This window comes from Phocoena phocoena, chromosome 14 (genome assembly GCF_963924675.1).
Source record: "Phocoena phocoena chromosome 14, mPhoPho1.1, whole genome shotgun sequence".
NCBI lineage: Eukaryota > Metazoa > Chordata > Mammalia > Artiodactyla > Phocoenidae > Phocoena > Phocoena phocoena.
The window spans coordinates 13,667,508-13,789,403 of NC_089232.1; the positions used below are offsets into that span (position 1 = coordinate 13,667,508).

The window sequence follows — 121,896 nt, forward strand, 5'->3', positions numbered from 1 at the left end:
AAGCAATATTAAAATCCACCTACAAGAGGGAATGTGCTGTGGATCCAAACCCCACTCGTCCACAGCTGAGCTGTGGGGAGTCTGGGCTGTGGGTGTGGGTATCACGGTTCTCATCTCAGAGAATCAGTACTTGGGGCTTGGTACGCCTGTAGTCGGCTGTTGGTGAATATCCCTCAGCATCTGGGAGTCCTCAGCAGTCAGAAAGTCTTGGATGGGAATAGTTGGCCCTTTGCACACCTTTATGTCCATCTGTGATCTTGTTTTCCTTTCCATTCTAGGAATGAATAAACATCTCACGGGAATAATTGGAATCACATTAAAGACTTTCATTTGAGCCTCATAACAATCTTATCAGGTAAGCAGGGCAAAGACGATTTCCCCTCCGTTCCTGGTGGAAAACAAAAACCTGAAGCTCAGACAGGTTGTAATTTGTTCCAAGGTCAATGGCTCACTAGTTGTGGAGGCAGAACTCTGAAAATTCTGACTCTTAGTACAGTCCACATTGCTTAATCCACATTGCTTGTCTAGCATGTATCTTACCAGGCATGTGTTAGTATCTAAACTTGTGTGGGATGAGTGCAGGGGCCTCAGAGGTCCCATGGACCCTGAACTGTTACCCCCAAAGAGCTTTCCTCCATGCCAGAGTTGAAGTTTTTGTCTCCAGGTAGCCCTTTTTAAAATGCTGGACTCTTACCTTGAAGACATCGAAGCCTGAGCTGCTATAACAAAAATGCCTTAGACTAGGTGGCTTAAACAACAGGAATTTATTTCTCACAGTTCCAGAGGTTGGGAAGTCCAAGATTCATGTGTCAGCCGATTCAGTCCCTGGTGAGAGCTCTCTTCCTGGCTTGCAGCTGGTCACCCTCTTGCTGTGTCTTCACATGGGAGATAGAGAGAAAGAGAGAGAGAGAACAAAATCTCTGGTATCTCTTTTTATAAGAGCACTAATCCCATATGAACACCCCACCTTCATGACCTCATCTAAATCTAATTACCTCCTAAAGCCCCCATATCCGAATATATCACATTGGGGGATAGGACTTTAACATATTAATTTGGGGGGAACACGGTTCGGTCTGTAGAAACCTGCTATGTGAAACATTAGCACTCATTAACAGAATCCAAATTAATTGATCAATTTAGTCAGACATCACCATGGAGAGCAGAGTGCGGGATCCAGAGGGAATAGGACACTAGATCAGCTTTGACTTCTAATAGATAAGAGAATTGTAGAAGCCTGGGCATTATTGGGGAGGGGGGAACTGAGTAGGTTTTGGCACGTGAGGGGGTTGGTCCTGATGTGGTAGTGATGGCTATTTCTAGCTTCTTCCTTTGAGCCCTATGATAGCATTGTACTTCTTAGCTACTCTGTGGTAAGGTGGGACCATGAGAAAAGCGTCAATGAGATATGAGCTTAGCGGGTATTCATCACTTTTCGGCTGGAGAATTTAATCATCAGTATGAAACTCTCCAGGGTACCCCTTCCCAAGCCACATTTCAAGGGTGGCCGTTCTGTCAGCCTCAGTCCCAGAGTGAAGACTTGGTAGAGTAGCCAACCTGTCATTGTCATGTGGCATGAGAGAGAAATAACTTTGTGCGGTAAGCCATGGAGCGTTTGGGGTTGTTTGTTACTGTGGCACAGCCTAGCTCTCTTACTTGACGCATCGGGATTCGTAAAACAGTAGGAGGCAATCTGGGGCATACTGGTGGGAAGTCATAGGGGCCAGGTCTTCATGCTCGATAGTTGAGCACCGCTGGAATCACACAGTTCAGGCACATAACGCAGTCCTGCTGACTCAGCCTTTGGGAGGTTGGGCCCTTGAGGCCAGTGAATTCCTTAGGATTTGTTCTTTTTTTATGAAGATGGGCCATAAGTTAATGCTGTCTGCTGACCATGATGATTCTGGTATATTGGCTGCTACTTTAGAAGCCTTAGGCTGGAGGGGGTGTGTGGAGGGTGTCTTGTTGGTTTGAACAAGAATGTATCCAAAGCTTTTATGTGATGTGAGAAACATAATTCTCTTAGAACGTTTATTCATTCATTCAACAAACACTTATTGAGCACCTGCTGTGTGCCAGTCACTGTCCTAGATTCTGAGGATACAGCAGTGAACAAAATGAACAAATGCCCCTATTTTCATGGAGTTAATATTTTAGTGACAAGAGACAGACGTCAAACAAGAAAACTAGGTCAAAAGATAGATACTGTAGCAGCCACCTCTTGAAGTCGCTCATGTCTGCTGAAGGCAGCCTGATCTAGAGGAAAGAGCATGGAAGGCAGTCCTGGGTCCCAGTGCCACCCTTTGCTGGCTGGGTGACCTGGAGTCTCAGTGGCCACATCTATGATTCTAAATGTATAGGCTGTAGAGGTCAGGGGCAGGTACAACCAACATGATTACAATTCCCCAGCTGTGAGGAACATTTATACTATCATCAGATATTTCAGGCACACAAAAAATAGAGAGAATAATGTAAGAACACTTACATAACTACCTACCGGCTTTAAGTCATGAAACTGCAAACTTAGGGTGGCTTTGTGATGTGTCAGTTTGGCTGGCCTGAACTGCATTTCGCAGAATTTCCTTCCCTGTATGCTTCTGCTGAATTGGGCCGCAGGAGACTTCTCGTGAGATTTGGAGGCCAGAGCTGAAGCAGCAGCCACGTTATTTCTCGCACATGGAAAGTCAGGGCAGTTGCTTTTACTGCACATTGTTGCTTCTCTGCTCTCCTTGGTGGCTGGGACAGCATCCGGGCCTGCAGGGCTCCACCACGCCCTGCTTCTTCCTTCGGTTTCCCTGACTGCTGAACCAGCTGTGTGCTAGGCTCCGTGACAAAGAATGCCAGCTTCCCCTGCAGGATACCCTTCATCAGGGTTGGAGGTGGTGAGTGACTGACACAGCTTCCTGTCCAATCTTGTGGGTTTCAGCTCACGCTCATGGGTTCTACCTCGTTCTCACTCTCCCCAACTTTACAACCGTCTTCCCTTCCTTAGCCCAAGTTTCAGCTAGAGCATCATATTATATACAAATAGGTAGATTTTAAAAAATCGATTTACTGAGGTATAATTTCCATATAATAAAATTCATACATTTTAAGTGTATGGTTCGTTGCGTTTTTAAAAATACATATACTAGGCCACATCCATCACAATATACGTAGAGAGAACGTTTCTCTCCCCCAGTCAATCTTCTCTCTCCACCCTGTACAAATATCAATCTGCTTTCTGTCAATGTAGATTAGATTTGTCTTCCCTAGCATTTCCTATAAATGAATAGCACAGTATGTATTCTTTTGTTGCTGGTTTTATTTATTTTTCTCAGCATAAAGTTTTTTGAGATTCATCCATGTGATTGCATGTGTCAGTAGATCATACCTTTTTATAACTGAGTAGTATTTCATTGTATGGATACACCCCATTTTGTTTATCCATTCACCTGTTGATGGTCATTTGGGTTGTTTACTATTTTAGCTGTTACAAATCATGCTACTGTGAACATTTGTTTACAAGTCTGTGTGATCATATGTTTTTATTTCTCCTAGGTAAAATATCCAGGAGGTAAATGTATATTGGGCCACTTGGTAAACATATATTTCTTTTTCTGTAAAGACTTATGCGTCATCTCGTATTTATGCACTTTATGTGTATATTTTATTTTATGAATCAAATTTTAAAAACATTTGGCATTTTATAAACAACCAACATATTTTCCAAAGTGGTTGTGTCATTTTTCATTCCCATCAGCAATGTACAAGACTTCCACTTGCTTTTGAGTGTTTGCTTTCAGCAGTTGGTATTGTTGTTCTTTTTAATTTTAGCCGTTCTCCTGGGTGGGTGGGCTATCTCATTGTGGTTTTATTTTATTTTTAAAGATTTTTTTGATGTGGACCATTTTTTAAAAACTTATTTATTTACTTATATTTATTTTTGGCTGCATTGGGTCTTCATTGCTGTGCTCGGGCTTTCTCTAGTTGCGGCGAGCGGGAGCTACTCTTCATTGTGGTGCGCGGGCTTCTCACTGTAGTGGCTTCTCTTGTTGTGGAGCACGGGCTCTAGGCACGCGGGCTTCAGTAGTTGGGGCATGCGGGCTCAGAAGTTGTGGCCCACGGGTTCCAGAGCGCAGGCTCAGTAGTTGTGGCACACGGATTCCAGAGTGCAGGCTCAGTAGTTGTGGCATACGGGCTTAGTTGCTCCGCAGCATGTGGGATCTTCCCGGACCAGGGCTCGAGCCCGTGTCCCCTGAATTGGCAGGTGGATTCTTAACCACTGTGCCACCGGGGAAGCCCGATGTGGACCTTTTTTTTTTTTTTTTTTTTTGCCAAACGCGGGCCTCTCACTGTTGCGGCCTCTCCCGTTGCAGAGCACAGGCTCCGGACGCACAGGCTCAGCGGCCATGGCTCACGGGCCCAGCCGCTCCGCGGCATGTGGGATCTTCCCGGACCGGGGCACGAACCCGTGTCCCCTGCATCGGCAGGTGGACTCTCTACCACTGTGCCACCAGGGAAGCCTGATGTGGACCATTTTTAAAGTTTTTATTGAATCTGTTACAATATTGCTTCTGTATTATGTTTCGGTTCTTTGGCCATGAGGCATGTGGGATCTTAGCTCCCTGACCAGGGATCGAACCCACGTCCTCTGCATTTGGAGGTGAAGTCTTAACCACTGGACCGCCAGGGAAGTCCCCTCGTTGTGGTTATAAATTGCCTTTCCCAGGCCCTGTTTTAAGTGCTTAATTCTCACAACCACCTCATGAAGTATGTACTATTATTAGTATCCCCACTTTACATATGAGGAAACAGAGGCACAGAAAGGTAAGGCAGCTTGCCCAAGGGCATGACATACCTAGTAAGTGGCAGAACTAGGGTTCAATCTGGGCACTCTTCCTCCAGAGATCAGACTTTTAATTCCTCTGCTTCACTAGCCTCCCCAAAAGTTTTTGGGTCCCACCACAGGTGACCATTTATAAAGAGGGCTGGCAACAGCAGACAGTCACCTGAAGGGCAGAGGTGTTGCCTAAGTCAAAGCTTTACAGCCTAAATATGGACGTCTGAAGAACCGCATGTCAGGAAACAGAAGAAGCTGCCGCTGCCAGCCCACGGTTGGGGGCTGGGCCTGGACGAGGGCCAAGGGGCCCTGGTCTCAATCTCTGCCTTTCCCTGCTGAGCTCTGCCACATAGCAATGTGGCGGCTCTGTCTGCAATAGATAGCACGAGATCATCCCTCATCCACCCACTTCTGCTGTTTGAATCCTGTCGGCACCCGGGGAAGGGCCCCATCTGACTCAGTAACCATTATAAGAATCTGGGGGTATGCCAGGGAAAAAACTGTCTTGCTGCCTTGAATCCTTTTTGGAAACAGGTGGGGTATAAATTATAAACCAACATATGTGCTAGTTCTATAAGGGAAGAGGGAACAACCAAAGAAAACATGAAACCCTACAACAATGTCAAGTTTCCAGTGTATCTACCTCTGAATCCATGATACTCAGGGGATAGGACAGAGCAATGGCCCCTGGACTTCTGAATTTCAAATACCAGTGAAGCTTAAAAAAAAAAAAAAAAAGAACTGAAGGGAATGATACTTGTTTGGTAGCTTTTTACTTTGCCAGGAAGGATATTAGTAAAATAACAACCACTAATTGCTATCACCATTATGTCATAAAAGAAAGGACATATTAAGAACCCCAAAGGTATAAAAGACCATCTCAGAATAAGAGATGGTCTTTTAAATGGCATTGTTAGCTTTATGAAAAATGCACTATATTACCTTGATTTTTCTCACTGAAAATGCTATCATTGCCGGGCACTGGTTCCCAGGAACCACTGGTGAAGTAGAAACTTCATGGTCTGGAGAATCAGAAAGATGAGTTCAAATCCCAACTTTGCTACTACACCTGGAGCTTTACTTGGCATTCTGGTTATCTGTCTATTGTCATGTAACAAACTACCGCAAACTAGTGGCAAAAAACAGCAACAATTTTATTACACTTATGTATCCCGTGGGTCAGGAATTTGGACTGGACGCGGTGGGATAGCTCGTCTGTGCTTGTCTGTGCTTGTCTGTGCTCCAATATATATGGAAACTCAGCTGGGAAGACTCCAATGGCTGGAGGTGACTCTAATGACTAGGGGCTGAAGGCTCCTGTGTTCACATATCTGGTGCCTGGGCTGGGATGACTTGAAGGCTGGGCTCAGCTGAGACTGTCAACTAAAACACCTACATACGGCCACAGCGTTGTCACATTTCTTTTATGAGCCTGGTGGCTCAGTCCTCCAAGAATGAGTAGCAGATAAGGCAGAAACTACATGGTCTTTCATGACCTGGCCTTGGAAGTCATATGGCGTCACTTCCGCTATGAAACAGTAAAGTACTGAGCTAATACCTGACTCCCTGCATTTTCCTGTGCCCATGGCCTCTCAACCTGAACCTTTAAGCCGGCAGACCATACCCTCTGACCTAGCAAGTGCAGGAGCTGCAGGTACCCAACACTGCTTGAAGAGAGGCCAGGGACCTGCTTTCTGTCTTAGCTGATCTGTTCCTATAAATCTACTTCCCAGGCCCCTAGCTCTCTCTGCCTCCTGGTCTTGGCACTGATGAGAACTGAATCCTCCACTTACAATTTTATACAGCCAATGACTGGAAGAATAGTCACAGACTAGATTTTTGGCTCTGTACATTTCAAACCTATTTCTCTGTCACTATCCAAACATTTCCAGGGGCAAGGCTGTAGGACACATTCATACCATGATCATACCAATCTTTAGCCCTGTACCCTTGTGTCTGAAGCTGGGTGTGTCATCACAGAGGGCAATAGGAGGATTCTTGGAAGCCGTCCCTCCAGTGGAGAGTAGCCATAGCTTAAGCTAGACATGGAAATGACTGCAAGTTCATAAATCTATATCTTCAAACCCTAACAAAATGTATTCCCAATTCAATTTCACTTTAGCCAGCTCCCAAAATGCTTTTGACCACTTGGATAATACTCAGTACAAGGAGAAGCATGATTGAGAGATGGAGTGGGAAAATTAGCCACTCCAACAGATCTTAATGAAAATATTTTACTTTTGCACATGTAATCATGTGACTATATTGCTAGGGTCCTGCCTAGGGTCTGAAAAGGGAAAAAATTAGGGCTTCCCTGGTGGCGCAGTGGTTGAGAGTCCGCCTGCCGATGCAGGGGACACGGGTTCGTGCCCCGGTCCGGGAGGATCCCACATGCTGCGCGTCCAGAGCCTGTGTTCCACAACGGGAGAGGCCACAAAAGTGAGAGGCCCGCATACCACAAAAAAAAAAAAAAAAAGGAAAAAATTAGAGGCCGTAAAACTCAAGTTTTTTTTTTTTTCATGGTAAACCACTTCTGGTTTATCTGTACCTTATGTTGAGTTTTCATATCAATATCAATCTTTAAGGCAAAAAATTGTATACAGTAAAAAAATTATTTATATGGTCCAAAATGTCTAATACAATGAGTTTTTCCTCAAGCCATGAATCAGATCACTTTATATTTTTGTTCATTTCCAGATGAAGCATTGGAAGTGTCTAGGATGTCTTGCTTTCAAACAGGAAGGCTAGATATTGTAATGAAAAAAATTCTCACTAAATTAGTTGACAAATCTTACCTCATAACAATTAAAAATAACAACCAGAAGTTCTTGAAATGAATAATACGGCTCTAAAGTCTTATGAAAGTATAAATGGCAAGAATAACAAGAAAAATTCAGGAAATAAGTGGAGGGACTACCCCTACCAAATAGTAAAATATATTATAAAAAGCTACATTAATTAAAATTGTTTGGTAGTAACTCATGAATGAATGGGCAGAACAGAACAGAGTCCCAAAATAGACCCTGATATAATAAAAATTAGAGTATATCATAGAGGTGGTCTTTCGAAGTAAGGGAGAAAATGGTGGATTATTCAATGAATCGTGTCAGGACAATCAGCTAACTCATACACTAAAATAAATTCCAGATAGACTGTAAGATAAAAGGTGTGAAATTAAAATTGAAACCACAACAGCAGAAAGCATGGGGATATCTTTTTAATTAAAAATATTTTTAGGGGCTTCCCTGGTGGCTCAGTGGTTGAGAGTCTGCCTGCCGATGCAGGGGACATGGGTTCGTGACCCGGTCCGGGAAGATCCCACATGCCACGGAGCGGCGGCTGCGCCCGTGAGCCATGGCCGCTGAGCCTGCGCGTCCGGAGCCCGTGCTCCGCAACGGGAGAGGCCACAAACGAGAGGCCCGTGTAACGCAAAAAAAAAAAAAAAAAAAAAAATTTTTAAATTACAAAATTTTTTTAAAATTTATTTTTGGCTGCATTAGGTCTTCGTTGCTGCACGCGGGCTTTCTTTAGTTGTGTCGAGCAGGGGCTACTCTTCGTTGCGGTGCGCGGGCTTCTCATTGTGGTCGCTTCTCTTGTTGCAGAGCTCAGGCTCTAGATGCATGGGCTTCAGTAGTTGTGGCACATGGCTTCAGTAGTTGTGGCTCTAGAGCACAGGCTCAGTATTTGTGGTGCACGGGCTTAGTGCCTCCGCGGCATGTGGGATCTTCCTGGACCAGGGCTTGAACCCATGTCCCCTGCATTGGCAGGCGGATTCTTAACCACTGAGCCACCAGGGAAGCCCCAAACACTTTGAAAAGAAAAAAATACCATGAACAATGTCTGAAGGAAAAAAACGACAAACTGGAAAAAAAACACAACATTTTTAATGTGGGTTGAAAGACATTTTCTTAATATATAAAATTGTAAATCAATCAATAAGAAAAAGACTAATAAAATACATGGCTTCCTAGAACTACTGGGCCTCACATAGCACATTATAAACTTTTTTTTTCTAATTTTAAAGATTAGCTTTACTGAGATATAATTACATAAAATAAAATTCGCCAATTTCAAGTGTAAAATTTGGTGAGTTTTGACAAATGTATATGGTTGGTAATTACCATCACAATCAGGATATAGAATTTTTTCATCATCCAAAAGTTCCCTCTTGCCCTTTTGCAGTCAATTCCCTTCCCCCATTCCTGACATCTGGGCAACACTGACGTATTTTCTGTTACTATTGATAGTTCAGGTACAAGCAGCTAGAATTTGTAGAGCAAAAGGTTTTGTCTTGACTGGAATTTCGTATAAATGGTTGAAAATGGAAGTGTCTTTTTCCTATTTTCAACTTTAGAAATCCTAGGGGAGAACTTTGGTCTAGCTTATGTCCAGTGCTCACCCATGGCCAATCGAGGTAGTAAGGACCTGTGAGAAAATGACACTTAAAATATTGGAAAATTGGGCTTCCCTGGTGGCGCAGTGGTTGAGAGTCCGCCTGCCGATGCAGTGGACACGGGTTCGTGCCCCGGTCCGGGAAGATCCCACATGCCGCAGAGTGGCTGGGCCCATGAGCCATGGCCGCTGAGCCTGTGCGTCCGGAGCCTGTGCTCCGCAACGGGAGAGGCCACAACAGTGAGAGGCCCGCATACTGCAAAAAAAAAAAATTGGAAAATTAACACAACGTTATAAATCAACTATACTGCAGTTAAACAAACAAACAAAAAAAAGAGATTGGAGTATGGGTAGAACCATTCCCCAATGCAAAATGGAGAGATCTTCCCAGAAGAAAGGGGAAGGTTACAGGATGGAAACAGATCATAAGCACCCACGTGAACAGCAGTTCACATGAAAAATAACTTAAAGTGAACCAGCTGATACGGCTTTAGGAGTTGCATTGTCTAGAAGGCTGTATCCATTCCCTGGCCTGATGTTTTCCAGGGTCAAGGACAAACTGGAAGGGGTCTGTGATGGAGAGATGTAATATGTGTAACAGTTACCCTGAAAGACATAGAATGAAATAGAAAAGCAACTTTCTTCTCTCTGTTCTTTCCCCTTTTGTGCCCGTCAATGCTTCGCAGTGTTGGACATGTTCTTTCCACAACCCTTGAGTGAAATCTGGTTGGTCCCACTAGTTTTCGGGTCCTCTTCAGATAACAGAAAGACTTCCAGATATTTTAATCCCATGAACGGTCTCATTTCATTCATGAAAATGTCCAGTTGTTTGCAATAGACAAACCCAGGAATTTCATTAATAGGAATGGAGGCATCTCCAGCACAGAACTAGCACATGACCAGGTTCTCCTCTAATTTCCCACCCAAAGGCTTTCTTTGAACCACAGTTTCCCCCTCCCCCAACTCCCCCCCCACCCAGCATCGCGGACAGCATTTTCTGACCTGGGGTTGGGGGGACGGGATGGAAGAAGGTCCTGTTTGCTTGGTACTGTCCTGATCTGCCTAGTAGGTATTCCAAGCTTTTTCTTGTCGGGTACTGTTTCCACCATATTACCCTGGGGAAGGTATGGATCAGGAGAGAGGAGGCAGAAGCTTTTACAGTTTTGTTTTGCTCACGGTTCCCTGGACAGAACACAGCATGCCGTGTAGGGCCACTCACTGTAAACACTGGGGTGGCTGACGAGGCAGACAGACAGAGGGAAATTGTGGTTTCTGCGGGAAGGAAAAAGCAAGGCAGGATAAACAGGTTCAGGATTGGCTAATTTGAATAATTTCAGTGGGCTCAAGGGCGTAGGAGCTGTCCCCGGCCATCTGGTACCCGGCCCTGGGGTGATAAGCCAGGCGTATGGTGGCCTGTGTGAGAGCCTGATAAAGCAGGTGGTGGGGTGTGGACTTATTTGGCCGCCTGAGAAGGGGGACTGACCGGTCCCTGATGGGCCTCGAAACTGGGTCAAAACAGCATTAACAACAACAACTGTATTACAAATTTTATGGGTTCTTTGGAGAGCCCTTATCACAGAGGATGTTCTGTCTGCTGTCCCTTTATTGTGGGCAAGGTCTTTCTTCAGCCTCTATCACACCCACTCTCTCTCTACTACCTCTGAAGGTACATTTCCAGCCTCTTTCCGCCGAGGTCTGAGGTCTCCTTGCCTGTGCTAGGAAGCTGTCTTGGGCAGGGTTCCTTTAAAGAAGGCTTCGAGCTAGCTCTTTCCTGTGCCTCTCGCATCTGACACGGAATTATACATGACACAGCACCAGCAAAGGAGGAGAGTGCTCTGAGAGGGCACCGTGGAGGTGGTGAGGAAGGCAGCAACCAAGGCCAGGGGCAATGGACAAAAGTTTTTCAAGAGCACAAGGAAACAATGTACCAGGCAGCACTTACATAATAAGGGCCAGGATTAGGGTGTGGAGAGTGAGGCACTCTGCTCGTTGGCAAAATGTAAGGGAGTGCCACAAAATGCATCAATCAAGATAAATCACATTCGATGCGATATTTAAAAAAACACATAAAAAACGGGCATACGATGCACATTTTCCCTTTTGCTTAAGGCTCCAAAATGGCTCCGCAGGGCACCGGCACTAGGCAATTCCAGCTTCTAGCTTCCTCCCAGCCAGATCGTACCCCTGAGTCACTTTGATACAGAAATGCTGAGCAGCCATCTAGGAAGGGCTTTCCTTAGGCAATAAACTTTATCTGAGGCATGGAGTGAATGAACAGGGGAGAGGGAACAGCGCTTCTCCAGGTCCAAAATTCCTGAAGTGAAAAGGGCTAGAGGGGTATCTGGGGCATGGTGGGGGCAATGAGTTTGCAGGCAGGGACAAGATCTTGTAGGGACTCTTCAGAACTTTAACTAGGGGAGACACAGGCCCAGATTTGTTTCTTACGCAGACAATGCCTTGTGGGGGACAACTGGAGGGGTCATATCTGGATACAGTGAAGTCCCTTATTAGGCTAGCGCAGTATCCGTATCAGAGCGAGGGATGACTGTATCTCAATCAGAACAGGTGGAGACAGATTCCCAAGATCCAGGCCTCAGTTTCCCCACTGGAGCACAGATGGTGGGGCGGCCCCCGGGTCTCTGCCTTGCCAACTGGACCACCTCAGGGTCCCCTGTGAGCGGCGGGGGCACCGGGGCGCGCAGAGGAACCTCCCGAATTCAGCCTGGGGCCCGGGACAAGCGGGGCGGGGCGGGCCCCGCTGGTGCCCGAACGGCTCGCCGCCCAATCGCCGCGGGCCCGCCGTGCCCCGGGGGGCTGGGGCAGCCGCCGCCGCCGGAACGTGCCGCGGCTGCGCCGACGCGCCAGCGCCGGGCAGGGCGGCGGGCGCGTTCAGTCTGGCGGCGGCGGCCGTGCGCGGACAGACGTGCCCGGAGCGCCGCAGCCGCCAGCATCCGAGACGCGCCGCGCCGCCGGGCCGCGCCCGCCCGCCCCCCGCCATGGTGGCGTGGATCATCTCCAGGCTGGTGGTGTAAGTGGCTTTCTTCCCCGCGTCCCTTCCTTCCTTCCCCTCCTTCTCCGGCCCCCGGCCCCCGGGCTGCGCGTGCCCCTGCAGCGCCCGCCCCGGTCGTTCCGGCTATTAATACCCGGCGGCCGCTAAATTTAGCAGGTACAGTAGGTGCCGAGGTCGCGGGCGAGCGGGCGGCACAGAACGCGGCTGCTGCCCTGCGGGGCCCGGCCCGGGCGCGTGGGCCCGGCGGGCGGGGCCGCGAGGGCTGGGGGCGCACGGAGCTTCGCTGGGGTCCGCGTCGAGCCGCGCCCGGCCGCTTTGTTCCCCCCGCTTGGTGGGCTTGGCCGAGGCCCCGAGTGAGTGCCCCGCGGGGACACGTGTCCCTCTCCTTGGGAAGAAATGTTGGCCTGGGGTCGCCCGTTGCCGCGCCCAGCCGCCACGCTTTTGTCAGGTGAAAATGACAGAGCCCAGAAGAGCCTGGGGCGCTGCCTGGAGGGATCGGCGCGGAGAAGGGCGGAGAGCTGGAGGCAGGGCTCCTAAGGGGGTTGAAAAATACTCCTTTTTAGGTTTCTCAAATTGACAGCGGCCTAGGCAAGTGGGACGGAGGATGACAGATCCGAATCTTGGGGTAGCCGCCCTGCGTCCCCTTGTCTGATTCCTTGGGCGGGGGGTTTGAAGGAGAGATAGAGACGGGCATCTCCGGGAATTCACGGGAAATTTCCAAGTGACAGACGGCCACACTGACGGTGGCGATGACACCAGCCAGGCCTTGCGGGAGAGCGCAGAGTCATCTGGGGTGAGGCCTTGTGTGAAGCCATTGCGGGTGGGCGCGGGGGCGTTTTGCTCTGTCAAGCCCCAGAGCCGAGTGGACCTTTGAAGAGCTCCTTCCCTCGTGGATTTGTTCTCCTTTGGAGGTAGACATGGCCATCTATTCCAGTTCCCTTCCTTTCCTAACCATCCTTGCCTGAGTCAGGACAGATTTGCCACCTGCTTGGGGAGCCGGGGTGAAATTGTTCTGGGGTGTGGGAGCTGGTGGTGCCATTCCGGCTTTTCCTTTGTCTGAGAAAGAGGGGCTCCTGACTCTGGTTGATTGTGTGCCATCACTCCCCACGTTTGGGAACACCTCCCATCTCCTACCCTTCTTGCCTGATTTTCAAAGAAGCCGGTCAGGGTAGCCTTCTGAAGCCATTCTCAGCATTGTCTCCTGGCCACCATTATGGGCTTTCTTCCCAAGGCCAGTGTATGTCCCTATCGGCCCCCAGGTCATTCATTCCTTGCTGGCCTCTCCACAGCTGTTGCCACCTGCTGGGGATTTGTGCTGTACATAGAGGAAGAATGTTAAATGTTTGGAAGATTCCTGCGGGCAGAGGTGGCATGGATAACCCAGGGAAGTGGCTGGCACGGCTGGCCCCGCCTCATGCCTGATCAAGGCCTGTCTTGCCTTCCGGGTGGTATTTTTTTTCTCCTGAAGTAGTGCCGTGATTGTCAGATTTGCAGGTGGCCTCTGGGGGGTGGGGGTGGGGGTGCCTCAGCGTGGGCCAGAGAGTTGAGTTGGCCAGGCTGGAGGACTCACTCCCTATAGGTCCTCCTGGGCTGGGGCTGGAACACTGAGCAGCCAGGGTTTCTGGTCTGGGGTCCATGTGACCGTCTTTAATTTTATTAGCACCCACCCCCTGTATACTAGACAACTAAGAGGGGTGAAGGGGAGAAACATATGTTTGGGTGGGGTCTCAGGGACTAGCAGTTACTTTCTAAAACGACCACACTCCCCAGAAGCGAAGAATTGCATTTCAGAGAATTTAAATGACCGTGAGAACTGCCCCTCAGGTCAGCCCAGGACCCTGTGCTCCAAGGGAGAATTTGTGAGATTTGGGGTTGTTATTCCCACTGTCAACTCCAACAGGTCAGAGATAGGACCTATCCCTTCAGCCCCTAATGCCGTATAGAAACCCAACATGGATGTGTCAGTTGTGGGTTGTTAAAACCATTTTAATAAGCAGCACCTGTTTTGCGTAAATCATACCTGTTCACTATAGGGAAATTAGAAAATGTAGATCCATGGATGGAAAATCATCTACACTATTCCCATACAGAGATAGCTAATGAAAATTTTGAGAAGTATATTCGTCAAGCTGTGTTTCCCTAGGCGTATATGCACATATGTTTATATTTACCATGCAAGGAAATTATCGATTCAGCCCAAATTTCCACAAACCTCTTAGCAAAGAGTAGAAATGCCATGTTTGGAGTCAGAAAACCCTTGATTCAAATCCCAGTTCTGCCTCTTGCCAACAGATCCCAGTTCACAGCTCAGATCACGGGAGATCCTAGTTCGCGAGCCCTAGTTAATCTCACTTTACTGTTGCAAAGATTTCGATGATACATGATTTCTAAATTGCCAAGTACCACAGAGGACATTCAGTCAATGAGTGTTCCCTCCTGTCCTCCGAGAGAGGTTGTAAGGGCTCTGGAAGGGGCTTTCAGACATTATTCCTGCAGTTTTCCAACCGGCTTCCCTGAAGGCCACTCAGCCTGAGTGGGCGGGCTCTGGGTTCCCAGCCCTGATTCCTTTTCTTTGTTTTATATACTGGGGTTCTATATAAAATATAATTTGGAAACTACATGGGTTTTACTGCTAATAAAAACCACCGAGCCAGTCCTTCCCTCATCTGTAAAACTGTAGAGTGTGCTTTGCCCAAGGACAGGAGGTGAGCTGGTGAAGAACACAGGCTCTGGATTTGGGGGTCAGTGCCCTTTCCACCTCTGCCTGTCCTTGACCTAAACTGATCTCTTTCAAGCTTTCGAGACCTCTAGTGTAGCGTCCTATGATTTTGTCCACAGGTCCCTTTTCCTATAAGCAATCTTTTCATGGTTTCGTAAGCCTCTGTCCCATCAAAGAACATTTAAGGAAGACCTGCCACTGTACTCTGAGGATGTCAGGGGAGCGTCTTCCTTCCAACCAGAGGCGTCAAGACAAGCTGATGGTGTCTGGGGACAGCCAGCTGTGATGGTGACTGTGTTGCCATGGGCTGTGAGCGTTTTTTAGGGCAATGGTGATAGTTTTTTTCCGCCTCCCACCTCTCGCCCCCTCCCAAGGCTCTCTTTTGAAGCACCTGGCACTTCAAGTGCACTCAGTAAAGGTTGGTTGTGTTGAGTGAGATCAGAGACCCTAGGATATGCAGGGGAGCTGGTCATTGTTATCCCCTGGGGACAGAGGTTAGTGGGCATCGGGACAGGCTTGTGCCCACTGGGCAAAGCTCTTGGAATGGGAACCAATTTGAGACGCTGCTCTCTTGCCAGCTGTCTTCCTCCTAACTGCCTTGGCTTAGCTTAGGAAGAATTAAGGAAGAAATATTAGTGCAGTAGCAAGGTTGGCCTTGTTGAAACCTGGTTGATATCTGCATGGAACATGGGAGCTCATTTAGGACTGGCCTGCTCGCCTCCTTTAAAATACTTTGTTTTCTTTCCAAACAACTCAAGGCCTAGGTGTGAAAGCATTTCAAACTGTGCATTGGAGCGGGCACACAGAGGTCGCTCTGTGTCTTCTTGGGAGAATGCACTATCTTGAAGCATTTATTCCAAGGAGCAGGTTTTGCCTCATCGTGTCTGGACAGAATTTTGGCTAAGGCCCAGGATGTTGGCTAAATGAATCCAGAGCTTCCCACCACTTACTGGGTTAGTAGACCAAAAGTCCAACTCACTGCATGGGGAAAAAGAGAGTCCTAATTCATAAGTAACCAACAGCTATGCCGAAAAATGTCATTTTTCCACATTGCACATCTTTAAAAACGGTTAGCTTTCAGAAAGTAGAGTCTGATGTTTAAAACAGTCTTGAGTTGATAGCTGAAGATCTAGCTAAGTCCTAGGACTGTCTCGAGCATGAAGTCTCTGTGCCTTGGGTCAGGGATGGACATGTAGAGAAGCCTGGAAGGAATGTGGGCTGTCCTCAAGATGTTCCTCAACTGTTGCAACACAAATGGAAAAAAAAGAAAAAAACATACACTCTTAAACATAAACTTACCTTTCTTTGGGGCCTGCTTTAAAAAGGGGAATTCAGAAAAATGATCCTGTTAATGGAGGGTTCAGGTTAGTTGATGATTTCTTTCCTGGCACTGGGTGTGGTACAGGGTAGGAGCTGGGTGACTGTTTCAGTTGAATTGTGAGAGGAAAGATGTTAGGTTCTAGTCCAAGTGCTAGTCCAAGTGCAGGGCCCCAGCGCAGGTGCAAGTTGCCCTTAGGATTCTGCAGGCGGGTCTGACCCGCCTGCAGAATCCTAAGGGCAACTTGCACCTGCGCTGGGGCCCTGCTCCCGGTCTATGATACAATATTATTGGCCAGCATCATCTTGGAGGTCTTAATAATTCCAAGAGCCAGTGCTCCTCTGGGCCCCTTCCTTTCCCTCAAGTCCCCCAGCCGGCCTACATGCACTGTGTTTATTTATAAACAGGGACCGTATCCTCAAGGAAGTGAAAGACATAAACCTAGATTTCGCTGCTGTTCTCCTGCCCTGGTCTTTGTTTATTAATCCTGCCTGCCTGCTGGGAAGTAGCTTTTGTGCACTTCCTCCTGCTGTGTCTTATTTCAATGGTAGTTGACAAGTGAGGGTCTCACCTGGTTATTAATGGCTCCGTTTTCCCCTTCCTTCTAAAGCGAGCTATCCTCTTTGTAGTGTATATTGTCTGGGGGGCGGAAGAGCCCTGGGAAGAATGAGAGAAGGCGGGTCAGACCCTCAGTAGCCACCTAGTGAGACTGACATTTTGTGTTGTGTATGTGTGTCGTGTGTGTGTGTGTGTGTGTGTGTGTGTGTGTGTGTGTGTGTGTGTATTTTCCAAGGGATTTCAAGAGGCTTGGGGATGGGGTAGACTTGGCCATGCAGTAGTCAGGGTATATGTTACCTTTGCAGTTTTATTGCCAACAATGAGCTGTGCACATGCCCAGCCGGTTACCAGGATTCTTGGTGTCTGTGGGAATTTTTCCGAGAACCAACAGGAGGGGGTTTGCATTTGGGCCATGAGAATATTTTCCTCTCACTTCAGGGCCTTGGGAAGGCCCTGATGGATTGGAAGATGGATAGTTACATACATACGGGTTTGTTCTGAACTCTCAGATCCCATCCATCTTCACATAGAAGCACACTGTTTTCCCTCTGGGTTGTTTTAGTCACACCCAGGGCCTTTCCTTTGATTTTAGAGAAAAAGTAAATATAAAGGACCAAGTATCTGGCACACAGTAGGGGTGTCTGAAGGAATCTTGACAGTTAATCTGGTATTATAGGCCCTCAAGCATGGCATGTGTACCTAGACCAGGATGGCTAGTAGGTTTTATCTCTTTTAATTGATGGGAGGCTGCCTGGGACCTGTCTTGAGATGGGGTATGAAGCTGAGTTGGGCTCAGTGGGGAAGGAGACCCCTGAATTATTTGTGCAGGGATGATGGTAACGGGGGCACACGTGTTGGCTCAGTATTTGCTCCCCCAGGACTTATTTGGTGGTCCAGTGTTTAAGACTCCGTGCTTCCGCTGCAGGGGGCGCTGGTTCAATCCCTGGTCGGGGAACTAAGATCCCACATACCGCATGGTGTGGCCAAAAAAAAAAAAAATTACAAGTTTAAAGTATTTGCTCTCCCAAACTTGGCCTGTTGCTGATCACAGAAGGTCTGTCCCACTGTCAGAGTTTTCAGAAGCTTCCCTAAACTAGTAGACAGGAGGAACACCCTTTACCCGAGTTAGCATCCCTTCCTGACGCCCTGCCCCCACCAGGCTTTGTCAGTCACCTGGCAGTTCTAGGCCATAGGTACCTCCTCGACGCCAGCACAGGGAGCTGTCCAGCCAGTGGCTCTCCAGTCTGCTTCTTTCCTCTTAGGGTGATCACACATATGCCACATTTTCCCTTTTTCCTTTGCCCTTCACCCATCGCAGCTCAGTTACATTCTACCTTGGCCGCTCTCATGTACTTGTGCATTCACATCCTTTCCACCTCCTTTAGGGATCTGTGGATGGTACTCTGGGCTTCAAAATGCATTTCCCATTCCCCTCTGGTCACATACCCCATCCTATCACCCTCCACTCAACCGTGGAGGTGGGCAGGGACTCAGGCCTAGCGACACGTTTCCTTGGTCACAGAGATTGGTCCAGAGGTGGGTCTGTGGCCCAAACGGAACCCCTGGATCCTCCCTCAGGGTGTCTTGATTTGAAGCTGGGAGAGGAGAGCCTTGCCTATGGGACCCAGATGTGAAGATGTGAAGGTGGGGCTGCTGGCGGCTGCCTGGCACATGGAGAAGGCATGGTGGCCAAAGGGGCAAAGTATGACAAAGCAGAGGTAAACAGAGATGAGATACAGGCACAGAGAGCCGGAAGCTGGCTTGATTCTGGTGACTCAGGCCCCGGTTCCTGCAGCTCCTCGTTTAAGGCCTTGATCTGCCCCATATCCTAGAATGAAGGCCTTGAAGAGTGCTTGTGTTAGTTAAGCGTGTATTGTAGTGGTGAGGATGGACTGGGCTATGCCGCGGTAACAACTCTCAAATCCCGGGGGCTGGGGACAACACAGGTTGGATTCTTGCATAATTATGCTGGCTGTGCGCTGTGGGTTGGCAGAGGCACCCTGCTGACTGTCATCACCGGAGGCTCAGGCCGACCGAGGCTGCTTTGTCTCAGGGCGCTATCATTGCAGCACAAGGCACCAGGATTCACTGGAGCAGGGAAAGAAGGATGGAGAGTCATGCACCAACGCTTAAGTGCCTCTAACCGGAAGTGACACGTGTCACTTCTGCTCACGTTTCATCAGCCCAAGAAAATCGTGTAACCAAGCCTGAATTCAAGTGGGTGGAGAATTACAGTCTGACTAAACATCTGTCAACAGCCCCAGTGACCACCGTATATGTTGAATGAATGAATCCTAACCAGCTTTGCAAACCTATAAGTGTCCTTTTTTGTTGAAGTTGGTGTAAGATGGGGTTTTTTTTTTTTCTTCTTCTTGCAACTGGGACAGTCCTAACACACTCCTTTACCTCTTCATGTTAGAAAAATCTCTCACTCTCCTTTTCACCTCTTTTCTTTATCTTGTGTTTGAGTTTTAAAAGGAAGTCTTAATTTTGAGGAGAAATCAGCAATCGCAGAGGACATGCTATTCCATGGATAAAGACCTTGAAGGTGCCCTACGACGGTCATTACACTCTCCATGTTGGCCTCCATCTACCTTCCTCCAGGAAACCTCCCTCGGGGCCCCTAACTGAAGAAAGATTTCTGTTCCTGGGGCCCCAGTGTGGCATCGTCTCTTTGTACCTTGTGACGTGGTGGTTTGTGCATTTACCTCCCACATCTGTTTCTTAGTCTCCCTCTCCGCTCTTCATGGGTGGTAAGTGCCCAATGAGTGTATGTTGGCTCATGAATGAGTCAGGACCTCTCTATTCAAAGAGTGGCCTGTGCACCAACCACATCAGCATCACCGGGAGCTAGTTAGGAATGCAGAATCCGGGGCCCCACCCAAGGCCCGGGGAATCTGCATTTTGACAAGACCCCCCCCCCCATGAAACTTGAGAAGCACTGAGTCAGGATTCAGGGTGTCATCATCTCCCCTGTGAAATGAACAGAAATGGACTTGCCTAATATTCCCACTATTGGCTGTAAATGGGAATTCAATCCCAAGTCGTCCATTTGTGCTGGATTGTGGTTCATCCCTCTGATTCCGAGAGGTCCCAACCCTGATTTGTATGAGTTCTGAATAGCCTAACTGGATTCCACCAACCCAGCGCTCGACTGCGAACCTTTCACAAGTGGGCTGCCGAGCTGTGATCTATGTAAAATTTAGTTTTGCTGCAACTGGGGTTTAAACCGCCAAGACAATGCCTGTCAGACAGAATATTGCGGTGCGCAGCTTGTTGTGTTCAAGAGGGTGGGTTACAACCCACCGTGAGAAAGAAGCTGGAGAAACACAGTCGACTCACGCTGGGGACTCACGGTGGGTTTACAGGAACATGAAAGGACTTTTTCTCATGAGCACATGAGGCCAAGAACCACTGGTCCCTAGATGTCCCTCCTGAGGAAGCCACAGGACCCAGTGGGCTCTGTAAATGCTTCATGCCAGACACTGTGTGCTGTGGAATCCAGGCGTGTCAGTGAGTCCTCTCAGCCCTACCTTCAAACCCTCCCTGCCCAACCAACTCCCACCTCCACTGCCACCGCCCTGTTCCAACCCCAAATTATTGCTCTCCTGGACCATTTCAAAACTCTCCTAATTGCTTTCCCCGCTTCTACTCCCATCTCTCCAATGCTGCGTTGTTTACAATGTAAGATAGGGGAATTCCCGGGTGGTCCAGTGGTTAGGACTCCGCGCTTCCACTGCTGTGGGCGCGGGTTCAGTCCCAGGTCGGGGAACTAAGATCCTGCAAGCTGCATGGTGCATCCAAAAAAAGAAAAAAAAAAAAAAGTGAGATAGGTCTTACATAGAAAACAAATTTATGGTTACCAAAGGGGAAAGGGGGTGGGGGACGGATAAGTTAGGAGTTTGGGGCTAACATACAAACTACTAAATATAAAATAGATAAACAATAAGGACCTACTGTATAGCCCAGGGGAACTATATTCAATATCCTGTAATAAACCATAATGGAAAAGAATATGAAAAAGAATAAATATATATATTTGTATAACTGAATCACTTTGCTGTACACCAGAAAGTAACACAACATTGTAAATCAACTATACTTCAATAAATAAATTAATTAATTAAATATAATAAAGGAAAAAAAATTTTTTAAAAACCCAATTTTTTTTAAAACCCATAAAGTAGGTCTTAGCTTTCCCCTGCTGTTTAAAAACTGTCTAAAAGGGCTTCCCTGGTGGCTCAGTGGTTGAGAGTCCACCTGCCGATGCAGGGGACATGGATTCGTGTCCCGGTCTGGGAGGATCCCACAGGCCGCGGAGTGGCTGGGCCCGTGAGCCATGGCCGCTGAGCCTGCGCATTCGGAGCCTGTGCTCCGCAGTGGGAGAGGCCACAATAGTGAGAGGCCCGCGTACCGCAAAAAAAAAAAAAAAAAAAAAAAACAAAAAACTGTCTAAAGAACTCCCGTCACACTAAGAATAAAATTCAGACTCCTTACCATTGTCAGCAAGACTCAGCAAGGCCTGGCCCCTGCCCACTGCCCTGACCTTACCTTGTACTGTTCCCCCCTCACTCGCTCAGTTCCATCATGCTCACTGTTCCTAGAAGGCGACAAGCTTATCCCACCCAGGAACCTTTGCACTTGCTGTTTCCTCTGCCCTGAACACACTGCCCTGGATCATGCATGGCCCTTTCCCTCTTTCCATTTAGGTCTCTGCTTACATGTCACTTATTCAGGAGAGGCCTCTTTTGACCACCTTCTCCAAGATACACCCCACCCACACCTCTGTGCTTTTGTCCCTCCCTGAAACTATGCTTCTAATTCTTTTGCTTGCTTGTTTCTGGTCTGTCTCTCCACTAGGATTTGATCTCCATGAGGTTTGAGACTTTTATCTTGTTCGGGGTTAGAAGATCCTTTCTTAAACCTAGGTTTGTAGAACCTTGATTTGTGACCATGGCAAGTAACGTAACCTCTCTAAGCCTCAGTTTTCTCATCTGTAAAGTGAAAGATTTGATTTGTATTTGTGGCAGTATAGAAAACTATATAGTCTGAAACCCCTCCCTAATAAAACTGAATTGAACGTTTTTCTAAAAAGTTTGCATGAAATATAACAGCGATCCCCTAAAAGTATAGCAGAGCTTTTAAGTAAGTAAATTTGCCAGGAAGCAAAACAGAGAGGGAATCATTTTGCAAGGCTGTAAACCAGTACTGTAGCAGCTGCATGACAGACTACCCTGAGATTTAGCTTAAAACAACAGATGTTTTGTTATCATCTCTCCTGGCTCTGTGGTCGGGAAGTTGGACAGGACACTGAACACAAAACTCATTTCTGCTCCATGATGTCTGGGTCTCAACTGGGATGATGCAAATGACAGTGGCAGACTGGCTGTCTCTTTCTTTTTTAAAAAAAAAAAAAATATTTATTTTTATTTGTTTATTTTTGGCTGTGTTGGGTCTCCGTTGCTGCACGCGGGCTTTCTCTAGTTGCGGCGAGTGGGGGCTACTCTTTGTTGCAGTGCGTGGGCTTCTCATTGTGGTGGCTTCTCTTGTTGTGGAGCATGGGCTCTAGACGCGCGGGCTTCAGTAGTTGTGGCATGTGGGCTCAGTAGTTGTGGCTCACAGGCTCTAGAGTGCAGGTTCAGTAGTTGTGGCACATGGGCTTAGTTGCTCCGCGACATGTGGGATCTTCCCGGACCAGAGCTTGAACCTGTGTCCCCTGCATTAGCAGGAGGATTCTTAACCACTGCGCCACCAGGGAAGCCCTGGCTGTCTCTTTTTGTGTGTTTCAAGCCCTCTTCATTTGGTCTTCCTATGTGATTTCTCCAGCATGGCGGCCTCAGGATAGTCAAGTTTCTTACATGGTAGCTCAGAACTGCAAGAATGGGTGTCCAAGAAGCATCGATAGAAACTGCAAGACTTTTTATGAGCTGGTCTCAGAAGTCCCAGGATGATACTTCTGCTGCATTCTATTGGCCAAACAAGTCACTAAGGCCATCCTAGATTTGAAGAGAGGGGGATTAGACTACGTCCCCATGAGTGGGATAGCAAATAGTTCGCAGCCATCTTTAATATACCACACTGGAGGATTGGCCTAACTTGGTTTTAATATCTCAATAGAGAAAAGAGGGGCCTTGAGTCTGTGGGGTATTAAGTCAGAGCTGAACGTTGGCGTAAAGTTCAGACTTGAAGGGCGATTCTGTAGCATAATCCTTAGTAAAAGAATAGACCCCCAAACCCTGAGAGATGACAGTGAAGCTTGTCTGTCTGGCCCAGGGTTCTTGGTGGAGGGAAAATCTCCCTTGGGAAGTTGAAACCATCTATGGACCTGTCCTCATCTGGATTTGGGGTTTAACACATTCTGCACGGTCTGCGTACCCTTAGCTGAGAGATTAACATAAACCTTGGTCTTGGGCCAGCGTTACTCCTGGGACATCTGACAGAAATTAATCCAGTCTCTCTAAGAGCTCTCAATACACATCATACAGAATTAGCCCCAAAGCACATGAATTCATACTCCAAAATTACGAACCCCACTCCTAAGCAGGAGTTAACAAACACTACAAGGCAGGATTAGCCCTCCAGAAATAAACAAACAAATAGGTAAATAGCATACCTCTATTAATTGTATATTATTTATATAAAGTAGCTGTCAATACTCAGAGACCTTAGAATAAATCTTTCTAAAATGAAAAAGTAAAGAACACACAAGAAGATAGCAGGTGCCGGGCTGGAGCAGGGAGAGGAATGGGCCCACGGGAAAAGAAGCAATTCTAAAAGTAAAATATAAAGTATTAAGATTTAAAACCCAATGGATAGTTTGAAATGATGAGGGATTGAACACCAAGGGGGTGATGTTTTCCACCCCGCTTCTTGGAGCTAGAGGGGCTCTTAGTGATTTCAGGCCCTTGTTGACAGACAAGGAAGATGGGGCATGAGGATTTAGTTTTAGGTCACTCATCAAGGTCAGTAACGTGATCGGCTAGGCCAGGACTTGAGGCCAAGTCTCCAGTTTCTGAAAGTGTCTTGATGTGGAAGAAAGAGGTTTGTTTTATGTGGTTAGAGGCTTGGACTAGGACTCGTGGGCGATTAGAAGACAAACTCCTGTCATGATAGAAGGAAGAGTTTTCTAGTAATTGGTGCTAAAGTGAGGCAATGAGCCCCTGGCTTCCAACCCTAAGACCTTCCAACTCTGAAACTCTAGGATTTTAATCTTTTCCCTTATTATAGTGGAGGAAGAGAGATACGAGTTGTTGGAAAGATTCTGTTTTTCAGTGGGTAGGCCTTCTGTCCTTGTTCGAGATTTATTGATTCATTGCTTCATTGATTCATTCATTGATTAACTGCCCATTTATTGACCATTTGCTTTGTGCCAAGCATACACTGGGCACCAGGGATAGAGAGATGAATGAATTCCAGTTGCATCTTTGAGAAGTTTCTGAGTTCACGTAGCCAGTCAGTGGGGAACTTGGACTTGGATTCCAGTGTCCTTCCTGCCTCGCCAGCGTTCTTTCCGTTGGGTGGTTATTTTGTGGGTGTGTGTGAACGACTTTTCTGGCTTTGGTTGGAAATTGTAGGGAGGAGCCCTTTCACAGGGGAAGTGGTACATCTGATGTGTGAAAGGAGATTAAACCACTGCTGTATCTCTGCCTGGGAGACACTGTGGCAGCCAATGTTGAGAAAGAAGAGGAGGCAGAGGAGAGGATGTGCTCCGTGAATACAATCAGGGACAAAGAGATGGGTAAAGTTGAGCATCCTTATCCACTGTATTAGTCTACTATTGCTGCTGGAGGAGAGAACCACAGAGTTAGTGGCTTAAAGCAGAAATGTAGTCTCTTAACAGATCTGGAGGCCTGAAGTCTGAAATGAGTTTTGGGGGGCTGAAACCAAGGTGTTAGCCGAAGTGTTTCATTCTGGAAGCTCCGTGGAGAATCCATGTTTTGCTTTTGGAGTGTCTGATGGCTGTTGGCTTATGGCCACATCTCTCCAGTCTGTGCTTCCATGGTCACATTGCCTTCTCTTCTGTCTTTATATCTTCCTCTACCTCTCTCTTAGAAGGACATTTGTGATTGCATTTAGGGCCCACCTAGATAATCCAGGATCATCTTCCCATCTCAAAATCCTTAATTTTGAGACTCTGCAAAGTCTCTTTTACTATATCAGGTAATATCCATAGATTCTGGGGATTAGGGCCTAGACATCTTTGGGAACCATTATCCAGCCCATTAAACCCATGGCTGTTGGCCCTGCTGCCACCAAGCTGAGGGGAGTTAAGAAGAGCCTAAAGAAAGAACACTCTGGGGGAATTCCCTGGCGGTCCAGTGGTTAGGACTCCTCGCTTTCACTGCCAAGGGTGCAGGTTTGATCCGGTGCGGCAAAAAAAAACACAAAACACTCTCATGTTCTAACATCTTATTCTGGCTCCATTTCCAGACTCTCCTTGATTTGTAAAAATTAATTATTGCACCAGTAGAAAAGATTACAAAGAAGTGGTTAGGGTATACAGTAATGGGTAATAATACAATGAATACTCTTTTACTCACCAACCAGTTTAAGAAATAGAACATTACCTTCATTGTATCAATATACCACTGTTTACAGACATTTGGGTTCTTTCTAATTCTTGTTTTTCTCTTGCTCTTGAAAAGAAAAGACTTCTGCAGTGAACATTCTGATATGTGATTCCTGGCGCACTGGTGCACAAATTTCCTTAGGAATGGAATGGCTGAGGCATAGGGTATATGCATCTTTCGCTTGACCAACTAACATAAGGTTCGTAGACGTGTGGGTCTGTTTCTGGGCTCTTTATTCTGTTCCGTTAATCAATTTGTCTGACCCTGCACCAGGACCACACTGTCTTAATTACCATAACTTTTATGAAAATTCTTGATATCTGGCCTGCCAAGTCCCCTTCACATTTTGTTCATCATAAATTGCTATCCAACATCGTTTTTCTCCAGCAACATATACAATTTCAGTTGTTCCATGTCTTTACCATCACTTGCTATTGTCACACTTTAGAAGTTTTGCCAGTCTGGTGGATACAGAATGGAATCTCATTATAGTTTTAATTTGCATTTCCCTGAATACTAATGAGATTGAGCATCTTTTCATATGTTTATTGCCCATTCATGTTCTCTCTCCTGTGAAGAGCCTGTTCAAATCTTGCCAGTTTTTCTCTTGTCCTTATCTTACTGATTTGTAGGAGTTCTTTAAATACTTTAGATGCTAATCCTCTGTCACTATGCATTACACATGTTTTCTCCCAGTCCCTGGTTTATTTTTTCATTTTCTTTATGGTGTGTTTTGATAAACAGAAGTTCTGAATATTAGTGCAATGGATTTATCAGTTTTTTTCATTTATAGTTTATACTTTTTGTGTCCTAGGAAAACCTTACCTAATCGTGAAGCTATTCTGAAATCATGAAGCTATTCCCCTGTATTGCTCCTAGCTAGCAGTTTTATAGTTTTTTCATTCACATTTAATTTCTTTTTTTTTTTTAACATCGTTATTGGGGTATAATTGCTTTACAATGGTGTGTTAGTTTCTGCTTTATAACAAAGTGAATCAGTTATACATATACATATGTTCCCATATCTCTTCCCTCTTGCGTCTCCCTCCCCCCCACCCTCCCTATCCCACCCCTCTAGGTGGTCACAAAGCATGGAGCCAATATCCCTGTGCCATGTGGCTGCTTCCCACTAGCTATCTACCTTACGTTTGTTAGTGTATATATGTCTATGCCTCTCTCTCGCCCTGTCACAGCTCACCCTTCCCCCTCCCCATATCCTCAAGTCCGTTCTCCAGTAGGTCTGTGTCTTTATTCCTGTCTTACCCCTAGGTTCTTCATGACATTTTTTTTTTCTTAAATTCCATATACATGTGCTGGCATACGGTATTTGTCTTTCTCTTTCTGACTTACTTCACTCTGTATGACAGACTCTAGGTCTATCCACCTCATTACAAATAGCTCAATTTCGTTTCTTTTTATGGCTGAGTAATATTCCATTGTATATATGTGCCACATCTTCTTTATCCATTCATCCGATGATGGGCACTTAGGTTGTTTCCATCTCCGGGCTATTGTAAATAGAGCTGCAATGAACATTTTGGTACATGACTCTTTTTGAATTTTGTTTTTCTTAGGGTATATGCCCAGTAGTGGGATTGCTGGGTCATATGGTAGTTCTATTTGTAGTTTTTTAAGGAACCTCCATACTGTTCTCCATAGTGGCTGAACCAACTCACATTCCCACCAGCAGTGCAAGAGTGTTCCCTTTTCTCCACACCCTCTCCAGCATTTATTGTTTCTAGATTTTTTGAAGATGGCCATTCTGACTGGTGTGAGATGATATCTCATTGTAGTTTTGATTTGCATTTCTCTAATGATTAATGATGTTGAGCATTCTTTCATGTGTTTGTTGGCAGTCTGTATATCTTCTCTGGAGAAATGTCTATTTAGGTCTTCTGCCCATTTTTGGATTGGGTTGTTTGTTTTTTTGTTATTGAGCTGCATGAGCTGCTTGTAAATTTTGGAAATTAATCCTTTGTCAGTTGCTTCATTTGCAAATATTTTCTCCCATTCTGAGGGTTGTCTTTTGGTTTTGTTTATGGTTTCCTTTGCTGTGCAAAAGCTTTGAAGTTTCATTAGGTCCCATTTGTTTATTTTTGCTTTTATTTCCATTTCTCTAGGAGGTGGGTCAAAAAGGATCTTGCTGTGATTTATGTCATAGAGTGTTCTGCCTATGTTTTCCTCTAAGAGTTTGATAGTTTCTGGCCTTACATTTAGGTCTTTAATCCATTTTGAGCTTATTTTTGTGTATGATGTTAGGGAGTGATCTAATCTCATACTTTTACATGTACCTGTCCAGTTTTCCCAGCACCACTTATTGAAGAGGCTGTCCCTTCTCCACTGTACATTCCTGCCTCCTTTATCAAAGATAAGGTGACCATATGTGTGTGGGTTTATCTCTGGGCTTTCTATCCTGTTCCATTGATCTATCTTTCCGTTTTTGTGCCAGTACCATACTGTCTTGATTACTGTAGCTTTGTAGTATAGTCTGAAGTCAGGGAGCCTGATTCCTCCAGCTCCATTTTTCGTTCTCAAGATTGCTTTGGCTATTCGGGGACTTTTGTGTTTCCATACAAATTGTGAAATTTTTTGTTCTAGTTCTGTGAAAAATGCCAGTGGTAGTTTGATGGGGATTGCATTGAATCTATAGATTGCTTTGGGTAGTAGGGTCATTTTCACCACATTTAATTTCTTAATCCTTTTTTTGTTGCGGTACGTGGGCCTCTCACTGCTGTGGACTCTCCCGTTGCGGAGCACAGGCTCTGGACGTGCAGGCTCAGCGGCCACGGCTCACGGGTCCAGCCGCTCTGTGGCGTGTGGGATCTTCCCGGACCGGGGCACGAACCCGTGTCCCCTGCATCGGCACCACCAGGGAAGCCCTCTTAATCCATTTTGAGATGATTTTGGTATATGATGTGAAGTAGGACTCCAGAATTTTTTTTCCATAAGGAAAACCAATTGTCCTAGCACCGTTTATTATAAAGTATGTCCTTTCTCTTTACATCTGCAATGTCCAGCCCTGTCATAAATTCAGTGTCCCTGGATGTGTAAGTCTATTCTGGGCTCTTTATTCTCTTCCATTGAACAGTTTTTCTGGCCCTGTACCAGTACCACTGTTTTAATTACCATAACCTTATGAAAATTCTTAGAACCTGGCCTGGCAAGTCCCACCACCTTCAAAAGCACCTTAGCCCTTTCTCTTCCATATACATGTTTAGAATTATCTAGAATTATATTTTACAACACAGACACAGACACACACACACACACACACATACTCACTCACTCAGAAGTCTGTTGGGAGTCTGACTGGAATAACACTGATGTTCCTAAGATATTGACTGTTCCAATCCATATACATATATGTATATATATACATGGCATCTGTCTATATTAATTTAGATCTTCTTTAATGATTTTCAATATAATTTTATAATTTTTACTGTAAATGTCTTGTGCATCATTTGTTAGATTTATTCCCAGTTACTTGATGTTCGTTGATGCCAGTGAATTTGGTATCTTATTAAAATTTTCACCTTCCAACTGTTTGTTAGAATAATGCATCCTTGCCACACTATACATCCTTTGGGGCTTTCCAGATAGAGTCATGCCATCTGAGAATAGCACAGTGTTGTGTCTTTCCAGTAATTCCTTTTTTTTCCTTACTCTTACTGTCCTGGTTAAGATCTCTAGTAAAAGATGACTAAAAGTGGTGAAGGCAGATCTTCTTGTCTTTTCCTGGTTTAAAAAGGAATGCTTCAACATTTTCCCATAAAGTATTGTGCTTGCTGTAGGGTTTTCAGAAATATACTTTATCACTAAGTTTTCTTCTTGTCCTAGTTTGTTGAGAGTTTTTATAATGAATGATACTGTATTTTAGCTAATGCTTCCATTGAGATGATAATGGGTGTTTTTTTTTTTTTGGCCTTTAATTTGTTAAGTGGCAAATTGTATTAATTAGTTTTGCCATTAAACAATTTTACCTTCCTGGATAAACAAAATTTGGTCATAAAGTTGGGTTTTTGTTGTTGTTGTTTTTAGAACAACCTAAGATTCAGTTTTGTTAATATTTAGTTCAGTCTTTTTTTTTTTTTAAAGCTGTGTTTGTGAGTGATATTAGCTGTGCTCTCTTGTCTGGTTTGGGTATAAAGATTATACTAGCCTCATAAACCACATTGAGGGCGGATATATCCTCTTTTTTATACCTTGGAATAGTTTGTGTAAGATTGGATTTCTTTCTTGCCTGTAAAATACGTGACCTTACCAGTAAAATTATCAGGGACAGGTGTTTTTTCTGTGGGAAAAATTGAACCTACCTATTCGATTTCTTTAATGATTATAGATTTTCTCTGTTTTCTTGAGTTAATATTAGTTTAGGAGTTTATTCCTCTTAGTAATTTTTCAAATTTATTCACAGTTAACAACACTGCTTTTGCACTCCATTCCTTTTTTCCTCTTTTCCTGGTACTCTCATTAGGTATATGTTAGGTGTTCTTACTCTATCTTCTGTATCTCTTCATTTCTTATTTCCGATTCCTTTTTTTGTCTCTGCTGCTTTATGAATAATTTTCTTCATGTCTATCTCCTTAGCAGTCTCTAATCAGCTGCTAAACATATTCATTGGTTTTAAATTTTCAATTATTCTATTTTAGGAATTCTATTTAGTTCTGTTTCAAAACTGGTCATATTTGATGGCTTCTGTTCCTTCCACATAGTTTAAATTCATGGATCTTTTATCCATGCATAATTTGTAACATCATACTTTGATCATTTAGAAACTATTGGTTTACCAAGTGGAATGCAGATCTTCTAAATGCTGACACATTTCATTATACAATATCAAAAATTCACATTCATTAATATCACCATCAATCCCATCAGGAAAGTCTTTTAAGTGTTGGGACACTGTCAGTTTCATGGTAGTGGATAAAAATGTTCCAAAATTCTGGTTTTAGCTTGAAATTGAATATTACCATTGGCAACAAACACTATTGGTTTTTCTTGAAGTAATGGGCTCATTTCATCCATTTCCTAAAACCTGCTTGCCAGATACCCAACTCTGAATAACCATTGTTTGTCAGTCATTCAAGTAACCGTACTGTTCCCTGAAAAACAGTGGATAATCGGCACAAGGGCTTTTCCTCAAGACAGTCATCATACTTGGTATGCAGCAGTACTTAATGCATGCTTCCCATTTCATCACGAGATATTAAAAACACCTGTACTCCAGCGTCAAGCTTTAATTAAATTGATGATTTCTGCTATATCATCAATGACATTCTTAAATGAAACAGGCATTTTTTTTCCTACTGCGTCATGGTGACGAATACGATGACTACTGGTAAAGTTTAGTGCCATTGCCTTGACTCGTGCAAAGGCAGCGGTTTTACCCCTTATTGTTCTTACACCATCAGTGAAAAAAGCGTATGTTTTAGTATTGTTATTAAAATTGTTTCAACCTCATGAACCCTCTGCCAGGGTCCCAGCAACCCCTGGAAAGGGTTTTGGGGTCTCCGAGGAGTCTGTGGATCTTGCTTTGGGAACCATTCACTGTTCTGTACAATGAACAATCATTTCCATACCTAAGAAAATCGACTCTCATTCCACAGCTTCATCCAGCATGTGGTCCATACTCAAATTAACCCCAATTAAACAAAAATCCTTTATTTATTTTTTTCTTGTTTCTATTTGGATCCAGTCAAAGCTCATACACTGAATCTGGCTGCCGTGTCTTTTGATCAACGTAGAACAGCACCTGCACCCCCCGCCCCCCAACTTTATGAAGAGTCTAGGCCGACTGTGATATAGACGTTCCGGACTTCTCAGACTTGTCCTCACGATTAGACTCAGGCCATTGTGTCTACATTGTGTAGATGATGAGGTGCACCTCCCACTGTCTTCTGTCAAGAGGACAGAATGTCAGGCTGTCCCATGATTGGTGATACCAAACTTGACCACTTAGTAAAAAAATTTACAATTTCTTTTTTTTTTTTTTTTTTGGTACGCGGGCCTCTCACCGCTGTGGCCTCTCCCGTTGCGGAGCACAGGCTCCGGACGCGCAGGCTCAGTGGCCGTGGCTCACGGGCCCAGCCGCTCCGCGGCATGTGGGATCTTCCCGGACTGGGGCAGGAACCCACGTCCTCTGCATCGGCAGGCGGACTCTCAACCACTGCGCCACCAGGGAAGCCCCTACAATTTCTTTAAATCCAGAATTTTTAGTTGTTGCCAATGGCAGGGTAAGTCAGAGTCTCTTGTCTGATACTATTGGAAATAATGGTCTCCTTTTGATTCTTCATTTTTGAGGTTCAAAGGTATAGCAGTTAGAATTCTTTTGGTTCCAAGAAAAAAAAAATACAGCTCATGCTGGTTCACATAACTGAAAAGGCTAGAATGGCAGTGACCCAGGATCAGCAGGAATCCAGCAGGTTCTCTTGGTCTCTCCCCTGCACTCGTGTTAAGGCTGGCTCCCCTTGTGGACACAAGATGATTGCCAGCAGCTTCTGAGAGGGGTGAATTTCTCATTGGCGTGTAGCAGGAAAAGGGCATCTCTCCCAAAAAGAGAGCATCTTCTATGGGACACAAGGAGGCTTCGTTCCCAGAAGCTCCTAGCAAGCATCTTGCTCTCCTGATTGTAGTCACACACCTGTCCCTGAGCCAGTCCCTATGGCAGGGGGATGGGATGTGTAGAATGACTTACACCAGCCAAGACCCACCCTGGATCTGGGGATACGGTCAGCTTCTCCGAAGCACAGGGGCCACATGGGGCTGCGGAGAGGACCCAGAGAGCCTCTGCATCCTGTATCAAGATGAAGGCAACTATCCCCCAGGGATTAGTATCCGCAGTAATGGAAAACACTTGACTGAGTACCTAATATGTGGCAGATACTGTGCCGTCCTGGTCCTCATTCATTCATTCAGCGAGTTCACTCAGTCATCTCATATTTAGTGCGATGCTCCTGTGGGTTGCGTGCTGGGCCACCACTGAGGCGAAATGGAGTCTTCGCCATCACAGCACTTCTCATGTAAGGCTCTGTGATGTTATTAATACAGCAGTCACACAAGGCGGGCATTACTCCTTCTTTCCCAAATGATAAAACTGAAGCCCAGAGGGCTAGGTAGCCTGCCCCGGGTTCCCCAGCAAGTCAGTGGTGGAGCTGGACCCAGAGAAACACGGTGCTGCCAGCAGTGCCACCTGGCCCAGGACTGGGTGGGCCTTGGGGGGTGTAGATTCTGGCCCCAGCTCTACCCCTGATGGGCCGTGTGACCTGGGGCTTCTCTCTCAGAGCTCCTCTTCCTCTCTGTAAAATCGAGTGGGGTTGGGCTGAACCTCCTGGCAGGCAGGTTCCCTGGTTGTTCACACCATCCCACCATTTGCATCTCCTGGAAGTGCCAGCTGCTCTGAGCAAGGCGGACCTTCTCACAGCCTCTCAGCCTCTCTCCGGAGTCTCAGGGTCCCTGCAGGGTCTATGATATTTATAGTGAGGAGCTGTTGAGGACAGGAGACCCGGGAAGGAAAAGGCAGGACCCTCAGGAACTGCCTCCACCCACACATACCAGTCTCCCCATTCATAAAATGAAGCGGGGGGGTTAGCTAAATGCTCACAGGGGTCCTGCTACATACGTCATCTGAGTAGTCATTGACAGTGTGCTGCTCGGTGCTGGAGGGTCCCAGATCTGCGCTTTGTTCCCAGACCTAAAGGCAAAACTTAGGTCCATTTTACTGTAATACAAATCAGTACTTTTATTGACGCATATTTATACTCCATGTCAGATGTTGCATTGGCAGTGTGCGTACGTCATCTCACTTAATCTTGACAGTAGTCTGGTGGGATAGGTATGTAGTATTATTTCCATTTCACAGATGAACAGTCTGAGGTTTAGAAAGGTTAAGGAATTTGCCCAGTTCTTAATTGTTAGAACCATTGGATCTGTCTGATTTCACAGCATTTGCTTTGTCTCTGCTTCTGTGTTGCTGCATCCCCTTTGTCGGAAATGATCGTTAACAGTGGAAGGCCAGGGGCTTCCCTGTTGCCCCAGTGGTTAAGAATCCGCCTGCCGATGCAGGGGACAGGGGTTCGAGCCCTGGTCAGGGAAGATCCCACATGCCGTGGAGCAGCCGAGCCCGTGCGGTACAACTACTGAGCCTGCGAGCCACAACTACTGAAGCCCGCGCGCCTAGAGCCCCTGCACCGCAATGAAGAGTAGACCCCGCTCTCTGCAGCTAGAGAAAGCCGCGTGCAGCAACAAAGACTCAACACAGTCAAAAATAAATAAATAAAACAAATAAGTTTATTTTTAAAAAAAAGCAGTGGGAGGTAGTGAGAGAGTAAGGATGCACTAAAACTCACGGAGATTCCAAAGTACTGTGTGCTGGGCTGGCTGGTCTCCAGTACTGTGAATGAGGAATGAATGGTCTTCCAAATGCAGTTTGGGTTCCCTTCTGCAGGGAGGGAGGCCCATGCCAGGTGAGGTCGGGTGAGGTGTAGGGGGGAGAGTGTGCCAGTTGTGTTTGAAGGACCAGACTGGCTTGAGTTGAGAATTCATGTCACGCTGTCTGGGGAGTTCAGGTGGGAAAGGTCAGTTTGAGGTCAAAGTACAGGACTTTGCTTTGAGGCAGGAGTGAGCCAGTGAAGGTTTTTTTTAAGGGGGGAGTGATGTGAAAACAGTTATATCGATGTCAAGTTTGAAGCAATAAGGGTTGAACCAGAGTCTTGGCAGTGGGAACGGAAAGAGAGGACTGAATCGGTAAATCAGTAGAACAGAAGTAATTGACAGGACCTTGAACCCCACATGTGTATAATCGGAAGGATTTTTGGAAGTCATCTAGCTTTATCTTGTCCTGACGAGGGGATTCCTCCTCTGGTGACATCTGTCACAGCAGTGCATCCAGTCACTTCCAATGCAGGATCAGGGAACAGTTGCTTACATGGCTGTTAGCTTCTGGAACTAGCACATAAGGGTGAGAGTGACTCAGTGTCGACACTGACACGAATAGTGTCCCCCAAGGTTCGTGTCCACCCAAGACCTCAGAATGTGACTTTATTTGGGAAAGGAGTCTTTGCAAATGTAATCAAGTTAGGATGAGTTCACACACTGGCTTGGGGTTGGCTCTAATCCAGTGACTGGTGTCCTTATAAGAAGAAGGAAGTTTGGACACAGACTGAGACATGCAGGAAGAATGCCATGTGACAACTGAGGCCATTTTGGAGCGATGCCTCCACAGTCCAAGGAACACCAAGAATTGCTGGCAACCACTAGAAACTAGGGAAAGACAACGAAGGATTCTCCCTTTGAGCCTTTGGAGGGAGCTTGGGCCCGCTCATACCTTGATTTCAGACTTCTAGCCTCCAGAGCTGTGAGAGAATAAATTTCTGTTATTTTAAGCCATCAAGTTTATGGGACTTGGTTACAGCAGCACCTTGAAAAACCTGTAGTCCCCTGCCAGTCTCTCTGTCGTAAGAAGAAACAAGGGCTGCCCGGCATGATTGCCCTCAGAGGACCTGTGCAGGCTCCAGGTACTTGTCTGTTTCCTTTCCAGCACTCACATTCATTCCATAATCCAGTCTAGAATTTTGCACTGATGTTCAGGGTCCCCCATAATGTATCAGTACTTCTAAACGACCTTATTTTTCACTGTTCCCCATGACCATCCCTGCACATGTCATGTGTTTTCCATGCTTTGACTTGAGTCACTGCTACCGCACTCCTGAAGGCCATACCCCAGCCCCCCCCAACACCAGGCTATATGCCACCCATCTTTAATGCCTACTTTTTCTTCCTGGACCATTTTAAACTAAAGTGGGTTCTCTGTCCTGCCACCTCAAAGCACATTCAGCTCGCTAGCACCAGTCATTGGGCAACGTCCTTCCCAGCTGTCCTGAGACATCTCACATGTTCTCTTATTTCTTAACTCATAATTTTTTTTTTTTATTTTGCCAGTGTTGATGGCTTGTCTCTTGGGCTCAGGTCTCAGTCCTTGAAGGTAGACAGTCTGTCTTTTGCTCCCTTTTCTGCTCTATACACTTTATACATTGCTGTTACTCAACATACATATAGAGGAGTTTCTATGCAATGACAGGTGATCATTTTCTTTGTCTGGGAAAGATTAAAAAGAAGAAGGGTTGACTAGAAGGGAAATCTTCTTGACCTTTAGGGTGGAAAGCATACTCTGGCTCTGAGAAGGTGATGATATGTCTGTGTATATCTTTGGAGCACAGACTCTTTACCCTTCTCTCAGTAAGTGTAGCCCCGTTTATCCAAAAAGGCAACATCCAGGCACTGAACATTGTCTGTGTGCCTGCTTCCTTATGGGCATGAAGAGGTGGTCGTGGGTAAGAGAGAAATGACCTTTATCCTCCATGAGTGTTTAGTTTTGTGGGAAATATTGACCAAGAGGAATACCTCTTGACTTGCTGCCCTATGGCTTTTCATTCAGGTGACAAGGTACAGACAGGCCTGGAGATCAGGATAGGCTCCAGGCAGCCAGGTTTGTGCTGGATGATCTGTCCTCTCCACCTGGCTATGGCTGATTGGATCAGAGGTGGATACCTGACTCAGACTGAACCAATTCTGTTTTCCCTCTCTTGGCAACACAGAAGTGAGATTCAGAGGTAGCCAGTTGCCATGGACTGGATTGTGTTTCCCCCCAGTTTGTATGTTGAAGCCTTAACCTCCAATGCGAAGGTATTTGGAGGTGAGACCTTTGGGAGACAATTAGGTTTAGATGAAGTCACAAGGGTGGAGCCCCCATGATGGGATTAGTGACCTTGTAAGAAGAGACACCAGAGAGCCCTGTCTCTCCTCTCTCTCTCCTCTCTCTCTGCTTCTGTCTTTCTCTGTCTCTGCCATGGGAGGACACAGAGAGAAACTTGGACATCTGTGAGTCCTCACCAGAACCCAGCCATGCCAGTACCCTGATCTTGGACTCTGAGCCTCCAGAACTGTGGGAGAATAAATTTCTGTGGTTTCAGCCCTCAGTCTGTAGTATGTTGTTACGGTAGCCCGAGCTAAAACACCAATTATTCAAGAGGCAGGAGCCATAATAAGTAAGCGTGAGGAGGTGTGCAGGCTGTGTTCTGCCATGAGGAGCATGTGGAAGGTGGGCCAGCAGGGAAGGAAGAGTGACGGGAGACGTTCAGAAAACACAGAGGTGCCAGAAACACTGTATGGTTTCCCAGGCTCTTCAGTTCCTGATTCTAGACACTAACAAAGCCCAGCTGCCCTGGGGTTCTAGCTCTACCCCAGTGTCCTCCCCACAAATTCCCTTTGTTGCTTACTCCAGCTTTGTCAGTTTCTGTTACTTAAAACCGAAAGAATCTCTACCAAGACCCTCCCATTTTACAGATGAGAACAACAAGAGCCGAGGGCTACATTGGTGAGTGACAGAGTTCGGGCTGCAGTTCAGGTCCTCAGACCAGCTGTCTGCAGTCCTGCCCTTCCAGGCTAGCAGGGTGAACGTGTTAAGCAGACCCGGGAGGTTCTGGAACCATGAGGAGAAATGTTACTCCTCTATGGCCCACCGTTTAAAACGCCACGATCTGTGTTTGCTCATACTTGAAAGTGCCTTTCCAACATCACATGTGTTTTCCCGCTTTTTTCTGTAATCCTGTCAAATTGAGTAGCAGGGCTGTCACCACTTGCATTGTTTGCCTTTGAATCTTGCATCTAAGAGATTCTTAGCAGCCTGCACTGGCTGAAAACAAAGGTCTGCCCAGTCCTTCCTGCGTTCTCTGCATTTGTCTGCCTTTTGTTCTTGTAATCAGATACACGTTTCTATCAAGAACAGGTGATTTTCTCTGAGCTATATGATAGGGAACACCTGACACCCGTGCCCGGTTTGGTTTCTGTATTTATTTTAAGATATATATTTTTTAAATGAGCTCATCATTAATTGGAAACGCCTAACAATAGAAAGGAAAAGTTATTACTGTTTCTACCAGCCCACCACAACTGCCGATAACATTGTAGAGAATCTCTCTGGTAGTTTTCCACTTGTGAACTGAACTTGTAAAAATACGTAGTTGTGATTATACATAGTAACAATTTTGTATTCTACTTTTCCCCTAAACGTGATGCTTTAAACAGTTCTGTGCTGTTGAAGACATTTTGTAAATATCCGTTTTAATGGCTGTATCCATTCTAGTAAGTTGAGCACAACTAATTGTATAGTACATCCTTTTTGGCATGAATGACAAGAAATAAGTACGTGAATGTGAGAGCCGTGCCTCTGTGAGACATTTCATTTGTTTCTGATTTTGTGTGTGCCTGTTTGATTGTAGGGAATGGTATGGTCGCCTTTGTTTTTCAGATCTTTTCCTTATACTAGTGGAATTACGGATAAACAGGTGTGAGTCTTTGAAAGGCTTTTGATATGTGTCATCGAATGGCTGTCACACAGGGAGTGCTGATTCCCATGCTAACCGGCAGTGAGAGAGGCCCTACCAGAATTTTGTTGTACGGTTCTCGGCCCTAGGCTCTGAATAAGTAACACAAGTAAGAACAAATAGCTGTTTCTATTAGTGTTCTTTGAGGTCTGTTAGGAGAACTCCCAGCCACTGGTTTGTAGAAGATCACATGACCCTTAGCAAGAGGGAGGGACATGCATTTTGTTCCTTCATTTGATAAAGTTATAGTAACTGTTTGTCTCTAGTGTATGGAAAAATGTTGCCAGTGTGGTACTGTAGTTTTTTTCTTTTTTTTTTTAGAATTGAAACTGTAGATTGTTTTACATAAAAATCCATCAGTCCTGTTTTTTTTGATGACTGGATAAAGACTAGGTAACAATGCAGACCAACTGGGAACATTTTCTTATGATCACACTTTTTCAAGCAAAGGTGGGAAAATGAGGAAGTAGATTGTCTTTACTTGACTGTTTTTGTATATTCTGTGTTTCAGGAAGAGAGGCCTCTGTGCTTTTTGGTTGAGGGTGGGTGGGAAAAGGCTCACAGAAGAGGTGGGACTTGATTTAGAGGGAACGGGACACAGGGTGAACACGATGAGGACCACGTGAGAACGCATGTGGTGTGTTGGGTTTGGCTGGATCGGCAAGTTGGGCCAGATTGTAGGATCCTGGGAAGCTGAGCCCAGGATTTTGGAAAAAGGTTACTACTCTGTATGGAGTCATTGAGAGGTTCCGAGCAGGGAGGGAATGCAAAGTGGTTCGGACACTTCAGAAGACAGTTTGTCAGTTTCTTATTAAGTTAAACATACTTATCATCTATCACAGCCATTTCACTCCTAAGTATTTACCCAAGAGATATGAAAACATATGTCCACAAAAAGGCTTTACTCAGATGTTCGTAGCAGCTTTATTCATAATAGCCAGAGGTTATGGCAGGAGAGTGTCCTGAGGATCAATCTGGCCATGATGTGCAAGGTGGACCATTTTGGGTCAGGGCAAAGGGAAGGGAAGCAGGTCAGAAGGTTCTCACAGCCCTCCAGGAGTGAAATGAGAAGGGCCAGTGTCATGAGATGAATAAGAAAGGGCTGAGGGGCTTCCCTGGCGGCGCAGTGGTTGAGAGTCCGCCTGCCGATGCAGGGGACACGGGTTCGTGCCCCGGTCCGGGAAGATCCCACGTGCCGCGGAGCGGCTGGGCCCGTGAGCCATGGCCGCTGAGCCTGCGCGTCCGGAGCCTGTGCTCCGCAACGGGAGAGGCCACAGCCGTGAGAGTCCCGCGTACCACAAAAAATTAAAATTAAATTTTAAATAAATAAATAAATAAAAAAGAAAAGGCTGAGTAGAAGAGTCACTACAGAGGAAAAGTCCTGAGATGTGGGTTCCAAGGGAGAGAAGGAGGTTATCTGAACAGGGCAGGTGGTGGTATCTCAGATGGAAACAGGACAGTGGACTTCACAGGGTGTTCCCTGGGCCAGCAGCAACACTACCTGGGAACTTGCTAGAAAGGCAGACTTGGGCCCTACCTCAGACCTACAGACTCAAGACGCTCTGGGGGTGGCCCAGCAATGTGTGCTTTAACAAGCCCACTGAGGAATTCTGATGCATCCTCACGTTTAAAAGCCACTGACATAGGGAAATTGGGTTTGAGTGGGGGTATCTGATCCAGGAGGAAATGCTGACAGGCTGTTGGAGATTGTGGGAGGGGGAGGAGGCTGGGGAGGGGGCTGCTGTGGACACTGGGCTTGCCGGATCTGTGCACACAGGAGTGTAAGGGCTGCACTGCGGGACGAAGGGGGCAGGGCTCCCAGGCAGTCTTGGGGTGTCTCAGTGAGACTCTTTGGTTGCGAGTAACAGAAATCTGCTTTAGATCTGCTTAAGCAAGAGAGGACATTAATGGGAAGGATGCTGGGACAGCTCCTGGAGTATGAGGTGCGAGAGTCCAGACCAGGAGCTGAGCATGGAGAGAACCCCGAGAGCTGCTCCCTCTGTCTCTGCCTCTCTCCTAATTCACTGAACCAGCAGCTATCCACCTCCTTACTCTGTGCCTGTTTTAGGTAACAATGATGAGCTAAAAAAAGAGACTCAGCTCTGCCCTTATACAGCAAGTCTGTCTCTCTTAGCAAGAAATATTGTCTCTGCTTCTCTGCGTTCCATCCTTCTTTTTGTCTCTGCAGACATCCACTTCTGCTCTGGGGAGCACCTGGCCAGCCGCGGCCACCCCAGAGCTGCTAGTTCACAGTGCTCATTTTCAGAAACCCGCAGACCTCTCAGCGCTGATTCTAAATTCCTGGGGAGGAAATCTGAGAGGCCCAGCTGGGAGCCAGCGCTGGTTGAATCAGTTCTGGCTGGAGGCAGGGTCCTTGGTACGTACCGTGAGGGTGGGTGGTCCTTATGAGAGAGGCGAACGAACGCACGGCGCGGCTGTGCCCGTGTCTGTTCCAGAGTGCACTGTTTTCATCGTTACTGGTGTGATCCGTGGGGGAAACATGGCTTTTGTTTTCTTTCATAATGAACTTAACGGAGCAGTCCCGCAACGTTGCAGGGCCCCGTTGAGGGTTTGCGCGCAGGGGGAGGGGAGGAGCTTGTTGGTGCAGAGGGATTGACGCGGTGCGTTTTTTCCTTTTGGGGGTGGGGCAGTAGCCTTTAAAGCCGCTCCCCTTGAGAGTCTGTGATTACACGTGAAGCAACAGAGTTTGGGCTTCCGAGCCTGAAGGATGGGTTCTGGGCTCAGAGGGGAGAGAAGGGCATTGCAGTGGCTTCTGTGTTTCTTCCTCTCGGCCAGAGTAGATTCACCTTCATCTGGTTGGTGCTGTGGTGAATTTGGGTACATGCATCTTTCTTTCCCGTGAAATCTAAGGCTTGGTTTCTAATGGTTTTACAGGAATTGTTCCTTCGTTCTACTGGAATATTTATTTGAGTCCTGGGAGACCACAGGGCATATGTATGAATGGATCTGTTACCCACCTTCCAAAGAGGGGGAACGCCGACTCACTGGTTTCCTAGCAGTCTTGGTTGTAAATTGCTTCTTTAACCTCCTCTCTGCCCCTGAGCCATTCATTCATTCACTCATTTATTCACACCTTCTGGGTGCCAAGCACTGTGTGACGAGATAGAGTTCATCCTACTTCGTATTTTCAATCACACGCGTTGCCACTTTCCTCTTTAGTTTTCCCTCCTCCCCTCAGCCTTCGGAGTGACCCTGGCAGAAGGTGCTCTGGGGAGTGACAGCTCCCTCCCAGCCTATGCCCAGCTAGCCTGGTCCCAGCTGCACTGAGCACCTTGTAGCCCCAAACCCACGATGTTCACCCCTGTTTCTGGGGTTTGCTCATGTTCTCTCTCCTCCTGGAATGTCCCCTCCTTCCTCTCCAATTTACCAACCCCCTACTCATCTTTTAACATCTCCTGGAGCATCTTCTGCTAATGTAGTAGCCCAGCCTCGGATCACAGAGCGCAGCTGTGGGTGTGATGATATGACTGAGTGTCATCCAGCTAGACTTGAACTTGGTGATGTCTGGGACTGTCCCACTCATCTTTATATCATGACAGTGATGGATAAAGGATCAAATGCTACTCTGGGCAATAGGATGAGGGAGAAAAGGAAAGGATAAAGAAGACAGTTTAAAACCACTCATAATTCCATTACAGAGATGCATCTGGAGGAATCCTTAAGACTTTTTGAATACAAAAATTTTGTGTGGTTGGAGTTATACTGTGTATCTTCCTTTCCCATTAACATTAATATATTAATATATCCTTGTGTCCAAAAGATTTCTAAACAGGATTTTGGTGACCTTTTAAAACTGTACAGTTAATTCCTTTTTTCAAATTGTTGGACATCTATATTACTTTCAATTTCTTATATAAACAAAAGCCATGGAATGTATTTGTGCCTTAATCTTTGTTTGCCTCTGATGATTTCTTTTGGATGGATTCCCAGGAGTACAATTACTAGGTCAGAGGGTAGTAAAGCTGTAAAGACTTGAGAGATAAGGGCAACTTGCCTCCCAGAAAGATTGTACCAATTTCTACTCCCATCTGCGGTTTTTGATGATTGGGTTTGTAAATTCTTAAAGAAGATGGAGGCAAAAAAATGAAGCACTGATAGCCTCTTAATTGGCTACGCCTTCCATCTGGAAGGACTGGCAACTTTTCCTGTGTTAGGAGCCCCCGCGTGGAGAAAAGCCTGTTGCTCTGTAGCTCGCGGCCTGGACTTTGGCCCTCAGTGACAAGGGCCTGTGCTATCAGCACAGCTGCCCTTTCCAAGACTCCAGAGCCTCCTGCACAGCTTTCCGAAGCAGGGAAAAAAGCTGCTTGCTGACCTGTGGTTAAGGGCCTCCAGGCAGCAGTGCATTGGCCACACATCCATTAAGTGAGGAACTCAAGCTTCAGGAAGCCTGTCGGCTTTATAAAGCCTACTGGACATTAAAGGAAAATGGAGTGAGGATGAAGCATTTGTTGCCATCACGGTGTGGGGAGATCTCTACTACTATGCATTCATCCGCACGGGGCCTCCTGGTCAGTTAAGCCCAGGAGCAAAGGTGGGTTCCAAGAAGTCATTCGTTTGCCTGATAGGAAATCGGACCTGCCTGGAAACTGAACTTGCAGCCTCTTGTGCGTGTACATCTGTTGAAGTATTAAGTATACTCTGCTGGTATTGCTTATTTATTTATTTTTTTATATAATTTCAGTTTTTTCCTTTTTTTTAGTTCTTTTTTTTTTTTAACCCCACATTTGTTTATTTATTTATTTTTTTGGCTGTCTTGGGTCTTCGTTTCTGTGCGAGGGCTTTCTCTAGTTGCGGCAAGGGGGGGCCACTCTTCATCGCGGTGCGCGGGCCTCTCACTATCGCAGCCTCTCTTGTTGCGGAGCACAGGCTCCAGACGCGCAGGCTCAGTAGTTGTGGCCCACGGGCCCAGTTGCTCCGCGGCATGTGGGATCTTCCCAGACCAGGGCTCGAACCCGTGTCCCCTGCATTAGCAGGCAGATTCTCAACCACTGCGCCACCAGGGAAGCCCTGGTATTGCTTATTTTTGCTGACGTGCTTTTGGAATTGGTGCCATTTCGAGGACACTTAAAAAATAAAATGAGTCCTGATCGTGTTTTTATTTTCCAGCTGAGGATGATCTCTCATAGATTATGTTTTTAAACTGACATTATATTGTCACTTAGTAAACTGAAAAAATTAATTAAACCGTTGAATATGAACAGGAAGGGAGATGGGAAGCTAACACCTGGTGAGTATTAAAACTCTCTTGTTTTAATACTCTGGTCCCTTTAAAATTCTCGTTTCATTTAATCTTTGCAGTGGGAACTGTTGTTATTTCTTATTTTTGTAGATGAGGGAACTGGGACTTAGAGTAGTTAAACAGCTTAATCAGAGTCATTAAGCCAGTAAGTGGTAGAGATGAGATGGGAATCTGTCTGTCTGATCCAGAGCCCCTGCCCTTCTCGGTAGTCGGGGGTGGCTTTTCTCCTGGCTCTGGCAAGGGCTGGAAGAAAGGGCGCTGTAAGCCAGCTGCCATTAACTGCTCCTGGGGAGGACAGGGCTATGCGCTGCTAGGAAAGTCTGTTGTACTTTCTGCTGGGGCTGAGGTCTGCTCTGAGAGGTGCTTAGAAGCGGCTTCAAAGGGAACCAGAGGGAGAAGTTGGACAGCTCCCAGCTTCTCTGGCCTTCACCCTCACTGTGGGTGCTGGTGTTTAGTTGGGGTGATGTGAATTCGTACACAAACATACACTTTGGGTAGGTACTGCTCGACTGGATTTCTGGCTCAGCTCAGGAACTAAAGCCTCACCTTTTGGTATCATCATAATTGGGTTTGTTGGTGGTATTGAGGCGTGAAGGGCTTTGTGCACATGGATGCATAAAGCCCACCAGAGAGGCCTCCGTCAGCCCCAGTGGACGTGAGTTCATGTTGGAGAGAAGAAGGTTAAGGGGACCTGAGCTTTTAGGCATCCGTTGTCAGAGGCTGTGTCTTAGTCAAGGCTGCTCTCCCTTTCTGTTTTTTTTTTTTTGGTTTTGTTTTTGCATGAACCAGGATAGATAAAAACCAACTGGGGGACTTCCCTGGTGGTCCAGTGGTTAAGACTCTGCCTTCCAACGCAGGAGATGCAGGTTCGATCTCTGGTCGGGGAACTAAGATCCCACATGCTGCGGGACAACTAAGCCCTCGCGCCACAACTACTGAGCCCGTGCCACAACTACTGAGCCCACGCCACAACTAGAGAGAAGCCCACGCACTGCAACAAAAGATCCCACATGCCTCAACTAAGACCCACCGCAGCCACAAAATATAAATAAATAAATAATGTTTTAAAAAATAAATAAATAATGAAAACCAACCAGACTTAGCATGATCCACAAAGGGGAATTCATTGTAAAGAGGCTGGGAGTTGCAGCTGGACTCTACAAGGTCCAACAGCTGGATGCTGTTGGGAAGCCTGCTGTTCTCACTTCCTCCCCCGCCCCCAGACCCTGGTCTCACATCTCTGCTTCTCTGGCCACATCTGCTTCATTTTCTCTGCGTGTGTCTGTGTCTGTGTGTACATCTGTGCTGCTCTCTTTCTGACTCCGTCTCTCTCTCCAGGTTTCTACTTTTCATCCATATAGGGCCAAACATGGGCACCTACAATGACAGTCCCCCCTCCTGAGTTTGTATCTCTTTAGTCTAAGTATCCAGCAGAAACTGCTAACTCACGTTTCTCAGTCCCGGTGCCAAACCCTGGGAGCTAGACCCTGCCTGTTCAGGGTCAGAGGGAGGTCGTGTAGTATGAACCTGGCTGCTGGGGCCCACCCCAGTGTTTGAGAGGGGATATTCTCAGAGGGGAGGAAGGAGGGCTGGATCGATACCCTGTCAGTGGAAAACTGAGTGAGTAGATCAGTTGGGCTAAAAGAGGTAGAATTTGGACTGGACCGAGGAATAGAAGCTCCCAGGTAACAGGTTTCAGGTCGGCGGAAGAAAGAGCTCCTTAGAGGGGTCCAAGATAGACCAGACTGCTTTGGGTGATTGCAAGTTCCCACACATGCAGGGGTTCAAACAGAGTCAGCAGTAGCATTCTGGGAGATCCAGGTGTCTGCTGGGGGTGGACCATGTGACCTTAAGGGCCCCTGTGGCCATGACAGTCTGGCTGTGAAATGCTGCCTCTGCTTGCAGATACTTCCCCTGGACTCTACTTGCATAGAAAAGATTGGAGGGACATGTACCAGTATTTTATTGGTATACTAGTAATGGAGGGACATATTCAGTATAGCAGTTTTTAAACTACCGTTATCGCTGGATGGTGGGATTCTGGGTGATTTTGATTTTTTTTTTTTTTTTTTTGCGGGATCTTAGTTCCCTGACCAGGGATTGAACCTGTGCCCTCTGCGGTGGAAGCTCAGAGTCTTAACCACTGGGCCGCCAGGGAAGTCCCTGTTTTATTCTTTTCTGTCTTAATTCTTTTTTCGACAACAAACGTAAACAAGTAACGTAAACAAGTTATGTTTGTGTTAACAGTGAGCAAGTTAAACCCAGTGGTTGAGTTTCACTAGGCCAATAGGTATCGAATGGCTTGTAGAAGATGAACAAAAGGTGGTCTTTGCCCTCAGGGAATTTATGGCCTAATAAGGAGGCGTGATATAAGCACACGTAAATCAAGCTAAAAGGAGGCTATGTTAAATGCTACTAGAATATTACAAAGGGTGTGGAAGGCACACATATATGAGATAACCCTCCTTCTAAGAAGCTCAGTGAAGGGTTTCATGAAAAGAGTAACACAGGATCTGGGTGTAAAATGGTGGTTCTCAAAACCAGGGGCTCTTTTGCCCCCAGGGGACATTTGGCAGTATCTAGAGATGTTTTTGATCGTCACACCCGGGATGGAGGGAATGCTACTGGCATCTAGTGGGTAGAGCCCAGGGCTACTGCTAAACATCCTTCAATGCCCAGGACAGCCCCCCGCCCCGAACAAAGAATTACCTGGCTCTAAATGTCAATAGTGCCAAGGTGTCTAATGCAATGCAAAGGATTCTGGCAGACAGAGATGGGGAAGAACCTTCTAGGCAAAGAGAATGATGGCAGAGCACGGTGGCAGAAACACATGATGTGTGCACGGGAGTTAGCAGAGGCGCATGAGGCTGGTGGGGTGGGCCTGGCTGGATGGTAGAGGCCCTCAATGCCAAGGCAAGCAGTTTTCCGTGGTCAGTAGGGAGCCACGGCAGTGTTTGGAGCAGCGGAATCGCCCCATCAAGAAAGGTGTCATTTCTCGTCAGCCCAGCTTTGCCTCATCACTTGCTCACCTGCACATCCACAGACTAAAACGCACCTGTGTTTTCCTGTTTTCCACCCCAGTCTGTCCATTCTTTGTTTTCCATGCATCCGAAGGAAAGCTGTGTCAGCACTCTGCCTCGCTGGCCCATGATTCCCATCTGCTGGTGACAAAGGGATACAGCAAAGAACACAGTCCCCTTTTGACACTTCACTTCCCGCAGCAATTTCCAGGAATCTACCACGGTGAGGGGTGACTGTCCACCTCTGTCCTGATGGCCTTGTAGCAGCTTTGCTTGTTTGCTTATCACCCACCGCTGTTTGGGTGTTTGCTAACATCCTCACGCTATCTCAGGATGCAGAGTGGAGCGGGGGGTGGTGACAAAGGGACAGTTCATGCTCAGCGGTCTCCCCAAGCTGCAAGCGGCCGAGCAGAAGCCGGGGCTGGAGCTGGGTCAGCCTGCAGTCATGGGATGAAAGAATGCCTGAGCTGGGGGAGGGGGCTGCCCCAGACCATCTGTTCACTGCTGGCTCGTCAGCAGCAGAGTGGTGCTGGACACCTGCTGTACCAGGTCATGCAATAGGTACCAGGTCAGTAGGTCAGTGACTTCTGAATGGACGAATGAGGAGACTGAGGTCCGGGGAGAGATGGTGTGATGGCCCAAGATCACCCCTCTGGTTGGGATCAGAGCCGCGCCTAGAGCCGTGGTTCCTGAAGCCCAGCTGGGAGCCCTTCCCCTGTGCCGCACCCCGCTTCAGCCCACAGGCACCCAGAGATGTCGTCCTGGGCGCTGGCTGTTATGCATCTTCCCCCAGACCAGCCACCTCTACCCGGCGCTGTGTGCTGCAAACCCCTCCTGTTGCTAGGATTCCACTGCTCCCCAAACCAACCAACCAACCAACCAACTAACCAACCTACCCTCAAAAGCAACTTGCCTGCTCTACACGCTGCCATGGCAAAGGAGCCGTAGAACTACTGCACACTACATCAGAGGCTTCCGGTTCCTTTAGTTATACCTCCCAGGATAGACTGTCCCCCAGGGATACCTCCAGGGACGCCTCAGTCCAGGCATATTTCTCCACAGACCAGTCAGGGCAGGGGTGCGAGGTAAGATCCTACTGGTGCTGAAGTTTGGGCCACCCTGTACCGTTTATAGTGAAGCCTTCTTGGTCAAATGCACATAGGGAGAGGGAGTGGTGTGAAGTAGTCCATCGTTTTCCCTCTCTGTTTTGGGAGGGGCGCAGGCTGGACCTCAGGTGTCCTCTGAGACCCTCAGAACCTTCTGGGAAGAGGCATTTCCCTGGTGTCACACAGCCAGAACGAAGCAACAAGTCAGGGTAAGGGGCTTTTCTCCCCACGCCTCCCAAAAACATACGTGTCGGAAATGTTAGTGGCCACTTCCCCACCCAGGCCCCAGGGAGGGGCTTGCAGGCAGTGCTGTCCTTGGTCTCCCAGCAGCGGGGCATTCCTGGGTCTCACAGGCACAAGGGCTTGACCCAGCCTCACCCAGGACTGGCTGGATAACTCCCACGGTGGCTCCTGCTTTATTCCTCTTGGTAGTGGGACACTACGGTCCTCTGCACAGAGCTCCCTTTCAGAGATCTGTGCAGCCTTTCATTTCTTTTCAAAGTATTTTCTTGTGTATCATACCATTTGACTGAACTACCAGCCCCTGTGGGGACACCCTGTTGTGCAGAGGAGATAAAACCAGTGAGTCTCCTGGGTGCTTGTCCAAGGACCGTCGTCTGGTGTGTGATGCAGCACAAAGGTCCCTGAGCCCCAAAGCCTCTAAGGCTGTCACTCCTTCCATGGGCAGATAAGGCTTCAAGCAACTTTACAGCCAGGCCACATCCCCCGTTCACAGGTGCTGACCAGCTCCGTGGACAGGGAAAGCCTCCGGATGTCATGAGCATGGGAGGAGATCCGGTGGGTGGTTTGCAGCGCAGTGCTGGGCACGGAGCAGGCACTGGGTCTGCGTGTCAGAAGGGCGTGTGGCACACACTCCCTGGGATAGGGGCTGGGGATCCTGAGGAGGAGGGGTAGGCTCACAGTGTGGTGGGATCCACACGGTCCCTCACGCTTTCCTTTGCTTTCGGCAGAACCCAAGTCGTGTTACCGTTTGCAAGAGCCTTGGGAAGTGGGGCTTATGTATTTCATATTCTCATTCTAGATAAACCAGCCCTCATGATGACTTAAAAAGATTTCCTCAGCAAAGCCTGAGGCTTCGTCATCATACAGATAATATGTGATCAAAATATCTTACTGATTTTGTTCCGTCAAAAAAGTCAGGATATCAGTTTAGCACCGAGGCTTTGTAATCTCACGTTCTAGTTTCAGCCCTGACATGGACTCGCTGTGTGACCTTAGACTGATTACTTAAATTCTCTGATCTTCATATTCAGTGTGAGAAATGGAGATTAGAATCATGCCTACTTCGTTAGAGCCATGCTCGGTAATTGACACTGCTTATTATGTGATGTTAACTTTTTTTCCAAAATGTGAAGCAGTCCTTCTTGGTGTTGATTCCCTGGATGACAGGCCATCCCTCACCAGAACTTTCCCTTATGCCTGCCCTGTGATCATGGCCATTTGGGGCTCACAACAAATGGAAAGAAGGTGTATTGTTTTCATTCTGAATCGAACAAAGTTTCTTATATCACCATCCTCAAAACCAGCTCTTTCTGTTATTTTGTGTTGGAATTTTTCTCTCCGTAGTGACCTAGTTTTATCCATTCTCTTCAGATCTGCCCATTTGCAAAAGCAAATGGGACAGATGTCAGAAGTAGTTCTCATTCTGTGTAGTTGAGAGGAATTAGCTTTCTTTTCTAAACAAAGCAAACCATTTAGTGTATTTCAACTTCTTAACTCTTAAGCAGTACTCCACCACACCTTTTAGAGCAGTACCAAGGATTACCGTTCTAAGCATCAAAACGAAAATGTTGTTACCCACACCAGGGTCTCGCCTTCCTCTCTCAGGGCCCATTTGCACTTGATGGCTGGGTCCCCAGGAGTTGTGCAGCCAGCACGGCCCCTCAGCAAGGCACTCGCTGGCCTTCTCCCAGGGGAGCCGTGGGCTTCCTTACGTCAGCCGTAGGACAGTAGGACAGGTGTTCCTGATGACGGGAGTGGGTTCAGAAGGCCCAGCCAGACCCGTTCTTTAGCAGCCATCAGCTGCCTTTGTGCCCTAACCGTCCCTCATAGTGAACATAACTCCCTCACCATTAAGACACGTGCTGGAGAGCCTCCTCTCAAAATTTAAATTTCACTCACTGGAGGAAACCTGGCTGTCTTCCACTTTGTTTTCTTTTCTCGGACTTTTCTGGTCTCATTAGGGAGATATTCTGGGCACCGGCCAAACATCCCTGCTGCAGACAATCGCTGTTCTTCCGTGAGCAGGTGAGTCAGGTCTGGATGTGATTGGCCTTCCTGTAGCTCCTCCCGCTTTGGGTGAGATGACAACAGTGATTTTGTTAGCTCGATCCTTCCTGCTGACAAGCCCAGTGGCCTGGAATCGTGGTAATTTCTTACGAGCCACACAAGTTTATAACCAAGTCACCTCAGATCTTTTCTGGAGCAAATCAAGGTATAAATATATATATATATATATATATATATATATATATGGTATCGATAGCAGGAACATACTTAGTAGTGAAACTTCTGGCTAGAATGTAATATAACAGGCTTTTTTTCCCCCTCTACAACCAGAATCATTTCAAAGATGCACATTTGATTTGCTTGCTCATTTTCATTCATCTTAAATGTCATTGTATCCTTTATAATGAATTGAGATGGGTTTACAGTGCCTTCTAAAATTGGTAAATTTTATTTTGTTTGACAATTTCAGGAAATTAAATAAATAGCATTGTACCATGAAGCAGAACGGATGTAACCTGAAAAACTATAAATTTTGTTTTCTTCTAAATTTGTTAGAATGAACCATTTATGGATTGAATGAGCCAGTGGCCTATACTCAGTATATTCTGTTTTTTATAAAATTTTCAAGTGTGTAAAGATTTTTTGGGGGGGATTCATAAACATCATACATTTATTAATTTTAATTGTGGTAAAAAACACATAACCAAATTTGCCATCTTAACCATTTTTAAGTTGTTTTAAGTTCACTAATCTTAAGTATGTTCATGTTGTTGTACAATCAGTCTCCAGAACGTTTTTATCTAACATATATAATTAGATTTTAAAGTATATATATACACCTATACATACATACATATGTACACATATATACATATACATAGAGACAGAACCATTTTAAAATCTGAGCTGCATTCTTTTTTTTTTTTTAACTTACTTATCTATTTATTTTCGGCTGCGTTGGGTCCTTGTTGCTGCCTGTGAGCTTTCTCTAGTTGCGGAGAGCGGGGCCTACTCTTCGCTGTGGTGTGTGGGCTTCTCACTGCGGTGGCTTGTCTTCTTGTGGAGCACGGGCTCTAGGCGCGCAGGCTCAGTAGTTGTGGCGCATGAGCTCAGCTGCTCCGCGACATGTGGGCTCTTCCCGGACCAGGGCTTGAACCCATGACCCCTGCATTGGCAGGCGGATTCTTAACCACTGCGCCACCGGGGAAGCCCCTGAGCTTCATTCTATTCGATTAACTTGGCTGACTTTAACCATAAAGAAATCAGTAACTCCACCCACAAGACCAGCCTCATTTGGCTGTATTTGTTCAGTTAGTATCACAGGATGGTCAGGATGAAGGGTGCCACCTCAGTTTAGCTGAGTGAGAGGGTTGGAAGGACCTGGATTCATACCTGGGCAGGTGTGTCTACCACAGGCCCACATCCCTGCTGCAAGGGAGACTAGAAAAAAAGTGAACATCGACCATTTTCAGTTTCAGGTATATAATGTGAAAGCTTCCCTCCACTAGGTGATGGGGGTCATTGCTGTGTGGGGAGCCAGAAGAATGATAAAAGCTTGTTACGCCAGCTCACCAGCATCTAGAATTTTCACATCCTGTTAGGTCACAACTGTCTACCTGCCTTGAATGGCTTGGCGTGGCTGAGGAGATCACACCATGACACGTGCACTTGGGTGGTGAACGTAAGTGTAGGACCACTAGGTTCCTGGTGCTCGTGTGGTCATGGGGAACCTTGGGAAACCCCTGCACTTGTGTCCATGCTGGTTCTGTTCCACGGGATGTCTTCCCTGCCTCTCTCTCTGCCGGAACCAGGTCTTGCCTTTCTCTAGGGTCCCACTTGAGTCCAACTTCTCGGGAGCCCACCAGTCTTCTCTTTTTTAATCTGTTCTTGTAGTTTTATTCAGGGGTGGATCTAGGTTTCATGGAGCCTGAAGCTTTCACAATGGAGGGAAGGCGCTTTCTCTGAAAAAGTCATAACAAATCTGATGAACACATTGCTAGGACCCCTTCCAGGACCCATGCAGTTGAGGGGTCTTGAAACTTAAGCTTCATTAGCTTCGCTGTAAACCTACTTCTGCTTTTTATGTTCATTCCCTTTTCCTCTTTTTTCCCCATTAAAAAAAATTAGAGTATAATTTGTGTACAGTGATATTTACCCTTTTTACCGTGTAGCTTTATGAGCTTTGACAAATGCATACAATCACGTAACCATGGGACTTCCCTGGTGGTCCAGTGAGTAAGACTCCACGCTCCCAATGCAGGGGGCCCAGGTTCGATCCCTGGTCGGGGAACTAGATCCCGCATGCGTGCCGCAACTAAAAGTCCGCAGGCCGCAGCTAAGGAGTCCTCATGCTACAACTAAAAAGAAATTATGTAACCATTATCACCGCATAAATATAGGACAGTTCCATCACGTCCAAAAATTTCCCCATGCCCCTTTGAAGTCAACTTCTCCCCCCAACCCCAGCCTCTGGCAATGCATCTGTTTCTATCTCTAATAGTTTTGTCTTTTTCAGAATGTCACGTAAATGGAGACAAGCGGCAGGTAGCCTTCTGAGTCTGGCTTCTTTCACTTAGCATAATGCGTTTGAATTTCACCCATGTTGTTGCATGTTTCACCCACTCTGTGCCCAGCGCTGGAGATGCTGAGATGGGGAAGGCCCAGTCCCCGCCCTCAGAGAGCTCACAGTCTAATGGAGGAGGCTCTCGGGCCCATCATCATAGGCTTTTCCTTCAATATTTAGTACACACAGCTTTGCCCTGCTACACCTGGCACTCCAACCACTTGGTGATCACCCTGAGGATAAACTCTTGCCTTCTTGAGGTATCACTTGGATTGGAAAGAGCAGGGCGTTTGAAGCCACGAAGACTCTTTGAATCCAGCTCGCCCACTTAGCAGCTGTGTGACCTTGTGTTAGACTCAGAATTTGGCACAGAGTGTGTACTGAATGAATAGCAGTTGAATGAATGACTATAACCTCTTAAGTCCCAGGTACGGCCTGTGGAAGAAGGGTATAGTAGTCTCGACTTCTCCTGACTGCTGTGGGGGTCAGTGCCTGGTGCAGCACCTGGTGGGCATCAGTAAAGGTTTGTCCTATTCCGCCCCCCCTCCCCTGGAGCCCTTTGACACCCTCCTCGGATGGACGCGTGCACCTTGTGTAGACCTCCAAGCTGGGCAGGGTAACACCAGCCTCTGCCACATGGGAGCCAGGAGGGGCATGAGCTGAGCAGACAAGTCCCCAGAAAATCCCACAGGTACTCCACAGCTACCACCCCAAGTCCAGCTCAAAGCACCCCTCAGGCTTATTCCCCCACCTCCCCTTTCATGGTCCACACAGGAAGGCCCATCAGTCCTTTCCTCTCACCAAGTATATTCCTTGCAGGGGGCTTTAGAGAAAGTCCACCAGGAGGAGAAAGCCATAACCCTGTACCAGGGGACCCTCTGGCTGAGGGTCAGGTGTCTGGTTCTCAGATCCTGGGAGGCAACACAGGCTGGCGGATGGGTGGCCACGGGACAGTCATTGTAAAGCAAATCTGTTCTTGCCTTCCAAACACACTCAGCAAGACTCAACACATTAGTTGTCATTAATCAATTATTTGTATAATTATCTGTTTGCTGGCTGCCTTCCCTACCAGAGGGCCCAGGGCACATAGTAGATGCTCAACAAATACTCAATGATTAGATGAAAGCTGTTTTGTGCCTAAAACAATTGGCATTCGCAGTGACTATTTCTGTAGAAGGAAAGGGAACTAGGATTTGTCATTCCTCTACAGTGTGTCTGGGATGTTAAATCCTTACCTATGGTCTCCTTGTTTAATCTGTGCAGTGGCTGTTGAATGTAGGTGTCTTTCTTTTTTATACTCAAGGAAACTGGCTCAGAGGAGTTAATAAACACTCACAGTCCCATAGCTAGTCAGTGATGGAGCTGGATTCAGACTCAGGTCCAATGCCAAAGCTCAGCCTCTGGATTTCTTAAGCATAGAAATCTCTACAATTTAGATTTAAAAAAAATATTCAAACTGATACTTGAGCAGGATATAAGTGGGTTGGATTGCAGAGTCTAACGCTTAACAGCATGAATTGAAATTTTGCAGCATGTTTTGTGCTTTTCTAAATTGGATTCAGGGGTAAATCCGAATTTCAAATTCAGATTTTTGCCACACACACAGTCCACACAGCCCTACATAAGCAATAAACCCCTCTCTGTGCTAGGGCAGTGTGGGCTGTAGAATGGTCCTGGACTTGAGGGCAGGAGGCCTGGGTTTGAGTCTTGTTGGATAGGGAAGGGGCCTTTGGCAGGTCCCTGAACCACTCTGAGCCTCAGTTTTTCATTAACTGCAGAGAGAACCCCAGTTATCTCAGAGGGTTGTGGTGTGGATCAAAGGAGCAAATAAGTGAATGAGGTGTTTGTGAGGGCGGTTCCCCCAGGAGGAGTTTTGTATGTGATTGTTGTCCCAAGTCTGCAGAGAGGAGTAGGGCTTGAAACACACTGAAAAGAAAGAGTCTACAGACAGGGGTCAGCAGAATCGTGTGTCAGGCTGCGAAAGAAGGATGTGGTTGGTTTCTGTTCTGCTGAGATCAGCTTGGGCGGAGAGAGAAGCTCGTTTGTGTGCTTGGAACCCTATAATTATACTGTCACCTCGTGTCAGCAAATATATAATGCAGGGCCAGAGTGGAATTCTCTTGGGCAAGGAGGCAGGCAACATTCTTCCTCCCTCTCTCCTGGTCCTCACTCATTCATTCAGGGGCCACTGCAGGCTCTGAGCCATGCACTGAGGTCAATAAAGAAGGCAGTATGTCATGGGCAGTAGAGTCAGATAGATCTGGGTTTGAGTCTGACCCCCTCCCCCGAACAGTTGTGAAACTCAATTCTTTGATTTAACTAAACTCCAGTTTCCTCATCTGTATTATAAGGAAAACAATTTCTGTCTCATGGGGCCATATGAAGATGAAAAGTGACGACGCTTATAAAGAAGTTTGCACAGTTCGTTGTACATAATGAACACTCAATAAATAAATAGTAGCTTATAAATCATAGTAATGTAATCTCCACGGAGCCGAAATGCACAGTGGGCCGGTTTCGCTGTTTCCCCCCTCTAGCCTTTTGGAAGGTCACTGTGGGTAAGCAGAAGCAGAGGCCCAAGGGTCGGGACCCATGGCAACCAAAGCCTAGGGGGCTTGCTGTGCCATGGGAACCTTGAGCTGTGCACCCAGCCTGAGAAGCTGCCCGGCTTAAGTTTCTGAATAACGACTGTGAGTAAAGATGCTCCCTGCAGCAGCACAGTAAAGATCAGGCTTTTAGCACCCAGGCCCATAGTGCATTGAAGACAGTCCTTTCAGAGCTATAGTATTAACAGGAGGTGTATTATGTTTTTCGTGAATCCTTGTTTTGTCACACATGGACCCCTGATATCAGGAATTTGTCTCGGAGCTTGGAGGCTAATGCCTGGTCAGCTTTATGCATTTTTGGAGACAACTACACACACACACACACACACACACACACACACACACACACACACACGCTTATACTTGTGAGTGTGGATTCTTCCAAATGCTTTTTCTTTCTAACGTCAAGCTTGTCGAGATGTAATTAGTAAAATTCACCCTTTTCAGTATGAGTGTTTTAAGTGGGAGCTTGAATTCCGAGTTTTGATAAATGCATACAGTTACGTAGCCACCACCATAATCAAGATGCAGGAAAGTGTCATAATTTTCCAAAATTCTTTCACTCTCCTTTGTAGTTAGCCCTCCCACCGTCTCTAGTCCTGGCAACCGCTGGTCTGTTTTTGGTCCCTGTAAACTTTCCTTTTTCAGGATAACGTATAAATGGAATCATACAGCATGTTGGCTTTGGGGTTTGGCTTCTTTCATGGAGTGTAATGCATTTGGGACTCCAGATGCTTTTGATTGCAGCAAGTTGAGTGGTTCTGAGATCAACGTGGAAAACCAAGAGCATTCCTGTATACCATTAATAACCAAGAGAAAATCTGATTTATTTTTTTAATTTTTTTTTAATTTTTTAATATTTATTTATGGCTGCGTCAGGTCTTAGTTGCAGCATGTGGGATCTTTCGTTGTGGCACGCGGGCTCAGTACTTGCGGCGTGCGGGCTTAGTTGCCCCACGGCACGTGGGATCTTAGTTCCCTGACCAGGGATCAATCAATCCCACATCCCCTGCACTGGAAGGCGGATTCTTAACCACTGGACCACCAGGGAAGTCCCAAGAAAATCTAATTTTAAAAATGCACAATACCACCAAAACCCCCCTGAGGTACTTAAGAATAAAGAAAGTGAAACATGCACAAGATATTTATAGAGAAATTTATAGCATATCATGAAAAGACATTAAAGAGGACTCAGTGGAAGAGACCGTGTTCATAAAGAGGAAACCTGATAAAGATGGTGATTCTTCCCAAGTAAACCTGTAACTTCAGTGTACTCGCAATCAAAATGCAGATAAGGTTTTTCATGGAACTTGACAAACTGTCATGAAATTCATATAGAAAAACAAAGGCTAAGAATAGGCAAGACAGTTTTAAGAATATCATGATTTATTTTAAAGCTGTGGAAATTAATACACTGTGGTATAGGTGCACGGCTAGTCGGTAGACCAGGGTAACAGAATGGAGAGCTGAAATAATACCTACACGTGTTAGAAAACGTTACAAGTGATGGTAGAATTGAAAATCAGTAGGAAAGAATTCAGTAAATGTTATTGGGACAGTTGGGATCTGTACAGAAAAGAATAAAGTTGAATCCCTAACTCATAACATACATAAAGATAAGTTCCAGATGAATTAAAACCTAATGGTGAAAAAGCAAACATTAAACACTTTTATGAGAAGATGTATGTGACCAGATTTCCTCAACAATATATAAAAAAACAAGCTATAAAAGAAAAGATTGATGCATTTATCATATAAAATTTAAAACTTCTGTACAACAGAAGACACCACAGCAAAGCTAAAATAGCTTTTTATTGGGAAAAGATGTTTGCATTGCATATGTCCAAGGCGTAATTTATACCCAGAATCCCCCAAAAGTCCTCAAAATCAGTAAGAAAAAGATGAATAACCTAATGGGGTGGCGGGGAGACGGAAGGGATATAAATAATTCAGTTAAGGGAGCCAAATGGCCAAAAGGCATAAAACGTTGATCAACTTCACTTGTAATTGAGGAAATGCAAGTTAAAACAAACACGATATACTGTTTCACATCAATCAGACTGGCAAAAAGTTTTAAATCTGACTATATTAATTTGGCAAGAATGGGGAGCATCAGAACTCGTTTACACTGCAGGAAAGAGTAGAAACTGGTCCAACCTCTCTGGGGAGTGGTTTTGCATTGTCTAGAGGAAGATGCTATGCCCTGTGACCCAGCAGTTCCACACTGTGTGTAAACCCTAGAGAAAGTGTCACATGTGCCCAGGGAGACATGTATAAGAATGTTCGTTCCAGCCCTGTCTGTAATAGTGACAACTTGGAAATATGCATCAATAGAATGAATAAATAAACCGTAATATATTCATATAATGAAATAGTATAAGAGGTTAAAAATGATCTAGAAAGACAAGTCTCAACCTGGATCAAAATTTCAAAAACTGGCGAAAGGAGGCATAAATTATTCACTTTGGGGAAGAAAATGTGTCAAAGTATATCAAAATGTTTAGGATATAAACCCCTTGACTCAATAATTCTATATCCAGAAATTTATCCCACAAATATATTCATACGAGAGTGCCAATATGTAAATACACACAAACACACACAGAGACTTCTTTACAGCAGTATTTATAACAATAAAAACTAAGAAGCATATTAGGTATCTGTTGCTACACAGCAAAATACCTAAAAAGTTAGCTGGTTAAACCTACAGTAAACATTTATTATCTCACATGGCTTCTGTGGGTCAGGAATTTGAGGAAACTTGAACAGGATGGTTCAGCTCAAGCTTTTTTCATTAGGCTGTGGTTAAGTTATATGGGGTCTGCAGTTACTGAGGGCTTCACTAGAGTTGAAGGATCCACATCCCAGATGGCTCCCTCACTTGACAGGCGTGTTGACGCTGGATTTTGATGAGAGATTCACTTCCTCTCCAGGGCTGATTGTGTGTCCTTGCGACACGGTAGCTGATGTCCTGCACAGAAAGTAATCTGAGAGGGGTGAAGCCACAGTGTCTTGTATGGCATAGTCTCAGAAGTTACACACTGCCATTTCCACCTTAGTCTGTTCTTTGGAGGTGAATCACCAAGTCTGGCCCACATTCAAGGGGACCTAAATTAAGCTCCACCTTTCGAAAAAACGAATGTCAAAAAAAAAGAATTTGTATACGTATTTTAAAATCATTACAGGAAAAAACCTTAAACATCTATTAATGAAAGGCTGGTTCAATGAACTGTGACTATTATCCCCAAACTTTTTTTTTTTGTAGCACACCCCTTCAGTAAAAAAAAAAAAAAAAAAAAAAAAAATTTAATACACGCTTCTAATATAAAAATATGAACTACAGTTGACACTTGAACAACATGGGTTTGAAGTGCACAGGTCCACTTATATGCAAATTGTTTTCAATAAATATATTGGAAAATTTGGGGGGATTTGCAACAATTTGAAAAAACTCACAGACCATGTAGCCTAGAAATATTGAAAAAGTTAACAAAAAGGTATGTCATGAACGCATAAAATATATGTAGATAGTAGTCTATCCTCAAATAAGGTATGATATTTAATATAAATTAATAATGTGTTAGTTTTCTTACTGTTTTATAACTTTGCTTTCAAAGAATTACCTTATCATGCAGTATGCCTCTCTCTCTCATAATTGGAGAAATTGTGTATCACCCTATCATCACAGATAAGTGGGTTTTTTTAATGTAACAATGTTTCCAATCCTGTGTTAAGAATATTACTGTTGGAGTTCCCTGGTGGTGCAGTGGTTAAGAATCCGCCTGCCAATGCAGGGGACACGGGTTCGATCCCTGGTTGGGGAGCTAAGATTCCATGTACCACGGGACAACTAAGCCCACATGCCACAACTTCTGAGCTCTCGCGCCACAACTTCTGAGCTCGCGTGCCTCAACAAGAGAGCCTGCGTGCTGCAAACTACAGGACTCACATGCTCTGGAGCCTGCTCACCACAGCTGGAGAAAGAAAAACCCGCACGCCACACTAGAGAGAAAACCCGTGTGCCACAACTAGAGAGAAGCCCACACGCCACAAGGAAAGATCCCGCGTGCTGCAACTAAGACCTGACACAGCCAAAAAAATAAATAAGTATCTTTTAAAAAATTTCAAAAACAAGTTTGAGTGAAAAAATTTCAGTGGAATACATATAGTGTGATTCCATTTATATAATGTTTAAATAGATATAAATACTTCTTTTGTTTTTAGGCATGGCTTATGTGGTTGATAAAAACATGGTGAGAATGGTAAGCACCAAATTCAAGACGGTGCTTATTTGGGGGAAGGAGAGAGAGAAACGTATGAGGAAAGAGTATATGGGAGACTTCAAATATATCTCTCACGTTTTAAGTTTTCCCATATTAAAAATTGTAGCATATTTATTGGAATGCCAAAAGGAGCTCAAGGACCAAGGAGTACCCTTCTGTTAGAGAGTAAAACTGGTCTTGGAAATTAATTCTCAGAGAAATAAATCAAAATTGATTCATAAACTGTGAGGAAAAAACCTACAGAGGACAGTAATTAGAAATTGTATATTTTTTGCGTCAATGCTGAGCGTGTATCGCTGCCAGCGGAAATGGTGGAGCTGGCAGAGGCAGGGGCGACCGGGTGTTAAGGGGAACCTGTAGACTCGGCTGAGATGGAATCGGGTGCGGGCTCACCCTCTGGGACCCTCCACTTCCAGTGGCTGCTGTACTTGGGTTTGGTGAGCCCAGCCCTAGGTGGGGCTCGGTCAGGCTTTCAACAGACCTCCCATCTCTCTTCTTATGAAATTGTAACTCCTTGGGGATTAACTAGAGAATGAAGGGAAGCCCCTAGGCCCTACTTAGAGCAGGTATCATGTCATTCAAGCTGAAAGAAAAGACCATATTATTCACTTGGAAAGGAATAACAACTCCCCTCATTAAGTGCCTGACTGCTAGCACCACCCAGCAAATATCCCCTACTACCAAGTAGAGGATTCAGCCGGTCTGTAATGAACAAAAGACAACTGAGTGAGGAAATGGACTTGTATTATTCAGAGGAAAGAAGAACGTCTTTTCTTTCCTTGAACAAGAAGGGAGACTGACAAAAATTCTCTGCTTGACCAAACTTTTCGTCAGGTTCCTGAACCGTCTCCTAGGTCCACCCGCGTAGTTTGTTGTAAAATCTGGTTTTAGCAAGAACCTCCCCCCTGCCCCCATATCTGATCACCCAAGATGTCTGATCAGGTCCTCCAGCCCGCTTCCCCGCCCAGTGATGTCTGATCACCCCGACTTGTCTTCAGCAAGAATCTGTTAGATTGGTTTAGCCAGAATACCCCTCATCCCTGATGTTTCCTCTTAATAATTTTCCATCCACTGACCCCCACCACACGTGCTCCTTGGCTATAAATTCCCACTCGCCCATGCTGTATTTGGAGTTGAGCCTGGTCTTTCTACCCCCGCCCCCCTGTAAAATCCCTTTACAGTGATCCCTATACTTATGTCGATGATAAAGTCTGCCTTACCATCTGCAAAAAAAAAAAGAAAGAAATTCTATATTTTTATGTTATTAAGAACAAAAAGCACAAAATGTAATCAGTGTAAATTTTAATACCTTTTAATGTTCAGAGGAAACAATGTACCTTCATGACTTGGAAGACCCTTAGTGAAAATTCATTTTTTTAATATTTTTTATTGAAGTATAGTTGATTTACAATGTTGTGTTAGTTTCTGGTGAACAGCAAAGTGACTCAGATACATACATATATATATATATTATATGTGTATTATATATATATATACTTTTTCATATTCTTTTCCATTATGGTTTATCCCAGGATATTGAATATAGTGCCCTGTGCTGTGCAGTAGGACCTTGTTGTTTATCCATTCTATATATATTATAATAGTTTGCATCTACTAATCCTAAGCTCCCAGTCCATCCCTCCCCTTCCTCCTCTCCCCCTTGGCAACCACAAGTCTGTTCTCTATGACTGTGAGTCATTTCTGTTTTGTAAATAAGTTCATTTGTGTCATATTTTAGATTCCACGTACAAGTGATATCATATGGTATTTGTTTTTCTTTTTCGGACTTACTTCACTTAGTATGGTAATCTTTAGGTCCATCCATGTTGCTGCAAATGGCATTATTTCATTCTTTCTTATGGCTGAGTAGTATTCCATTGTACATATGTACCACATCTTCTTTATCCATTCATCTGTCAATGGACATTTAGGTTGCTTCCATGTGTTGGCTATTGTAAATAGTGCTGCTGTGAACATAGGGGTGCGTGTAACTTTTCGAATTATAGTTTTGTCCGGATATATGCATAGGAGTGGGATTGCTGGATCATATTGCCGCTCTATTTTTAGTTTTTTGAGGAACCTCTATACTGTTCTCCATAGTGGCTGTACCAATTTACATTCCCACCAACAGTGTAGGAGGGTTCCCTTTTCTCCACACCCTCTCCAGCATTTGTTAGAAAATTCTTTTTTTTAATATGGCACTTTACTTAATAAAAATTATATATAACACGTACATACAGAAAAGTACATAGAACATATGTGTACAGTTTTGTTTTGCTTTTTTGCGGTACGCGGGCCTCTCACTGTTGTGGCCTCCCCCGTTGCGGAGCACAGGCTCCGGATGCGCGGGCTCAGCGGCCATGGCTCACGGGCCCAGCCGCTCCGTGGCATGTGGGATCTTCCCGGACCGGGGCACGAACCCATGTCCCCTGCATCGGCAGGCGGACTCTCAACCACTGTGCCACCAGGGAAGCCCTGTGTACAGTTTAATATACATTTGTGATTATAAAGCAAAACTCTGCATAACTACCATCCAGGTCAAGAAATTCAGTATCCTGAAAGCCCCTTTGTGGTGTACCATTTCTTTTTTTTCTTTTTTTTTCTTCAGGCTCATTTAATCCATACAGCAAACCATGATATAGTTATTGTTTTTCCCCTTTTTACACATAAAGAAATTGAGATTGAGACTGAGAGAGCTTAAAACCTATGCCAGATCACCATGTTGCCATAGCATGAGCCGTAATTTGAATTCAGTCTGTCAGACAACCTCGAAGCCCCATACCCTATTCACTACACTACAGAGACCTCTCCAAGCTGGGGTAGATCTTGCTTTCTGCTCTTATGTGTACCACTTCTTAAATTCAATTTGTTATATCATAACATGGACAACTGTACAAATAGGCCTGTTGTTTTCATTTGAAAATTAATTTCAGGAAAAAAAATATTGCTAGTATTGATTTTGTTAAATTTTCAAGATAACTTGGCGTTGGGAATTGTTGGCCTGACACTAAGACGCCTCAGAAGACTGTGGAAGATACTGTCGTTTCATGGTTTACAAAAGCCTTGGCCCTGGTTGGTAACGGCGGTGCCACAGCTCGTAGCTGAGCCCTAGGCCAACAGTTGCTCCCCTGCAGTCACTCCAGGCTCCGCGAAGTGGTGGGCGGTCCTTCTTGGTGACGATAACTGGTGCCACAGTTAACCGTTAATTCCTGTGAGCAATAATTCTCTGTTCCTTGGTCAGAAGTTGATAAGTAGTTTGGGCTTCCCTGGTGGCGCAGTGGCTGGGAGTCCGCCTGCCGATGCAGGGGGCGCGGGTTCGTGCCCCGGTCCGCGAGGATCCCCAGTGCCGCGGAGCAGCTGGGCCCGTGAGCCATGGCCACTGAGCCTGCGCGTCCCGAGCCTGTGCTCCGCAACGGGAGAGGCCACAACAGTGCCCGCGTACCGCCAAAAACAAAAACAACTAAAAGTGAATTGATTGTATAAAAAATAAATTCCCCAGATTTAAAAAAAAAAACAAAAAAAAACTCTTGGGACAGATTGCCCATGATGGTTGGGTGAAGGGTCCAGGACCCAAGGACCGGGAAACATCACACTAGACCAGGATTTCTCCGCCTCAGCACTTCTGATGCTGTGGACTAAATCATGCTTTACTGGGGCTGTCCTGTATGTTGTAGCGTGTTTAGCAGCATCCCTGGCCTCCACCCACTAGATACCAATAGCTTTCTCTCAGCTGTGACAACCAGTTTCCAGACATTGCCCAGATGTCCCCCAGGCAGCTAAATCACCCCCAGTTGGGAACCACTGCCTTAGAGGCTAGAATTCACATGAGGCTCATGGTCCCTCCACTGCAGCTGTGGAGGAGATGGGAGAGGCAACCTGGCTGAAGGCCCCTAATTTGGAGCAGTAGGAGGAATTAGGGCACAGATAGGAGGAATGCAGCAGGCAGATAGATGGAGGCAGTAAGTTGGGGAGGGGCCTTCTGGGTAGCAGTAAATGGCAGTGGGCAGAGGGAGGGTGGGTGCAGAGCTCTGCGGCTCTGAGGTGCCAGGCAAGGCTCCGTTCACAGAAAGCTGGGAGGAGTGTGTTAGCACAGAGCCCCGTCTTCCCTCCAGAGAATGGCACTCAAGCCTTCCCTTCCCAGCGGCTCTGAGGTGCCAGGCAAGGCTCCGTTCACAGAAAGCTGGGAGGAGTGTGTTAGCACAGAGCCCCGTCTTCCCTCTAGAGAATGGCACTCAAGCCTTCCCTTCCCACTCTTGAGCCGACCTTGAGCTCTTAAGCAGCATTAGATCTTTCTAAGAATTTTACCAGCTTTCCTCTTGAGCTTGTAGAGAGAGTCATGTGAATCTCTCAAGTGGGCTGGTTCCTTGGAGAGAGATTGCAATCGTTTGACATTTATTCACCCATCAGACACGTGTCCGGCACCCACTTGGGCAAGGGCTGTGTGAGGTGCTAGGGACCCCACTGATCACCCAGGCCTAGATGGTCTGGCTCAATCAGCCCAGGCAGCCCTGGGAGAAGACAGTAAGCCTGTCGTCAGGCTACCCAGGTCACATCCCAGCTCGGCTCCTGGCTGTTGTGTCTCTTTGGGCCTCAGTGTCCTAGTACCTAGTCTGTAAAATGGAGTAGTAAGAATTCTTATCCCGTATGGGTGTTGAGAGAATATACAGACTGTAGAGCAGTGCCTGGCATTAGTGAGTACTCAGTGATATTAATATCATTATTTTTAATTTTTTAAAAAATTACAACTACTACATAAGGACTGTAATAGACGTAACAAGTGTCAGTAAAATTCTGAGGGACAAGTGATCAAAGACGCACAGAAGTGGCTCTTTTGAGGTGGGTCTTAAAGGATTAGTGAGACTTTATCGGTGGGAATAAAAGGGTTATGCGAAGATCATGCACTAAAATTCAGGCAGAAGAGGGAGAGACAGCAGGAAGTCACAGATGTGAGCTTGTGAGCCCAGCTCACCGGGGGACAGCTGCTGGCCTTAGGGTCCGGAGCTGAGGGAGGAGGGTCTGGGAGGCCAGGAAGGAGAAGGGCCTTGTCAGGGGCACTCAGTCTGAATGGACATAAGTCCCAAGCCCCTTTGGCTTGGGCCTGCTTCATTTGTTACTTCTTTTCTCCAAAATAGATTTAGAAGAACTCGCCATTTTCATCCCATTCTCCCTCCCCTGGGCAGTGAAATACTGAGTCTGCTCCCTTACATGTCAGTGTTTCAGAGCTTTTAGAGACTGGAAAGCAAATTCGTCTTGCTGTCCCTGTGCTGTCCAAAGGGAACCAGGTCGGGGGGATGCTGGCAGCCACTTCACACGCGAGTCCAGCAGACGGACGGAGTACTGGCCTCCCTCGTCTGGGTGCCTGTGCTTCCCACCTCTGTGACCACTCAGGAGGTGTTTTTGGCCATCGGGGTTCACAGAGGAGCAGATCTGTGGGCCACTGGGTCGAGATGCATTTTCCACCTGTCTCTTCTGCTCACACGCTGCCCCAGGGCAGGGGCTGGACACCACCCTGGCAGATGTGGCTAATAAACAGGGCATCTGTGCCAAAGGACGGTGTGTTTATTTCTCTGGAGCCTGTGGTGGTGTGCCTGAGGCTCTACTGAATCAGACCGGTGCTGTCTGGCATCCCCCTGCTGCTGAGACCTCAGTCCCAAGGTCACGAGTGTCCCCTGGGTGGCTCTGGCCTTTGCTTCACCACTCTCTGAAACTTCCCAGAATGAACATATATTTCCTGAGCACTTACCAGGCCCAGGGGGTGTGGTTCCATGAGCGAGATAGACACCATCCTCGACTTTGTGGAACTTAAAAGGCTTGTGGGAGAGACAGACATTGAATAAACCATTGCACGTGGTGTGGATAAGGGCTAAGAAAGGGGACTATCTAGGGAGTGGCAGTAACGAACGGGAGAGGAACCTAATCTTCAGGGGGTGCTGAGGTCAGGAAAGGCTCACAGAGGAAGGAAGATTCTCCCTGGTATCTGAGAATACTGCTTAGGGGGCGGGACAGCACGGGGGTGTTGGGGAGACCCCCCTCTCTGAGCTGGCTTGTGACGGAATCCAGTGGGCTTCCCCAAGCTGCCTGTGTCTTTGGCGCTGTGGCCATCCCTCTCTTTCTTAAATTTCTTGTTTCCTTTCAGACTACTCGTTTGTCCCCTTAGCTGTCTTATCTTGTTCCCCAGATATAATTTCGGCCTTTCCAGAGGATGGCCCCATTTTTGGCTTCATGACCTCAAACCACCCTGTTGTGTTGCCAAATGACAGATTGAAGGAGGTCGGTGTGGATCTGTAACAGGACGTAGAGGTTCCTAAACACGTCCCAGCCATGAGCAGAAAACCTTCAGGGCATTCAGAAAAATTAATCAAGTCTCACAGCAGCATTTTCTGTAGTTTGGAGGATGCTTCTTGCATCGAACATGACATTTTCCATCAAATAGGATGAATGAAAATCACATTTCTCTTTTTTCCCCCTCTCTCTCCCCTCCAGGCTAATATTTGGCACCCTTTACCCTGCATATTCTTCCTACAAGGCTGTGAAATCGAAGGACATTAAAGAATATGTAAGTAGCACTTTTTGGGGGCGGGGTGGTGGTGGTGATGGGGTTAGATGGGGGAAGCTGGGCGTGAAGTGCAGGGGCGGGGCGCAGATGCCCTCTTTGGTGGGTACTGGGAAGCAGGGCAGTACGGCGACCTGCTGGGTGTGACCCAGGCGTCCTCTCCCGGCTAGACCTCCTCTTTAGAGCTAGAGTGTGGAAGTGAGCACAGTGGGGAGGCTTGGCAAGAGGAAATGGCACCTGGAATTGGAGACCCCCAGTGGCCACAGGCCGCTCTATGGCCTTGGAAGAGTGACTTCACCTCTCTGAGCCTCAGTTTCCTTGTCTGGACTGGAAAACAGCGTTATTGGGAGACAGTCTGGCATTGGAGGCAGGAGCACAGGTCCTAAAGTCCAGCAGACCCTGCCTAGCAATTCTGATCCCCATGCCGGTTCTGTGATTTGAACACCCCACTGTTTAAGCCCTGTTGCTTTATAAGCTTTTAGAGGGCAGGAGTTACCATCGTCCTATGACTGTTTCCCACTGCACCTCGCAGAGGGCTGAACACACGGGCAGGGGATTAGGAGTACTTACTGGTTGGAGGATTGTATTACTGTTGGGTGATTTGGGTGCCCCAGTCACAGCCCTATATGTGCTGGGCACCTCTGGGCAGGAGAACCATGAGACCACACCTTGATTGATGAAGACCTGTGGGGGGTGGCTGGGGAGGGAGGAGTGTCCCTCCCCAGGGGGGACAGTATCCCAGGTCGAAGTACAAAAGATACAGATTTTATCATCAAGAGACTGAAGTCAAGTTCTGGCTCTGACGTCTGATTGGCACCATGCTTGACAAGAATCTTAACTTCCAAGAGCCTCGGTTTCCTCATCTGAGCAGTGGGTGGATATCAACAATCCTAGCGCCTAGTGTCGTGAGGGACAAAGGGTCTTTGCTCCGCTTTTACTCAGAGGAGGTCACTTGGCAAGTTAGGCACAGGCAAAGACATCATTCAAAGCAGGTTTGCAAGTTCTCAGCTTTCCCAGGATGTCCTTAGGATGAAACCAGCCACCTCCAGATCAGCTCAACCAGAGCTGCCTACACCCACTCTCTGAGTTTCCTAGAACTGCTTGCCCGGCTTGCATTTGCTACGAAGCAGGGGATCCAGAGGATCCAGACGGGGCGTGTTCTCCTGTGGAGGCTGGGTCCCCAGTATGTGTCTGTGAGCGCATCTCAGAGTGTGAACTATAAATAGCTGTTAAGTTGCAAGCGCAGAACCTCATGACTCCTAATGGACTCGGCCCAGGGGAAAGCATTGGGCAGCCTCCTCCAGGCGTCCCTTTCCCCGACTGCTTCCAGCCTGGGGAGGGGGGATGCTGTGCCAGGAAAGGAAGCAAAGCAGGGGTCACCGCAGTTCAAGGTCTGATCCTCGGATTTGCAGGAGTAGAAACTCAACGCCGTCCGCTCATCCGGGAGACAGCAAACCCTGGTGAATTGTTTTGCTCTATCAAAATTCAACAGGAGCCTGGTTTATGCCTAGAACGGCAGTCATTAATTTAAACTGAAAAATATAACTGAGGAGCAGAGCAGCTGTTTGTGTTGGCGGTGAGCACGTGCTTTTCCCAGGAGGGAGAGCTTGAGAGCTAAGATTAGACAGTTTCTCAGTAAAAATGGAACTGGAAGCAAGGCACCCAGTGGTATTATGGGAGACCTGCCTCCTTTCCCTGCACTTTTTCACATGCGCTCAACTCACACACTCGCATGCATGCTCACGTGCTTTCTCCCACACGCATTTGCACTCACTTCTTTCCCTCCTTTTGACCAACAGACCCATTTGTCCGAGAGAAAAACCTGGAAACTTCCCTTTAACTCCTGTCCTTTCCTCACCACCCATCCCCACCCAGATGCCCAGGTGGTGACGATGACCCTTCCTCTGTATCCTCCTTAAAATCTTTCAAACCAGGTCTCTCCTTCTGTGCTGCCTCTCTCTTCAATGAGGCTGTCATCGTCGTTCCCTGGAATGTCACAGTGGCCTCCTGTATTCAATTTTTTTATTGCCACGGTAACAAATTACCATGAATTTAGTGGCTTAAAAGAACACAAATGCGGGACTTCCCTGGTGGTCCAGTGGTTAGAACTCCAGGCTTCCACTGCAGGAGGCACAGGTTCAATCCCTGGTCGGGGATCTAAGATCCCACAAGCTGCATGATGCAGCCAAAAAAAAAAAACAAAAAAAAAACCCCACAAATGTATTATCTCACAGTTCTGGAGGTCAGAGGTTGGATGGGTCTCACTGAATTGGAATCAAGCCTCCTTTTGGAGGCTGTAGGGGAGAGTCCATTTCCTCGCCTTTTCCAGTTCCTGGAGGCCACCTGCATTCCTCGGCCCGAGCCTCCTTCTCCATCTTCAGAACCAGCAGCATTGCGTCTCCCACCGTTCTTCTGTAATCCTGTCTCCTTCTGACCGCAGCCAGGAAAAGTTCTCCACTTGTAAGGATCATGTGAATACATTGGGTCTGCCTGGATAAGCGGGGATAATCTTCCCATCTGAAAGTCCTTAACTTAATAACTGCAAAGTCCCATTTGTCTTCTAATGTAATATACTCACAGGTTCTGGGGATTAGGGTGAGGACGTTTTGGGGGCAGGGGTTGTTATTCTGCCTGCCATACCGCTAACTGGTTTCTCCACCTCCTGTCCCTCATCTCATGCTCTGTTGTCTACATCACTTCGACAAGCCTTTGAAAAATGGAAATCTATTCATTTTACTCCCCCTGGATCCTTTCATGGCTGCTTATTACTTGCAGGATGAAGTCCAAACTCCATTAGACAGCGTTGAACCTTCTTGATCTTTCTCTCTCTACTTTCCAGCCACTTCTCTACAAGCATTCAGTGCTTCTTTTTTATAAAAAAATATTTATTTATTTTCTTTATTTTTTTGGCCGTGTTGGGTCTTAGTTGCGGCACGTGGGATTTTTTGTTGCGGTGGGCAGGCTTCTCTCTAGTTGTGGTGCGAGGACTCCAGAGCACATGGGCTCTGTAGTTGGTGGCACATGGGCTCTCTAGTTGAGGCGTGCGGGCTCAGTACTTGTGGCTCACAGGCTTAGTTGCCCTTCAGCATGTGGGATCTTAGCTCTCTTGACCAGGGATCGAACCCGCATCCCCTGCATTGGAAGGCAGATTCTTTACCACTGGACTACCAGGGAAGGCCCACGTTCAGTGCTGTTGTTCTCAACACCCAAAGTGTGGTCTGTGGACCGGCATTATCAACATCACCCGGGAGCTAGTTAGAAATGCAGAGTTTCAAGGCCTACCCAGACCTCCTGAATAAAAATTGGCATTTTTAACAAGATCCTCAATTTGAGAAACACCGCTCTTGATGTTCATAGCTTTTTATGTCTTTCCAAACTCACTGCAGTAGTCAAAGATTTGAGACAAAAACTTAAACAGAAAGGAATTTATGGGAATTTGTAGGATTAACTAGAAGCCGGGGGAAAGATATTCAGAAATTGGGGAAGATCTGAGAAGGCTGGGTGACAGCCAAGCTTATACCTCAGGAAGGGTCTGGTTAGGAAGCTGCTGCCCAGGTCACCACCATGGAACTGTCTGCCAGCTGCCCATGGCTTTGGAACATTTCATGAAGATTCAAAACCCTGGATAGGGGCATTTGATTTTTCCAAGCCTGGATAATAGGCCTTGCCTCCCATAAAGACCTGCATGCTGGGAGACACCCTCCAAATGAGAAGGCTTTGGATGCTGGTAGTTTAACAAAAATACATACACACGCGCGCGCACACACGCGTGCGCACACACATGCACACACAGCCCCCTTCAGAGATACTGCACGTTTGGTTTCAGACCACAACAATAAAATGAATATCACCAAAAAGTGAGTCACACAAACTTTGGTTTCCTACTGCATATAAAAGTTGATTTTTACATTATGCTGTAGTCTGTTAAGTGTGCAGTAGCATTATGTCTAAAAAAACGCTATACACACCTTTATTAAAAGGTAATGCTTTTGGGAAAATGGCACCAATAGACTTGCTTAACCACAAACCTTCAGTTTGTAAAGAAAAAAAAACCCAAAAAACCACAATATCTGCAAAGTGCATTAAAAAAAGCACAGTAAAACGAGGTATGCCTGTATATTATATACATGAAAATATATAGTATAATGATCTAAATTACAGTTACTTCTTGGGCTGCATAACATCCACATCCACTTTTTTACCCAGGTTTTGGCTTTTAAAGAAACCTTCCAGGGACTTCCCTGGTGGCACAGTGGTTAAGAATCCGCCTGCCAACGCAGGGGACACGGGTTCGAGCCCTGGTCCGGGAAGATCCCACATGCCGCGGAGCAACTAAGCCCGTGCGCCACAGCTACTGAGCCTGCGCTCTAGAGCCCGCGAGCCACAACTGCTGAAGCCCACGCGCCTAGAGCCCATGCTCCATGCTCCGCAACAAGAGAAGCCTCCGCAATGAGAAGCCCGCGCACCGCAATGAAGAGTAGACCCCCCCGGGCTTCCCTGGTGGCGCAGCGGTTGAGAGTCCGCCTGCCGATGTAGGGGACAGGGGTTCATGCCCCGGTCCGGGAGGATCCCACATGCCGCGGAGCGGCTGGGCCTGTGAGCCATGGCCGCTGAGCCTGCGTGTCCGGAGCCTGTGCTCTGCAACGGGAGAGGCCACAGCAGTGAGAGGCCCGCGTACCGCAAAAAAAAAAAAAAAAAAAAAAGAGTAGCCCCCACTTGCCGCAACTAGAGAAAGCACGTGCACAGCAACGAAGACCCAACTCAGCCAAAAAGAAAAAGAAAAAAAAACTTCCAACAAGAATTCTCTACCACTCATTTATTGATGCTTGCTAAATCCAATTCTTCATCTGAGTCCAGCTCCAGATCCAGTATCCTCCGGCTCTGACAGGATCTAACCTTAATATTCAACCCTCTAAAAATTAAATTGTCAAGTGAACCATCACTGATACACCGTATATACTATATTAGGGGGAGAAGGAGAATAAATAAAAATAAAATTAGTTAAAATATTTCAATCTGTACATAACACAGAAAGGAAGAAAATGGATAGAAGGCACAGTCCTTATTTAGGCAAGTGGTCATGAGTTCATAGTTGGTATTTATGTCTTTTGTTAAAAGATGATTTTTAAAAGGGTAAAATAATGATTCTTGTACAAATATAAAATTAACACGTTGAAAATTTTACTTAACTCCTTAAGTAATGAGGGAACCAGTAAGGTGTTAAAAAACAGTTCAAAGGAGACTCCAAAGAACATATATATATATAAGCATTGAGGAATTACTAAATGAATTTGTTCATAGATATTCAACTGATTTCTTGGGAAGTAGGGCCATTGGACCCAGTTGTACCTCCATTGGACAAAATTCTTTGGCACATCTATAGACTAAATTATTTGCATTGTAATCAGCTTTCTGTAACTTACAAAGTTGCAAAATAGCTCAAAGACATTGTAAAACAAGACACCTGCAGAATTAAGATAACTCAGAAGGCTGCTGTGGACAGCACCTAGCATTCCACAGGACACCCATTCCGAAGTCTTTCACAACTTTTCCTATTACTTCCCTCTTCCACCATCCAATCAGTGCTCCCCTGTGCCTTCAGTGTGGTTTCTTCTCCAAGTGTGTGTGGCCTAAATCTTCATTCCTGAGGAATCTGAGACCTTAGTAGTCTTACCTCTGTAGGGTTGTAGTAGTGATCCATTGACTTTACCTCTGAATAAGACAATACTAGGGGATCCCCTAGAGGACCCTTAAATTCCATCCACCCTCCTTCCTGCCACATTGTGTAGTAGCAACTCTAGTTCCCCTTGATAGGCAGGATCAGTCAACCCATGAAAGCCCACGAGTCCTTTTATTATCTATTTCCTGGTGGCATGGTGGTCTTGAAATGGCCAGGTGACCTTCTAGTCTCTGCTTCCACTTCATCAGAACCATTTTATATCCCTCACGGAAGCATCCACCTTTCGAGTACTAAAATTATTGAAAAGCAGAGTTCAGAGGTTTGAGGATGAGAAGCAGAAGTGTCGTGACTGGGTTAGACCAGTGATTCTCAAACTTTAACATGCATATGAATAAATAGAGAGTTTTACTAAAATGCAGCTTCTGATCCATTAGCTCTGGAGTAGGGCCTGAGATTCTGCAAGCTCCTAGGAGTTTCCAGTGAACTGGAACCACAGCCCATGAACCACACTTTGAGTTACAAGGAGCTAGCCTTAGGCTTAATCATAAGAAACACCACCCTCATTTCCTTGGTTCCTGAACCTTTAGATTCTGGCTAAGATCCAGTACCTTGTGTCGGTCACTAGTTCAGAGAGGAAACTGCATCCTCTAGGACAGCATATCACCTCACAGAATGCTGACTCCCACCTGGTTCTTTTCTGGAACTCTCCAAAGCTCTTGTAGCATCGTATAAGGACAGCTGCCTCAGGGCATTGGGGTACATGATTAAGATCAGTGATTCCCCAAAACATCAGTCTACTGTCATATTTCTTCTGCTGTAAACGAGGGCCCTTGGTCAGAAGCAATGTTGGGATACATCAAAATGAACAGGGCACTCACTGAGTCCACAGCTTGCTGTATGGCTGCCAGAAACATGGCAGTGGGAAAAGCAAGTCCACATACCCAATAAATGAATATTCCAGAAAAGAGTCTATGCTGCCCTTTCTATGAAGGAAGGGGCTTGTTATGATGAGCCTGCTCCCAGGATGCTGGCTGGTGCCTTAAGATATGGTACTGTCCTAGAGATACTTAGTCACTACTGCTGGCAACTTGGTGTCTGAGCAGGGTCATGGCCAGGTCGCCCTTGGTGAGAGGGATGAACATTGCTGAGCCCATGTGTTCCCTCTGTCTACATGACCACTGGTCCATGAGCCCATTGAACATGCAATATCATGGGGTAAAAGGCTCATAGACATGCAAAGGGCTGGTCATCTCATCCACCTGATTACCAAGAGCCTCCTCTGCCATCAGGACCTTTTGGTGAGCATTAGCAAGGACCACAAATATTTGCGTTCTGTGGGCCCATTCGTATAATTTCCAAAGCACCTCAACACCAATCGCTCAGTCTTGTCCCTTCCAAGTACCTCATCATCTATCCAGATTCTTACCTGGTGTTTTAAAATGTATCCCAGATTGGTTTTAATCAGGTATGGTAAGGCATGCAGACACAGAAATGGCTCATGGAGGCAGAAGCTTTTACTCACAGTTCCCTGGAAGTAGGAGGCACAACACACCATGCAGGGCCACATGGAGAAGCACCAGGGCCAGTGAGGGGGAAATGTGGGCAATGACCTTTATCACGGTTTCTGTGAGAAAGGCAAAGCAAGGCAGAGTAAGCAAGCTGAGAACTGGCTAGTTGGAATAATTTCAGCAGGCTCTGGGGTGTAGGGGCTGCCTCTAGGTATCTGGTACCAGGTCCTGGGGTGATTAGGGCTGGGAAGTATTGGCTACCTATGAGAGCTCCATAAAGGAGGTAGTTTGGAGTATGGATCCTGGATTGGGCAGTTTGCATGTTTGCTCTGGGGCAAGAATATCTCAAGAATTAGCTAGTCCTAGAGGGGGCAGTCTCTCTCCAGTCAGCAGGACCCCAGATGTCACAGCATCAAGACTACAGAAAATACAGTTAATAAACCTGGTGACAGTATAAATGTATTACCTCAGGACATTTCTTCTTCCAGGCTAACTGTGCTGCTCAAAGTTCTGCCTGCAGGGAATTTCCTTCCCCACTCCCTCCAGGTCACCCCTGACTATACAGTTGTCCACTGTGAGCTCGTGCCAGCAGATGGTACAGACTCATCTGTCAACCAGCCTCACATTTGTCCTTTCTCGGTCATTTGGCATAGGGAATTCCCCGTGAGGCTGAAGCAGGGCCCGGATGCAGGAGGAAATGTGAGAGGCTCAAGAAATATTAGTGTGACTGCATCGGGGAGGCTAAAGGTGAGGCGAAGCTAAGAGGTGGCTGACTTTGCTGTCTCCACAACTCATGGGGGAGACCTTTTACAGGCTCCCAGGAGCCCTGGGAGCAGGGTCTGATGGGCTGTGGGGTCTCAGCCCGCCTCTGTGGCTCATGGAAGGTCAACAAGCTCTGCTTTCCACCCTTTATTATGGCCTAGGGTTACCACTGCTCTCCTATCTTCTCATTCCTGTGCTTGACCAGTCCAGAGGGAGTTCCCAGTTATGCTGTCAACTCTCCACTCTAGAGTTGCCCCCAGTGATAACCTCGCAAATCAGCAATAACTTTCTGTCTCTTTTTTGGATGCTGGCCCACCCAAGCTCCCCCTCATCTTGCAAGGAATTTTGGGTAGAATCCCTCAAACCTGGCAAGTTCTATTTCAAATTTTGGAAAAATAACTTACATTTGGTTTCTCTGAGGCCTAGTGGGGAAAACCATTTCCAGGTAATTTATTTATGGTTTCCGTGAATGAGTCACCAGTATTTCATTTACCTTGTGAAGCTCAGTGAGTCATTCTCAGACCCTTCCTTCTGCATGAAAGTGTTTTAAAGTGGAGGAGTACATGATGGAAACTTCTTTTAGGCTAACACTTCCAGCCTCCTCTCTGCCTTGGCTCCCTCACCTTTGTCTTCAGCCCCAACCCCCCTCCTGAGATTTAGTTTTGCCTTTCCAGAGGCCTGTTGGGCATTCTTCTTGGATGTCCTCTGGGACCCTCAGACTATCCTCTGCCTCATGGAGCTTAGCTTCTTCTCCCTAAATTGGCTCTTTCTTTACTTTCTTGCTAGTGTGAGAGGCTCCATAACTATCAGTCACTCATGCCCTGGCTTCACCAGGACCCTTTCATCCCATGTATACCTAGCCATCCATCTCATGGGGAGCATCTGTTGCTTTGCAAGCTATCTAATTTTGTCTTCTCAAAAAGCCACCTAGACTAGTATTTTCCAAAGTATATTCCATCTCAACCTTTTTGAGACCGTTCATTCTTTTCCATTCACAACACCCAACATTCTAATCCAGGCATTTAAAACATATTCACCTAGAACCTACTATGTGCCAAGAACTGTTTTGGGTACAAAAGATATAATGATGTGCAAGAAGAACTGGTCTCTACTCTCAGGGAACTTACAATGTAGGAAGAGAAACATCAGAATAAACAGATACTTTCAAAGCAGAGTGGTAAGTGTTATGACAGGGAACATGTATGATACCATGGGAGGAAGAAAGGAGAGGATACGTAAACTTTGGGCACTTCCTGGAGGAAATGACAGTTAAGTTGATATCTGAGGGCTGAAATCTGGAGGCAAAAGAAGATGCTCTATTAGGAAACTGAAAGAGGTTCGTTATAATTGGAGTGGAAAATTCGAGAAGGTATGTGTGAGGAGGAGAGCTTTTGGTGGAGGTAATCAATGTCCAGTTTATGCAAGGACTTGTAATCCAATTTAAGGAATTGGGGCCTTATTGTAACAACAATAAGGAGCTATTGAAGGCTTTAAGCTAGGAAGGAGAATCATCAAATTTGGGTCATTCTGACTGGAATATGGAGGACGGATTGGGAAGCGGGTAGAGGTATAAAAACCAATCAAAAGGCTGTAGTTTTGTTCTAGGCAGGAGATGGTGGTGGTCTGAAGTAATGGTAGAGGGATGGAGAAAAGATAAGTTCAAGAGAAATAAGAGGGTGGAAGTGACAGAACTTGATTCATTGGCTGTGTTAGGTGAAGAATGCAGAACTTCCTTCAGGGAGAATGTCTAGTCTAGGGTTAGAAGAGGATGTCAGGAACAAAGCCCTGAGGAGGAATTGATGAGCCTGAGAAGTAGCCAGAAAGTTGAGAGGGAAATCAGGTAGTGTTGCGAGAGCTTTTCAGTAAGTGATAGTTTCACATCTAGCTGAAAAGTCAAGCAAGTCAAGTGAAAAACTGAAAAAGGGTCCCTTACACCCCCTTGAAATACGTTACAAAGACCCCAGTGAGGGCAGTTTTGATGTAACGGATGCAGTGCACTGAGTAAGTGAGGGATGAGGAAGTAGACACTGCAAGTGTAGGTGACCCATTGGAGAAGTTTGTGTCTAAGCGTTGTGTCAAGGAAAAATATTTTTTTATTGTTGTTATCATTTTCCTTTGTTTTTAACCAAAGATACTAGAGTGTGGTTTGAACACTAAAAAGAAAAAGCCTCCAGAGAGGGAATTCAGGCTCCTGGCAGTGTATCTGGAAACCAGTGTTGGGAATTCCTGGATCTTGGGCCCCAGTATGCCATGGACTTTACAGCTGGACTAGATCTTGTTTGCTCCCTGATAAGGAGCCCGTTCTGCTGCAGATAACCTTGGTAGCATGTAGCATCTTAGATAGTAGTTTCTTTCTTTTTTTTTTTTTTTTTTTTTTTTTTGCGGTACGTGGGCCTCTTACTGTTGTGGCCTCTCCCGTTGTGGAGCACAGGCTCCAGACACGCAGGCTCAGTGGCCATGGCTCATGGGCCTAGCCACTCCGCGGCATGTGGGATCTTCCTGGACCGGGGCATGAACCTGTGTCCCCTGCATCGGCAGGCAGACTCTCAACCACTGTGCCACCAGGGAAGCCCCGATAGTAGTTTCTTTTGATGGACTAAGCCAGCCTTGTTTCCAGGGGACTGTCTTGTTTTTCTAAATAGAGAAGTCCTCTAATTAATCTATTGTGCCACATGTTTCAGAGTCACAAAGACAATGGAGATTCACCAGAACTGCCTTCATGTTTGAAAGATATTTTTGCTGGGTATAGAATTATAGGTTGACACTTTTTTTTCTTTTAGCACTTTAAAGATGTTATTCCATTTTCTTCTGGTATTCATTGTTTCTGATAAAAGGTCAGTTATAATTCTTATTGTCATTCCCCTGTATGTAATGTCTTTTTTCCCTTGCTTAAGATTTTCTCTTTGCTTCTTAGCAGTTTTACTATGATGTGGCTAGGTGTGGTTTTCTTCATATTTATCTTGCTTCAATTCATGGGATTCCATGGTCTTGTGGGTTTGATATTTTGGTCAAATTTTGGAAATTTTGAGTCGATATTTCTTCAGATAATTTTTCTGTCCAATTCTCTTTTTCCTCTCCTCTAGAATTCCTATTCCATATGTGTTAGACTGCTTGATGCTGTTCTACAGGTATTGAGACTCTTCATTCCGCACCTGCCCTCCTCCAATCTAGACTTCAGCCTGGTTGACTCTATTGTTTTGTCTTCAAGTTCACAAATCTTTTTTTGTGTCCAAGCTGCTATAAATTCCATTCAATAATTAAAAAAAATTTTTTTTCAGATATTGTATTTTTCAGTTCTAGGATATCGTTTAGTTCTTTTTAAAAATTTTCCTTCTTTCTCTTGAAATTTCCCATCTCTTCACTCGTTATATCTACCTTTCCCTATAGATTCTTTAACATATTTCTACTTTTTAAAGAAAATAATATTGAACCCACCCTTTTTCTCCTAGGATAAGTGTCTTGTTAAGTGGTGACAGAAGAAAAATTTAGTTTTATAACAAAATATTTGTTAATAAGTTGCTGTATATCTTCTTTGGTGAGGTGTCTTTCGGATCTTTTGCCATTTTAAAAATTGGGTTATTTTTGTTGTTGTTGAGTTTTAAGTATTCTTTGTTTATTTTGGATACAAGTCCTTTTTCAGATATATGTATTGCAAATATTTTCTCCTAGTCTGTGGCTTGTCTTTTCATTCTCTTAACAATGTCTTTTGCAGAGCAGAAGTTTTTTATTTTAATGAAGTCTAACTTATCAGTTTTTTTCTTCCATGGGTCACACTCTTGGTGATGTATTAAGATTCATTGACAAGCTCCAGGTCACCTAGATTTTCTCCTGTGTTATCTTATAGAAATTTTATAATTTTGCATCTATCATTTAGGTCTGTGATCCATTTTGAGTAATTTTTGTGGAAGATGTAAGATCAACACCTATATCTATCAATTTTTTTGAATGCAAATATCCAGTTGTTCCCAGCACCATTTATTGAAAAGACTATCTTTTCTCCATCGATTTGCCTTTGCTCCTTTGTCAAAGATCAGTTGACTATATTTATGTGGTCTGTTTTGGAGCTCTATTCTATTTGTCTAGTCTATCTGATATATTTATCTGTAGTTTCACTAATACCACACTGTCTTGATTATTGTAGCTTGTGTCTTGAAGTTAGATAGTGTCCGTTCTCTAACTTTGTTCTTCTTCTTCAGTATCATATTGGCTATTCAGATCTTTTGCCCTTCCATATAAACTTTAAAATTAATCTGTCGATGTCCACGAAACAATTTGCTGGCATTTCAATTGGGATTACACTGAATGTATAGATCAAGTTGGGAAGAACTGACATTTTGATAATACTGAGTCTTCCTATCCATGAACATATAACATCTCTCCATTTATTTAAATCTTCTTTGATTTCTTTCATCAGAGTACTGTGGTTTTCCTCATACAGAGCTTTTGCATATTTTGTTAGGTATATTCCTAAGTAATTAAATTTTTTGGTGCTAATATAAATGGTATTTTTCTTTTAAATTTCAAGTTCCAGTTGTTCTTTGTTGGCATATAGTAAAGCAATTGGTTTTTATATTTTTTATATGATTATTTTATATATTAACCGTGTGTCCTCAAACCTTGCTATAATTGCTCATTAGTTCCAGGTTTTTGGGTTTTGTTATTGTCAGTCCTTTTAGGTTTTCTATATAGACAGTCATGCCATCGGAAAAAAAAGACAGTTTTATGCCTTTCTTCACAGTCTGTATACTTTTTATTTCATTTCTTGTCTTATTGCATTAGCTAGGAATCCCAGTATGATAGTGAAAAGGAGTGTTAAGAGGGGACCTCTTTATCTTGTTTCTGATCTTAGTGGGAAAGCATCTAATTTCACACCACTAAGTGTGATGTTAGCTGTAGTGTTTTTTGTAGATGTTCTTTGTCAAGTTGAAGAGGTTCCCCTCTATTCCTTTGCTGAGAGTTTTTATCATAAATGGGTATTGGATTTATTAATTATTGATTCATTTTCTAAAAGATATGGGCCCTTGGCACATTTTAAGTTGGGTTTTGTCTTTTTATTATTGAGTTGTATGAGTTCTTTATTATTTGGATACAAATACCATATCAGATATTGATTTGCAAATATTTTTTCCCATTTTGTGGGTTGTCTTTTCACTTTCTTGATGGTATCCTTTGAAGTACAAAAGTTTTAAATTTTGACAAAGTCTAATTTATCTGTTTTCTTCCTTCATTGCTTGTGTTTTTGATGTCACATCTAAGAAAACATTGTTTAATCCAAGGTCACAAGAATTTACTCCTGTGTTTTCTTGTAAGAGTTCTTACATTTAGGTCTCTAATACATTTTAAGTTCATTTTTTGTATATGGTGTGAGGTAGAAGTCCATCTTCATTCTTTCACATGTGAATATCTGGTTGTCTTAACACACATTTATACTTTTTAAAGTCTTTGCTAATTATAAAATCTAGATCAAATATGGATCTGTTTCTATTGACCAGTTTTTCTCTTAACCATGGAGTATGTTTTCCTGTTTCTTCATATATATAGCTTTTCTTGTTTATTGGACTGTTATGTATAATACATCATAGGAACTCTAGACCTGCCTTGCCTTCTTGTGAAGAACGTTAATTTTTGTTCTCACAGGCAGTTAAATTCTGACAGATCATCTTGACCTTGTGGCAGCTAGGTTTTACGTTTTATTGGGGCAGGTGTATTTCAGTTTTGCTCTTAGTCCTAGAGCTAATCTCTTAGTCCTAGAGCATAATTTTTATTCCTAAGGTATGGCCTTTTAGGTGTTTCACTGGAAATTCCCAAATGTTTACCAAGCTCCTCTAATTTGGCAGAACTTGAACTCCGAACTCTGTTTCTCCTCCAGTGGGCAGAAACTGAATCTCTCTTCAACTCTCAGTTTTCCAGCTGTATTTTACTCAGTCACCTTGGAATATTACCTGATTCTGTACAATTCAGGAGCCAACCAAGAAATTGAAAGGAATTGATATGTGGATTTGGGGGCCTACACCCTTACGGCTTCCCTCTTACTGGGGATTTTTCCTTTTCAGTTTCCAGCACCATTGGCAGTCTCAAACTCTATTTTCCACTTCCTCAGGCAAATAAGACTATGGATTTCTTCTGGAGTTCTATCTGCCCCATGATTTGCCAGCTAGGGAGTTTCCTTAACTACATCAACATGGATTTACTCTGGTGTGGTCCCCTTATTTCAAGAGTTGGATCCTTTCCAGTTTCTGCCAGCTTTTGATAGCTTTTCTAGCCTTCAAACAGTTGTTTTAACACATTTTGCTCAGGGAATTCCCTGGCGACCCAGTGGTTAGAGCTCTGCACTTTCACTGCTGAGGGTGCTGGTTCGACCCCTGGTCGGGAAAGTAAGATCCTATAAGCCGTGTGGTGTGGCGCGGCAGGCAATCAATTGATCAATCAATCAATAAAATAAAATATTTTGTTCAGAGTTTATTATCGTTATTGGCAAGAGGATTGGTCCAATACAAACGACCCCACCATTTCCAAAAGCCAGAAGGAACAGACTAAGGAATTTGGACTTTATGCTGCAGGCTAGAAGATTTTAAATGGAGGATTAATAGGTTGAGTTCATGCTTTTGGGGAGATTAGTATGGGGATAGTTTGTAGAATGGATTGGTGAGGGGAAAGCCAAGAGACAGGGAAGCAGTCAGGAGACCCCTGCAGTAGTTCAGGAGAGAGGGGACCAAGGCCTCAATTGGGAAAGAGAGACAGTAGAAATGGAAAAGTATGGTCACATGGGGGAGATTAAAAGAAAAGATCCAGTTTCTGGGAGGGACTATGGGGATTTCCCACATGGAAGGGTTTTTTTGTTTGTTTTTGTTTTTGTTTTTTTGCCACACCACGGCATGCGGGATCTTAGTTCCCCGACTAGGGATTGAACCCACGCCCCCTGCAGTGGAAGCATGGAGTCCTAACCACTGGACCGCCAGGGAAGTCCCTGGAAGGGTTTTTAAATGACCAGTGAGGATTACCATCATTCCATATCAGAGAGTCTGGCCAGGATAAAGTTTGTTCCAGGGTGTATCTCTGTGGAGGCTTGAAAACTTTATTCACCTGGTGTTAGTCCTGGGCAAATGACCTGACTGAAACCTGAGTCACTGCTGGTCTTCAGGTCTCCCTGGCTCACCTGAGGGCTATTGAAGGCCACCTAAAGTCTACTTAGAGCTTGAGCCTGGGTCAGTTGTGGAAACAGCCTGTTTGCCCCCAGCCCCAAGGTCTGGAGTAGAACTGGACCAACCTGGGGAAAGATAGGAAAAGGGGTTACCAATGCAGGCCACTCTGCCTGGACACACCTCAGCATCCACTGTCGGGGCCTGTTCTCTTCAAGCTGGCAGCCACTCCTCCTTGACCTTTTCTGCTAGCTTTGTTGCTTTCTCCTTCAACAGGTCAAATGGATGATGTACTGGATTATATTTGCACTTTTCACCACAGCAGAGACATTCACCGACATCTTCCTTTGTTGGTAAGTACTCCAGGAATTGGGACTTTTCCAGGAAAGATGTTGCCAAGTGTCAGGGAGAGGTGGGAAGGTCTGAAAGCAGTCTCAAACCTTATTAGCACAGAGAAGCAGGTGCAGGAATGCTAACTGGAACATTTCAAATCAATTAGTCTATAAAATTGTTCTTCAAGTAAATATTTATTGAATGACCACGTAAGAGCAGGTATTGTTCTTACAATGATATAATGATGGGCAAGATAAACACAATTCCTCAATTAATGGAGTTGGTAAAGAAGCATTCTTATGTTAAAAAAATAAAAAGGAGAAAAACAGTACACAAAAGTGTGCAATGAAACTAAGTTTCTCTCATAAAACTAAGTTTCTCCCCTACACCATTCACTCTCACCATTACTGCTTTTCACAATTGTATATACTTTTAAAAAATGTATGCGTGTGTATACGTACACACATACTTTTCCTTTTTTAAAAAACAATAGTACTGTAGTATACCTAACAGTTCTCACTTTGTTTCTTAAATTTATTTTTGAAATACTTTGACGTAAGCATAAATAGATCTACCTACTTTTTTAAAGGCCACATAGAATTTCATGGTATAGATGGATCGTAATTTATTTAATCAGTCCCCTTTCGATGGACAGCTTTTTCTCTCTCATAAACAATGCAGCTATTACAGCAATGGACCAAGTGAAAATCATAAGCTAGGTGTTTGTATTCATATATTGTGTCTTAGCTGAAAGAGGCTGTGAATAATATACAGTATCCTGTTTGTATCTAAAGGGTCTGAGTTTGTGCACATGTGAATGTGTACTAAAAATAGTGTGGAAAATACTTGTCTGTTAGCAAAGGTTATTTCCGCAACTTGGGATCATGGGGTCAGTTTCACATTTGCTGTGTTGTATGAATGTTTTACCATGATCAGGTTTCATCAGGGAAAATAATAAAGATATTTCCATTTTGGGAAAAAAAAAAAGTTCTTATCCCAAAAAGGATTAGCCTGGACTTACCCTCTGGGATGTCCTAGATCAAAGACATCCACTTCTCTGAATACCACTTCACTGAATCCTGTCTTGGGTCAGTGGCCTTAATGACCTCAGTGTGTAGTTTTTCCCCTGAAGGAGCCTGGCTTTCATCTCTACTGGGAGAGATAGATGTCTCAGCTATTATGGCCTTAAGCTGGAAGGAAGGAATCTGGATTACTAATTCAATATGCTTGTGCCACTCTGCCCTGTCCTGTGCCCAGATAAACAACAGACTGAAGACAGGGCTGAGTCTCCAGGACTGGAGATGGAGCTCTGCTGAGCCATTTTTTCGTCTTCCCCAGACCCCAGAGGCTGGCACTAGGAGGTGGACCTCATTTTGTGCAGAGCTACGGTGGGGAGGTTCCTGTCTGTCCTGCAGAGATGAGAACAGGCCAGACCCAGTGAGGATTGTGTAGTCGATTAAAGAGCGTGGCCAGCACTTCATGTCGTGCAGCCTTCTTAATGATGCCCTCCTTCTGTCTGGTGCCAGGTGGCCTCCTGCTGTCCTCCTGTCCCTTATCATGAACAAAGCGGGCAGAGCGTTAGTCTCATGAGCTCTTTCCCGGAGGTTTCGGGCATTTCAGCCTTGCTGCTCTTTCCTGGGTGGAAATCCTGCCTGATGATGGATATGCTGCTCCCTGGTAGCTGGAATACGTTTTACCCATGGCCCTGGAATTTTAGTCTCATGCCTAATAAGTGCTCAACAGCTGTTTCTGGGATGGATTTGATTTTGATTTGGGGAGATGTATTACTTTTCTTTTTTTTTTTAATTAAATTTTTGTTTATTTATTTATTTTTGGCTGCGTCGGGTCTTGGTTGCGGGATCTTCATTGCAGCATGTGGGATCTTTCGCTGTGGCGTGTGGGCTTCTCTCTAGTTGAGGTGTGTGGGCTCTGTGGTTTGTGGTGCGTGGGCTCAGTAGGTGTGGCGCGCGGGCTTAGTTGCCCCGTGGCATGTGGGATCTTAATTCCCCGACCAGGGATCGAAGCCACATCCCCTGCATTGGAAGGTGGATTCTCAACCACTGGACCACCAGGGAAGTCCCAGTGTATTACTTTTCTGTTGCTGCAGTAACAGATTACCACAAATTTAGCAGCTTAAAACAATACAACTTTATTATTTCACAGTTTCTGTGAGTTAGAAGTCCAGGTAGAGTCAACTGAGAACTCTACTGAGGAACTCACAAGGCCAAAACCAGGGTGTGGGTCAGCCTAGGCTCTTATCTGGAGGCTCTGGGGAGATTCCACTTCCAGGCTCATTCATGTTGTTGGCAGAATTCAGTTCCTTGTGGCTGTAGGACTGAGGTCCCCATTTCCTTGACGTGTGCCACCCTGTCATCTTCAAGCCAACAATGGCACGTCATCTCCATCTTCTTCTGTTACCAGCCAGAGAAAGATCTCTGCGTTTGCTTTTAAAGTCTCAGGTAATTAGATTAGACCCACCTCAGTAATCAAGTATAATCTCCCTATCTTAAAATCAGCTGAGTAATTACCCTAATTACATCTGTAGAATCCCTTTGCTACATAAGGTAACATATTTGTGGGTAACATGGGGAGGAAGGCCAAAGGATCAAGGTCATGTGCTGCATGCCACAGGAAGGCATCTGATAACTAGGGTACTTGGAGCATGTGCACAGGTATGGGTAGAATCCCCCTCTCTTCCTGACCCATGTGGAGGCCTCATCTGGTCCCTCGTTAGTCCCTCTGAACTGGCGCTGTCCATGCAGTTTGTGGGTGGAAAGTGAGGGTCCCTTGCCTCTCTCCTGGCACCGTGGGCTCTGCTTCTGCAGGGAATGGTTCGTTGGGGCCCTTCCCTGCCTGCCTCGGCACAGCCTGGACACACCCTCAGTCTGCTTTTTCTTTTCCTGCCAACCTCCAGGTATTACAGATCATGGTCTCCTTCTAGGAGAGCCCTTCCTCTCCATCCTCCCTCTCGCCTGGGAATGGACATGGGATAGACCCATCAGACACAGGGCCCCCTTTCCCTTCCAGGGAATGGACACCAACTCAGCTGCTCTAAGCTCTGTTTATAATTGAAAGGGGGGCAGGGTAGTCCTGCACCTTCTGGCTTCCTAGAAGCATCTTTAACTTTTGTTTACTTCCAGGACTGGAGATCACCCCTCATGTGTATACTCTTCCCATCACTCTTCACTCATCCCCATCCTGCTCTCTCCACCCCTCCACCAGGGCAGTTCCCTCTTCATTGGTAACTTTTAAAAACTTTCTGTGTTGATGAAAACAGCCGTTGTGTATGGTCACAGAAGAGATAGGATGGGGGCTTCCCTGGTGGCGCAGTGGTTGACAGTCCGCCTGCCGATGCAGGGGACGCGGGTTCGTGCCAGGTCCGGGAGGATCCCATGTGCCGCGGAGCGGCTGGGCCCGTGGGCCATGGCCGCTGAGCCTGCACGTCCGGAGCCTGTGCTCCGCGGCGGGAGAGGCCACAACGGTGAGAGGCCCGTGTACCGCAAAAAAAAAAAAAAAAGAGAGATAGGATGGTGGCTTTTTTCACAATTTGTATAAGTGATTTCATTTAATTTTTTAAAAACTATAAAATAATACATACACATGACAAAATAAAATTGAAACAATACACTAAAAAGTAAGTAGGTGCCTCTTCTTGTTCTCTATTCTTCTATGTTGGTGGCTTAGGGGCAGGATTCTTTTCTCCCCTGTAGTGTGTGTGTGTCTGTCTGTCTGTCTCTCTGTCTGTCTAGCCTCCCTCCGTCCATGCTCTTCCCTTCCTTTCCTGTCCTGGCTAAGATACACAGCCTTTACTCCTACCCAGGATATCTCGTTCCACAGTAGAGAGGTAGGGAGGTTTCCCACTTATGTTCTGTGGCGTGAGGCTTTAGATTTCAGCAGTAGCTCTCAGCTTCTTTTGATACCACGGGGCAGCTGGCATCCCCAGGGACCTTCTCAGGTGGCCCGCAGGCCTTACCGACAGTCACTGGCAACTTAGACTAAAACTTGAGGCCCACTCAGTCCTAAGCTCATTTTCTCACTTGAATCTGCAAAGGGGAGAGGGCCCTCACCCACCAGAGAGTAACGTGTAGAGACTTCTGAGAGATTTGCTTTGGGTCTACCGAGGTTGAGCTGATGCCAGGTACATAGTAAGAATTATGAAGTGGATGATCGTGGGCGGCGGATGGAGATTTGGAGAGAAGCAAGGCTCTTGATCCTCAGTAAGACATTGTTCCATATCCCATTGCACATTGTGGGGTCACCTGTTGGTTTCCGCTCTCCTGCTAGATGATAAACCCCTAAGGGCGAGGACACGCCTAACCTAGCTTTGGTTTCCCTGTATTGCTTAGCGCAGACCTTTCACCTCCTAGCTTTTCGATAGAATTTTCCCAACTGAATGAATCAATCAATAAGCTAGTTGTTGTCTTCGAGTAGGAAGTGGGGCAGGAAAAAAGCTTGAGGAGAGAAATTGAAAGGAAACGTAGTGATTGCTAACAGTAGGAGGCAGTCTTGAGATTCGAGTTTTGCTACTAAGACTCTAAAGGAGCCTACTTTTAACCAAAGTCCTGGAAAGGTCGAGAATTAGCAGGCTGTAACCTCTTCCTTTTTTCTTCTGTGGATATTCATGTCAGCTTTCTGCCCAAGGAACAAACCCATTCCATCGTGATTCTTCTATAACTAGTTGATTTCGCTTCAAAGGAAGCTCCATCACCCAAGGTGGACAGGGGAATACAGAGGAGCCCTCTGTGTCCTGGTCTAGAGATGCCAGGGAGGGCGGTATCTTGGTGGTCTGGAGACCACCAAGTGAAGTCTGCTACCGCAATTGGTCATTGGAGATGCTTTGCCAGCCTGACAAGAGAAGATTTGGGAGGTGAAGCCAGAAGGTTAGGAGGCAGGAAGGTTTTCAAAGGCTGCGTCAGCATGGATGGGGCACACGGGAAAGATCCTGAAGAACAGGAGGCTCAGTAGCAGGCTGGCCAAAGAATAAAGGGTCTCTGGCAGCCCAGAAGGATTGCTCAGGATCTAACGTTCTCCCCCCCACACCCCCGTCCAGCCTGGGGCAGGCTCTTACGGTTGGTCCTAGACTGTGAGGGTGTGACTGTGGGCAATCAGACTCTTGTACCTATGTTTGCACAGAAGTACAACCTCTATCTGTAAATTAGATGCCCGCAGAAATTCCGCTTCTGGGCATTTTCCTAAAGGCACGTTAGCATAGGTACATAAAGAAGCGTGCTCCAGGAGATTCACTGCAGCTCTCTTGTAGTAGCCAAAGATTGTAACCTTTTGTAAATATCCATTCACGGGGGTCTGGGTTGATGCTCACGCCCCCATACACAGCCATTAAGAAGAGGGAATAATAAGAACCTGCTGTATAAAAAAATAAATGAAATAAAATTCAAAAGAAGAGTGAGGCCTGGGGAATTCCCTGGCGGTCCAGTGGTTAGGACTCCGTGCTTTCACTACCAGGGCCCGGGGTTCGATCCCTGGTTGGGGAACTAAGATCCCGCAAGCCACATGGTGCAGCCAAAGAAAAAAGAAATCCCCAAAGCGTACAGTTAATCACGTGTATGCAGTAGGGGGAAGCAAGGTGTAGGAGGGGGTGCAGAGAATGCCACTAGGTGAGCATGGGGACATTACGGGAGTCGTATGCACCCACACAGTTGTATATCTTAGCCCTAGTCCGCTTCTGGAAGGATGCACAAGACCCATGATGCTTACGCTTTTGGAAAAGCATCCAGGATGGGAAGGAGACTCTGCTATATACTCTTTTGGACTTCTAGAATTTTTTAAACTACGTGCACGCATGACCTATTTTTTACAAAACCCGTCTTTTACATAATAAACAAAAGAGCAGCGGCGTGACAGAACCCCTGGGATTATCCGTGAATCTTGGGTTGATGCCTGAGCTCTGCAGGTTCATTTGTCCCTTGGGGCTGACGAATACTTGTTTTCCAGACCAAACTTCCTTCACTGTTCATCACCAGAGTGTTCAATTACGGGAGAATCACACCTCTGTTCCTTCAGCTCCTTCTCTTTTCTGGCTGTGAAACATTAAGCAATCTTGACACGAAAGTGTCCTATAGTTGCTAAGGGAATATTCAGGAAGGGCCTGCCAGAAGAGAAGGCCGTGAACTAGGATGAGGAGAGGAGCAGGGGGTGGGGCCGCTGATTGGAGTGACATGAGAGTTAAAGGGCTCTGAAATGACTTGCTAGAAATTGCTCTTTGTTTGGGCTCTCTTATCAGGGAGGATGCCTGGGAGGGGTTTACTTTTCTGATTCCTCAGACTAGCCCAGGTGTCACTTTCCCTCATCGCATCTGTTTTAATGGTACCCAGACTTTGTTTTCAGGTCTGGTAAGACATGCAGACACAGAAATGACTATCATGAAGGAATAAGTTCGTTATATTCACAGATCCCTAGAGGTACAGCCCGCTGCACAGAGCCGCATGGGGAAGCACGGGGCTGATCAGGAAGCAGAGGCAGTAAGTGTGGGCAAGAGACTGTATTGTGGTTTCCATGGGAGAGGCAGTCTCTCCAGAGTCAGCAAGGTCCCAAGATGTCAAAGCATCAGAGTACAGAAAATTTTTAAATATGGTTAATACACATCCGGCCTGCCAAGTATGGTTGCACAGGTTGTTCATAGCACAAGATACCTAGCCAAGGAGGCAAGTGGAGCTGAAATTTGGATGAAGCCCTGTTTGCAAGCCATGTGCTCCCAGGACTGCATCCAGCTGAAGGACTTGGCTTTTTCTCACACGTGCAGAGGCACCACATGGGTCAGCAGAGGCCCGTGATGGCACTCATCTCAGGTTGCTATTCTATATTAATCGTGATGATTTGAGCGATCTCTGTTTCCTTGACTGGACTACCAGTTCCAAGGACGCCAGAACCTTGTCTATGTTTCCTGCTAGACTGGAAGCTCCAAGAGAGCAGGGGTCAGGTCTTCTTTGCTTCCCACTGTCTCCTTGGTGCTCAGCACCGGCTGCCACATATGGGTGCCGGGTAAGTGTTCATGGGATGCATAAACACATGGCACGCAGGACTTTAAACTTCAGAATCGTATGTTATCTGTATCCTGAACTCTTCTTTCTTTCGGCACCAAAAAGATCGAGACCTTTTTGCCTGCTGTTGGTTTCTTTAATTAAATGTAATTTTTTAAATTGAAGTAGAGTTGATTTACAATGATGTGTTTGTTTCAGGTGTAAGAAAAGTGATTCAGTTATATATTTTTTTCAGATTCTTTTCTCTTATGGGTTATTACAAAATGTTAAGTATAGTTCCCTGTGTTATACAGTAGGTCATTGTTGGTATCTATTTTATATATAGTAGTGTGTATATATTAACCCCAAACTCCTAATTGATGCCTCCCCTCCTCCCCGCCAGCCTGCTGTTGGTTTGAATAGGGTGAGTAGCATCCTCTTTCCTGGCAAGAGTTGGGCTCCCGTCCCTGCCTTTTGGGGACTAAGGAGATAGCCGAGGAGGGGAGGCTTTCACTCTCAGTCTGGCGATTCTTTGTCAGCTCCGCCCTACTGTAAATCCCTACTGTAAATCCTGCGTTTGTGCCTTCGTGGCCTCCAGTGAAGAGTGAATGACCGGGAAATTGGGCACGGCTGGTTGTGGCATCTGGGCCTACAGGAGCCCCGGCTCCAACCGAAATGAGCAGAGCTCGGACGGAAGCTCCAGGTGTTGTCAAGCACGGTCATAGGGTGATTGCTGGAGAGACCCCAGGTCCCTGGCTTGCTTGACAAGGAAAGAAAACACGAACCAGCTTTGGGAATTCCCTGGCGGTCCAGTAGGTTAGGACTCAGTGCTTTCACTGTTGAGGGTCCAGGTTCAATCCCTGCTTGGGGAACTAAGATCCCACAAGCTGAGCCGTATGGCCAAAGAGGAAAAGAAAAAAAAAATGAACTGGCTTTCAAGAGGCCTTGGGCTTGTGCCTTGGATGTGCTTGTGTGTGCATACACCTTCATGGGAATCTGGGGGCCAGGCGGCCCTGTGCAGGCAGGAGAGGTGTCTGTGCCCCCAGGTCTCATGTTTCAAAGGCTCAGGGTGGAGTTGCTGAGAACCTAATGGAATGTGTATTTTCTCATCTCTCTCCAGGTTTCCATTCTATTATGAACTAAAAATAGCATTTGTAGCCTGGCTGCTGTCTCCCTACACAAAAGGCTCCAGCCTCCTCTATAGGAAGTTTGTACATCCCACGCTGTCCTCAAAAGAAAAGGTAATTTATGTTGCTCTGCCTTGCACTCCTTCCAGCGAGTGAAAAAATTTTAAAAAGTGATTAAAAAAAAAAAAGGCAGGTTGTTTTATTGCAGGAGGCTCTTAATTGACTCTTATTTCCCCCCTCCAACATTCGTTCCTTCTAATCTTTCTTTTTTAAGTCTATTTTTATGACCTGTTTAGAAATAGTGGTGAAATTCTCCAAAGGATGTTATTCATCATTATTTATTGTAAAACATTTCCATACATTGAAACAAAAAGCAGAAAAGATTCACTCATAATTCAACTCCCCAAACTGAATTTCCTTCCTTTTATCAGGCTCAGCCCCTATCCTTTTGCAGATAGGATTTTTACATAGACTATTAAAATACTTTAAAAACTTAACATAAACAGGAACGTTGAAACCTAGAGAGATTAAATGATTTGAACTTGTACCCAGATAGCTACTAACAGAGACTGGAATATAATACATTTCTAGTATGTTTGCTTTATTGTTCAATGATAAAACGTATGCTACCAATGAAATACCTGCTACTTTAGTAATTATCAGTCAATAAGTATTAATGAGAATAGTCATAATAATTTGTTTCATGCTATTTATCATTTGTGTTTGTTTCGCTTCAAAGTACTTCACATCCATCCTTGAAATGAAAATGCAGGTTTGTCTATTGTCAGAGATGGAAAAAATAAGATAGGGAGAGATTGCAGGAAGGGGTCAACAATAACTAAGGATTCAAGGGGGAATTACAACTTACACCTCTTGAAAAGAAATTTAAGCTACTTATAAGATAATGTCACTGTCTATAAAATTATTTTTTGTTTAACGTCTCCACTGAACCTAATTTCCTGGATTTGTTTTCAATGGATTGTTCCATTGTTTTCTTAAGATTTCATACAGTAATAGATGCCGAGACCACTAAAATAAACATGACCTCTGTCTTATTAATTTGTTTGGTAGCTCCCTTTTTAAGTTCAACCCAGTCTGTGAAACGTTTCTTTAAAATAAAATTTTAAGCGTACGTTAAAAAAAAAAAAAAGCCACTCCAAACCAAGAGGCAACAACAAAAAAGCTGAGCAGATGCAATATTTATCTTCTGAGATCTTAGACATGATGGCATAGCATCCTTTCTCACTTGGTCTTCCTAATGACCCACGACAATCACCACACATAGTATATAGTTCCTTCTGTTGACATCTTAGAATAAATTCTCAGGACTGGGATTACTGGGTCCAACATTGTATAACTCACTAATGATATTACATGACTTTCCAAACTGATTGTGTGGTCGGATACTACAGTATGAATTAGGAGCACTGTTGGTGGCTTGAGATATTCATTTCTATTGCTTCTGAAAGTTGGATACTTTGGACTTCCAGGGGAAGCCTTTGAGTATATCGGTTGGATGAGCAGGCTACTGTAGACGTTTCTGAGAATCTGTTTAGGAACTAGGACACACTTCCCGTCTCAGAGGGTGGATTTTGAGGAATGGTAATCCCTGTCTCAACCTGGTTATCAAATCTCTATTCTTCCTACTTCCCTTTCTCCAAACGCTGGACTTACCCTGAAGCTGCCAGTGTAATTTCCATTGAAAGGAAGGTGACTGACTCTTAAGAGCTGCCAAGAATCACTTCTGGAGTCGGCCAGGGGTCGCAGTGGAAACTTAGTGCGGTGACTTCTTGAAGAAGCTTAAACAAGGACAAGGCAGGGGGTTGACTGCCCACCTGCATACCCCAAAGCAGGAAGGAAGTGCACCGATGTGCTGAACTTCAAATGAAATGCAGGCCAAGTGTCATTGACTGAACTCTGCAATGAGCTCCTGTGATTCCGAAACAACTGTTTTCTTAAAACAGTGACAACAACTACCCAAACCAAACAAACAAAAAGAATGAGCCAACGTTGATTCAAATTTGAACTGAACCAATATCTTACCTGGTCTCGGTCCCTGAAGTAGATGTCAGTCCTCTTTCCCACCTCACCTTTACCTTGTGGTATGATGCTGGATGACCTCTAATTTCTGCTTTTATTTTGTTATCTGTAAAATGATCTTCTCTATCAACAAAAATAACACCTATTTCTTTCTGTGTCCTAATCCCTCCCATCGATATGTACATGGGGAGGGATTTGGGTATCGTATGAAATAGCTATGGAATAACAGAATTTCAGAGCTGCCGGGGCCTGACCTCCTTGAGATAAGGAAGATGACAATGGTTCTTGGTTATTGAAACCAGCCACTGTGTCAGGTGCTTTTCTGGAATGATCGCATGTAATCCTCACCTTGCTCCACAAGTTAGGTGCTACCAGGGTCCTCGTTTTTCAGAAGACAGAACCGTGAATAGAGGCTAAGTTCTTGCCCAGTTCCGACAGCCAGTTAGTGGCAATGCCAGAGAGAATGAGTGATTGGGCACAAGCCCCCAAGCTCAGCGCTCAGGAGAAGGGAGAAAGAACAGAGATTTATTTGAGCTTTCCAACTCAGTGTGCCTCTGTTTTCCTTTGACAGGAAATCGATGATTGCCTGGTCCAAGCAAAAGACCGAAGTTATGATGCCCTTGTGCACTTTGGGAAGCGAGGCTTGAACGTGGCGGCCACGGCGGCGGTGATGGCTGCTTCCAAGGTACCATGCTGGGACCTGACCGCCGTGGCTGTAACTTGCCCAGAGACAGGCTAAGGACCGATCAGGTTCCTCATCCTTTTTGGGGTCCCATTGAAAATCTGAGGGGAAAAAGGGTGAATCTTGCCCCCAGAAAACTGCACACCCCCACACACAAATGATTTATGCAATATTGAGAGGTTCCCAGAGCCCCTGAAGCTCATCTGTGGGTCTCAAGAACCTCTAAAGTACTTGGAGTGTAATCCTTGGATGCAGAGAAGAGAGAAGGGGAGGAGAGGGAGCTCTTCTCTGCAATTTCCTAGGGTGCATTGGGAGAGTCACCTAAATAGACAGGTGCAGAGACTTATTACCTGAGTGAGTGGGTGTACTCCATGCTCACGTGGCCCCACAGATCCAGGGGAAGGAACCCAGGGTCCTAGAATAAGTTGAGTGGTTGAAACGTGGAGGATAATGATATGTGTAGCAGCAGTAACTAGAGGTAGAGGAGGTTTGAAATAAATACTGGTCTTGTGGGACATTGTGATATAAGCAATTACTTCCTTCTTTTTTCCACCCAGCCCTGTTCAAAGGCCCTCTGTGTTCCTTCCCAGCTTCCTCTCCCATTACATTCTCCTCGTCGCTTTGTCAATTTCTCGTTATGTGCTCAGCCCTGAAAAATTAAAATTGGTAGATGTTTACTCTCAGAGCAAATTCAGCAGATTGCCCTAGTGTTTCCTGGTGACAACACCTTCCTCCAAATCCAAAGGTACAGTAGGGGTCTACAGTTGGCTGAGGGTGGAGGAAAGGCAGTTATGCTTATGTCTGGAGAGATACAGTGGTTGGGAGGTGAGCTGTATTAGCAAAGGGAAGCTATGAATCCTGGGTGGCAATGTGAGGGTTTGGGGGAAAGAGAGGGTAGAGCTGTGAAAGGGTTTGGAAGAGGACAGTTAATACAGATCTTCGTGCTCCATGGGCTCCCAGTGGATGGTGGGATGGAGGGTGTTGATAGCCAGTTGGGTCAGGGGACTGAGCTGGGTTTTCTGGGCCCTGAACCAGGGAGAGGCACTTCAGGAGCATTTCTGGGAGAAAAACTTAGTACACAGGGCTGGGAGTTTGAAAAGCACCTTCCACATAAAGTCAAGGAGTTCTGCAGACAAAGGCTGGCGGGGAGACAGGAGAACCAAAGGGGAGTGATTCCTATTTCAGAGAAGGACCAGGTGCTTCTGTAACACAGAACCATAGTGAAGTGTTCCGCTGGTACCTGGAAGGTCCCTGTCCACCTTAGGTACAATAGTAGCTGGCAAAGTGATGAATCCCAATGAGTATCATTGGAGGGGAAATTCCGCTTTGGTATCTGGAGGAGATGTATGAGGATTTACAAAGAGCAGTGAATTCTAAGATCCTTCTGTTTGAGATGCAGTCGTTTTAGGCTTTTGTGTTTAAGCTGACAGAAAAGAGAACTCAGAATTGCTAAATTCTGAATTCATCAGGCTAACTTTGCCACACAAAGCTACAGAAGCCTCCCAGGCCCTCTCCCCACCCCACCTTTGCTTCTGCACCTGAAGGAATATAGGTTACTGCTCTTTTCTCAGCTCAGTTGTAGAGTGTCCGTGTGGTATATTTATCAGGGTGACTCAGTACCGGTCACCAGGCCACTCAGCCGTGTGTGTAAATTATATTCTTATGGTAATTCTGTAGGGCCATCCTTTTCCAGGTCTGCCTCAAGCTAGAACCTCCTGAGTCTTGATACCATCTTGGCCAGTCACCGCCAGTCCCTCTGACCACCGGGGAAGCCCGTGAGCCTAGGCCTCCAGCCGGGCACCTTACAACTAACCTGAAGGAAGCTCTAGATAGTCTGAAACTTGCCTCAGAAAATAACTGCTCATTCGTTCTTTCTAGTTGGGCTAAAGTAGTGAGGGACGCCTGCTTCCTGCTGAATTTGGTTTCAGACAAGAAAATTTTCTGCCTTGTGGGGGCTTTGCTTTTCCTCTCTAAATATCTTGAGAGAGAAAACACTCTTCTTTCCCCAAAATAATGCCCTCTGTTTTTGAAACAGATGTGTACTTTAAAAAAGAAAAGAAAAGAAAAAGTAAAATTCAACCTGGCTGAGGGATAGATCAGCGGTTTCCATAGTAACAATGGACCACTCCAGGCCGCGGCCAAAGGATGATAAGTTACCACTGGGTTCAAATCTGGCTTTAGTATACAAACCACCTGGGAAGCTTTGTTTTTCATTTTTAAACAGATTCTCAGATGTGCTGAATCAGAATCTCAGGCAGTGAGCCCTTGAATCTCTATTTTTAACAAGTTCCCCAGATGATTTTTTAAACAGCAAACTCGGACTCCCCTGGTGGCTCAGTGGTTAAGAATCTGCCTGCCAACGCAGGGGATACGGGTTCGAGCCCTGGTCCAGGCAGATCCCACATGCCGCGGAGCAACTAAGCCTGTGCACCACAACTACTGAGCCTGCGCTCTAGAACCAGCAAGCCACAACTACTGAGCCTGTGTGCCACAACTACTGAAGCTCCTGCGCCTAGAGCCCTTGCTCCCCAACAAAGAGAAGCCAGCTCGATGAGAAGCCCTTGCACTGCAACGAAGAGAAGTCCCCGCTCACCGCAACAAGAGAAAGCCTGCGTGCAGCAACAAAGACCCAACGCAGCCAAAAATAAATAAACAAAATAAATAAATATATTTTAAAAAATAAGGAAATAAAATAAACAGCCAACTCTTTACAGGCCGCTGCCTGAGGGCCCATCCAGAACCATACACCACCAGTGATGAGGGTTAAAACAGTTAACTTTTTTAACATTCCTGGAATGCAGATGTAGCTCCCTAGAAGCATTAACCTTGACCATGAGAAAGCTGAGTCCAGAGCAACCTTGTCGATTACCCCCAGGGGAACAATCAAAGCAATTTTGTGAAAAAAAGACACTCTGCCCAGTCACAGTGGCTAGGGTGACCATATACTGTTCAAACAGGACACATCTGAGAGTGAAACGGTGCTATAATTATTATGCTGGGACAACGGGTAGAAACTAAGTCTGTTCCAAGCAAACCGGAGTTTATGGTCGCCCTACTCGTGGCTCCATTTTACATCTCTTGGACCCTGCCTGTCTCCTCCCAGAAAACACCCTCAGCCTACAAATCAGTTCTCACTGTAAATATCCACTGCATTTAGCCAAACAGTTGCAGGAGAGAGGGTGAGGGGACTGAGAGCCTCCCTCTGAGTTCAGACAGATTGAAGGGAGGCTGGGACCAGGTGACCGGATGAGGGCGGTCACTCCTTCCTCATCTGCTGTATTTTCCATCCTTTGATGGCTCCCCAGGAGGAGACTGCAGAACTTAACCAGAAGAATGAAAGATCTTCTGCCTACACTTTTAGTTAATCCTTTTGTTCCTTATAACTTTGAACCCTGAGCCCTTTCTCTAAAAAAAATGAATGTTTGCAGGGTTTTGGGATCATCATAAAGTGTGAAGAAGCTTTGTAAACCATATCATTGTACAAATATAAGTTGTTATTAATGTTAATGTTTTATCTTAGAATAGAAAAGCTAAAACAAACAAACAAAATTACACATTGGAAATTTCTCCCCAGGCCTATTAACCCCCAGCCCATCCCCCAGTTTTCCCCAAGGTCTAATCCTTGTCCCCGGGAAGTAGTGATACATTTTTTCTTTCAGCAAAAGCTGCTCTGTCTCCTTCCTAGGGACACACATCGGTAGTACCTTCTTTCTAAGTGTCCCTAGTCTCTTGGCTGGCTCTGAGCTTAGATATTAGCTGTTTCCCAGCCAGTGATTCCACCCAGAGGGAAAATTGAGCCCCACGTCTTTTTAAGACCAGAATTGGAAATCTCTCGCTTTTTAAAATTAATACTCTAGAAACTCATTAGTTAAGCAAAACACATTCTCACGGGAAGAGAAACAATAGTGAGAAAAACCAATTGATCAAGAGTTTTAAAACTGTCAGGTAGTTTTAAAACTGACTTCCCTGGCGGTCAAGTGGTTAAGACTACGCCTTCCAATGCAGGGGGTGTGGGTTCGATCCCTGGTCGGGGAACTAAGATCCCCCATGCCTCGTGGCCAAAAATTAAAAACATAAAAAAAAAAAAACCAGAAGCAATATTGTAATAACTTCAATAAGGACTTGAAAAATGGTCCACATAAAAAAAATCTTCCAAAAAATCCCCCCAAACTGTGAGGTATCCAGGCCACCTTATTCCCCTTGACATTTGGACCATATCCTAGGTCTCTTCCACCTTCCCACTTCTCAGGCCTGGTAAACCAATCTTGCTTTTGACCTGTCTCATAACTTGAAAAATAATGCCCTTTTACTTTCCCTGGAGATCTTATCCCTAGAACGGTTCCAGTGCTGACAATAGTGTTATTAAAGTCACCTGTTTAAGACAGCTGGTCTAAGTAAAGCTGGCGTTCTGTGAATTAGGGATGCTTCTTCCCCAGATTGCGTGTGGGCTTCTTCCCCCCTAGAATCTAGTATTTCCTGTTAGATCGTGAGCTTCTGGCCATGAGTGACTCTGGATTCTTTTCCTTTGTTTCTTGCTTAGAAAAAACCCCAAACCAAACTTTGCTAACTTGTCTGGTGTTTTGCACTCATTAAACCTTGTTGATGGATCTGAAGAATAAACTTATTGCTGCCTCCAATCCTGCTCTGCCCAAAATGGTAGCCACTTGCCGCGTGTGGCTATTTAAATTAATTGAAATTAAGTAAATTTTAATATTCAGTCTTTACTCACCCGCTTTCAAGTCCTCGGCAGCCAGTGTGGCTGGTGGCTGACACAGGGATAGAACGTTCCCACCATCGCAGAAAGGTCTCTTGGGCAGTACTGTCCCAAGCCTTCTGTTAAGCCTCTTGGGTTCTCCTTTGCCTTATTTCCATCTTCTCGCCTGCAGTGCTCTGCTTTGACAAGGGCCCCTCCCTTACCCACTTGGCCCTTTGGGGCCTCTGTATATGAGGTTCACGAGGAAAACGGGCAGATGGAGACTCAGCCTACGGCATTGCCCATGGTGGATCTTTCCGTTTCTTCATCTTCTCCCCTGGTCCGGCTCTGCTTTCACACCGTGACCTCCACTTTGCTGACTTGCCAGCCAAAGCTCAGGTACTTTGCCTGCAGTTATGGTCAGTGGCCACCAGGGTATAGCCCAGCCTTGGTTATAGCCCTAGCATCTGAACGCCTAGGCACAATCACAGAGAGATAAATTATAGTGTTTTCCCACTCATTTAAAAAAAAAAAAATTCCCACTCAATTTTGCTTTAAAAACAAACTCTTTAAACAGTTCAATATAGTTCTAAAAAGTGTCCTCTCCCTCTGATCCTTATTTTTTATCCATCACTGCTTTATCTAAACCTCTTGCTTGAATACAAATACTGCTTTCAAACGACATGGAACTTTATTCTTGGAACCAGAAGCTCATTCTGGAAAGTTCATTAGCCTAGTGATTTGGGGCTTCTGACCAGACTGGAGTTGTTTGCCTTTGCCTTTGTTTTCTTTCTTGCCAAAAAAAACCCCACAATAGGCAAAAGCAAAAACTACCTGTTGACGATTAATCAGAGGGCAGGTGTTAATTTTCTTTTTATAAAACCTCCCTGTATCCACTCATGCTTTGAATGTATGTCCAAGGAAGAAGAGAAGACTGCTGTGCCTTTTGGATCCCCGTGTCTCCCTTGTCTGGCTTCGCACACTTGTGTCTGCTGAATCTAAGTGGCTGAGGACTCTAGGAAGTTTCATGCTCGTCCCTTCACCCCCTCAGAGGAACATTTCCCAGCGTCTGCGCTAGCTTGTGTCAAGTTAGCCCTCTTTCTTTCGTTTAAGCCAAGGACTGTGTAACATAAAAGTAATATTTAGAGTTCACCATGGCAACCATTTAAACACCAAGATTACATAAACTCTTATGGACAACCTGCTGAAAACATTTAGGTAGAGGGTAGGGAATACTTCCCTCCCAGACAAATCACTCGCCTTTGTTCCTCGACACCCTGTCTTCCTCCCGATGTTTCTACTTGGAATGTTACCTCACCTTACTCCACTCCATAGATGGTGAGGTGGATTGAAACAAACAAGAGACTCGGTCTCACAAGTCAGCAGAAGGCGGAGTTGCCGGTCTGATATTACTTGCCAAATCTCTGTTCCAAGTTTGTCTGTGGAGATCATATGTAGCTGGAGGCATCGAGGGTCCCAGTGGAAAGAGAGAAGCCCACCTGCCTGCCTGACCTCTGAGAAGAACCTGGTTGAAACCTGGGAGGTCTGAGAAAGCACTTGGCTGTGGTGATGCACCTTCCTTCCTGGTCACCTCCTCCCCCCGACTCCTGTCTCCTGGCTCTCCCTCCTCCCATCACTCCCTCAGTGTTGGGGGGAATTCTCCAGGGCCCCGCCTTGCTCTCCTCTCCATCCCAGAGCCACTCATCCTTTCCCTCACTTTCAGCTGTCACCACCTGTTGCTCCTGGTTCCCAGATCGGCTCCTCTCCCAGGTCTCAAGTCCAGCATTTCTGGTTCTCTGAACATCTCCTCCCTGTCTCCTGGTACCTTCAGTCAGCATCTCTCTAACTCCAAGTGTATCCCTGCTCTTGTGTCCCAAATTTCTGATGATGACAAAATCACCATCCTCTCTGGACCCCAAGCTCCAAATTTCAGTCATCTTTGAGTTCCTCCTTCCTCCGATTGACTCTTCGAGTCCTGCCCATTTGATACCCCTTCCTTCCTTCCTTCCTTCCAGGCCCTCTTCCAGGCACCCTCCCTTCTAGCTTGGACTGTTGCAGTAGCCACTCAAGGGGTCACTGCCACTCTCCCTTCCTGTTTGAGGCCTGTGCATTTGGCCCTGATCCCAACCTTCCTGTCTAGTCTCTCCTGACCTTTCTGGTTCTTGTATACTGTATTTACAGCAACACCTTCAGTGCTGTTCTAGAAATAGCAACTCTGCTGTTTCTAGAATTTTCTCTTTCCGGCCTCTACTGATGCTAGTTCATCTGCCCCTGTTCCCACCTGTTTGGAATCCTGTCCACCCTTCAAGGTCAAGAGCCACCTCCTTCACAGCAGCCTCCTTAGATTCCTGGTGGAACTGGTCTCTCACTTCATGGCACCCCAGTGGCCCTCTTGTAGTCATTTATATCCATGTCTTATCTGCATGCCTACTAGGTGCACGGTAAATGATAAAGGGATGAAGGATGGCTGTTCATATTTTTAGCTGTCACAGCCAGGAGAGCAATGCTTAGCAACAAGTATGGGCTTTGGAAATATGCAGACCCAGGTTAAAAAAATCCCAGCTCCAGGACTTCCCTGGCAGTCCAGTGGTTAAGATTCTGTGCTTCCAATGAAGGGGGTGCAGGTTCGATCCTTGGTCGGGGAATTAAGATCCCACATGCCACGCGGCCTAGCCAAAAAAACAAACAAAAAAACCCCCACCTCCCCCACTTGCTGTTGCACCTCTATGAGCCTCAGCCTCTCCACCTGCAAAATGGGCATGATAATGGTTTTTGCCACAAAACAGTCATGAGTCGATGTCCATAGGGACTTCCCAGGAGGCAGAGCTCATGCTGAGGCTACCTGTTGGTCACTTCTCCTGTGTCAGTTTGCTCTCTAAGGTTGACCATGATCTTCACTCACTGTTGAACCAATAAGAGAAACAAGTCCGATGCTGGCATTGGGAAGTTATTTACAGTCCAGACTCTTGTGGAGAGGAGGCTGTCTCCTGCTTGTGCGGATCTCTTCCCGTCTTTTCTCTGTGGTGCGGTAGCTTGGGCACAGTTGGGGCGTTGCCTGTGCCCTTGTTCCTCCCTGTCCACCTTGCCTGTGCTGTGTGGCGCTGGGCAAGCCACTCTCCCACCCTGGGCTTCAGGTCCCTCATCCAGTCGGGCTCTGGGCCCGACTTCCGCCTCCTCGTTCAGCCTCGAGGAGAGCAGTGTCCGAGTGGCGGCAGTCTATATAACACGTAAGCCCCTGCCCCAAACCCCACCGAGAGAGAGAGGAATGTCAACCTGTGGGTTGTTAGGACAGGAAGGAGCCTTAGGTGCTACTTACTTCACAGGGGAGGACACCGAGATCCCATTGCCCAAGGTCATGCTGCTGTTGGATGCCCAGCTGGGCTGAGAGCGATACTTCAGTTCCTAGTCCTGTGTTCCTGCATCACTCCAGACACCCCCATGGCCCCTTCCCCTCCACACACACTGAACTGACAATTCCTGGCCACATTCTGCTTGGATCACACCCCCAGGCCCTGAGGCCCCATGGCTGAGAGCCTGAGGGATGCCTGTCTGCCACTGAGAATTCTAGAGCCAGTCCCAGCCCAGGGTACTTTTAAGGTTGTCTGCCTACGTTTCTGACCGTTTTGTCTGGAACACCTCTAGGAGTCAGGAAGGTACATTCATATGCAAGAGACAGCCAGCAACTGCCCCCAAGGCAGGCTCCCACTTTGCCTTGAGGCAAGGCTGGGGCCACACTTAAATGCAGGTGGTGGGTGGCAAGTTACCTTAAGAGACTAAAGATAGTTTCTTTAAAGCTTTATCACTGTGTCCTAATATAACATGGTAAATCAACTCTACTTCAGTAAAAAGAAATTAGGATATTGAAAAGCAAAACAAATAAACAAAGCGTATCACCGTGATAAAGTGGGAAGTTGTAAACGTAGCTCCACCTTTCACTGAGCAAACTTGTCTTGTGGATGCCCCACCTTTGGGTCCCCTACCCGACTCCTACTCCTTGAAGAGAGATCTGCCACGACTTTAACCTCCCCTCAGGGCCTGGCCTCTCCAAGGAGGAAGCCTGGACCAAGCAGAGCTTCCAGCTGGGTCTCACTGGTGGCCTTCTACACAGGAGGGCTGGACAGCTGCTGCGTGTGGAGTCCTTCCCGGTGACCCCCAAACCCCATCACCTGGGTGCTGGCCTGGCTCAGATGACCAGGCCCCGCTCTGCTTTACAGGGACTCTGATCATCTGTGTGCTGTTATTGTCCTGCACAGCCCTGTCTCGCTTCCCAGATCCAGGTCTTCATCTCCTCAGCAGCTGCTGTCAGCACCTCAGATCCAGCCTGGCCTGAGGTGTTGGCCAGTGTTCCCAACCGGCCTTCCCTCACCAGTTAATGTTCATTTTTGCACTTCATCTCCCATTAAGGGTCTTTATTGCAGACATCCATGTGCCCAGCTCCAACCTGAGGAAGGAAGGCAGAGAGAGCAGATACCGGGGGCCGCTCTCCATGTGTGCCACGCAGTGTGTCCAGAATGTTCTCATGACTCTAAAATCCCACTGTCTTCACTTTGCTCACTACCCAGAAACCTTCAGTGGAGCTCTCATCGAAGTCCAAGTTCAGGCAAAATACAGTTTTTCCAGACTGATCTCCCACTCGTCACCAGCACCCGAGCCTCTTCTCCTCAGACTGGTTCAATCTCAGCTTCCCAAATGCACCCGGGTTTTCCACTCTCACACCTTGGCTCCAACCACTGTCTGGCCACAATGTCCTTCTCCTCTCTTTCTGATGGTGCAGCCCTTGCCTCGCTCAAGTCTGAGCTCTTGGACGAGGCCTCCCCGGGTATTCTAGCCAACAGTACTCTCTCTCCGTCCCCTGAGCTTCTGTCGTATGTTTTGTCGTCTGTCATTTGCTGTCTTGTACGCCTTTGTGTCTCGATGCCTCAGCCAGACTGGGAGAACCTTGGAGTAGGAACCGTGTCATGTTTCCTATTCATGTTTGTTTCCCCTGCGGGGCTTCACTCAGCGCTTCAGGAACTCTCCAGCAGCGTTGGCTGCGAAGGGAGGAATGAAGAAGTGAGTGAGTGAATGAGTGACTTGTAGGAGGCCAGGGCAGCATGGCTCCCTTCAAACCATTTTGTAGGTTTGGTGCCCATGGCTTTTTTTTTTTCTTTTCCCTTTTATCAGGTGGTTCGACTCTTTCCTTTTGTCTCCTCTTTGGACCTCAGAGAAGGGCAGGTAACCCCGCTGAGAGATGTGACTAACTCCAAACTGAACCCTTCGGGGATGGAAGCCAGCAGCCACCTGTGCCCACTGGCCCATGGTCTGGATCGGAGCCAGGTGTCTCTCCTCCCGACAGCCGTGTGTGTACATGTGCGTTAATCCCAGAGCCGAGGCCCTGTCAGCCTCCTCCCAGAGCCTCTTATTGTGTTGATTTGGTAGCATCTAACATGCAATTAACTTATTTGGTTTTTTGGTTTGTTTGTTTCATGCCTGGAGAATGAATTGAATTTGACGATTGATGCTACGGTGGGAAGAATCCTTTCTCTCTCTTTTGTTTGTTAATCCAATTCTATGTCACGAACGAGGCCCTTGCCTTCGTGCAGCACGTTGAGAAGGAGCCTGCTTGGCCTCGACGTGAAGCATGTATAGCTGTGGAGGTTAACTGTTTTAGCGAGGTGGGAACCCTGCGGGAATTTAGAAGGAAGTACTAACTCTTTCTTTTTTTCAAATATTTGAATCGCCAGTGGGAAATGTGGTTATGCTGGTGGCTTTGTTATCAACTGCCTGACTCACTAAAGCCTTTTGTCTTTATTCTCATTGTTATCAGTTGAAGGCAGTAGAAACCATGTGAGGTGAGGCGGGCTAAACTTTGTGCTCTGCTGGAGCCCCCTCCTGTCACTTGTGTCCCTGTCACTGGTGTCCCTTCCCCTTTGTGTCCCTCTGGAAAAGAGGACCTCGTTAAGGGCTTGCAACCAAACTTAGTAACTGTTGAATCGGGGTTCTGTGGGCCCTAATGGCAGGTATTCTATTAGTGGTAAATTGTTTTACTTAGAATATCAGCTTTTTAAAGGTCTGGGTTTTCCCGGGAACACACTCCCTCCTCTGGCTAAGAAAAGCATCAAAATTTAGAAAATTTGCTGTGTGTTAGCTACATGGATTTCTTATTCCTTACAAATTGGAGGAAGGATGAGGAATTAAAGTTCTCAGATTCACAACATTGTAAATCAACTGTACTCCAATAAAAATTAATTGTAAAAATTTAAAAAAATTTTACAGTACCTGTACATATAAATATGTATATAAAAGTACATATAAGTCCCTAAGGTTTATATCTTGAATCCATCTATAAAATTAGAAAAATGTAGTAATTAAATACAAATGAAAAACTACATCAATAAAATTAAAATTGAAATACAAAAAAGATCTCAGATTAATAGAAAATTCAGTGACACAGTTTACTTTTTAAAATTTACTTTTATTTATTTATTTTTGGCTGCGTTGGGTCTTTGTTCCTGCACACAGGCTTTCTCTGGTTGCGGTGAGCAGGGGCTACTCTTCGTTGCATTGCGCGGGCTTCTCGTGGTGGCTTCTCTTGTTGCGGAGCACAGGCTCTAAGTGCATGGGCTTCAGTAGTTGCAGCACGTGGGCTCAGTAGTTGCGGCATACAGGCGCTAGAGCGCAGGCTCAGTAGTTGTGGCGCACGGGCTTAGTTGCTCTGCGGCATGTGGGATCTTCCTGGACCAGGGCTCGAACCCCGTGTCCCCTGCATTGGCAGGTGGATTCTCAACCACTGTGCCACCAGGGAAGTCCCCGCAGTTTACTTCTTAAAGTCCAATTTTCTAAGAGTTTTAGCCAGGAAAAAGAAAAGATTAAAGTAGTCAGGAATAGATTCCCCTCCCCTGCCCCCAAGATACTTCTGTGGGATTTCTGGGGCTCTGGGAGCCCAGCTGAGAGAGCCACTGGGCCATATGTTGTTGACGTGCCCAGAAAAAAGCAAGGTGAGTCTGTTAAAACAAACAGCATGTAAACAAGCAGCCACAACAAAACTGGGTAGACCCTGCTTATAATACTGTGGGGAATAAAGAGGTCAAAATATGACAATACAAGTAGGAGATTAGTTTTCATGGAAGGCTGTGGATGTGTTCCTTTCTGGTCCCATGAGGCTGGGCTCTAGAGTGCACCTGGGCTCAGCTGCCCCGTGGCATGTGGGATCTTAGTTCCCCGACCAGGGATCAGATTCATATCCCCTGCATTGGAAGGTAGATTCTGAACCACTGGACCACCGGGGAAGTCCCATCTACTTCTACTTATTAAAAAGACTCTTTTGGAGCCTTTAGACATAGATTTTTCTGTGTGTCACTTTTGTATATGCAATAAAGGATATAGGCACCATAAATTGATTGAAGTCTTTCTAACCTTCACTTTCAGAATCTGATTCTTCTGAATCGCTTTTCAACTCCATTCATCAGTATCCGTTTATGATGAGGCCACATCACTGTGCTTTCTAGAGCGTTGGTGATGCAGAGCTTTTGTCTCTGAGATTTTCATCCATGCTGCTGATACCCATTCTGCCAGTTCTGATGTTGCCACTTTCTTCATCTTACTAGAAGGTGTCAGTGGAACGTGTTTTAGGCAACCTAGACTCAGATTCCTTCTTCAAGTGGGTCTTTTTTTAAAAATCTTTTGGCAACACCGCACGGCATGTGGGATCTTAGTTCCCTGACCAGGGATTAAACCCAAGCCCCCTGCATTGGAAGGGCGGAGTCTTAACCACTGTGCCACCAGGGAAGTCCCAGTTGGGTCTTAAATGGTTTGTTAACAGTGAACAGTCAGGAGTTTCCATTGTCTGGTCATGTCTTGGGGAATAACAACTAAGTGCATTCATGTGTAGGCAGTGACAACAAAGACAAGGCAACAGCAACCGTAAGACCCGCCCCAGTTTTCAGAGGTGAAAAAATGTATGTCTTGTAATTGATGATAATTATCCACAAGAAGTCTAGGAGTAAATGGGCACTGTCGGTATTCCAGTGACTTAGTGATGCCAAGGCTCCGGGTGGATGTCTCTGCGAGTCTCCTTGTCACAAGGTGGCAGTTCCCACACTCAAAGGCAGAAAGCAGGGAGCAGGGTCAGGCCTTTCTCCTTCTGCATGTGAGAGAGAGAAAATATCTTTCCCAGAAATCCCTTAGCAGATTTCCCCTTACCTCCCATTGGCCAGAACTGCATCACATGGCCATGCATAATAGCTAGGAGGGAGTTTGGGAAATCTGGTTTTTTTTCTCACCATTTCGAGAACGGAATTGGGAATGACTTTTGGATGGTCAACTAACAGTCTGTCCCACTGTGGTCAAATACATTTGGGGTATGCTGAGTCGAACAACCCAAAACACTACGACTTCTCAAAGCTTTTAGTATGTGGCTCATTGAATTATAGAATATGTTTTTAAGCTTTTCCAAATTTAGGGAGTCCAAATTTATTTTCCCAAAAATAAGGAACCCAGTTTTGCCGAATACCAGAGAACCACTCTTGGCTGTTCCCAGAATAAGAAAACGAAGGTTCTCAGAGCAGAGCTGAATCGGCCGGTGGAATAAGGTCTGTGGAAAGTGAATGGAGATGAGGTTTGGAGTAGAGACTGAGCAGGGCTGAGAGGTTTACAGCTGAAAGGGCTATATTGATTTGAACCGTCTCAGATTGTCTCGATGGGTATGGGCTAATTTGTTTTCAAGAGCCTATATCCATGCTGCCGTGGTTTCTTCTGAGACAGGACTCAGTCGATACTGAGCTATTATTATCTCCTTTTCTTTCCTGACCTTTGCCACTTCCTGTCTTCATGGTGCTGGTGATACTGGAGCAGGCCAGCTGGCTTCTGGGACTGGAACTGAGTGCTTTGCTGAAATGGTCATGGACAGGTGTGATGCTGCTGCCTCTTTTCCTCAGATACATCGCTGAGCTTCTGTAAGAGCTGGCAGACCCAGGGAAGGGGTTAGTCCGCCACCGTTTATTTGGACTTAGAATCATAAAGCCCCTCCTAGTTTTTTTCCCAGACGTGATCCTTTTTTATTCTTTATTTTTGGCTGCCCCCCCGCAGCATGTGGGATCTTAGTTCCCCGACCAGGGATTGAACACGTGCCCCCTGTAGTGGAAGCACGGAATCTTAATCACTGGACCTCCAGGGAAGTTCCTAGATGTCATCTTGAATGTTTCTGAGTAAAATAATCATGGATCATTGGCTGATGGATTTGGAGAGGATTATACTGGGGAGCGGGTCTCCCCCCTCATTTTCTTGGCAAAGACCACCCAGCTGTTATGTCTAGAAGGTGAAGCCTCAGACCCCTTGCCTACCATCGTTCAGGAGCTGTATCTGAGGCAACCAGGGAGATTTCTGCCTTTCTCACATAATGCCCTCCAAACACCCCTTTGCCTGGATTTAGAATTCTAGTTGTATATATTTTTTATTTTATTTTATTTATTTATTTTTAAATCTATTTTTATTTTTGGCTGCGTTGGGTCTTCGTTGCTGCACGTGGGCTTTCTCTAGCTGCGGCGAGAGGGGGCTACTCTTCGTTGCGGTGCGCGGACTTCTCATTGCGGCAGCTTCTCTTGTTGCGGAGCACAGGCTGTAGGCGCACAGGCTTCAGTTGTTGCAGCACGCAAGCTCAGTAGTTGCGGCACGTGGGCTCTAGGGCGCACAGGCTTCCGTAGTTGTGGTGTGTGGGCTCAGTAGTTGTGGCACACAGGCTTAGTTGCTCCGCGACATGTGGGATCTTCCTGGACCAGGGATCGAACCCGTGTCCCCTGCATTGGCAGATGGATTCTTAACCACTGTGCCACCAGGGAAGTCCTGTATATATATTTGATTATTTAAATAGTTTTCTTTCTGCTGTTGTTAGTTTCCTGGAGACATGTTTTTTTTTAATATCTTCGGTAGGCTGAGAACTTATCATTTTCATATTTTAATGCATCTTTGTTTCATTCTGACATTTTTTCTAAAACTGTCTGCAAGCTCCTTTGTCTTCCCCCGTTGCCTCTAATGAACTCATTCTGCGTTTGCTCCTTTAGCTAACTGACTCTTTTGCTAAAGTTACTTCAGTGAATTACTGTGCTTTGTTGGCTCATTTTCATTACTATTTAAGTAAAGTGAAAAAAAAATCTCCAAACCCTTCTGCCATCTCTGAAAGCCTCTTAACTAATGCTGTCATGGCCCTTGTTGGTTTCATCAATCCCACCCCCCAGCCCAGAGCCCTTGTTAGCTGCTCTCGCTGATTTTGTGCTGATTTGTTGGTTCTGTTCCATCTGCGGTGCCTATGGTCCCCACGTCCTCTAGCCCTCTAGGACTACTCTTTCCTTCATTATTCAAATAAAATACCTCCGCCCCCGATCCATGCACCCCACGTACCTATGGGAAGTCTGCATGCCCATGAGTGTTTCTGAAGATACCCAAGTGTATCAATTTGCCTAGTGGTTACTTGCCTGTCACCTCTTGCTCCAAACCCCAGCCCAGTTCTCAATAATCCACGTCTCCTTACCAGCCCCTCCGCCCTTGGGTTTCCTTCTCCCCCAAACACAAGTCTCCCCCTCTAGCCCCTGAGGCACACCTAAAGCAATGCTATCATCCCTGTGCCTTCCTTATAATCTTTTCACTTTGACAGATTCTCTCATCCAGATGGCGAGGCCCTTCCCTTTCATAAGTATAATGGATTGATTTTGCTTTTCCTAAACAAAAGAACAGTTTCCCCCGAGACAGCTTCTGTGGCTCCTTGAGAATAAGAAATGGTTACGGTCAACAGTGTTTTGTTGCGTGTGTGTCTTTTTTTAATATCATCTTTTTCCTTCCTGATTCATTACCTTTGGGTATTTGATGGAGCTCAAATGTGACGGTGGCAGTCAGTGTGACTCACGAACAGCCATGTGAACAGATAAAAGAAATGGCTGTTGTCATACATTTAAAAAATACCGTCTGCATTTTATTTCCTTTGAAAAGAGTAAGGACTGAGCACATAGATTATTAAGTTCTGATATTCTAGCCAGATCCTTGTGTCCTGGAAACAGAGCAAAATGTAGCTCTATAAGGATTTTGATTTATGTAAAGCCCGAGAAGCCACAGACAAGCCCTGGAGAGTGGGAACCGAAGGCAGCAGTCGTTTCCTCGGCCCTGAGTCTGGCTGAGGCTCGGGCTTATCGTGGGGGGGGGGGGGGGGGGGCGTCTGAAGGAGAGGAAGGAGCCTGGAGCCAGAAGAGCAGTCCCTGAGCCCACAGGAGGCCCTAGAACATTCTGGGCCTGGACCCCCTCAGTGTTCCCTGCAAGTACACCAGGCAGCTGCCCCTCTGCAGAGTATTCCAGGGGACTGGCCTCCACCTTGCTGACCGCCAGAGCCCCCCTCTTGGCCTCGGTTGCATTCGCCCGCCACAGCTGCCCCGGTCTGTGGGGCAGGCCTCTGACGTGTGCCCCGTCCTGTGTTGTGTCCAGGGACAGGGTGCCTTATCAGAGAGACTCCGGAGCTTCAGCATGCAGGATCTCTCCACCATCAGGGGAGACGGCGCCCCTGCTCCCTCAGGCCCCCCGCCACCGGGACCCGGGCGGGCCAGCGGCAAACATGGCCAGCCTAAGATGTCCAGGAGTGCTTCCGAGAGCGCTGGCAGCTCAGGTAGGTGTCACTTCCCTTCCCCTCTTTTCCACCTCGTAGGCCTTGCTTTCGTGAAGGGAGACCCAGGCCCCCCTAGGGTCCTTGCCCCAAGGACTCGCCACCCATACAGACATCCATCAGACCGTGCCAGGCCAGCCAAGGGGCAGAGCACCACTTGGGCCAGGGCAGAGGGCTGGCCTTGGGGACTCTGATCGGGGGGCAGGGTTAGGTCACCTGAACCAAAGGGCCCCATCTCCTCCATCTGATTATCTGGGGGTGGGGGGGTTGAGTAGTAGTACCTGGACCAAGCCTAGAGGCGACAGGCCCAGCTGGACCTGGACCAAGGCAGCTTTCTCTGTGTTCTTCTTCTCTGACCCCACACTCCCAGGAGGGCTTACCTGTCGTGAGCACCTGCGTGTCTCCTCCCACCCAGCCAGGGCTTACGGCACGGTATCCCTTTTCCCTGCACGGTATTTCCTGTCCTGTCTCTCACTCTACCATCTCCTCCCCTCCCTGAGCCACCATGCCCCATGCATAACCTCGGCCACCACATGCAAACACCACACTAGCTCTGAGGTCTAATTCCTGTGGAGGCCGGGGCTTTACGGAAACCACACCTCTACCTCGATGTCTACCCCTGGTAGAGGGGTACCTGGGCCAGGATTGGCCTGGAACTTTGTTTAAAAGTGCAGAGTCCTGGGCCCCCCCGCCGGGGGATTCAGTAGGTCTAGGGTGAGCCCCTGGTATGTGATACTGTCGAGGTTGCAGCCACATTTGGGACCCACTGACGTCTGATCCCTCAGTGGGTTTCGGGCTTGTGGAAGGTAGGGGCAGGGATTAAAGGGCTATGGAGTTGGACCAGGACTCAGGGTTTCCCAGACTGTTCCTTGGGAAGATGACGGGGCGAGCACTGCTGCTGCCAGCAGAAGGTTGATGGGAGCCGAGCACTGCTGCTGCCAGCAGAAGGTTGATGGGGAAGGGGCTGCAGGGGATCATTCTGGATCATCACCTCCGCCCCTCCACCTTGCTGGGAAATTGAGCCTGGGGGCTGAAATTGGGCCACTATTGGAATCTCTGTCTGTGACGTGTGCAGGTGGCTAGCCTGCCCTTAAATGTATAAACAGGGACCTCCAGGCCACCTAGACCTAGGCAGGGTGCTGTGAGGTACAGCCTACAGGGGCATCTCAGTCCTGTGCCTGGGGTCCTTCCAGGCCCCACCTGACTTGAGGGTCTAAGACATGGATGGGAAAGAGGGAGCCTCACCACTGCCCTGGGAATGACAACCCATGCTCCCTTCCAGGGAAAGGAGAACGGCTCAGGGCCCGGCCCAGCGTCTGCCAGGTTCCAACCCTCTCAGGAATGGCCTCTCTACCCCTGGCCCCAGGATTGAAGAATGTGGCTTTTCTGTTGGAAGGGAGAGATTTTAACCCTAGCAGGGCTGGGGAGGTGGAGGCTTGGCCATGGGGGTGAGGTCTACCTCAGGTAGGGGAACCCTGTCCCTGTGCCAGGGGAACTTAGCATGGAATCCCAAAAGGCCAGGCAGGAGGGGACCTTGGGGATCACTCAGTCTAATCCTCTGATTTTGCCAATGAAGAGACAAAGGCCCAGGGAAGGGAGCTGTCACCAGGGTTGCCCGCCGGTGACATTCTCCTGTGGCCCCCTGACTCCTAGGCCAGGGCCTTCTCTCCACTCACCTGCTGGCCATCAGGTTTCCCTGAGCATCTACAGCTTCTGACCTCCTGGGCACCGTCGCAGAAACAGGGATGCGAAATGCAGTTAGATATCGCCTCCACCCTCGGTCAGCTTCCCGGCTACGAAGCCTCAAATGAAAGCTGTCATTGGAAGAAAAAGGGCCCCAATTCTCTGAGGCTCGGTGGGCAGAGCTAGAACCAGTGGGGTCAAGTTCCAAGGGGGTAGCCACTTACCAGCTGTGTGGCCTGGGCAAGCTGTTTATCCTCTCTGCACCGCAGATTCTTTATCTAAACACACAGAATGACAAGCCCCATTTGTAGGGTTGTCGTGAGGATTCAACCGAAATAATCCACGTAAAGGTGCTTAGGGTCATGCCTGGCACTCGAGGTCGTAGCTGCTGCCGGTTTTGTTCTTCTTGTTGATATCTAACTCACCTACGAAAGCACTTTATAATACGAAAGTATCCAGGACAGAAATGGGCTGCCTTGTGAGACAGTGAGATTCCTGACATTGGAAGGGCCCAAACCAGTCAAATAGTCATATACCAAAGCTCTAGGGAAGGATTCCTGCTTTGGCTAGGAAGTGGGCCTAGGTGGCCCTACAGTCCCTTTCCCTCTTAGAGTCTATATTTTCATTATCGAGGTGAACGAAGCAGAGGAAGTAGGCTCAGAGAGGTCACACACTGTGCCAAGGCCACACAGGACTGGGATCCAGGCCTCCTGCCTACACCTCCCCTTGGTGGATGATTCGTGGCAGCTTCAGAACTAGGAAAGAGAGAGGTTTGGTAGGATCTAAAAGGTGATGGATATTACTCAGCCATAAAAAGGGATGAAATTTTGCCATTTGTGACAACATGGATGGACCTGAGGGTATTATGCTTAGTGAAATAAGTCAGACAGAGAAAGACAAATACTGTATGTTTTCATTTATATGTGGAATCTACAAAATGAAACAAACGAATGAATATAACAAAACAGAAACAGACTCAGAGATACTGAGAACAGACAGGTGGTTGCCAGAGGGGAGAGTGGTGGCGGGGAGGGGTAAAATGGGTGGAGAGGATTAAGAGCTACAAACTACCAGATATCAAATAGATAGGCTACAGGGATGCAATGCACAGCACAGGAATATAACCATTGTTATTTATAGTATCTGTATATGGAGTATGATTGATAAAAATATTGAATTACTGCACCTGTACACCTGAAACTAATATAATATTGTAAGTCAACTATACTTCAATACGGAAAAAAAAAAAAAAACGGTGATGGGAGGCATCCCCTGGGCTTTGAACATCTTCCCAGACAATCACTAGATGGAAGCGGATTTGGGCTGATTTGTTTGGTTCTGACCCTGCTGCCCTCCGTCCTCTGCTGTGCCCCGTGGGGCAGGGGCAGCGCTCTGGTTGCAGGTGTGCGGGCCAAGCAGGTGGAGTTTGCAGAGAACCAGAGAGCCTGCAGTGCTGCCACACGACCTGCTCTCCTCACTGCCTGCCCTTGGCCGTGGCGCCTGTGATTTCAGGGGGCCGGCAAGGGAGGTGCTGACCTAGCAGGGAGGGCAGGGACCGTTGGCCCTCGCCCTGGCTGTTCTGGGCCTAAAATAAAAGTCATCTCAGAAAGAAAGACCAGTGAAAGGTGGCCCAGGGTCTGGGCGTGGGGCAAAAGCACCCAGATCAGAGGCTCTGAGGCTGTCGTAACCCCAGGGTGGAGGGTGCGGGTGCCTGGGAGGGAGTCAGCCAAAGGAGGCCCAGCTTTGTGTACCCTCCCAGCACCCAACCTCGAACACCAGGCATGGTTGGGTCGGGGAAACGGCCCCCGGTCTGGGCTTCCATCCTGGCTGAGTGACCCCGGGCCTGTGCAGAGACGGTAAATGCAACACAGCGAGGCAGACGTCAACAAGCAGTCACCACACTTGTTCCCTATGGGCCTAGATTCAGCCTCAGAACCTTCCTCAGAATGATACCCCAGGCGGCTGCTATCAGAGGATTTGACCTTGGCACAGAAAAACGAGCTCAGTTGCCTTCAGGTTTCCTCTGGAGAAAAGGCGCAAGAATCCCTATCCCTCCTACATCTTAGGCTTGTGAGGAGAGCAGTCACAAGTCACAGGGCTTATCTGCAAGCCCTGGCAGGTAGCACCTGTTGCAGGCAGGCTGGGAGAGGATGGGCAAGACGCGGTGGCTGCCCCCCCGTGGAGTTGTGTGCAGCGTTGGAAGCAACAGTTTCAATGTACACATAGGTAGAGTTTGAAAACACGAGGCCTAGTGAAAAAAGTACAAAATGGAATAAGATATTGTATGACAATTTATGTAAAATAAAAATATAGGCCCATTGGTGTAAAATAGCACTATGCAGTTTGCATCGCCCACCCTGCAGAAAGGACTGGGAGGCGTTTTGTCAGACGCCATTTATTGAAAGTCTGGCACTGAACCCCAGGAAGGGTACAAGGGAGTTGAAAAAATGATCCGTGCCTTCCATGAACTTGGAGACAGCCTGTATTTAGTGAGCACCTACTGCATACCAAGGGCCAGATGTGCACCAAGACCAATGGACTGTGTAAGATAGCAGCCAATTAGCTGTTTGAGCACTTGGAGGGTTCAGCGGTCTGTTTCCTTCAGGTCATTCTGAACTGGGAGACAGACAGAGGAAGGGCATCTGGGCAGGCACAGTTGGAGTTATTTCTCAGAGGAAACTTTGACGTCACCCTCTGCCTTCCCTTGGGCTGCAGGACACAAGGACTGACCTCTGTGGGCCAGGCAAGGTCATCCTTGGGCTGCAGGACACAAGGACTGACCTCTGTGGGCCAGGCAAGGTCATTTTCTAGCACCCGAGAGGAAGCTGGATCTGAAATGATCCCCTCCGCCACCTCGGTGTCTCTACAGAGACCCACATTCCTGGGACCCCTGTATTGAACACACTGGGATCCCCACACCTCCCTGGGACCTCCTGGTTTGCCTGGGGGCTGGTTCCTGTCAACTGGAGGCTATCACTGATGGTGCCCCCATCCCCACAGTGTGTACCTGCTGCTTTACCTGCAGGACCTGGAAAGGTGAGTAGACAGCCAGCATCTCTGCAGCGTGCGGGACTCGCCTTGGGAGGAGGCTCTAACCATGAGCTGGTGTCAGACCTGGGGGCTCCCTTTCAGCTGCAGGGTCTGGGGTGGTGGAGTCAGGAGGTTACCTCCTCCAAACAGCAAACATGTATTACCCTACAGCGAAGCCAGGCTAGACATTTGGGAGCGGCTTAACTGGGTGGTCTGGCTCAGGGACTCTCAAGAGTTCCGGTCAGGATGTCGGCCAGGGCTGCAGCCATCTGAAGGCTTGACTGAAGATGGCTGTCTTGTGACTGTTGTCCGGAGGCCTCAGATCCTCACCACGTGGGCCTCTCTGGGGCTGCTTGAGCGCCCTTACGACATGGCAGCTGGCTTCACCCAGAGTGAGTGATGCAGGAGAGAGAGGGCAAGCAGGAAGCCACGGTACCTTTTAGGACCTGGTCTGAAGTCACACACCACCACTTCTGCCTTATTCTGTTTGCTGGAAGTGAGTCATTAAGTCCAGCCCACACTCAAGGGGATGGGAATTCATCTCCACCTCTTGAAGGGAGGAGCAGCAAAGGGTGTGTGGAGCTATTTTAAAACCATCCCAGGGTCATAGTTCCTTGTGCTCTGGGTGGTGATGACACAGGCACTTCCCCAGCTCCTCTGAAGTGCTGGAGCCCCAGGGGTTTCGGTCCTTGTGTAGCCAAGGGAGCCCTGGTCCTGCTTTGCCACTTAACCAGCTGTGTAAGTGTGTGCAAATCACCTAACCACCCTAAGCCTTGATTTGCTTCAAATAGAGAGATCCCCGCTTCCCCACTTCACTGTGCTGTTGTGAAAATGTCTGTGAAAGGACTTTGTGAAGGGTGGTGATGGTGATTACTGTTAGAGCCCGGGGACCTCAGGGAGCCCGGCCGGCCCCTGCTGCCACCCTCCCTGGGTGTGGGTGATAGCTTAGCCACGCTTTCTCTCCTGACCTGCTCCCGCGTTTTCCCTGACCTTAACTAGACATGCGAGGGACCAGAAATGGTGCTCAGCCCCCTTTGCTCCCCCCGCACCAAGGAGGTGCCTTTGGCTCAGAAGGTGAGAGGGGCCGCCCCTGGCCTGCAGCTGCTGGCTGGTGTGAGGGGAGGAGAGAGGCACGCCTGGCGCCCTTGCTGCCTGTGCCCCCTGCCCCGGCGCCACTGAGACGTGGCTCGCGCCTCCCATATCGGTGGAGGGAGAAGGGTCCTGTTTTCCCTTTAGTTCTTCAGTTTTAAGACTTTTCAATGCTAAGGTTTTCAAAGGTCTGTAGAAGACATGGGGGTTTTGGAGGCCATAAACCTAATGAGAACCGATGGTCCAAGGAGTCCTGAGCAGGGCTGCGGAGACCAGCGTCGTGCTGGAACAGAGGAGTGTATATATGCTCAGCAAGGATAAAAGAAACGGAGGAGCTGCACGCAGCTGTTTCCAGCGCTAGCAGCCAAGACTCGGGCCTGGTGGACGTACTAGTTCATGGGAAACAACCACAGCGTCCCAGGCAATTATGGTTATTTCTATCTAGTCACCCTTTACAATTTTGAGTTTGTAAATTCCATGAGCCGTTCAGAAAGCCTCTCCTTCCGGGATCTTGTCACTTGGGCGACCGGGGAGAGGAGAGCTGCCTTCTCCTCCGTTCTTGCCTCGTGGGCCTGTTCTGTGCTGCTCTCTGCATGGGGAAGCCCTCGCCCTCCCCATGACCCCTGGTGGTTTCATACTCAGAGGCTGCCTTTCCAGTACGTTTAAATAGAATTACAGCCGATTGTGGGAACTGAGTAGAGTTCGGTCTTCCTGGGAGCTGCGGGGATGGGGGCTTCTTGGGGACTGGACAGCAGGTGGGGCTCGGTGGAGGCCTCCGGCTGGAGTGGCCCTGCTCAGGGTTGTGATCTGGGAGCCTTTGCCCCAGCCCTGCCTTTTCTTGGCCCTCTTGACACCCAGGGCCCTGGAGTTCTTCCCTGTCTCCCTAAGGTCTTCTTGCAAGGAACCAGCTAGTGGTCTGTCCACCCCATTTCCCTCTGTGATGGTGGGAAAACCCCTTGGCGCTCCAGGCCTCAGTCTCCTCCTCTGCAAAGTGCGGGGGGTGGGGGTGGTTTGAGCTCGATGCCCCTGGGGCCCTGTTTTCTGCAGGTGAAGGGTGCTGAGTGTGAAGTGTCAGCAGACGGTGTCGGGGGGAGGTTGGTCTCACGCCCGGGGCTGGGGCAGTGATGCTGGGAGAGAGGATTTCAGGGGGTCACAGACGCTTTGGTCGGAGGGGCCCTCCCGGTCCCCGGAAATGATTTCCATCTGTGCGTCTCGGGCCCCAGGAGAACATTCTGCTCCATTCCCGCCCATCTGTTAATCGTTTCCTGTTGTCTCCTGCACATCTGTCTCTCTTCTTCTGTGCTTCTGTTATTCTCTCTCTCTCTCTCCCGCTCATACCTACCGCCCTTTCTCCCCGCTTTTCTCTCTACCTGCCTTGATGTTATATAGAGCTGAAAACTGAATTCTATTCCTGCTTGAAATTAGCCATAGAGGTGGGGTTTTTTTTCCTTTTTTTTTTAAAAAAATCAAGTGTATGGGACCTATAAAAAGCAGAGTCATCTCTTTTTATCCTCTCTATTAAAAGAGAGAGAGAATTGCCTCTTTCTTGAGGGTGGCTCCGCGGCAGTTTCTTTCCTCAGCAGCCGGAGCCGTCAGAGGTTTGGAGCGTGGGCAGAGAGTGAGCGTGTGTGTATACCTGTGTGTGTGCACGAACACTCACACGTGTGTGTGAGTTTCATCCCCAGAGGTCCTTCCCTAACAGAATATTCTCTTCTTTCTCCTCTGTGGCTGTCGGGGACGCTGACGTGAGTGTTCCAGATGGGCGTGCTCTCCTCCAGATGCCTTTGCTGACTTTCGTGAACGGCTCCCACTAACGTGTGCTGCGGGGGAGTGTTTGCTAACCCGGGGTGTTCGCTGCACTGGTGGGATGGTTGGGGGGGGGGGGCGGTCCCGGGGCTCCTGCAGAAGGATCAGCTCGGCCTTGGAGGGCTGGGAGTTTCTCCCTCCCTGGCCTCTCCACGGAGAGAAGAGGTGCAGCTGCTTCCTAGCCTGCTGTGGACACGTTTGCTAACACAGACCGTCAGTCAAGGCCACACACTCACTCCCCTGCTGTGGAAAATAAGGGCGACCCCTGTCCTTTCCTAGAGGCTGCGCAGCCTCGGGCACCGTGGTCAGCTCTGCGGGCTCAAGGCCTTGGCTGCCGTTCCTTGAGATTTGGAGGTGGTTGTGGCCATGACCTTGCATGAGATGTTCCTCATACAAGTTGTCTTCAGGAGCCATCAGAGTATTAAGATGTGGGCAGCAGTACCCTTTTGGGTGAGAACCTATTCAGTCACAGATTCTATTTGGATCTACAGGGAGAGGAGGCCCACCATCGAATTTTCTGCCCAGCCACTCACCTTCGTCCTGGTGCCCATCTTGATGGGACCAGGTTCTGTGGGGTTTATATCTTCATTTATACGCCTCCCTGTTTCACAAAGGATTTAAGTCTGGTTGTGGACATACAGATGATAACTTGAACCAACTAAGAAAAATGAAGCTTGAGAGAAAGGGAATAGGCAGGTAAGATGGAGTCAGGGTGAGAAGAAAAGTTTAAGTGCATGTCACAAAGTCACAGACTGTCCAAGATGCTGGGCTTCCTGGCAGCCAGTGCAAAGAGGGAAACGCAGTTCAGAGATTCAGTGTCACAACACGGTAGCCAGCCAGAGGCTCAGAGGCTCAGCTTGTCCACAGTGGTTATTCTCACGGGTCCCGAGAGTCAGGCAGAACATTACAAACAACATTCTTGGCAAAACCCCTCCATGAACACAGTAAGCAGTAGGAGTCTTCTCTTTTTAGCAGGTTCTCCCTGTGGCTTCCATCCGAAGCTACTTCCAGCCCCCAAGCTGCCCGCACTAACCTCCTTTGTTCCCCACCTCTGCTGAGTTGAATGATTGGTTTCTGTTCCTGCCTGGATATCTGGGTTCCCCTTGATCCATCACTCCTAGTGGGCCAGAGGGTCACTTCTTTTCTACCCTTTAGTCCATGCTCAAGGATGCAGTGGAGAACAACTCGAAGCCATTTTTGTTTCAGTCCAGAGACAGTCGTTGTTGTTGTTATTATTATTACTATTATTATTTTGGTAACGTGTGGGTTCAGTGAATCCAGACCACGTGAGCAGGCTGAATTGTTCGATGCCTGAGGATGTTTTGGTGACTCTGGGCTGCCCTCTGAACCCCAGAGTGATCGGTACAGAGAAAGCCCTGGCCCCGGATTTAGAGGGAACCATGTGTGCAGAGGCACAGACTCAAACCAGTCCCCTACCCGTTCTCAGGATGTGGGGTTCTGTGCTGGCGCGGACGGAGCTGGCCCGGCTGCTTCTGCAGTTTCTGGCCTGGCCTGAGAGCTTTCGGGCCTGGGCTGGCCTGTCTCTTTTTCCTCCTGGCAGGTGTCCAGAAGGAATGTCCTTGTGATAGGTGTCAAGTTCTGATTTGGGACAGGAGCCAAGCCCTCTGAGATGATGTCAGGTCTCCACCTCGGTTAGTGGACGAGCAGCCACTGTGGGTACAACCCCAGGGTCAGGTGCTCCGAGGGGCCCAGGAGGATCAGCCATAGCTCAGGACGCTTTCTGTGGGGCTGAGGCAGTGAGACTGAAGGACAGGAGAACCAGGGTGCGCAGCACAAGCCATGTGGTACACATCCCAAGCCCCGCTGGGAGTAGAGAGGCAGGCGGGACCGGAGCATTCAGGGAGGGCTCCCTGGAGTTGCCAGCCTTCATGTTCCTCGGTCCTAAGGATGCAGCTGATTTGGCCAGGGGAAGGGACCAGAGGGAACCTAAACCCGGAGGAGACAGGCTGGGGGATGCACTGGAGCAAAAAACGCAAAGGAAGTTTAATGATCTCGGGCTCTTACTCAGGTGCTGTCTGAGCAGGTTGCTCCCAGCCTACGATTCAGCTTTGAAATCCGTGGTTAAGGCAGCTCTGCTCTCGTGCTGCCCCCTGCCGGCTGTTGGGAATATAGCAGCAATGACCCGGAAAGCGGCTCAAGATTAGGCTTCCGCTGTTAGTTTTACTAAGCCCGCACCGGGTGCTGTTATTCCCCTTTTGGTAGAGAGAACACATTTGGTGGCTGAAAGTGTTTTGGGGAGAAGTAGCAGGGTGTCCCAGAAAGAGTTCTGGTTTTTATCTGCAGGCCTTGGGGTGGTCGGACCAGGTGATCTGAGGGCCCCCTGGCTGTGCATTCTGTGATTCTAGGTAAAAACAATATACGAAGCCTAGGAAGATGTGTCTCTGGGTGTCAGATAAACTGGGTATGGGCAGGAAGTATTTTATATCTCGACTGAGATAGGACCACATGGCCAGATGACATGGAATATGCTCAGCATTGAACATTGCAAAAATACCGTGCACTCAGTGACACGAATCCATTCTGGTGCTCTCCCTGTGGGTTAGTCACGGCAGACCAAAACAGGAATCCTGCTGTCGTTTTGGAGGGGAAGACCGCTGCTAGATTCTCCTTCCACTAGGCTCCTCTGCTTCTCTAGGACTTGGCCTTTGAAATGAAAAATCTACATAGCTTTGCTTAAGGTTCTCTTTGAAGGCTTCCTGGCATTTTACATCCTGTCTCTTAAAAAATGCTTGGAGTTGAATGTGCAAGTGTAATGAAGGCACTGTCAGCATTGCTGGTTTGTATTATAGAAAACTGTGTTATTCCTCTCCAGAGGTCACTGCCACCATCTTTCCTAGAGATTCTTTCCCGGAGCATTCTTCTGGTATGGCCTCACAGCTCTAAGCTGCAGGGTTAGACGTGTCTCAGTTAGGGCAGCGCTGTCCCCACCTCCCCTGGTAGCTTATCAGTAGATTCTGAAGCCTGTGCCCGTTCCCATGCACGGCGCCTGACCAGTCTCACAGTTGCAATGATCCTGGATCCTCTGCAGTATCGCTAGAGGATACGGGGGCCTCGGCTCTCCTAACCGGCCTGGCTTGCCGTGCTGTGTGCCTCACTTTGACCTTGCGTGCCCTTCTTCGCTCCTTTCTACGCTGATCCCACCTCGCTGTACTTTGTCTCCTCTGCATAGATTGTAAATGGACATTCAGTGGTTGAGGGGGATGTGAATGAGGGTGGTGTGAAGGCATGGGAGCCTCACCAGGTCCAAAACCCATTGGCATTTTCCGATGATGATGAGGAAGACCTGCTGGATTTCATGTACAAGTATAAAGCGCCTCGAAGGACGGAGTTCCCCCTGGAGGTACACGGTGTTGGGGGCTGCGGGGTGGAGCGTGTGTTTGCACAAAGGGCTCTGCCCTGGGGAACTGGGGCTCCTGGGGGCAGCATCTCTTCGGGCACCCAACGCCTCCGGAGTGCCTGGGGCGGGGAGACCTCCCTCCATCAAACAGGCAGGACAAGCCACTAGGTAGCGTCCAGCTACTTGCCAAGGGGTAAAAAAGACCCTACTACTTTTATTTGGAAATAGGAGAGGTGAGATAGTGCCTAGGGATTAAAAAAACAAACAAAAAACCCAACTACCAACCTAAGGTGATGTGTGAATGAAAAGCAACCAAATGAGTGTTTGGGAGGAAGAAAAACTCAGAATGTGTTATGACAAGGCTTTATAAAGCGTGTTCATCCCTGTATCTCCATGACACAGCGTAGTGCCTGGTACAACACAGATGTTCATAAAATGTTATACAAGGGGCACAGCCCTTCGAAATGACCAAAACAATACACTTGATGTGCCACTTGTAGATGCAGATGGAGTTTTGGCAGCAGGAGGGCCAGGCCTAGAGCCTCAGGGCCTTGCTCTGTGCAGGGTCACCAGCCTTGGGCTCGGGTGCAGGGCCCGCAGAATCGGGGGACCCCAGAGTCTTCCTCTCTGTCCCGTCACATCTCCCCCCCCCTTCCCCTGAACACTGCGGCCTGAGAGTCCCTCTGCGGCAAGTTGGGAGTCCCCCTGCCCACAGAGCAGAGACCCTTGTGAGCCTCAGGTGAGGCAGCGCGTGGAAAGGCTGACCTCCTTCCCGGAGGTGCCAGAACCATTCTAGGTCCTGAGGCTTTGTGCCTTTTTGCTTTTGTTTTCGTACAGCTGCGCAAGCTGCTTTACTGTTTATGGTTAATCTGCTTGAGGCAGATCCCTAAAACAGAGGTTTCACCGATTCTTTTCTTACTGTGTCCAGAGGTGGCTGGTAAACATTTCCTAGTCGCAGAGGTGTAGCGTGAGGACTCAGGATGTGGAAGGCCAGAGCCTTCCGTTCCTGCTTCTTTCTCTTCTGCCTCCCTTCCGTGTGCCCGCTGGGCACCAAGCTCCTTGCTGGGAAACGGTGGTGAACTCGGCCCTGCTCCCAGGAAGTCACAGTGTGGCAGGGGACACAGTGCACAGAGCAGGCACGCTCCCCCGTGGGCGCGAAGTCCTCTGACGCCCTGTCACGTGCTAAACAATGTGAGAACCAAGGAGCCGATCCTGGCTGTGAGTGGGCCATGTGGGTGGGGCTCAGGAGTGACTTAGGACTGAGAAGGGAGGAAGGACCTCTGGTCAGAAGGGATGGAGGTATGAAAGGGCAATGTAGAAAACGAAGCTGAGTACAGAGAGCTGGGGCCAGTTGTGAACTCCCTTGAGTGCTATGCTAGAAAATATTTCCCTTTTCTTTTATTGTGATAGTAACTTCCCCTGTGATTTGTGTGTCCCATGGAAGGAGGGGTCCCTTGATAGCCATTTGTAGGGAAGATGAGGTGGAACCCTTCATACTTAAAGGCAGTGTTTCCTCTGTTGTGTGGTTTGCTGTGCATGAAGGGATTTCACCTCCAGAAAGAGGACTGGAAATTTGGTGATGGAAATTTGAAGCACGTACCAAGTAACACGAGGCTGGTTCCCAAGGGAAGAGATGGGGAGGTCTTTCTGCTGAGCCACTTGGTAAGATCATTTTGCTCTCAAGGCAGAAACAAGATGTGTCATCCTTCTGTGTAGCCATTCACTTGGGAGATCCAGGGAGTTAGGAGAACATGAAGAGGGAGGCGCCGGGCTCCTCAACTGGCTCAGCTTCATGGCGATGCTTGGGCTGTGACGCCGATTCCTACTGTGGACGCTCCGAGTGGGCCCCCAGCCGCACCAGCCTCTTCACACACGCGTGCATTTGACCAAAGGAGCTGGAGTCTCAACACAAACCCAGCCGGGTGCTGTCCTCGAAAGCTTCCATGCTATGCCAAATTGAGGGGTCCTTTTTCTGTTTCCTCTACCAGGCACCGCCTAGAATCCTTCGATCTCGCTTCAGGAAGAAAAGTACCTCATCCTCGGCCACTGAAACCACGTGAGTGAGATGAGCCAACAGCACTGGATCCACAGAATGTTTCTTCTCTGCCTTAAAGAGCTATTTATTCACTAATAACATAGAAACCCGCAAGCTGGTGTACTGAGCGTGCAGCCTCGGACATGGCCTTTCCTCTCTCCCCTGTTCCACTTTTAAGAGTTTCTCTTCCCCCCTCCTTTTCTTTCTTTTGCTGGGGAGAGGCTAAAGGGAAAGGTAGTGTGCCGGGGGTCAGCAGTTTTCCACAACTGGACCGGCGTACAGACAGCAGTGTTTTAGAAATAGAAGAGAATCACCCCCACTGCTGGGATGCACATTTGTAATTTCTTGGTTGCATACTTCGTTTTTAGTCCTGTATATGCAAACAAAGCAGTTTTCTTTTTAACTTCTTTTTGTTCTTGGTACTAGTACTTTGGACTACAATGTACATATTTATGGCTTTTGGCTTAATATAGTGGACTTGCAAGGGCTGCCAGAGGTTCTGATGTGTAAGAAAACTGCAAAAGCAGAAGTGTAAAAAATTATTTTGATTCTAGAGGATGTCTCAGATGTGCTCATGAAGCTTCCAAATACAACTCGAGGACAACATCCCTTTTCCTGCAGGGCGATGGTCCATATCCTTCAGACGGTTAGTCAACAGACCAGAGTGAAGTTCAGAATGAAGAGAGGCAACATTTTAGTGACAGGTGTGAGTGTAACGAAGGCAGGGGAACAGCCTAGAATAAGAGAAAAGTCACAGGAAGCTTGTCTCTCCCATGGATCCAGGATTAGGAGCTTCTGAATCCTTACAGGGGATTTATCATTGTCTTAGGCAGGAGCCTCGCCCTTGGTAAAACTTCTCTCGGGCGTGTAGACTTACAGCGCTGTTGTAAGGAATCATTTTGAGTGGTTCAGAAGTGCTTG

The 121,896-nt window shown here is 46.7% G+C and overlaps 1 protein-coding gene across 1 annotated transcript; it reads left to right on the plus strand.

Annotated features, from left to right (window-relative positions):
* The first annotated feature begins 12,115 nt into the window (after positions 1 to 12,115).
* Positions 12,116 to 121,370, plus strand: REEP1 (receptor accessory protein 1). Its single transcript, XM_065890770.1, has 7 exons — positions 12,116 to 12,242; positions 65,344 to 65,416; positions 80,779 to 80,855; positions 88,933 to 89,053; positions 91,551 to 91,664; positions 107,800 to 107,977; positions 120,929 to 121,370. The coding sequence occupies exons 1-7, from the start codon at positions 12,211 to 12,213 to the stop codon at positions 120,937 to 120,939; spliced, it is 606 nt and encodes a 201-aa protein (XP_065746842.1). The 5' UTR covers positions 12,116 to 12,210; the 3' UTR covers positions 120,940 to 121,370.
* The last annotated feature ends 526 nt before the right edge of the window (positions 121,371 to 121,896 follow it).

Excerpts from the sequence above, each read along its gene's own strand:
- REEP1 (XM_065890770.1), top strand. The coding sequence starts at position 12,211 with ATGGTGGCGTGGATCATCTCCAGGCTGGTGGT. Across the intron at positions 12,243-65,343 it reads ATCATCTCCAGGCTGGTGGT|GCTAATATTTGGCACCCTTT; the intron begins GTAAGTGGCTTT and ends TCTCCCCTCCAG. Across the intron at positions 89,054-91,550 it reads CGCTGTCCTCAAAAGAAAAG|GAAATCGATGATTGCCTGGT; the intron begins GTAATTTATGTT and ends TTCCTTTGACAG.